Genomic DNA, 143525 nt, shown 5'->3' on the forward strand with positions numbered 1-143525 from the left:
GGGGAGGGGAGGGGAAGGGAAGAGGGGGAGGGGGACGGCGCTGGGGAGCCTCCGTTGTCGCCGCCGCCTCCTCCAAAACTCTGATGATGATGACGATGAAGGGGGAAGGGAAGTCGCCGTCTCACTGCCGCAGTCTCGCCGTCCCGCCGCTGCCTCTCCGCCCCACTGCTGCCTCTCCGCCGTTCATGCATGCTCCTCTGTTGATTTAGTTTTGTACTTGAATTTGTTAATTTGTACCTTGCGTTTCTGTTTTTCTATTTCTGTTTCTGTTTGGGGTGGGGGAAGGGAGGCGGGGAGGGGGTGACGCGGGGTGGGGGACGGGAAAAAGGGAGGGGGTGACGCGGGTGGGGGTGGGGGTACTGGGAAGGGGAGACGAAAAGGGGGGGTGACCGCAGGGTGGGGGGAAGGGAAAACAGGGAGGGGGTGACGCGGGGGGGGGTGGGGTGCTGGGAAGGGAGACGGAGAGGGGGGTGACCGCAGGTGGGGGAAGGGAAAACAGGGAAAACAGGGAGGGGGTGACGCGGGGTGGGGGTGGGGGTGCTGGGAAGGGGAGACGGAAAGGGGGGGTGACCGCGGGGTGGGGGGAAGGGAAGAAGGGAGGGGGTGACGCGGGGAGGGGGTGCTGGGAAGGGAAGACGGGGATGGGGGTGACGCGGGGTGGGGGTGGGGGTGCTGGGAAGGGGAAGGAAAAACGGGGAGGGGGAGGGGGAAGGGGTTTAGGGGGGAGGCAGGGAGGGGGAGGGGGACGGCGGCAGTGGTGCTAGTGGTGCTGGTGTTGGTGTTGTGTTGGTGGTGGTGGTGGTGGTGGAGGAAGTAATTATGTTGGTAATGGTGAGGGTAATTTTGTCCAAAAAAAATAAAAAGGATGATTTTAATACGAATAAAAACGTTAAGGACGATTTTAATACGAAAAGTACAAGAGGGACGATTTCGATTCTAGCACAAAACGTTAGGGACCAAAATCGTACTTACCCCTTCTTTAATAAATCAAATTAAGTTTATTACAGTAAGCATATATAATATATAGGTTTTGGATAACAGTAGTAGTTTATATGAAGATGGCGTATGCGACGTGCACATGCGGCAGGACTAGGGTCACATATTATTTTTTTTAGGGTAAAGTATATTTTTTGTCCCTAAAGTTTACTAAAAGTTTCAAAATTACCCCTAAGTTTCAATTTGTTTCAATTTTATCTCAGAAGTTTTCGATTTGCATCAATTTTATCCTTTAAGTTGACGCCGTTTAAATTACTCACAGACGTTAGTGATATGGCAAAGTATAGTGTGTGATGTGGCAAAAAATGTGAAACCCCCAAAATACCCATGGCTGAGTAACCCAAGTAAACCAATTGGCATCCTTTTTCAAACATAACCCGTTTGTCTTCCCTTTGCCAGTAAGGAACATCGCCAGAGAAACAGAGTCACAGGAAGAAGCTTGGTGGGTGGTTAGACGTCGCACCGTCAACTACAGTCCGCCACAGTGACGTGCAGGATGGTGCATGTTGTGACGCCGTCAAGACTGAGGGAGGAGTCTGGGATAGCATTCAGTCATCAACCATTCAAACTTGGATAGTGCCATTCTGATTAAGGTTTCTGACGAGGTAGGCCACCATTCTAGTCAATTTTGCTACTGCATGTCTGAACGGTTAGGATTTAGGGTTTTTTTTAATCACCGTTGATTGCTGTTAGGGTTCTATTGCATTGAGGGATTGAGGGATTTCTGTTCTGTTTTAGTGAAAAATATAACTTTGAGGTGGTCTATATTTTTTAATGATTAGTTACTCTGTTCTTTGGTCTGAACATCTTTTTATAACGGTAGGATGGATGATTTCAGTGTTAGAGTTCATCACAGGGGTAGGTTTTGTAGTGATAAGGGTAAAAATGAGTATATTGATGGTGAGGTGACAACGGTTGACTGGTGTGACAGAGATGGAGTTTATAGAGGCTTATGATGGTTGGAAAACTTGGGTACATTGCTGAGAACATTGGGGTACTGTGGTATAAAGATACTGAATTAGGATTAGAAGGGTTGAAGTTGTTGAAAGGTGATGAAGAAGCAATGGAAATGGCAAATATAGGAGTTGAAAAAAAGGTAGTTGATTTGTATGTGGTGCATAAGGCCTCAATCCCTGATGATTTTTGTTACGACATTGGTTATTTAGATGTTGGGGGTGGCAGCAAAGTTGTTGAGGAGGAGTGTGTGGATGCTGATAGTGGGCCAAGTGATATTAGACATGCCCAAAATATTCAAGCAGAAGCCCAAGGTGGAGGGGTGGATATGGAGGCCCAAATGCAGGGATTAGTTGATGCCCATCTATCTGCTGAAGAAGTGCTACAGAATATTGGTGATGGGGACAATAGTGAAGAAGAGGATGACACTGATGATCCAGATTATGAGGCTGATTCTGATCTGCATTTTAGTGATAGTGAAGATGATTATTGTGGTGATGATGGGCTATTTGATGTTGATATAACTCTTGGGAGATGCACCAAGATATAAGAAAGTATAAGAAAAGTAAGAGTGCTGTCGAGAAGTTAAAGAAAACTCAAAAGGTGGCTGCTGGGAAGAGAAAGAGCTCTCGTTTAAGCGATGATGAAGGATTGAACAGTGATGAATTAGAGGAGGTATCGAGTGAGGATGATGAAGCCAGCAAGAAGAAATTTCCCGTTCACAAGGAGTTGAAGGATATGAGTAAGTATAAGTGGGAGGCTGGAACTCTCTATGCAACGAAAGAGGAGTTCAAGGAAGCTGTGACATCATATGCTGTTCATACTGGGAGAAACATAAAATTTCCAGTGGTGGACAATGTCCGGGTGAGGGCTAAGTGTGGAGATGGTTGTGAATGGTTTGCATATGCGGTGAAGATGGCCAATGAAGATAGTTGGCAGCTAAGAACAGTTAATGATCATCATTCTTGTAACACTGTATTTGACATAAAAGTGATGAAGTCGAAGTGGCTAGCGAAGGTCTTCAGGAGAAAAGTAGAAGAGAATCTGAAGTTGAAGCTGGGCACCATACAAAGTAGGACTCTTAGGAAGTGGAATGTGCAGATTTCAAGAGTAAAGGCATTTCGGGCCAAGCAGATTGCACTGGTTGACATTAATGGAACTTTTAGGGAGCAGTATAGAAGACTTTACGACTATTGCCATGAGTTGCTGCGCACCAATCCTGGTTCATCTGGGCTAAGTGTGGAGAGGTTGTGAATGGTTTGCATATGCGGTGAAGATGGCCAATGAAGTAGTTGGCAGCTAAGAACAGTTAATGATCATCATTCTTGTAACACTGTATTTGACTAAAAGTGATGAAGTCGAAGTGGCTAGCGAAGGTCTTCAGGAGAAAAGTAGAAGAGAATCTGAAGTTGAAGCTGGGCACCATACAAAGTAGGACTCTTAGGAAGTGGATGTGCAGATTTCAAGAGTAAAGGCATTTCGGGCCAAGCAGATTGCACTGGTTGACATTAAGAACTTTTAGGAGCAGTATAGAAGACTTACGACTATTGCCATGAGTTGCTGCGCACACCAATCCTGGGTTCATCTGTGAAGCTGCATGTTCAATTACTCCAGCAGCCAAACTGAGCACCCCGATACATCGGTCGACCTAAGTCCACGATTTCATAGGATTTTTGCTTAAAGGCTTGCAAGGAGAGTCATGAAGTGTAGGCCTATGATAAGGTTTGATGGTTGCTTTTTGAAGACACCATATGGAGATGGCTATTGGTTGCTATGGGGTGGATCCGAATGACCAGATGCTACCTATAGCATGCGTCGTGGAGGCTGAGACAAAGATTCATGACGTGGTTCCTCTCAACCTAATTGATGATATAGAGTGGATAAATTATTACGTAGCACGTTCATGTCTGACTAACAAAAGGTAATTTACTAACTTATTTAGTGTAATTAAGATTTGCCCTATTTTTATGTCTATTTAATTAGTTAAATTAATGTTCTTGTAATGTTCTTTTATAATTAGCACGTTCATGGCTTCTGCATTATATGTTAATGTTCTTGTAATGTTCTTTTATAAATAGTTATAAATTGTTGTGAATTAGTTATTAATGTGGCTTCTGCACTATCTGTTAATGTTCTTGTAATGTTCTTTTATAATTAGTTATAAATTGCTGCACTATATGTTAATGTTCTTGTAATGTTCTTTTATAATAATGTTCTTGTAATGTTCTTCTATAATTAGTTATAAATTGCTGCACTATATATTAATGTTCTTGTAATGTTCTTTTATAATTAGTTATAAATTGCTGTGAATTAGTTAGTAATGTGGCTTCTGCACTATATGTTAATGTTATTGTAATGTTCTTTTATAATTAGTTATAAATTGCTGTAAATTAGTTAGTCATGTGGAGAGCTGCACTATATGTTAATGTTCTTGTAATGTTCTTTTATATATAGTTATAAATTGCTGTGAATTAGTTAGTCATGTGGCTTCTGCACTACATGTTGTTGTTCTTGTAATGTTCTTTTATATATAGTTATATATTGCTGTTATAAATTGCTGTGAATTAGTTAGTTCATGTGAATCAGTATATGTAAACGATGGTATTTGCTGCTGTATTAAACTAATTATTTGATCATTATATTAAAATTGTGCACTTTGCACCAACAGGGCCTGGTGCCAACGTTTGATGAATTACTTCCAGGTGTTGATCACAGATTTTGTGTGAGACACCTTTATGCCAACTTCAAAAAAAATTTTCCAGGGCTGAATCTTAAGAAAAGGATGTGGAGAGCTGCAAAATGTACATATCAGCAGCATGAAAAAAGGAGTTGATGGAAATCCGAGCCATTAGTGAGGGTGCCCTATCGACACTTGATAGGAATTCGTCCAAAGTATGGACTAAATCAAGGTTTGAATTCTATCCTAAATGTGACGCTCTTGTCAATAATGTGTGAAGCTTTAACTCTGCAATTGTTGAATCAAGGGAAAAACTAATATTGACAATGCTAGAAGATATTAGAGTTTATTTGTGAAGAGATGGGCTGAAAATAGGGTATTTATTGAGAAGTATAGATATTCTTCCTAGGATTAAGCTTAAGTTACAAAAGGAAATAGATGCTTCTAGGTGGTGGTTTTCCGGTTGCTGCCGTATTTCAAATTTGAAGTCATAAGAGGCAGGGACAAATTTGTAGGGATCTTCTGAAGAAGAGTGTACTTGTAAAAGTTTCAAATGACAGGTTTACCTTGTCCGCATGCAGTTAGTGCAATTAATTGTGCTAAGGATGATATTCAAAATATGTTGCAAGCTGTACACTAAAGCTGCTTATGGCTTGTTATACCCCCATGATTAACCCTTGTAATGGACATACAATGTGGGAGAGAACTAGTCACCCAGATGTGATGCCTCCACCACATAGAGTGCCAATTGGGAGGCCTAAGAAAAGAGCAAGGGGAGGGTGAAGAACCACAGGGCCCAAGCACATCTAGGCTGGGGTTACAACAAAAATGCTCTCGTTGTCTGAAATTGGGTCACAACAAGCGAGGCTGCCCTCTTAGAAGGCCAAACGTGAGTACTTGTCTATTAAATATAGTTTCATACATAACACTGTTTCTTATGCTGTTTACCTCTTCATAATTGTTTCTTATGATGTTTACCTCTTCATAACTGTAACTTGTTGCTGTTTTTTGTTCATGTCCATCATAGGAAACAACTGCTGCCCCATCCCAGCATCGCCAGCCCAAAACAATAATGCTGGAACTGCTACAACATCACCAGCCCAGCACAGCACTACAAGGAATGCTGGATCTACTGGCTCAGTGCATAAGAGGACCAGGTTGGCCAGTGTTGCAACAAGGCCTAATACCCAACCAAATGCACACAAAAAATTTCAGCCACCAAGACCAACTAGAATTCTTAGGAGCAACTCTACTTCAACTGCACAGGGACAACCCTCATCACAAGGGAGTCAGACTCAGAGTGCTCTCACAGGGTCTTAGTTGTGTCACATCTGGTGTTTGGTGTTTATTTTGGAAGATTGAAAAATGTTGGCATTTTGTATTATGACTTATGACTTATGACTCCAATTCTTTCTTTGTTGCTGAATTATTTTGCTTAGGACTTATGTAATTAAGTTTTTACTTTGGTTAGACTTATGTTAATTAGAGATTATGTTGATTAACAACTTATGTTATTTTGATAATGACTAATGTGATGGATTCATTCATGCAAATTTATTTTAGTTCACTGCTGAAATTATCTCTCATTACTTGAGTTTGTCTCTGCCACAACAGGTTCTTAATGCCAATTTTAGTGCCAAACTATTTTAATCCTTTCAGGGATATTTTTGAAACATAAATTAAACTTCAAGGACAACTATATTAACAAGTTTTCGAGTTGAGTACAGTTTTGTAACTGATTACAACCAGTCAATCTATTCTTACTTCTGCTAATTTCAGCTGTCCCAAACGCATTAATACCCTAATCTCAAATGGGTTCCATTCTTCACCCACAAATAAACCATTAACATCACCATAAACCAACCCAACACACCAAAAATAACAGCCACCAATAGTTTACATTTAGCATAAACTAATTTAGTATTCAAGGTGGAAATCTTCATCTTCAACCTTGCAACCTCAGCCTCTTCTGTCTCTGCAACTCCATCTGCCCAGGAAAAAAATGTGCACTCCTTCCCAATCTGCAACATAAACAAAAAAAAAAGAACTTGAAGAAACTCATGAAGACATCAAAAATAAAAAGCACTCAAAACTTACATCAAAATATACACAGCCCCAAAATCTCCGGCCAGGATTTTCTGGTGTCTTCGACCATCTCAGTACAGGGGGTTCACCACAGTTGCATGTAAGCGTTCCTCGTCTCCGACTGCTTTTTTGTGATGATACAGAGCCTTGAGAAGCCATTCGTTAGGGTTTTTTATTCTTACACACAGTGAAGAAGATGAAGAGGAAGACGTAAATGAAGAAGTTAATTTTAGGGTTTGAGGTTGTGATTTTTAGCCATATTATTTTTGTAATATAAATTTTTAAACAAAAAAATTAAAAATTATTTTAAAAAACGTTTTAGAAATGACTCACACACATAGTTGCCACATAGAACTCCTTTATTGCCACGTCACTAACGTCTGTTAGTGATTTCAATGCTGTTAACGTTCAGGGATAAAATTGATGCAAATCGAAAACTTTTGAGATAAAATTGAAACTTAGGGGTAATTTTAAAACTTTTAGTAAACTTCAGGGACAAAAAATATACTTTACTTTTTTTTAATAATTTGATGGGCTGGTAGCTAGTGATGCACCAGGGTTCCGTCTATGTTTTGTTTCTACCGACCGTCTGTGGAATTTTCGTTTCGAGTGAATAGAAAAATAGAAGCTTTGAGATGTGATGAGTGGTGGCAATACAATATTACTACCGGCCTTGGTAGCAGGTGACAATGTTGTCCAGCTATAAACGTTTCGGCTGAATAATTGAACTAACCATATGCATTCCTTTTTAATTTGTTTTCCAAAAGAGAGAAGCAAGCAAGTCCTCTTGTATGTTTTTGAACAATGTTATATTACCAACAAAACTTGTTATTTTAGGTCAATATTTAGTCAATAAATATAATTTTATACATATCTAAAAAATATAAAATTAACTAAATCATATATTCTAAAATTTAAATTTGTAAATTTTAATAATATAAAAATATGATATTAACCCAAAATATTATTAATTAATATCGATAGACCCTCAAATTTCTCTCATAATTATTGTGACCACCAAGACTTCAATTAAAATATGTATGTTCAATATGCTCATCATGTTTAAAAATTAAATAGCCGTACATCAACTTCAGTAGCTTACATATATATTCAGATTTAGATATAGATTTAAATATATGCAGTCAATATGCTGCCACTTGTTTTTGGTCCAATCCAACTATATTTTTCCATAGAATTATTGAATAAAGTGGCTCTTTCATTCAAATGCAAACTGCGTTAACCACTACTTCATGGCAATATTGTTATATCCTTATCCTTATTAATAACTAAATTTTAACTCTGCATTTTTTTTTTTGAGTCACATATGAAAATATACTTACTACAAAAAAAAAAAGGTGAACAATATTTTTTTCTTTATTTTTATCTAAAATTTAAATTAATATTAACCAATTTTCTCCTTTTTTTTTTACAAAAAATATTCATCCCTAATTAACATTCTTCTTTAATATATATGAAACAACTTATTTATGTTTAGTTTTCATATATAACTTTCTAATTATATAAATTAGCATCCGATGTGTGTTTACACAGAGGGTTAAACTTTGAAGGTATGTCAAGATAAGGTTCGAACTGTTCCTATTATTGCTGTTAAATGTTAATATTCCTTTTTGTTTGCAATAGTGTGGTGCGCTACTAAAAAGTAAAAACAAAGCTTGCTTACGACCGTACCTAATAATAACTTGGAATGTATTGAGCGGTCAACTTTGGAATTCAATATTTTAAAGAGAATAATGATTAAGTAGGCTTATGCACACACAGTTTCAAAGTGTCTTATTTCTGTCTCCTATCTATATATTCCCACATAGTATTTTCTAATCTCCTTTAATATCCTTTCTTTTCCCCCTCCTTTAGTCCTTTCATTCGTAAAAATGAAGTTCTCCCACAATTTTGAAGATATATATACTGTTATCAACCTTAGCTTTTAATTAAACTTGTTTGTCATGTTTTTGACAAAAAATTTTACCTTACTTTAATTTATAGGTTATTGGTACTTATAATGTGGGAACGTTTAATTATTCCTTTGCATACCTCTAATAAAAAGAGAGAGAAAAGATTTGACTAGGAAAGTGAATTCGAAGTTGGTATATATATATTGGCGGAACTTTGTTAGGGTAAGGGAGCCATGCCCCAAAATTTTTGTAAAAATATTAATAATTTTACTCTAAAAAAAATAAAATTAGTTTGTTTGATTAAATTGATATACTTTCAACTTATATATTTGAATTTTATGTCCATCTTTATCATTCTTTCAAACTTTTTATCATATCTTATTTGACATATCAAATAGCATATATTTAAATCAACAACAAGTGACATATCTTTAAATCAATGTTACAAATTAAATATCACTATAGAATTAACACTAAATTATATTTAGCTACTTATATAGTTTCATGCATTATTTTATTTTTAAAATAATAAAAATTATAATATAACTAATAGTAATAGTTATTAAAAAAATTATTATTTATTTTTAAATCAACTTTACAAATTAATGTCATTATAGTATAACACTGTTTACATTAATAAATTTTAATATTTTATTTTATTAAAAATTTAAGATTTTATTTTTTTGTATTATATATTTAATTTGTAATAAAGTATAATAAAAATAATTAATCTTAAAATTTTTGAGAAATAAATATTATCAACAGTAAAATTAATTGTATATAATTTAAATAAAAAATCAATTTTTTAAAAAGAAAAATCATTTTTAGGTAAAAAAAATTTTTTAAATAAAAATATTTTATATGCAAAAATTAATTTTTTTCATGTAAAAACTGATTTTTTATAATTGATTTTTTATTTAAATCAAATTGGCTTATTAATTAAACAAAAAAATTTATTAATCAAAATCAGATTATTTTTATTAATCTTAACCATATAATCTTACATATTAATAATAAATTTAAAAATAAAATAATTATATTTATAAATTTTATTTTAATATAAATACTATTATATAATTTTTTATTAAGATTTTTGGCCCTCCAAAAAAAATTTTCAAGCTCTGCCACTGTATATATATTATGATATTGAAAGAGTTCGTGTATAGGAAGAAAATGAGAGATAGAGGAGAAAATGGAAAAGGATGCAGAGGAATGAAGGATCACAGAAGAAAAATATGTATTCTGTTATGACTTGTTATACAAGTTATTGAATGTCAAAACATATTAATCATTACTCAGCATTTCATACAATTCCTTTTACACAGACATCAGTAACATGGATGGAGGGAAGACTTTAGACCACACTAACTAACTTGTAACTGATTTGTCTGGCATAATTACTTTGTTACCCTTATCAGATATGATTCACATTTCTAATTCAAACCCCCACATAGACGACGTGCTACATGTTTTTTCCTATGCGTTTGAATCGTTCTTCACTAGTTAGACCTTTACGGAATAATGATGAACTTTAAGTGTAATACCCATGACATTATTTGAATGGAGAATGCTAAGAGGACAATAATTTTATTGAACAATATGAATAACTATCAATTAAATTAAAATACATTACACTTCTAAATTAATTCTCTAAATTTTAATATTAAAATAACCACTCATATACTAATAAAATAAACATCTGATATATCTATTATTTACATTATTTTATATTTTCATTGTTTAGCTATATTTTTTCTATTTAAATATAATAATACAGCACATACATAAGGAGGGAGATTTCAAAAATCACACCATGCTCCCTTGTGTGTGTTATTATGCTACACATAGAAAACAGCAAAATTCAGCGAATCAATGCATGGGGATTGGGGAGATAGACGAATATTATTTAATTATTTTTTATCCGAAAGATACTTTCATCCAATAACTATTAAAGGAGATTCTACAGTGCCTTTAAAATTGTTGCCTAACTTGCTTAGACATGATTTTTTTTTTTTTTTTGTGATGAAAGAGAAAATATAAGTAAAACCCACTTTTTTATATTTGTGTTAGACATTTAGTTCTATAGGCATCATAGCAATAATCAACTAATAAATACTTGAAAAGATGCATTACTGTGAACAATGAATTAGGGTTAGTAAGTGGTAACTGGTGAGAATGACGAGAATCAGTTAATTATTTGCTCCAAGCTAAGGACAAGTAAGTTAGGTTTTTTTTTTTTTTGGTCATGACAAGTTAGTTAAGCACAACGTTCAGTTACAGTTTCATATCATATATTCAGTTTCAGTTACGTTGCATGGACACTTGTTTAATTTGTAAGAACAACGCTATATATGGTTTTCCATGTGCACACTTTCACTTACAAGGCTTCAATTCGGTCTCTTAGATCTCTCAGTGTGTACTCCTTAAATGATAAGCATTGTTTATCATCACATAATTCTTCAGAATTAGCAAGGACGTACACTGAATGAAAAGAATAAAAAATAATTAAGTATTTATTAAAGAATTTAATTTTGATAAATAACATATATTTAATTATGTATATAATATAAGTAAATAAAAATAAGTATTTCCTATATTAACAACCTAAATAATCATCTCAAAAAATGAATGTGACTGAATAAAAAATTTATTTTATATTATAGATTATATTCTTTATTAATTTTTTTTTTGGAAAAAATTGTAGTTTTTGACATCTGTAGAATGTAGATTATCGGCAACAACAATAATTAATCTTTTTGCTGCCATTGTTTTTGTTCAGTTCTTGAACATCAAAATTTGTCGTTAAACAATAATCTATTATCTGCATGTACCAAAAGTACTTGATAACCAAAAACCAAAAAACATAAAAAAAAGTACTTGATAACCCAACAAAAAATTACATGAAAGGCTGGAGTGATGGGAGACCTTTAATTCTTACCATGTAAGGACAATATTATTTCATGAGAAAAAGGAACAATATTATTTATTGAAAAATACTTTAATACTGTTTTTACGTAGACTTCTTTTATTTTTTATTTTTGATATTAAAAATAATTGATAAAAAAAAATTGTGAGGGAGAGAGAAAGAAAAGGAAGGCTAAGAAAAGGAAGGCTAAGAGTTATTATAGGAAAGTTTTATTTCTATCAGTTGAAATTATAGCATATAACCACTATATAAACGTTTGTAGAATTTCAATTCAATCATCATCAACAATAACAACTACATTCACATCTTCTTTTCATATTATTATTATTATTTTATTTTATTTCCTTTTTTCTTTAGTAATTATATAGCGAGTGCATTATTGTGAGTAGTGTTCAATTTCATATTACTTTGTAGTTATTAGAAGTCAAAATTTCGCTGCAGACTCAACAATTGGTATCAAGAGCCAACGTTATATTATTCATTATTTTAGTGGTAAAATTCAACTTTGAATATAATGACTTCTACTAGTGGTAATGTCAAAGTAGGCAAATATGAAATCGAGAAGTTCAATGGGAAAAATGATTTTTCCTATTGGAGGATGCAGATGAAAAATCTGCTTATATCACAAAAGTTACACAAGGCACTGGCAAGAAAAGAGAAGAAGCTAGAAGAAATGAAAGATGAGGATTGAGAAGAATTAGATCTTGAGGCACAGGCTGCAATAATCTTATGCCTTGAGAGGGATGTTGCTTTCTTGGTGAACGAAGAAGCAACTGCAGCAGGCGTCTGGACAAAGTTAGAGAGTAATTTCATGACGAAAACTCTAACTAACAGGATCTACTTAAAATCCAAATTGTATACATGCAAGATGGAGGAAGGCACCTCAATCCAAGAATATATCAATAAGTTTGATAGGATTATATCAAACTTAAAGGATATAGATGTCAAGGTTGATGATGAAGATCAGGAACTCATATTGTTACTTTCATTACCAAAGTCCTATGAAAATCTGGTGCAGACATTGATGCTGGTGGGTGACACTCTAACCATGGATGAGACGAGGGCATCACTTTTAGCGGATGATCTACGTAAGGTTGCTACAAGTGTAATGTCATCTTCAAATGGAAGAGAGTATAATGATCAAGCACAAGGATTGTTCGCGGCTAGAGGAATGACTAATGAAAGAGGAAAAGGTAATAAGCGTGGAAAGTCTAGGCCAAAATCTAGACCTCATGCGGAGAGAACATGCTTTAAATGTGGTGAGGTTGGACATTTCAAAGCAAATTGTCCAAATAAAAGGATAACTTTCAAGAAACAGAACAATGACAACCAAAAGAAAAGCAAGAAGCAAGCTACGTCTCAAATGATGAGGAAGATTGTTACTCTGTGACAGAACAATCTTATGAAATCTTCAATAAGTGGATTCTTGATTCAGGAGCATCTCACCATATGTGCCCAAATAGAAAGTGGTTTACTACCTATCAAAGCATAAATTGTGGCACAGTTTTAATGGGAAATGATCATGCTTGAAAAACTGTGGGGTTGGGTACTGTAAGAATCAAGATGCATGATGGTGTCGTAAAAACCTTAAAGGATGTGAGACATATTTCAGACTTGCGAAAAAATCTGATCTCCATAGGTTTGTTGGAGAAAAATGGTTGCAAAATAGTTGCGGAAAATGGGGTACTGAAAGTTGTTCGTGGTTCTTTGGTAGTGATGAAAGGAGTTTGTCACGATAATCTTTATTCTCTTTTGGGGACAACGGTTATAGGTGAGTTAGCAGTTGGAATCGGTGGAAGTAGAGATCAAACAGATTGCACGAGAATATGGCACATGCGGCTTGGACATATGTCAGAGAAAGGTCTATCATTGCTTTGTGGACAAGGTTTGCTGAAGAATATGAAGAAACCACAAATGGAATTTTGTGAGCATTGCGTGTATAGAAAGGCACATAGGGTGAAGTTTTCTACAAGCAAGCACAAAAGCAGAGGGTTGTTAGACTACGTGCATACTGATGTTTGGGGCCCGGCTAAAGTTACTTCCAAGGGTGGTTCCAGGTATTTTGTTACTTTTGTTGATGATATTCCAGGTATGTTTGGATTTACTTCCTCAAACATAAGAATGAGGTATTCAACACTTTTAAGCGGTGGAGAGCAATGGTTGAAAATCGAACGGGTAGGAAGTTGAAAACTCTACGATCAGATAATGGCACAGAGTACACGGATGGAGCTTTCAAGGAGTTCTGTGATCGAGAAAGCATTGCAAGACACTGGACAGTTAGAGAAACACCACAACAGAATGAAGTCGCTGAACGACTAAATCGTACGCTACTTGAGAAGGCAAGGTGTATGCGCTCTAATTCCGGGTTAGGCAGAGAATGGTGGGCGGAGTCGATTGCTACAGCTTGCTACATAGTGAACCGATCCCCACATTATTCTCTAGATGGAGACACACCTTATAAGGTGTGGTCAGGTGAACATGTAGATTACAAGAAACTCAGAGTCTTTGGATGCACAACCTATTATCATGTCAAAGATAATAAGCTTGATGATAGAGCTAAGAAGGCAATTTTTTGGGATATCCAAGAGGGGTTCAAGGCTATCATCTTTGGAGCATAAATGATTCTACGTTTGTAATTAGCAGAGATGTTACCTTTGATGAATGATCTATGGTAGCTTTGTCTAAAGATAAGATGGCAGATGATGGTGATGTTGGAAAAACTTCAAATACCCAAGTGGTGGAGATAGAGTCTAAATACCAACAAATAGATTCTAGTAATGTTCAGGTGGAGCATCCTAATGCTACTCAAGATGACGCAGATGATGAACTCGATCATGAGGAAATTTAGCGAGAAAATGCGCATGCATTACAACAGTAACAGCAGGATTCTTTGACATCTACTAGGCCAAAGAGGAATTATAAATTCGTTCAGAAATTCGGGTCAGACAAGCCTCTGAGACATTATGGGCAGGTAAACTTGGTAGATTATGCACTCTCGATGGAGGATGTTGAGTCGGTCACCTTCAAACATGCTATCAAAGACAAAGATAGAGAGAGTTGGCTGGTCGCCATGGAGGAAGAAATGCAATCTCTTCATAAGAACAAGACATGGGAAGTGGTCCCGTTGCCCGTGGGAAAGACTGCAATTGGTTGTAAATGGGTATATAAAAGAAAAGAAGATCCTACTAAGTCAGATGGTATAAGAGTCAAAGCTAGGTTAGTAGCGAAGGGATTTGCACAGAAAGAAGGTGTTGATTACAACGAGATATTTTCTCCTGTGGTGAAACACACTTCCATACGAGTGCTTTTAAGTCTTGTTGCTCATGGTGATCTTGAGTTGGAACAACTAGACGTGAAGACTGCGTTCTTGCACGGTGACTTAGAGGAAGAAATCTACATGTATCAACCTGTGGGTTTCAAGGTTGAGGGTAAAGAAAGTCATGTATGTCACTTGAGAAAATCACTATATGGATTGAAACAATCTCCTCGGCAATGGTATAAACGATTTGACTCCTTTATGTTGAAACAAGGTTTTTCCAGAAGTAATTATGATTGTTGTGTATACATTCGTACGCTTCCTGAAGGTGATTATATTTATCTTCTATTGTATGTGGATGACATGTTTATTGCCTCTAAGAGCAAGGTGGAGATAGATATGTTAAAGGTTCAACTTGGTAAAGAATTTGAAATAAAAGATTTGGGTGCTGCACGGAAAATATTAGGCATGAAAATTAAAAGAGAGAGATCAAGCCGAAAATTGTTCTTGAGCCAGAGCAGGTATATTGAGCGTGTTATTGAAATATTTGAAATGAAAAATGCTAAATCGGTGGTAACGCCGTTGGCTACACATTTTAGGCTCTCTGGTAAATAATCTCCCACAACAGCAGAAGATAAGTCTTACATGGAAAATGTACCTTATGCTAGTGCAGTCGATATCCTAATGTATGCTATGGTATGTACACGCCCGGATATTTCACAGGCAGTAAGTGTTGTTAGCAGGTTCATGGCAAACCCGGGTAAGGCACACTGGGAAGCAGTCAAGTGGATATTAAGATACTTTAAGGGCACCATTGACACAGGTTTATGCTTTAGTGGAAAATCATGTCAAATCAGTGGCTTTGTTGATTCTGATTATGCTGGTGATCTAGATAGAAGACGTTCTACGACTGGTTATGTATATAAAATACATGGTGCTCCGGTTAGTTGGCGATCGATGTTACAAGCTACAGTGGCACTATCTACTACAGAGGCTGAGTACATGGCAGTAGCAGAAGGGGTGAAAGAAGCACTGTGGCTAAGGGGTCTTCTAGATGATTTAGGGCTGAAGCAAGATTGCGTGGATCTGAATTGTGATAGTCAAAGTGCAATTCATTTGGCTAAAAATCATGTTCATCATGCTCGTACTAAGCATATTGATGTTAGATATCACTTCGTGCGTGATGTTATGGAGAAAGGTGACATTTCTCTTGTAAAAGTACACACGGATGAAAATTCCGCTGACATGTTGACTAAAGTGGTGTCAGGAAGCAAGTTCTAATACTGTTTGAAATTGCTCAATATTGTTCCACGTTAGGCAGTCATTGTCAAATGATGCAACCGAATACGAATACCATTCTTTGATCGTCCAAAATTTGCGTAGATTTCAAATTGTGAACGAGGTGGAGAATTGTGAGGGAGAGAGAAAGAAAAGGAAGGCTAAGAAAAGGAAGGCTAAGAGTTATTATAGGAAAGTTTTATTTCTATCCGTTGAAATTATAGCATATAACCACTATATAAACGTTTGTAGAATTTCAATTCAATCATCATCAACAATAACAACTACATTCACATCTTCTTTTCATATTATTATTATTATTTTATTTTATTTCCTTTTCTCTTTAGTAATTATATAGCGAGTGCATTATTGTGAGTAGTGTTCAATTTCATATTACTTTGTAGCTATTAGAAGTCAAAATTCCGCTGCAGACTCAACAAAATTTTATATCATATAAAAGATATAAAATTTAAGATTAAGACACACCATAAAATTACTATTGGTGAAAGTTTTTAAATATTTTTTAATAAATATAAAATAAATGCATTGAAATTTTAAATATTTTGTATATAAAATTTTTTTCATTTTAAAATTTTAACATACGTCCTTAGAATACAAATTAGTTAAACTCAAAATTATAAAAGAAATATATAAAAAAATGATAGAATATTTTTTTCGGGCCTGCTACACATACAAGCAATAAGGCCTTACAAGTGTTACAAGCCCCCAACCCACAAACATTCCACACGCGCACTAATTATATTGAATGGAGCGTAATATTCACGCGCTCCCACTAAAACGGTTACGCTTCTCTTCGCGTAAACCGCCCCTTAATGGCAGACTCTTCCACTTCTTCCACTTCTCAAAGCCATTCAGAGAAAACGCAACCCTTCCATTTTCGAGCAACATTCGAAACTCAAGATATACAATTCGTCGCTAACATTCGAAAACTCCATCAACACACCATAAAACTCTCGTTCAAGAATCTCCAGAGAAAACAAAGCTATAATACTCAAGGTACGTTACATTACCATTCCTGTATATTTTCCAGATTTCGAACTAGGTTTTACTGTTCTTCTTGCTCTACGTCTCATTTTACAGTTTATAATGTTCTAGGTTTTACTGTTATTCTTGCTTCTATGTTACACTGTTCTTCTTCGTTCTTGTAGGTGTTACTGTTCTTGTTGTTCTAGTTCTTCTGGTAACTGATTTTTGGGGGTATATTCCGTAGTTTGGTGAGTGTATATGGAGTAATTTGTTGGGTGTATATGGCATAAAATGTTGGGTGTATATTTCTGAACTGATATACTATAATATAGTCAACAGTTGCAACTGTTCTAATATTTGCTTGTCCATGGGTGTATATTGCTTGACCTTGTATATTAATGCATGTTTGAGTGATATCTGACCGATATCTATAGGTGTATCTGACTCATATCTATGGGTGTATCTGAATCACATCTATGGGTGTATCTTACTGATATCTATGGGTGTATTTTTCATTTCAGAAAAAATGGCAGGCAGAAACCAAGCTGAAAAAAATGTAAGAACAAATATATGTCTTAGATGAAATCAGTTTTATATAATAGAAATATATCTGACTATAATTTTGCTTTGTTTACAGCAAACCAAAGACCTTAAGTGTGCAACACATTTGTTAAGTGAGAAATTCAAAAACATGAGCGAGGAGAAGAAAACAATTGTTAGGGATTTGGGATTTGGTGGCCTGATGCACATCCCGCCGCTAAGGGTGCATCACCAAATTGTCAGATAGATTCTAAGGATATTGACATTGATTAATGTAAATGTTATATAGTCCTGTAACAAATTGAACACATGCTGTAAAAATTTTCCAATTATAATCCAGTTTATTGTAAAATTTCTTTCAATAATTAAACTCTCTCTGCTGTATTCAAAATGTATAAATTACAGGTACTATAATATGAAGAAAAACATCAAACTAAATATACACCCATAACCTGCCATTTTTTACACCCAAAGAAAGTTGAATATATACCCAAAAATCTATCCCCCTGATGCTTTATCCCTAAAATCCTGAACCCTAAACACTTAAAACCTAAACCCTAACCCCTAACCCGTAAACCCTAAAACCTAAACCGTAAATTCTAAAACCCTAAACCCTAATACCTAAAACCCTTAAACCGTTGTAAAAAAACAGTATTTTATAACATAAAAGCAAGATTCTGAAGTATATATATGTATATATATGTAAAATGTGAAATATAAGAAAATTCAGAAATACACCCAAAAGAACACTGCTTTTACACCCAAAAGAATGCATGCTCTCGCTCCTTTGTGTGCTTCTCATCCCTGTCCAGAAGTGGTGATTCAGATAGATTGGAACCCATATATGACGGTCTTCATAGAGATCTGCAGAATACACCCAAACACAGACTATAAATACACCCGAAAAAAATTGAATTTATACCTCTGCTGCAGATTTTAAACAAACATTACCTGAAAGCCACTTGTTGTCCACAAGACCAAAATTCAGCAGAAAATCATTTCAATTCCTATCAAATGAGTCTTTAAGCACACCCACGCTTCTCGCACTTCTCTCGTAATGTAATTCCTCATATCATTTTCAATAAAATTTAACTCACGATGACCCCCGGCAGCCGCAACAAATGATTGGTAAGTTTTGCTTAGTCTAATACCAGCCTCCTCGTTATTCTCTATTGTACGACGAATGGACATGCTTAGTTCCCTGTGCTGTTTGAGATATTTTAGATTTCTATTTTCCCTCTCTGCTACATGTAATCAATTGGTTCTTAATCTCGTTTCCCTTCCTATTTGTGCTCCGAACTCTTGTAGAAAACCCTGCAGCCTTGGCATAGTTCCTGTAAACTTTTTCAGCATCTTCAAGGGTGGTAAAGGTCATTTCAACCTTGGGAACAAACTGGTCATCAAAAACAGAGAGAGGCTGCAGAATACACCATGTCAAAAACTAAAAATACACCCAATCATGTCTGATATAATACACCGAACCGCAACAACTCAACTAAAATGACAATAAAAGCCATAAACTGTAAATACACAGGCTGCAGAATACACCATGTCAAAAACTAGAAACACACCTAATCGTGTCTGATATAATACACCTGAACCACAACAACTCAGTTAAAATAACAGAAAAACCAGTAAACTGTAAATACAGCCACACTTCCCTCAAAAATACACCCAAAAAAGTTCTGATCTACACTTGATCGTCTGCTATAAATTCCAGAAAATTAATCAAAACTAATACATTACATTCAATCCACAGATTTATCTTCATGCGTTAGTTTGATAGTCAATGTTCACGAATTATTCACCTACACAATGCTATACAAATTACTGCAACAAAATTCATAGTAATCCTATGTAAATCAAACCTCAGGAACTTTGTTAGATTCAAATTCATAATCCACTTCGCTTGGATTCAGCTGACAATCTGAGGTTGAATCATCCATTATCTTCAAAACGAGTTCAAACTTTGATTTCATAAAACAAAAAATCAAATAGAAAACGAAGCTGGAGTTATAGAGAGAGGAACTAACGTAAATGACGAAGAAGAAACGAGTGAGAAAGGAGGGGAAAAGAACGATCGAAGAAACCAGGGGAAGCTTCGCGAGAAGAAGAACGAGCAAATCTGCAAATAAGGAAAACGAAGAAGGAAACAAATCTTTTAAATTTGGTAGTTATATATAGCGCGTGTATACGACGTAGCCATTGGAGCGCGTTTTAGGTTTTAGGGTGTTAAGTAACTTGTAAAGCATACAAGTCGTTAGCGCTTGTATGCAGAGCTTTTCTGTATTTTTTTTTTTATCTATAACTTCAAAAAGGATGGAACATTGAAGGAGCAACTCTCACAATCAACAACTTTATTAATATTCACATTTTCCGACTATCGTCCTTCATATTTTCTCCTGAATTTCGTTTTTGATAATTAAATTCATCATTTTTTTAGTGCAATAAAAGTTGTGTAATTTTTCTATAGAATTTACTTTAATGCTCTATATGTTAACCCTTCTTCGTATACCCCGTTTAGAATACATATGGACATGGTTACACGATCATAATAATGATCCAAATTTCAAAAGTTCAAAGAGAGTAGAGCCTGCGACACCGAGATGGTTGTAGCCCCACATCCTTCAAGTATATATCGTGGTCCAACTCCAGCCCCCTTTGCATCACTTTATATGCATGGCTAGCTAGTTCTAGTTACGTTTCTCCTTTATCCATTGCACTCAAACTATAGGTTTGATTTAATCTTGAGACATGGAAAATCAATGACTGCTTAAGGGTAGTTTTTGTTGTCATATATGTCATCTTCTTGCCAAGAGAGCCAAGGTTTCAGCGTCAATGGAGTTGGACTGTGATGCTAGCTTAATAGGAGTGTTGCCTTCTTTATCTGCAGCATTTGAATTGGCCCCCCTGTAAATAACAAGACGGTAGGAAAAGTAAACATTAAACTGAAATTTGAAATTATCTAAGAATACAAGGATAAGCAACGTTATTAGGAATATATGTCTAAGAAACCCATCCAGCAATGTTAATTAATTTACCTCATAAGTAGCACTTTTGCAGCTTCAGTATTTCCTGCAGTAATACTGTAATGAAGTGGTGTCTGACCTTTCGAATCGCAAGCATTAATGTCTGCACCATATTGTAGGAGCAACTCCACCATACCAGCATCAGCAGTGATGCATGCCAGGTGAAGCACACCAGAACCAAGTTGTATGTTCTCATTCATCAGCTGATTTTCACGTTGAGATGGTGATGATATGTTTGATTTATCTGATGAAGTCATGTTACAAGAACCTTCTGCAGAGCACCAAACAATGGTATTCACACTAGAAACTTTTTTGGGACTCAGATTTAAAAGATATTTACAAATTTAATATTTAATATTAATTTTATTAATATTGAAATAAACGGTTTATTAATCGTTTCTTTAATTTTCATTTAAACGGTCATACATGAGTTATGATCTTTGGCATTGAAAGGTTGCAATGTACTGTTGTACCCATTATGCAATGAAAAGTTACAACCTTTAAGTTCATACGTGACTTATGATTTTGTTGGCTTTGTGCTTGTATTTTGGTTACTTCTTTTGTATATATAAAAAGATAATTGCCTACTGTATGAAAATATATAACAAATACCAAGTGTACATTTTATTTAACTATGGAGAGTGTTCTTTGTTCAACAGAGTTAAGAGTGTCTTATTATTGGTAACTAAAAAATTTAATGGTTTCATTATATTTTGGGAGAATATTGTCATCAATCCTATAGTAATTAAGTGTGGGGATAAATATCTCTTTAAAGAAAGCAATCTAATTGTGTCTTAGAACCACAACAATTTCTTGGGTAATAAGACATACCAGATAATGTGTGGCCATTGATGGCATTGACATCGACACCTGACTTGACAATATGCCGGTACGCTGCTTTCATGTCATTGGCACAAATGCTTTCCCACACTTTTTTTGCCACAGAATGGACATAGTGGCTTTCTTTTGTTCGGCAAATGAACATTTTCTCAGAGTACTGCAAAAATCATGTTCAGGCAATGAAATCCTACGTTTTTTTATGTTTTTAACCTAGTATGCAAAGTAGAATCAATTGCAGCTATAGTGGCTTATATATCAAATAGGTTTGGTGCAACATATGGGGTGCCCAACTACAGAAAATAGAAATTGATATTCACAAAATTGAACCCACCCCCCCCCCCCCCCCAAATCTTTCTACATAAGAATAGCATTAATTAGTAATTTCAATCTTTTTAAGGTTACCTTTGCATGAATGAACTTCTCCTTTAATGAAATAGAATCATCAGGTTTCGGTTTTTTTACTTTGTCTCCCCTGGCATTGGATGAACTACATAGTAGGTGCTGGTTAGCATATGTCTGAACAGTTATTCTCATCAGTGTTAGCAATACTTACCCAACAGATGCATTATCATCAGTTTGCAAAGTACTCTTTGAAGCTAACTCTTCCCAAACTGAGTTTGCAAAGTAATTACCCAGTGTCTTAAACATGGTTAAGACGTAAGGGTCCCAGACTTTCACATCAAGTGTCAATGATCTTACCTGCCAAAAATATTTTTCACCTTAGCTGCAGAAATGAGTAGTAAAAGGAAAAGGATTTTGTTTCCATCACTGAGTTTACAAAGGAACGAACCATACATAACATTGAAGGTAAACTTAAAACTGCAACCTTATTGACTTACTTTTGATATATGTACTCCAAGATTACGATGAATACCGGAACATTCAATGCATATAAGGATGCCAAGGTTTAAGGATGCCCAATCTGGTTCAGGTTTACCACAATCTGCACACTTGTCATTTCCACTCACCCTTCTTAGAACTTCAATTGGCTTTTCACTTTTCATATTGTGTCTTTGCAACTGCAAACTCTTATATGTACGATATTGGCTACCGGGAGTAGTGCATTTCCTTGATTCAGACTTGTCAGTCACGGTGTGACCATCATCTAGAGAACTTTCTGGCACATCAGTCTTCTTAGCAGTATCACTGTCTCCAGTTTTTCGCTTAGCACAGGGAGGCTGTCACAGAAATGTTATATAATCATATTAATCAGAAATAACATGAGCATTGGAGGATTAATGAATTTGAAAGAAAAATTCTACTATGTACCGTTCCCAGTGACTGGACGCTCAACAAGGATGCAATGACTCCGGTTATCTTTTCCATCCAATCCATCTGGTCCACTGCATTTTCTGCCTGCATTGCTTTCCATTGCATCATCAGAATTTAGAAGTAAGAACAAATTTAAATAATGTAAAAACCAAGTACCTGCAATGTATAGTTCTTTGATGGTGAGATAATCCTGAAGCAGAATCTTAAATCTGACTGATCAGAATCAGCTTTAATTGTGGATGTCAGCAGGTTTACTGTGTGACGTGCTGCATATCTTTCATCATGGACACCTCCATGGTAATGAGAAGAAAGCCATCGACTTAGAAGCCCAGAACCATTTTCAGTGCCACCATTCCATGGTTTGCGATAGTAGTATAGCATTCCCCGACTATCAAGAACAAAATACCTTCTTTTCCAGTCACCCCTTAAATTAGAGGATCGCTTTGAGAGAAAACCTTGTCTAATGATTTCAACCTATATGTATAAACCATGCACTTTTGAGATTAAGATAGGCTAAAATTAAATACATTGTCGACATTGAATATCGTATTCATAGTGTAAATTGTAAAATACCTTTCCATTTGCAGCAGATTCCTTCACTACATCAGCCACTTCATTTGATATCCTAGAAAAAGGATGGACAGAGTCTCCATTAGGAGAACCATAAGGGCCATTTAAGGACATTCTACTCTCTTGATAAACTCGTTTTTTGTACTCTTCCATTCTTTTATAAAGAGAAATCTGCTCTTCATCATAACTTTCTCTTGATTGCTGTACATAATCCAAAATCTGCAATATGGTCGAGTTAGATATTTCAGCAATTGGCCCTTTCCCTCTCAGCATCAAGTTGAAGAAAGAAAGCTCCCATATTTCGAACTGGCTCTCATGAAAGACTATCATGTCCTTAGGTTTCTCATTTTAGCCACTAAATTGGTAATTATTTCTAGACAATGCTGTTGAATACTATTTTTAAATGTGCTATACTGAATAGTATTTCTAAAAGAAATGAAATGGCACCTCAGACATGAAAGAAAATTTTCCATTCAGTCAAATGTGTTTCCCTAATCTAGTAATTGAATGTTATACATCATTAACTGTGTTTTTATGCTACTTGATCACCCTTGGTTTATAAGTTTAGAAAATTCAAGAAACTACATCTGCTTATCTGTGGAAAAGTACGCTCTCAACTATGTATGGCATGAGCAATCACATAAATGGAAAAAAAAAATTTATAGAAGTAGTAGCAAAACCTCGCTAAAGAAAGGTTGCATCTGATGTAATAGTTGATATCCCTGCAACAGAAGGGACCTTGAAAAATGTATTAAGTGAAATACTAGATATGAAAAAAGTAAAATATAAAATAATAATAATAATAATAATAATAATAATAATAATAATAATAATAATAATAATAATAATAATAATAATAATGAGAAAGCCATGTAATGAGTATTTCATATACCTGTTGAAAGTATCGAAGATGAGCATCCATGATTCCAGTGATAGCCTCTAAGAACTCAAATCTCTTTTTGGCCTCAATATTATTGAGAGCAACAACCTAGCCGATGATAAATGTTTTCGTTTTAGACATAACGAGGATTTTATTTTCTTTTATTGTTATATTATAACGATATACATGCTATAATTCAGAAGCTCAAATTAATGTGAGATATATGTGCAATTGACATTACCAGATTGAAACGTGCTTCTTCAAATGAGGTTCTTGCATTCTGCAATTCCTGGAATTTCTCTATACCAAATTAGATTTAAAAGATCATACAAACTCACAACAAGCAACAGGAATACGTTATGAATAAAAATTCCAAAGAGAAGCTACCAGAATTACCTCTTCCATGGTAGTGGCAATATCAGGCTTTGTGCTTTTTTTCAGTGACATAAACTTTTCTCGTGCCTGTAGCAAATAATATAATGGGCATCGCTATCATCTTATGATCAGGAGATCTGCAATTGAAATTTTTACAGACACGCAGGCACACATTGTTGCCTCTACTGATCTAAATAAAAGTTAAATCTCAACACAAATGAGAAGCACCTGATCATATACAGCAGAAGCTTTGTCAAAACGCTTCCGAGCTTCCTGCATAAAAAGGCAAGAATATATGAATATATTGTTGAACATTAAATGGTGAAAGATTACTAATTTTTCACACTGATCGGTCTTAATTCCACTAAACAGCTTCTAATCATTGTTTCAAAATCATGATTTCAACTCTTCTCCCACTGTGTCCATTGTTGAATTCAATTGATAATCCACTGGAGATAAGTCATATCTTCAAGTATGACATCCTATTATCCTAATATTCCATAGTTTTACCATATGATAACCAACTTTGTTATGTGTATGCATTAAAAAAAAGAAGTAAATATCTACTACCAAAGTCACAGCATACCTTGACTTCATGGATATCAACATTCATAATGTGTTGTAACCGGTCAGTGAGCATCTGCTCTACCTAAGAAACCACAATAAGTCAGGACAGAATACGAATTCTAATAAGCACAATAGCCTGTGATTTACTAGGAACAAATCATTACCTGTGACCGAAGAAGTTCTTTGTATGTACTGATTTCTCTCAAAGCAGTAGTAAATTTGCTCATCACAGGTTCTGGGAATACCAAAGCAAAATTCTTCAGAGTCAGCAGCACAGACATAAACCTTAGTGCAATCTTATTCATAGTCAACGGAAGCACATAGGTTAAGAAATTAAAAGCATAGCTAAGAGTAAATAAACATAGCAACAACTGGAGTACACATCTGATCTGCTGAACCTGAACCTTCATATCAATTGAAGGCTAAAATAACCAAAGATATTAATTTAATTTTAGTAGAGAAAGAAAGAGAAGATGAGGTTTACCTCCTAAAGCAGCAAAATGAGGATCATTATGGCCACTTCCAAAATCTTCAAGGGCAGTAGCAAATGCCACGTCCCCTTCATATACCTCTCCTAATCCTTCCCTGAAAAGATTTCAAAAAATATCAAATATTTATTCAGAGAATAATCCGAATCCAAGAGTGAACGTACGTATATTTTCGACATCCTTTGTGAAATTTGCAGCATCTGATGCGTAATGATTCTGCACTTTCCTCCAAGCACTGCAGCTGCAAATGCATCCATCATACACAACCACATTCGTTAAATTCCATTTTTTAAAAGCAAACTCTGTTATAGAATGCTTTCTTTCCGCCATATTAAAACATCCTCAAAAAAAAAAAATCAAGCATGAATGACGAGATTGCATAGGAGACACCTCGTGCTGCTCAACATGACGTGAATTACGATAAAATCAACATAGATATAGATGTTTGAATAAATTGAATATGATATGGTAAGAAGAAGAACCTGCTGGCGGAACATGGGGGAATCATCGAGCTTTGCGAAATGCATTTTTATTTTGGGTTCCAGAAATGAAGATTTGGTTTCTTCAACAAAGGAAGTAAATTTGGCAATGTGATTATGAATCTGATGATGACAGATAATTTTTTTTTTCCAACGCAAAGCTTAGCTTAATTTAAGAGAAAGAAAGAGAGACAGAGGAATGAAGCAATGGTTAATGGTTCTATTTTTTTATTTATCTTTGATTATTAAAGTTAAAGTTAAAGGGAAAGAGTAATTAATTAATAAGACTATAAGAGTATTAAAAAAATAGTTGGAGCGGGAATGGAGGGAAGGAGGTTGAAATTGGAAGGCAGATATAGGTAACAGTGACTTAGATAAGACATAAGAGTTTCACCTAATATAATTATTTCATTAGTCACTCAACCTTTTTCCTCTTCTTCTTTTTTATATTTTTTATTTATAATTAACTACCAAAATGTCTCCAAATTATTTTGACACTAACATGAATAATTTTTACTTTTATTAATAATAAAATATCTTTAATATTATTAAAAATGTATAAAAAATATCTATATAGAACTAAAAATACCTCTTATTTTAAAGAAGGACGAGTTATTCACATTTCATTTAATAATTAAAAACGAATTGAAAGTTAGTAATAATTCTAAAGATTCACCTAACTTATCACTTTTTAAAGATCTTTTGATTCATTATGTTAGATATAAAAAAATTCTATTCCAACTTTAAATAAGATGTCTTTTTAATGAATAAATAGAGATACTATCTCATTTATTTCGGAAATATTATTTTAATATTTGGTCTCAACTTTAAATGATCATATAAACGAATTATTTTGAAAATTTATTTCATTCTTTTGGGGCTATCTTTTAAATATAAGGCTAAACTTTTCAGCAGTACAAAGTCAAATTAATGTTAAATTCGTGCGATGCACAGGTTTATATTTTAATTTGACATAGTAAATCAAAAATAATATTTTATTATCATAAATTTCTCGTCATCATTCTATAATAAACGTATTGAATATATTGTTTTATCTTTATTCAAAGGTAAATGCAAATAAAGCAGTTTAAAATCTATAATATTCTTGAAATATAAGAAAAGAGATATGAAAAAATAAGAACATATATAACTATAATAATAACATGTCAATTTTACACTAAATTTTATATCAAAAGGCTGATGAAAATTTATCGACAACCTAGTATTTTACTAACATCATTAGAAAAGCAATTGGTATATGATGTTTTGCTGTTTGTTACACATTTCATTTCAAGTTTGAAAGTAAAATTATAGATAAATTAATTATATCTATAATAAATATGAGGCCTGCTAACAAGCATTTTTGTCTTACAAGCTATTCAAGTTGGTCATAGTCCAAGAAAAAAGCACGCGCATCACTCCTTTAAATTGAGAGTCCAACGCACTCGCCTTACAACATGTTCATTATGCCGCACTCTTCCTCTTCTTCCTCAATCAAAACGCAAACCGGCAAGATTCAAACGACATTCAAAACAAACTACGATTCTGCGAAGGGTAGAAGAAATCAAGAAGAAAAGATACAAATTACCATAAAAAATCACCAGAAAAAACGAAGAAATATTATTCAAGGTACTGTTTTACTGTTCTTCTAAGTTTTTTTCTACATTGTCTCTGTTATGTGCCTCATCATTAACCAGCAAAATATTAAAAGATTTCAAGAAAAAATATACTGTATCCCCTCTAATATTGGGTGTATTTCTTAAATCCTTTGAGTGTATTTCTTAAATCCTTTGGGTGTATTTCTGTAATCCTTTGGGTGTATTTTTGTAATCATTTGGTTTATTTCTATAACCATTTGGGTGTATTTGTGTAATTCTATAATCCTTTGGGTGTATTTCTGTGATCGTTTGGGTGTATTTCTGAAGTTTCATTATTTTCAAAACAATTTCAAAGCTTGATTTCAGAAACCATAAAAATCGAAAAAAATAGAAGGAGATCGAAGGCAAAGAGAGAATGCACAAAAGAGATCGAACAAATTTGGCAAGAAACTCGAAAAAGGAAACGAAATCTTTTGTAAAATAAAAGTTATATATTCACGCGTTAATTGATTTGGATTGATTTAAAAGTCTGTTAAAAAGCCCGTAACATAAGCAGCGCATTTATGGGATTTCGTTCCCACTTGTAAAGCTTGTAAATGCAAAACACTTATATGTAGAGATTAATCCAATAAGTATTTGTGCAAAAATATAAATCATAACATGTTATAAAGTGAAAATATTATTTTTCTTACCTAATTATTATTAAAAACTTCTTAGAACATATAATATTTCCACCAAAACAAACCGATATTTTTGTCTAAAATATTAATATAAATCAATAACTATCACAATTTTCCTATTTAAATTTGATTCTATTTGTTTTTTCTTAACCCATTCGATAACTGTGAAAACGAAAAGAATAGACACTATCCTTTAAAATATAACAAAGAGAAAAGGACAAATAGGTCCCTGACTTTTTGCCCCGCGGACATTTTCGTCCCTGAGCATTTAAAAATACATTTAAATCTCCGACCTTCGCAAATCTTGGACGGATGAGTCCCTCCGTCGAATTGCCTCCGCCAGACCCGTCGGAGAAGTCTGATGTGGCTCCCCTGAGGATGACGTGGCACCACTGGTTGACACCTGGACTGCTGAGTGGAAAGGTGCATGCAAAAATTGGACAATTAAGTCCCTAAACCCTAAACTACATGGTTTTGCCTTCATCCCTAATCCTTAAATTGATTGCGTTTCTTTCATGGAGGCCAGTGATGAGGAGCTCAACCTGCGACAACCATGGCTGCCAATGTAGCATCAGCAACCTCGAGAAGAAGCCGCAGGGGAGTAAGAGAAGAAAATTCTGCTTCAAGCTCAGACCCTTGTGTTGTGCACGACGGAGACCTAAAGGACGATGTCGCCCCGAGATGCTTCTGTGGAGTTTACTAGGATTTCCTTATGGTTATTGCGTCAAACAAATAATGAATCTTCTTGTATTTTATGGCATAAAGCTTGATGAGGATCCTTATTTTGGTGTCTTGGACCAGATAATTTTTATAAGAGAAGAACCAAGAATTTGTTAGCATTTTTTACTCGCACAATTTTACTGTGTTTGGACAAGCTGACATTCTTATCAAGTGCTGTTTTCACCTCTGTTAACTTGATTTGGGACCTAGACATGTAACTTGTAATTGAATAAGTTAGGGAAGCTCTCAGCTACTCCAAACTAGAAAGGAAGTACTAGGACTAATCTAACCGGCTAACCGCCTCTGCCAGCTACTACATCCCTTGTTATTAACTTACTAGTGAATTCTCTGCATTACCCCTTGTTGTAGCTTCCCTCACAAGCTAACCTTAGATTGTATATAAACTGATGAATCAGAACATTGAGAACTGAGAAGTTAATCAATCACAATTATAAGTCAGACAAATCTCTCTCTCTCTCTCTCTCTATTGTGAAAATGTAAGCATCTAAATTGTGGAACCGAGGGAAATATCTCTTGGGTTACGTCTCTATCTCCCATCCTACTATATATTGGTGGTTGATATATTTTGTGTGTAATTATGTGAAATGATTTATCTTTATCAGATTCGAAATGACCGGAAACGTTGCCATTCTGGTATGTACATAGTTATACAGATTATTGGCTGCAGAGTTTTTATTCTTTTATACCACATTATTAAAATTCTTCTTTTTTTGTCTGACTGGTTGTAGTGTTTTCACCCCATACTATAGTAAAACTGTGCTATACAGTACTTCCGAGTTGCAAAAGGAGAATGAAGATGGGATATCTATTCTTTTCTACCTTCAAAAGATATTTCCAGGTAATGTCTTTAGGCACACTCTCTCCCCAAAAGCAAACACTACAAGAAAAACACCCATTCAGGTACACTTAAAAAGTGTAGCCAAAAGTGAAAAAAAATAATGCCTTAAGCTACGGCTACGCTTTTTGGGCTACGGCTACGCTTTCTGGAGTGATTCCTATTCGGCCGTTGCCTATTCTCAAAGGCTACACTTTTCTGCACCAAGGACTACGCTTTTGGCGTTTGGGAATAGGGTGCGCTTTTTAAGTGATGCTATCCAGGAGCAAAGGCTACGCTTTTCAGCTTCTATTTTTACCAGAATAGGCTACGCTTTTCAACGCTACTGCATCACCTGTAAAGCGTAGCCACATTGTATACCATATAGCTACTCTATATAAGTGTAGCCTTAGGTCTCTCATGGTTTTTTTTTTAATTTTCTATATATATATATATATTCTAATAATTTTTTTCTATAACCTAATATTTAGTAATATAATTATATATATAATCATGCATTTTTAATCAAATTAGTCAAATATAAAATAAAAATAAATACACAATAATATTATAAAATATTCTTCAAATAATAAATATATTTATAATGAACCAAAAGTATTAGAATGATTATAACTTTGAATACTCATACATCTTATACTAAAATAAAAAAAATAAGTAAAATTAAATTAGTTTCTACAAAATGAATAGAGTTATTTCTTAGCACATCTATAATAGACTTTTGTTTATATAATTGTAAACAATTAACAACAAAAGTGTTCTTAAACAGAAATATACTAATTCAGGAACTTAGGCTCTCTATCAATTAGTTCTTCCTTTGTCTCTCTAGCATTAGCCTTCCACCAAATATACTCATTGCTATCTATCTGAAAACAAAATAAAAGGACACTTAGCATAAAGAAATGTGCCATTTTGTACCAAACCACAAGGGTTCTTAAATCAAAGTCATGAATTCTAAGTACTTGGCAGTGTAAAATCAATTGCAGAAAATAAATGTTGTACAAATACAGAGCAACACCATGCACTTTTGCACCAAATAGAAACTGAAAATAGAGAAAATAAAATAGAAGCCTATGCAACTTGATTCCTTAATTTGAAAGCATGATAAGGAGTGAAGCAAAAGACAGATACTAATCAGCAAGATTGACAAACTTGACAAAGGCATTAAAATAAATGAACACTAAATTTTAGCAATCATAATTATTTATACTCTAACTATATCAGAATTGCAAATTGAGCAAGTAATATAATATAATTTGAAATACTAACAACAAAAACAGAAGAAAGCATCTCTCCAAAAGGACTTTGTACAAGAGTAACAAGGGCATACACTGGGACAACTGGGGCAAGAACAAGTAGAATTTTGGGAGAATGCAGCAGTTTCTGAAGTCGTCTCTACCTTGGCAACATTTTGATTGAAGACAAGAGCAACTGAAACAGCTCCTCCTCCTCCATTTATAGCACTTTGATCTAAAATAGCTCCTCCTCCTCCTTCTCCATTTTGATTGATGGAGGGAAGACAACTGCAGCTGCAGCAATTGCATGGCCTGCAGCAGTGATACAAACAAAATTAGAAATCGCTCAGAGTTTCAATCTTCAAAGGTACACAATATTAACATACTATTCATATGTGAAAATCAAAGAAAGAAAGGCACAGTTACGGCAACAACATTGAAGAGTGTGATATGATTAAGGTTAATAACTCAGTGTAGTACTACAATTAATAGTCAAGACTTAAATGCTGAAGTAGGTTAGGACATTACCAATAATTTAGAATGTCACGAGAAACTTTTCTGAATTTGACAAAACCAAATTATATACGCATTGAAAAACCTAAGCGATGTGCATTAAGAGATTGCATATCAGATAACCCGTCAATCGTCTGATGACAACAAGTAAACACGATAAAGACAACAAGCAATGAATTTTATAAGGAACACATTTAATCAATAATTCTAATTCACTAAACTAACTAGAGATTTGGAACCAGTTAGACAATCACAGATATAGAAACTGCATATCACTGAATCCAGTTGTGTAAATACTACTAAATAGCCAAGTAAAACACTGCACCCGAATCCCGAGGGCCCATTTTCTCTCAACAGGGATCTGTGGTCTCATTCCTACTTGATAGTCCATATAACCTGGAAAGTGCCCAGTAACCGGAGAAGAAACTTCACTGGAATGATTGCATCCTAAACAGTTACATTATAAAACCAAAAATAAGCTTTTCACAATATCCTATTTGAACAGAAAAAACAAAAAAATCTAATACCAAGAACAGAAAATCTACAACTCCAGCACAAAATCCATAAGAACTCGTTCTAGCTAGAAAGATAGATTCCATCACATGAGAGCTCTGTATTTATTATATAAATAAACCATAGAACATAGAAAAATAAGTGTGTAATTTGAGATTAGCAAATTAATTAAACCATCAGATTTGACAAACACAAGATGAAGAAAAGAAAATTACTTCAATTAAGAATCATATTTCATTGTCTTGAGAATATCATATCAACCATTTAGCCTAGCTTCAGCTTTACTTGCTCCAAAGACCAAAATGGATCTTACATTACCCACATTTTAAATAAGAAAATTGTAGAATGATTTCACTTCCTTTTACTTTTTACACATTTTAGTTCTAGTCTTTTTTTTTTAATGGAATACGTTTTCTTATAGGTGTAAGGCACCATGTACTAGATCAAATATGATGCAAAAATTGGCTGAATAAAAATTATTTACCTATATTTTTCTTTAAACGAACAGGGAAGAAAAATTGCTATCCAATTAATTAGTTTAATTTAGCACTAAGTTCCTTATCCTTTAGCATTACTTATTAATTGGTCATAACATTTTACAAGCTATCATTGAGATAAGGCACGCAGAGAGTTTTGCAAGAATTCTGAGTTTCTAACATTTACACTTTATTGTATGTGAAATTGACCTGTCAGATAAATAAAGTATATATGTTCTTAAGAAAAGTAATTTTATTTGCTGAAAAAGCCAAAAACAAGGCATAAAAAAAGCTAAGTAAGAAGCCAGTGGGCCTAATTAATTATTCTGAAATGTAGTTGGGTTAGTGTGATGAGTAATAGATTTAGATTCAGAATATGATTCCCCTTTAGTTGGGGTTTGAACATGTGGACCCTGTTTATTTGACCCAACTCAAAGGTAACACTTCCATCTTATTAGTTTCATATACATCAATTAATGATGATTCCATAAGAACTCGTTCTGAGCGATGTCTATGCGCTTCTCAAACAAGTCTTTATATAGATAAACAAAAATCATTACATTCAAATAAAGCATCGATACCTTTATATAGATATTTTACCTCTCGAGAGTTATAAGCTGATATAGTTAGGTGAGTGTAGTAATTAACTACCACTTTTCAACAAAAAACCAGCAACTTCAACTAATTCCTTTGTCTCTTTCATGTTAAAAGCCTTAGTCAGCTCCAAAATATCTCTAAATCAGACTGATTAAGCATGAAAAAGGCAAGTATCAATAGATTATAAACCATGGCAGTTTGTCAAAACATTGAATATCAAAAAGGAAATGTAATTCACAAGTTATAATGCAGTCAGGACATAAAATAAAATAAAAAAATCAACATAAAACTTAATTAATTTTCTCCAAAAAGTGCTACAACCTTTGCCAATTATATATCACTACAGATAACTCAATTAGGTTAATAATGTGATTAAGTGTGCTTATGTGGAGAGATTTATTATCAAATATTAATTTAAAATACTCGTTACACAAAATCAATGCTCAAATTTGTAGTGAACCTTTTTCCTATGCATCATCAATGAATTCTTTGTAGTAATGTAATAAACCATAAGTCCTAAAAGAACACACAGGGAATGATTAAGGACAAGAATCAAAATTAAATATCAAGACAATTGTAATTAAACTGAATGCAAATAATAAATAGAATATTTTGACAGAAATTGAATTTATGTCAAGGCCTAAACTAGCTAAATTTAGAGTGCAGAATCTTAAGCCCTGAACTAGCCAGGGAAAAAAACTATGGCAATTATATGGATTCAATCAGCAAAATATAGAAAAATCAATAAACCCTGATGAAGCAATATACAAAATCAAAAAGCAAATTCTAACAAAGGAAGAAAGATTTAATACTATTCAGATTTAACATATAATTTTCAGTACATGTCCTCTAATTATTGCTTTTCTCTTAATCAATACTATTCAGATTTAGAATCAATATGTCATCATTCTCTGTTATTCAGATTCACAACACAAACAGGAACAATTAAAAGTTACACAGCAACAACACCAACAATTAAATCACAATAACATAATAAAAACAAGAAAAAAACAATAACAGACGGAATTCGTACTCAGATGCAGGACAGAACTCAAACCAAGATGAGGGAGAGGGAGCAGTGGAGCACAGGCTCGGAACTGGGACAAACAACGGCAGTGGAACAGAGGCGACGCAACGCAATGATAAAGACAAGTTGCAACGACGCTGGAGCAGTAGCAGCAGGGACGGCGGCTGGACTAGATTCGACGGCGGCGACACAGCTTGAAAAAGAGAGCAGCGGCTAGGGTTTTTCTTTGAGAGAGAGAAGAACTTCAATGTCTCGGTGAGTGGTGAGCGACGAAGATGAGGAGCGGCGATGGTGAGTGGTGAGCGAAGGTGAAGAAGATGAGGAGCGGCATGGTGAGTGGTGAGCGAAGGTGAGAAGACGAAGGAGAAGGGCGACGGTGAATGGGGGTGAGCAAATGTGAAGACGAAGGAGAAGGGCGACGGCAAGTGGTGGTGGCGTGAAGCAGAGAAGGAGCTGAACAAGGCGCGTGTTTTTGGAGGAGAAGAACGAGGGTTTCTAAAAAGAAAACAAAATTCATTTAAGTATAGGTGAAGATCTTAGGCATCACTTTTGAAGCACACCTAAAATTTAGCAAATAGGCTACTCTCAAAAAATGTTCTCTTTGGTACAAAAAGTGTACCATAAATATTAACATACGGCTACGCTTTATAAGTGATTTCTATAATACCTAAGGCTACACTTTTTAAATGATGCCAGAATTGTGTTTCTTTTTCTCTAAAAAAAAGGCAACACTGAAAAAAGCGTAGCCTATTCATAGAGGGCAAGAAACTAATCGTTTTTATAATAATTGGAAAATCCTATTCCTAATCAAATAAGGAAATGATAATTGAATATTAGTGATACGAAACTAATCCTAGGATTTTTTTTTTGTATTATTAGATGTGGTAGAGATCACATTGGAGTGGGTAAATCATTATTTTGTTTGGTTAATCTCGGTGGTGGTCTATTTTAGGAGATATTGCTGACTCTGATGTCTTTAGGAGAATTTTTGGTCACAAATGTTTTATGTTGTTATACCTTTTCTTAGTGGTGAAGACTCTGTACATAACTACAGATGAATTTCTTTTTAAACTATTATTTCAATGTTTTATCTGCATAAAAATAAAGGCTTTCTGTGTTTTTTTTTTTCGGGAATGAGGCACTGCGAGTTGCTTTTATCCATGCTGATGAAAGCACAACTGAGGGAAAGACAACAAAAGTGTTTTATTCGAAGCTTGTTAAAGCTGATATAAATGGAAAAGATCGGGTGGATTAAGCTTGTTAGGCTTCTTCTCGAGGTTGCTGATGCTACATTGGCAGCCATGGTTGTCGCAGGTTGAGCTCCTCACCACTGGCCTCCATGAAAGAAACGCAATTAATTTAAGGATTAGGGATGAAGGCAAAACGACGTAGTTTAGGGTTCAGGGACTTAATTGTCCAATTTTTGCATGCACCTTTCCACTCAGCAGTCCAGGTGTCAACCAGTGGTGTCACGTCATCCTCAGGAGAGCCACATCAGACTTCTCCGATGGGTCTGGCGGAGGCAATTCGACGGAGGGACTCATCCGTCCAAGATTTGCGAAGGTCGGGGATTTACATGTATTTTCAAATGCTCAGGGACGAAAATGTCCGCGGGACAAAAGGTCAGGGACCTATTTGTCCTTTTCTCTATAACAAAACAAATTCAATACTAATAATTCTTCTAACTCCTTTAAAAAAAATCGAAATTCAAAAATTAAGATTTTCCTATTCATGTTCTTATCTTTTTTTTTCTTGTGTGATTTAAGTATTTTTTCTTATTTTTCTTAATAATAAATTAATAATGCTTTTACTCTATCAAATTATTTAACTCTAAACCAATTAATTAATAGATTATAGCAAAAATAAAAAAAATAGAACAAAATAAAACACTAACAATGAGATAAGAAGAAAAAGAAAAAAGAAAAAAACAAAAAAAATGATCAATGTTGACAGAAAATGAAGAGAATGCCATAAGTAATGACCATGGAAGAAAAAAAAAACTTTAGTTAAAAAACAAACGCAACATGAAAACTTTAGAAGGAAAGACAAAAGAAATAAGACTAAGGTTTTGGAGATTTCACTCCCATTAATTTGGATTAGACTTTGTAACAGGCCAATAAAATATTCTTTTGGATTTAACTTTTTTTTTTTTTAAATGTGATTCGCCTGTAGAAGTGCAATTTCGAAGACATTGAAAATTTTTTTGGTAATTTTGTACAAATGTCACTCTCTTATTTGAAGAATATAAATGAGACGAAAAAAGAGAATAAAATTGTAAATTCGTGTAATTTCACGAGTTAACTTACGACTCTAACTATCTTGACTATTACTATTATTATAAAGATAAAAATAAAAATAAAAATATTAAAATATTTATTTCTAATAGAAAATTGGTATGGTTTAAGGCTTAGAGATGCATTCCGTTCATGCTTGGCAAAAGGAGATGCAAATATGACATCGGTTTTTATGAATGTCTCATTTAATCGTATCTCCAATTATAAACAATTATGCGATCTTTGGTTGGAAGAAAAAATAGAGAAAAAGAAATAGAAAAAAATAAAAAAAATTAAGTAAATTATTATTATTTTTAGATGTGTTTAAATAGAAAAAAAATAAAAAAAAAGAAATATTATAAAAAAATTTTATTCTTATCTTAAAAAATATATTAAAAAAAATAAAGAAATAATATTAAAAGTAGAGAGAGAATTTTCTCCTTATCTTCTTATCAATGTTGAAAAAAAAATTGATAAATCTCACTATTTTTTTTCATCCCTCTTCCTTCTTCTTCTATTTTTTTTTCAACCAAACATTAGAGAATAATAATTTTCTTTTCATTTTTTTCTTCCTATTCCAGAATCGGCTCAATTTTATGGAAATGGAGGTCGTGCGTGTTCTTTGGATTTAAGTTTTGATTAACAAATCGCACGGTCCGATTTGTGTTGTAAGAGAAAAATTTTGCATGGTTCAAATCGGACCCTACGATTTCGCTAGTAGGTAATTTCATTGCATATCGCATGGTCCGAATTCAAGTTTGAGGAGTTGAACTGAGGCACGATGTACTCGGACCCTCCGTTTTCTGGAAGGGGTATATAGAACTCGGATGGTCCGAGTTCGTTTCCTTTTTTTTTTAATTTCGTTCAGTTTAACCTAGTCGGACGGTGCGAGTTCGTTAAGGGTGCTGATATAAAAGAGTGAAAGTGAACTGGTGGGAGCTTAGTTCCGTCTTCCTCCTTCTTGAACGGCTGCTTCTTCTCTTCTTCTATCTGGGTTTTTCACTTTTGCTTTTAAAAATCAAGTTGCTAAGGCTAAGCTTATGCTTATTTTTTGTTGAGTGAAAAAAATGAGTGACAGAGTATTACTAAAAATACATTATTTTGGTCAGATTTTATTACAAACGAGTGAAGGAGTAAAATTTATTTGTGAAAACTCACTAGATGTTGTTATTCCTTTTATTATCTCATTTGAAGAACTCAAATGTGTAATCTGTGAAAAGATTAATTCTGAGAGGGTAAGAAAGATATCGTGTATTCTATACAGATTTCCCGTACCGGTGTTTGGTGGATTCATCCAGTATCAAACCAAATATGTGACGGACGAAGCGAGCATGCAGGATATGTTTTCAATGTATATTGAAAACCAGTCTCAGATCTCGTTCATCGAGTTGTATGTTGAGTTTGAACAATCTGAGGCTGACCGGAATATTCTACGGGAAGAGTATAATAGTGACAATGAAGAAGAGTTCGAAAGCAACTACGAATTTGTTGGTCCAGATGGAGATGAAGATCAAGGCGACGGAACCATGGCCCCAGATGTGACAGAAGTGGCAAATGCACTCGCAAACGAAGTGTCGTTTGAGGAGCCATCATTCATGCGAGCGTTGGACTTGGAAGCCATGCATGTTCCGAAATTTCCGGAATATATGACTGCAGGTTACGTAATAGTGGTATTAGTATTTTTTTAGTTAGTCATGGATTGAGTTATGAATAATTTACTTTTTATGTACCATTAATTATTCATGCGTTGATTAAGTTATGAATAATTTAAATAATAATTAAATTCTCTATAATATGGTTATTACAAAATGCGTGAGTTTGTGGACATTATTATGTGAACAGGTTAGAAACGATCTACGGTTCAAAATCTGTGAACCAGACCGGACCGGTCCGGTTTGTTTGGTTTAGCGGTCGAATCGGGCGGTCCGGTCTAGTTTTTACATTTACTGCCGATGTTCTTATTTTGTTTAGAGTGACATAATAACATGTTGCAAAATCTGGAGTTTTAGCATACTGGTTGCAGTGAATGGTGGTTGTCGCAGCAGAAGTTCCTATTGTCGCAGATGGTGAATTTGGCATTGGTATGGAGTTCAGTTCCAGAGAAGCTGTTATTAAGGCGGTAAAAGAGTATACGATACGACGAAGCGTAGACTACCGGGTGTATGAGTCTGAGCCGATGACATTTTATGCCAAGTGTACACAGTATGGGTCAGGGTGTGATTGGGTTATCAGGGTTAGCTTGATCAGCAGGAAATACTGTTGGGTTATAAGGAGGTATAATGGTAGTCACACCTGTACCAGAGCCACCATTTCACAGGACCATTCGAAGCTGGATTCTATCACAATTGCAGAAGCAATAAAGCCACTGGTTGAGGTTGACCCCTCCAGAAAGATAAAATCGGTTATAGCAGAAGTGCAATCGAAGTTCAACTACACCGTGAGTTACCGAAAAGCATGGTTGGCTAAGCAAAGGGCAGTAGAGAAAATATTTGGAGGTTAGGAAGCCTCTTATGAAGCGTTGCCTATATGGATGGAGGCCATGTGTCACAAGAAGCCATCTGCTGTCGTCCATTTTGAGACTATGCCTGCATATCAAGGCGATGACTTGGTGGGTGATATTCGGGTACTGCATCGTGTATTTTGGAGTTATTACCCTTGTATTAGGGCATTCAGACATTGTAAGCCGATTGTCCAGGTGGATGGAACTCACTTGTACGGAAAGTATAAGGGTTGTTTGCTTGTGGCAGTTTCACAGGATGGCAACAACAATATCGTCCCGATTGCGTTTGCTATTGTGGAGGGAGAGACTTTTGATGCTTGGCATTTTTTCCTTAGTAACCTGCGTCAACATGTTGTAACCCGGGATGGTGTCGGTCTAATATCGGACAGGCACGAGTCCATCAATGCAGCTGTAGAACGCAGTAACGGAGCTTGGTCACCTCTTAGAGCTTTTCATATGTTTTGCATCAGGCATATAGAGTCGAATTTTCTGAGAAAGTTCAAGGCCCTGTACCTCCAAAAATTGGTCGTCAACATCGGTAATCATTTAGTAAATTTAAGCAAATAATTAATAGATTCTTCCTTAAATAATTCTATTGACCTCCATTACTTTTTTTTCTATATGTTGTGATCTACCAGGATATTCAAGGACGGTGCGGGAGTACGAAGTGCGTTACCAGCGGTTACGGGAACGTGGCGAAGCGTACACAAACTGGTTAAACCAAATTCCTCGCGAACAGTACGCATTGGCCTTCGATGGTGGGTACCGATGGGGTCACATGACGACGAATCTAGTGGAGTGCATCAATTTAGTTTTGAAGGGTGCACGCAATCTCCCGATTACTGCTCTTGTGAAGGCAATATTCTACAGACTAAACGAGTTGTTCACCCGGAAAAGAGCGGAGGCGGAAGCCCGGATCAATGCTGGCAATATGTTTTCTGATATCGTGACCTCGAACCAACTTGCATCAAGAAACATCCAGTTAGTTGCTTTGATCGCCAAAATGAGGTGTTTGAGGTTCGTGAGATGCCGAGCGGGCTGGAGTTTGCAGTTAATCTACGTGGCCTTCGATGTGACTGTGGTAAGTTCCAAGTAGACCGGAACAACTCGGACCATTCGATAGGTTGAAGGGAAATCGGACGGTCCGTGACCTGGAGCGTTCTCGGAGGGTCCGAGTTGCAGCCTTCACTGAGCCAAATGCACGCTACTCAGACCGTGCGTTTTGTGTGTAACTCGGAGGGTCCGAATTGTTCGTCACTGCCACCACAATTTCGTGAATCACTTCCCACCCCCATATCAGAGTTCTACACCATCCTTGGCTCCATATGTTAATTAAAAAGCGTCCAGAATCATTGAACTGGCCGTTCAAACCGAATCCAGAGCTGGCCGGTTTTTACTTCTCAGCAATGTTCTGAAAACCGGTTTGAACCGGTCGAACCGTGAATCGAAAGCCAAAACGGTTCGAACAATGAGAAAAACCGTGAAATTTGAGAACCGGAATAAAATCGGTGAATCGACTGGTAACCGGTCGGTCGAACCAAACCGTTATCCGGCCGGTTTTTTAGCACAGCAGCAAAACGCTGCCGTTTGGAGCTCTGGAAAAGTTTAACCCTAAATGGCTAAAACAATGTGATGAACGGCAACGCTGAGGGAGTGAGGGTAGTCTTCTTCTTCTCTGTTCTCTTTCTCTCTTCTGATTTTCTAAAAGTGAGATCTCAAATCTGAATCCCTAATGCGGTAATGCCTTCGCCCTTCCCATTTCACAGTTCAGCTTCACCAATCACCATTCTCATCGTTCATCAAGGTTCAGACTTCAGAGAGAAGGAGAGAACACCATCACCCATCACGATCTCACCGGCGCACACGGCCACACGGCAGTGAGCTCCGTCGCGCAGTGAGCTCCGCCGCGAAGTGAGCTCCGTCACCACTCGAGTCGGCGTCGCTGTCTGTCTCCCACTCTCCCACTCTCCGTCACCACTCGACTCCGCGTTGAAGCCTGAAGGTTCCTTTTGAGCTCTGAGAGAAAGCCTTCGAGTTCCAGGTAATTGAAATTTTAGTTATGAACTTATTATTGTTCATTGAGTAGCTGTGATGAACTCTAAATACTGTGATACTGTGATACTTTGTTGAACTCTGAAAACTGTGATGAACTCTGAAATCTGAATACTGTGAAGTGTGAATACTGTGATGAACTCTGAGTCTCTGATGCTATGATGAAATCTGATATTGTGAACTCTGTTCATTGAGTAGCTCTTTGATTTTGTGACATGATGAACTCTGAATTCTGAAACTGTGAACTTTGATTTTCTGAACTCATTTTGTGAACTGAATTTTGATTTTGTGACGTGATTTTGTGAAATCTGATTTTGTTAACTCTGATTCTGTGACATGATTTTGTGAAGTCTGATCTTGTAAACTCTGATTTTGTGACATGGTTTTGTGATCTTTGATTTTGTGACACTGTGAACTGCTAGACTGTGATGAAAGTCATGAAACTGTAAACTGTGATGAAAGTCATGAAACTGTGATGAAATATGAACTGATTTTGTGATGATTTTGTGAACAAAGAATTTTTTGAACCTGAGATGTTGTACTTGTTCAGAGTGTTAAGAGTGCGGCATTCCACAACATGATGATCAAGTGTTACAGTTACAAAAATAATAAGAACAAGTTTTGAAATAATGCTTCTCATTTTCTCAGTGTAGAACAGAGTGAGGACTAAGAGAAAATTAAAATTGTGGTTGGATCGATAAATTAAAGATAAGAATGGCTACATTATATTATGTTCAGTTCTTCAATTCATTGAGTCTTCTTTTTTAATTGTGTGCCAGTTGTTGTTGAGCATCTCCATTTATTTATTTGCACTTGTGACATTTCTTTTATAAGAAATTGTACCACTAGTTTGAATTTTGTAAGAATAATTAATGTAGTGGAAATGAAGGTTTCATTGTTGTTGAGCATCTCCATTTATTTATTTGCACTTGTGACAATTCAATGAGGCAAATCTGCAGCAAATTATGGAAGATTTTGATGATTGATGACAAACTTGGATCGTTTTGATGCTGCTATGTTATGTTTGATTGGTTGTTTGTTGACTTTTGAACTTTGAATTTGTATTTGAATGAGATTATAACATTTGGTTTATGTAGTACTTTTAATTTGAATGATATTTTAAAGTTTAGATTAGACTATAATTATATTTTCATGTGCTTATTTATATTTTAATTATTATTTTATTATAAAACGATTTTTACGGTTTAACCACGGTTAAACCGGTTAAACCTATAAACCAGTGAACCAGTACTCAGAGCGGTTCGATGACCCGTTCGGTTTTCAGAACCTTGCTTCTCAGCCCTAATCAGTAATCAAAGTCTCACTCTTTCTGTCTCTCACTCATCTTCACGCATATGCTTCCCTCTCTCAAAAGAAAAATCCTAGCCTCCGTTGCTGCTCTCTTCTTCAAGCTGTGTCACCGCTCCGTTGAATCTGGTCCGGCCATCGTCCCCACTGTTTCAGCGTCGTCGCAGCTCGTCTCTGCCGTTGCATCGCGTCGCCTTTGTTCAGCCTTGTCGCCTCTGTTCCGCAGCCCTCGTTTGTTCCAGTCCCGCGGCCGTCGTTTGCTAGTGCTAATCTGCTCTCAGCCTATCCCAGTCTCGCTCTCGCTCTCTGCCTCTGCTTCTTGCGTCTCACCGTCTCCTTGCAACTCTAAGCTCTCCCTCAGTCTGTCTCGCTCAGCTTCACTGGTTAAGGTTTGCCAATTGCTTTGCTTCATATAATAATTATAATTATATTTATACAAATCAAAAGTTGAATATGCCAACATATAGGGTTTGATTCTTTATGTGATTTCCTCATTCTTAAAAGCTTTTTAATTGTTACTAGGAAAAGTCAATTATAAATTGTTGTTTTTAACATTTTATTGTAGCTGTTCAAATGGAGTAAAGCATTAACCTGCTGCTTTTTTATTTTGATATATTTGTATTAGTAAGCAGGTATTTAAATGTTTGAAGCTAAGTTCCTATATTATGTGCCATCATAAGTTTTTCTAGTCACTTAGGTTCTACGCTACGTTTTGGACCCTGTACGGCTGTACTATCCTTCCATTTCTGTATAGAAACTCGTTCCTGACTTACATACACATCGGTACCATCATTCCACAAATCGTGCCGAAAAATGAATCCTCGGCCACAACCGTCGCCACCTCACGATGATGACGACAACAACGAGGAAGTCTTCATTGACGAGTCTGATATTCTGCAAGAAGTTTCCATGGACAATGAAGACCTTCCAGATGCCGATGATGACCAAGATTCGGATCTCGAACATCTCGGTATTACGTTCCACCTTATCAAATTTATCGAATTGTCAAGTTAACTAGTAAACACTTTAGAAGTGTAGCCCCCAAGTTGAGTTCGTGGTTTTCCCAGTAAAGAGTTTACTATGCTTAGCTTGGCCCCACAACTGTAGTTGAATTCTAGACTTTAATTACCTTGAACCTAATCGTAATTTTCATGCTTTTAAGTTTGTTCGTGTGATTTGGTGAATGATATTATCCGAAAATTTCTCAGATGAGGCTGATGATTCTGCGCATACGTTCACTGGTCATACTGGTAACCTTTCTAACTCTCTTTTCTTTCTTATTTTAATTTTTTTAAAAAAGTGATTATTCTATTGTAGGCAATAATGGTTGCAAGGGAATTTATGGTGATTGTGTGTGTGTGTGGTTTCTTTACTTCTTGTGCAGGGGAGTTGTACTCAGTTGCATGCAGCCCAAGCGATGCAAGGTTGGTGGCAACAGGGGGTGGTGATGACAGAGGATTTCTCTGGAAGATCGGTGATGGAGTTTGGGCTTCTGAGCTAAAAGGTATTTCCATAACACTAGAAAGATAATTGTGTGAAGCTTGATGTTGTGGTGCTGATGTACATTTTACTTTGTTGTTAATTCTATGCAGGTCATAATGATTCTGTATCTAGTTTAGCTTTTAGCCACAATGGACAGTTTCTTGCATCCGGAAGTTTAGATGGAATTGTTCAAGTATGGGATGTTTTTGGAAATCTGAAAGGCACACTGGAAGGTCCTGGAGGGGGAATTGAGGTGAGAGAGGTTGCTCGCTTTATTGTTTGTTATTGTGTGTGATTACGAGAATTAATTCATTGTGATATCTTTCAGTGGCTTAGGTGGCATCCGAGAGGACACATACTCTTAGCTGGTTCTGAGGATTCCACTGTTTGGATGTGGAATGCTGAAAGAGCTGCTTTTCTTAATATGTTTGCTGGTCACGGAGCTAGCGTGACCTGCGGTGATTTTACTCCTGATGGTAATATCATCTTTTCTCCTTGGTGCATTTTCTTCTATAAGTTTGTATTTATGTTACGCATGTTTTAAAATCCTTCAATTTCGTTTTACTTGGTGCCTTAGGGAAAATAATATGTACTGGTTCAGATGATGCAACTCTGAGAATATGGAATCCAAAGAGTGGAGAAAACATTCATGTTGTGCGGGGTATGTAAATCTAACCCCTTTTTCTTGCTTCTATTTTTGTGTAGCCTTGTAAACTATGATTTACAGGTCATCCGTATCATACTGAGGGACTAACTTGCTTGTCAATAAGTTCATCGTCAACCCTTGTCCTTACTGGTTCCAAGGACGGATCTGCCCATATTGTGAATATCTCTACCGGGAAGGTATGCATTATTAGCTTTTGCTGTGTTTGATATCCCTACACTGTTTTCATCAATCAACTTGTCTTGTGTGTCTTTGTTTCAGTTTATGATCTCTCAATAACTTGATAAAGCTTTTGGCCATGTAATAAAGTAATGTTTTAAAATTTTATTCATGTGGTTTCCATTTTCATAAGTTTAAGCGTGCTACTTAACTCCTTTGAGCTAATAGTTGCTCAAAGCAAAATTTGATCATAAATTCTTCTTATCCAGTTATTGATGCCAAATACATTCATCCAATGTATGATAACCTCCAATGTCAATCAAAATTATTTGATTGGATACGAAGCTTGATGGAATATTTTGGTCTGCCCATGAAGTCATACTCAATATGGCCTCCCAACGGCTAAAGGGAACCATCCTGTCAAAATATATAGGAGTATCACATAAAAAAGAATTGAGAAAGACCAGTTCCTCACAATTATTTGTTCATTTACATGAAATGAAATTATATCTTTCACAATAGGAAGGAGGGATGCTCTATTTGACATCAACTTTAAGCTAGTTGCTAGCTTATTATGTCTCCAGATTGGCACGTTGTGTTATGCTTGGATATATGAGATTTTAGGTATTTGGTTGATTAGTTTATGGAAGTTGATTTATTAGAAATGTGCCTTGGTGATTTTCTTCCCTAGCAACTAGCAAGATGACGAAACTTGGACAATCTTTGATTCAACTGTATTTGGCTTTCTTGAAAGTATAGTTCTTTGAAAGTTGTCCTTGCATAATTAGCCCAGTAGTAATGGTGTAACTTATAAGAATCTAATCCTGAACACTTTCAACACTTTTTGCAAGCTCTAAGAAAAATGAGTATTGTGGTTGACAGGTTATTAATTCCGCGCCTCTTCATTCAGATTCCATTGAATGTGTTGGTTTTGCGCCAAGGTATGTGTTAACCTTTTGTGGCCTGTGTTTGTGCAGTGTTGCACCTTATGTTTTATTTGATTGGAAATAATTGAGTGGACAATAACTTACTCCGGACAAAAAATTGTTGTTAACATGTAAAGCAAAATCTGTGATCATTAAATAACACAAAGCAAAGTGCTTTGACATGGTTTCTAGTGTATCGCAGTTTTCAGACATAATTCCATCTTATGTTCAAGGAATGATGGACCACAAAAGACCTTAAATCTTGCTTAAGTATGAATATTTTATATTTTATAGTGGTGGTGGAGATATGAATATCTGATGTGCTGCTGGTCATTGTTGTCATATATGTGAACCATAAAGTAACTTTGTTCATTAAAATTGTGATAGTGATTCCTGGGCTGCAATTGGGAGTTTGGATAAAAAACTTGTCATCTGGGATATAGAGCATTCCTTATCTCGTGCCACTTGTAACCATGAGGTTTGTATGAATTGTTCTTTGTGCAAATGGCAAGCTCGTATATCTAGGAACTAACCGAGCTCTGGTTGCAAGCATACTTCAGCTTGAAATTTTAAATTGTTATTGCATGTCTGATAGAAGAAATGATGTGAACAGGATGGGGTGACATGTTTGGTGTGGCTTGATGCTTCGTATTTGGCCACTGGATGCGTGGATGGAAAAGTAAGATTATGGGATAGCCGGTCCGGTGAATGCACACACACATTCAGGGGGCACGAAGATGCCATTCAGTCTCTTTGTGTGTCTGCTGATCACAATTACCTTGTCTCGGCTTCAATGGATGGAACAGCTCGCGTCTTTGAGGTTGGCGAGCTTCAGTAAGCAAACCCCCCCCCCCCCCCTCTTCCCTCTGCCCCACTGGTTGGTGTTCCTGTTTATCTATTGGGGAGGCTAAGTATTTTATACGAAGATTTTTTCTTTTTATTATTTGTGGGAGGAGTTAAAAGAAGTTTAAATATTTACATTTGTGTATCCTATGGTTTTGATTGAGGTGCCAATTCAAAAGATAAAGGAATGCAATCCTGAAAATTGCTTTTGAAAGAATCTTAAGATACTAATTTTGCTCTAGAAAATTTAGGACTTAAAGCTGTTGTCTAGGATTATTAGAATGGAAGTAGTTGAAATTTTTAAAGTAAAGTAAAGAAAACTATGGAATGTATCAATATACGAGACGTTCAAAGTTAAAGTAGTCTAGTTTAGCATATGTTATTATATTGTGTTATGAGTTAGTCTTGCAAAGTAGTCTAATTTAGCATATGTTATTATATTGTGTTATGAGTTAGTCTTGCATTGTCGTCCAAGTTATGAAGGTTTTTTCTCCCCTACTAATAGGGGTGTTTGTGGTGCAGTGTAGATCGGTTGAGGTAAAAAGCCATCTTATCCGAATATTTATTTCATATGCAGTGCGGTTTGAATTGTATTGCTTTTTTTAGACAATCCGATCCAATTTCAAGTAGTGCAATTTGAATTGAATTTGTGGTTTTTCAAATAATAATTCTAGCAACAAGAAATAAGTCTCAATCCAAATATACATCTAATATATCAAGTCTAAATAAAATATAGATTCAACATATAAAGAAAATTAACATAACAAATCTTAATAAAAACATAACATAGTCATCCATAATAACAAAAATAAAAATCATCATAAACAGGCTTGAAGTTGAGAGGTGGAGCACAACTCAGATTCAAAGCACTCCCTAAGATCAACTGGAAATGAATTGGATCGAATAACTTGGCACAGCTTGAAACGTATAATAAAAAAGTAGCTACATACCTAGAAAAAAAAAATCAAATATCATAATCACCATTACTAATAATTAAGGTCTTGATTGAAAATATGTAATGCTGATTAGCACTTAGTAGTTCAAATTTAATAAATATCCCTACTAGAGTTAAATGTTTTCCGTCCCTTGGTAAGTTGCACTCATCTTCCTCTTACATAACAAAAATAAATAAGAAGGTGAATTTTACTCTACTCTTTCTAAAATAAAGGATAAATTATCTCTTGTGATATATACAGTAATTATTGATAAATTATTCTTCTGCCAGAGTTCTAAGATTCACGTTAATCGTTATTTTTTCTTTTCTTTTCAATTAACACTATGTTTTTTTTGAAACTTGATAACAATGTATTTTCATCATTTCTACCAAATACACCTCTTCTCCAATTTTAAAACCCTAATTCCTCTCAAATCCAATCACCATTTCCAATCAATTAGGTTAGGATTTTGAACTTGTTCTTACGCCTTCAATCTCCAATTTCAACGAGCACATCTATCAATTTTTCAGCTCTCTCCTTCCTAAGATTTTCTTCCTAGTATTTTTCTTAAAATTCAGCCAGATCAACAATGGTACTCCTCTTCAGGTAACCAACCCCCATAACCTTGTATAACTATATAACAAAAACAAACTATTAGTTAGTCATAAAAACAATGAGTCAATAATTACCATTTTAGGATTTTTATTATCTGAATAATGATTGAAAGATAATTTAAGAGAAATTGAAGATAAAAAAAATAAAATACTTTGGCGTTTCCATTCACGCACCAATTATCATCATTTTTAACTAATATATCACAAATTTTTATCAGTTTTCAGCTCTCTCCTTTTTAGGATTTTCTTCCGATCATATTAGAGATAGCGATCATATTTGACGATCTCATTCAAACCTTGGAACTCTGGTTGAAAGATAATTTATCAATAATCACTGTATATGTCACAATGGGTAATTTACCCTTTATTTTAGAGAGGACATGGTAGAATTCATCTAAAAAAAATCTTGACAATTAATTTAAGGATGAAGTATATTTTTGTCCCTAAAGTTTGTCAAAAGTTTCAAAAATATCCCTAAATTTTATTTTATTTCAATTTTGTCCAAAAAATTTTCAAATTGCATTAAATATACTATGAGAACTAAATTTTAAAAAAATTTAGGACTAATCCAACCATAATGCATGATAAATATGTTTGATTTGCTTGTGTTAAAGGTTATTCTTGAATTGGTCATAATCTTTTTGAAAAATTAGTCGTTAGGAGTAAATTTGATGCAAATAAAAAACTTCTAGGACAAAATTGAAACAAAATAAAACTTAGGGGTATTTTTGAAAATTTTAACAAATTTTAAGGACAAAAAATACAACAATGGAGGATAAAAAGGTAAAGTTATTTGGGTAAATGAGTTAAAATGAAGTAAAGACCTCAATCATGTAAATGTACTCATACACAAAATATAGATATAATGAATTAAACAAATCAAATATCCTAATTATAGAAAGAGAATAACACACAAGAATGAAAATAGTGGTTAATGTGATACAATCACACATTAAAGCTCAAATCTCACAAGGTTGTGTGTTCTAACTCTCATCTATGTTTCACAATATTTTTCAAGCAAGTTTAATAAAAAAGATCCAACTCAAATTAATAGAATTCTCTATAAAAAAGTATCTTGAAAATTAATTATTTTGACTAAGCTTATTATGTGTGTGTATATATATGATGTGATTGGATGAAAAATCAAAATCCTAGGTTCTTTTTCTATTCTCTATCGATCTAAATCAAATGCATATAGAAAAGTAAACTAGGTCCGATTTGCACATTATTTAATTACAACTAAAAGCTAAATATAGATACAAACCATATTAAAAAAAGAAAAAAAAGCAAAACTACCCAAAATAAAAATGTGCAATAAACTAAAGGAAAAACTAGAAAGATAACTAAATATACAAACCAAAATAAAATAGTGCAAAGCTAGAAAAATACTCAAAATAGTAAAATACTAACAAATATCTAGAAAGCGTAATAAAAATCAAAATGCAAGTGTTTGAAATGAAAAATTTTCACCCAACAATCGACTTCTGGTCGCTCGACCTTCCCATACTTAAAATATGCATGGTCCTCCATGCAATAAAGACGATGCTAGAGCTCTACGCGACTCCACCTTCAGCTGGTGGATCTTGCTTTTCCTCCGAGAGGGTCTCTGGTTAATACGGTGGATCAGTTGTGATGATGGTGGTGGTGCTGCTGCTAGGAGGCATTCTCTCCCTTCGCTATCCATTGCGGCATGTTTTTTCTTTTGTTTTTCTTGTTGCTTATGATTACTCATCCTAAAAAATATAGAACATAATATATTAAGACACGTAAATTCTAAGACAAGGAAGAAAGTGAATTAATCAGTTTGTGACATTGATGAAAGCAAGTATGTGAATTCTAAGTTTACGCGTGGTTTAGAACTCATGCATTAGCACTTGAAAGTTATGTCACAACTTCACAAAGTACACATATATTCATTTATTTTAATGTGCCTAAGATGCTTTAAAGATAAATATGCAAGTTAAAGCAACAAGAAATCAACAAGAAGCATAAGAACTTAGGCGAATAACCAAGCAATTGTGAAGTGGAAGGAGGAAAGAAAAGTAATTGGATGTGTGAGTGAAATTATGAAACAAAGTCAACTAGAAATCACACTCCAATTAATAACATCAATCAAAGTTAATTGCATTGCCTATTTAACTAAAAAGTATGGGAACACAGTTGCTGTGTACTTAGGAAAAGAAAAGATGTTAGTTGAAAAAGAGTTAGTTGTCATGTAACATAGCAAACATGACCCTTAGAACTTGAAAATTTTCGAGAAGGGTAAGAATAAGCAAGCTCATAATCCAACTTCACAAATCATGCATGATGTCAAAATGAATAATTTAAAGTATGTGTAGTGCACATAATCAAGAAAATAAGAATCAACATGTCATCAAAGAATTAGCATAAGCAATTGATGATGAATAAACAAGAAAATTTTTTAAAACAAAGCATAAATAATCATCAACGCTTTCAAACACTAATATTGCAAGATTAATATGAAAAATGGAATGTTCCACGCCTAATGTAACTCAAACCAATTAAGCATAAAGAAAGTGAAGCATATGAGTTACGTAGGTCAAAGTGTGTCAAGCTTGCAATAATATGCAAAAGAAACCTCAAACATGTAAAATGCGCAATTTTTGGTCACATAGAGATTGAAAACAGTCACTTCAATGCATTTAGATAAAATTCTAGGAAAACACGCCTTGAAGCAAGAGATTGACCAAAAAATTTTCATTAAAAAGCTTTTGAGGCCATTTGATAGTCATTTGGTATGCAAGGTCACATCAACACAGAATATCGTCAATAAGGACCTTGCAACACCAATTCCCAAAATATAGCCCAATAAAACAAAAGCAACAAGGTATCTCAGCATAACAGTAGTAAACAGTAATTCATGCAACTAGAAAATTAATCAATTGGGCTTAGCACAGTTTCACAGCAATTCTAGTATAGTGCCAAACACTTTCATCATAATACCTCAGCTAAATTGACAGTCATATTAAGAATGAACAATACAAAACAAATCAACCAATTCTAGTAGCAAATTTAGAAAAATAGTAAGAAAACAGTGAATCCATCATCAACCATCAGACTCAGAATAATTTCAAACACATTACAATAATAATGCAAAACCTATGAAACTAAATTAAACCAACAGCAACTAACAATAACTAATCTGACAACCTAAAATCAGCTAACCAGCAAACCAATCTAACTAAACAGAATTACTAAAACTAAACTAACCAAGCGAGATTAAACTAACTCAAAAGAAATTAAGAAAAAGAAAAAAAATTAACAAAACCTGGACGTATACAAGAACAGGGCAGAAAAGAATGGAACACGGGACTGTGATAGAGAAGAAGATAAACAAAGAAGAAGAAGAAGAATGGTCTGCGAGTGCGAATTAGGGCTTTGCACAAATGAGCTGTTTATTTTGAAGTTGTGCGTACACATCTTCCATGCGTACGCATGAATTGGTACAAAATGGGGGTTGTGCGTACGCATCTACCATGTGTACTCATGGGTTGACAAGCATTTCACATTGATGCTTACGCATGGTGTACGCACAAAACCATTTCAGTTCTGGTTTGGCATCGTACGTACGCATAGTAGGGGTGTTCAAAACCGATCTAATCCGAACAAAACCGACCAAACGAATAAAAAAATCGATAACTGAACAAATCAAAAACAAAAAAAAAATAACTTTTATATTTTTTTGCGGTTTGATTCGGTTTTCAATTCTGGTAGGAAAAACACTAACCAAACCGGTGTTATTAAAAACCCTACTATAAAAGCAGCCTCCCTCCATATTTCCTCTTAAACCAGCCGCAACCACCCCTACTAGAAACCCTAACTTCCTCGAGCCCTCTCTTATTCTCTCTAGCGCCGAATCTCAGCAGAACCTCCCCATTCTTCTCTGCCATCGATGTTGCCAGACAGCACCATCGCGGCGGCGCAACCCTTTCCTCTCCTTTTCTCTTCCTCAAAGGCTCGTAGTGCTTCTCTCTCTCCCTCATCCTTGACAGCTCCACACCACCTCTCCAGCAGCCGTCTCCTCCACCAACCAACAGCCGTCGTCGTCTTCGACGAACCGCAGCAGCACGCACCAGACGCAATCGAAGCCGCCGCCGTTCGTCGCCCATCTCTCGTTCGTTGTTGATCTGTCCAGTCTCTCTAGTCTTTGGTTTGTCGTCGCCGCCGTCTCACCATCCTGCACCTCCGTCGTCCTCTGCAATGGAGCCTAAGTCTCAGGTTGTTTTTTTTGTTCTGATTCTATTTTTTTATATTCTGATTTAGTCTTCTTATTGATTCTAATTTGTAATGAACACTTGGTTGGCTTGTTCTTGATTCTATGGTTGAGTTGTTGATTTTGATTTTGTTTTTTAATTCTGAAATTTTTGTTCTATTTTGATTTAGGGTAATTCTAGTTTAGGGTTGATTCTGAACTTTTTGTTTATTCAGTTTTAATGCAGAAAATGGGAAGGTAAAAGAGGAAGAATTTGTGGAATTGATGTACCACATGAACTTTTTTGGAATTAGTTTGGTTGTATTTTTTATTCAGTTTGGTTCTATTTCTTGATTCAGTTTGGAATTGGTGTACCATTTTTACAAAATTTTTGGAATTAGTTTGGTTCTGTTTTTTTATTTTCTTAATTCAGTTCAAGTTGATTATTGTTCTATCTGCTATTTTTTCAACAAAATTATTAATGATTTTAATTTGTTACTTATTTATGAGTCAAGTTGATTATTGTTCCATCTTCTTCTGCCGTTTTTGCAAAATTATTAATTATTTTAGTACCCTAGATATGATTTAATGATTAGAATAGGATATGTTTTCAAAACAATTTAAAAATCGAACAAAATCAAACCGAATTTAATTATTTTGGTTTGGTTCGGATGGTCCTAACCAAAAAAAAAAAAAAAACGAACCAAACTGAACCGCACTATTAATATAAAATTAGATCGGATGGATTTTCTTTAAAAAACCAAACCAAACTGCACCGCAAACACCGCTAATGCACAGTACTCGCACAAAATCAATTCTATTATGGTTTGGCATCGAGTGTACGCACAGTACTCGCACAATGCTCGCACAAATCACTTTTGCTTCTGGAAACACGTTCATGCGTACGCATGATGTGATTTTTTTAAGGCTAAAAGAAAGTTTTCAACCTATTTTCTAACATCCTAGAGACCAAAATCAACTCAAAAATTACTTGAAAACTTAATAATGCAATAAGGATAGAAAATCAAATTAAGAAAGCTACAAACTATTTCAAAAGTGACATCAAACAAGATATTCAAGCATGAAATTAACAATCAAAATCTACCTAAACAAGCTAATAACTAAGAGAAATATGTACAAGAATAGTAAAAACAGGTGAGGTTGGAAGATTTTACCATGGTGGGGTGTCTCCCACCTAGCATTTTTATTTATTGTCCTTAAGTTAGACATTTTGGCGAGCTCTTGTCATGGTGGCTTATGTTTGAATTTGTCCTTGTACTTCCACCAATGCTTGGACTTCCAATGCTCACTATAATTCCAAATGATGTACGCCAAGCTTTGATGAAGTTGCAAACAACTTAAGAGCTCCTAAAATTAATCTTCACCTTGTATTCCGGGATCTCAAACCTTGTTTTTGCACTCGTCTTCTAGTTGATTACCATGGTTCTATCCAAGTGACAAGACTTCAGAATCCCCCCTTAAATGCCAAACCATCCTTTTAGATCCATTCGATTGAGCATTGCACAAACCTTGAAACCCAAACCTTGAGGTTTCAACGCTAGTGAGCCTTGATTCATGTTGTCAACCACTACCCATCACTCTCTTACTCTTCAATCCACAAAGAGCTCTAAGTTGACCATCCATTTCTAGCAAACCATACTCAAGTGGGCCAATAAAGTTAAAGGACGAGATTTTTACCCACGCAAATAATGTAACAGATGGTGGTGACTTAGGAAGAAAGGCTTCCAACGGCTTTAGCGATGTGATCTCCACTCCCCTTTGTTCCTCTTGTATAATCTCCACCTCTTAACAAGCTTCTTCAAGTTCGATTCGTTGTTTTCCGACTTCTTCTACACGTTCCTTATTGCCCAAGTTATGTGTCAGCGAGGTTATGCACCGTCCTCCTCAACATCAATTTCACTCATCATGAAGGAAGATTAAACAATCTTAAATAGTACATTGGTTGGTGTAGAGTCATCTTCACTGATGGCGTTTGTTCCTTACTCAACATCTCCTAACTCTTCGACTACTTCTTCAAATTCGATGCATTCAACCTTCTCCACTTATTGCAATTCACACCATGGCTCCTCTTCTTCTTCTTGAAGCTCCAAGCTCTCTCTCACACTATGCTCTTCGGTTGATCTTCCACATTCGTCAATGGGAGTACCTTGATTGCATGAACGCCTTGAGACTAAGCGGTCTACAAATCTGACTATGATTGCCACGTAGTCTCCTTGTGGGATTCCTCTTGCTTTAGGAGAAAATCTTTTTGTTCTTGGATTAATAGTTGAAGAGCTTCTTCCTCCATTTGGGGTTCCAAGCTCTCGTCCACACGACGTTCTTCGATTGAAATTAATTATTCACATCCATTAACAGGAGTACTTTGATTGTCGTGTGAGCTTTGTGAGGTTAAACGAGCTATGATTTCTGCTAAGGTAGCCATGATTACGCCATGCCTCATTTGGGATTCTTCATGATCTTGGAGAAAACTTGATGAGGATTGAAAAGCTTCTTTCATGGAGGGTTGTGATGAAAAAGATGGTTGATTGTGTTGGAGGTAGCAATCATATATGGGAGGTGGTTCATAAGAGTGAGAGTGTTGAGGTTGTGTATATGGAGGTAATTGGTCAAGGAGATTTGAGAGTATTGGTATTGGAATGGTGGTGGTTCTAAGTGTGGTTCATATGCCTCATATGGTTGTTCTTGAGGCACATAAGATTGATAGTATGGTGGTGGATATGGATTAGGATCATATGGAGGTGTTTGGTGGTAAGATGGTATTTGTGAGTATGGTGGTTGAGGACAATGTTGAGGAGGTATTTGTGAGTATGATGGGTGAGGACAATGTTGAGGAGGTGTTTGGTAGGCATATGATGGTTGAGGTTTATAACCATAAGAAGACCCATTACATCCATTAGATTAGTAAGCATTACGGGGTGTATTGTGTTCATAACGGGACGGAGGAGGTTGTTGCCATGAAAGTCATCCATACGAACGTGGTTCCTCCCACAATAGATTTCCCGATCCATAACGTGACCCATCATTGAAGTTTTCATTTCCTACAACATAGTTACAACCAAACTCAAAGCCAAAAGGTTGAGAATTCATAGAGAAAAGAGAAAATAAAAACAAAAACTATCAAGAAACAAAGAAACACATTCCTAACTATTAGCAATAACAAGCAAACAAACAAAAAGAAAACTATTCACAATATTAACATATTAACAATAACCAATAACAAGCACACATTACAATTTTCCGGCAACGGCACCACAAACTTGATAGCGGGCTAAATGTTGGTTCAGAATTTCTTAAAAAGAATCTCATCGATAGTATAGTTCCAAATCAACAAATGACCCGAATCAAAGTTTAGTTTGTTTGTTACAATTCAAATCAATAAAAACAGGGAGTCTTAGATCTCAGGTCGTCTCTCAAAGAAATTGCAGTGAGGTGTGCGAATCATTGGTTATGAAAAAAAAATGGTTGTGATAGCAAAAGACCAAAAATTAAATTGCAAGAAAATAAAGAGCAAACAAGTAATTTAAATACTAAAAGGGCATCTTGGCAAGGATTGAGAGTTAAGGTTTCCTATCCAAGTCATTGACCACAAACATGGCAATTAAGAAGAGTTAATCATACTTCGTCATCCCCAAATATCAGGAAAAAAATCAAATAAGCATAATTTATCTTAATCCACAAGTCCTAGCTAACTCACTAATTAGAGTTAGTGAAAGACTAGCGTCAGTAGAATTGTAGAAACAAAACTAACTAACAACCCTGAATTGCCAATTAATATTGGACATTAATGACTCAAGGTCACCTAAGTCTTCAACTCCAAGCCAAGAATGCAAAAATCTACTCTAAACTAGAAAAAGTATTTTGCAAACATTTGAAATGCATAAAATAAAAACATGGTAAATTTCAATAACAATAAAATCTATAACTACCAAATTTAAGGAAGTAATAATAACAATTCAAATGAGCAACAATAAACATAAAAACATCAAATTGTATTAAAAAGAAATTGAAATTAATAATTATTCATAAATTACAATTAACAAAATAAAGAAACTAACAAGTAAAACTAAAGGAATTAAGATACTAGAACAAGAAAATGCAAAGAAAACTAAACTAGAACAAGATTAAAACATAAGTCTAAGGATAATTTAACCTAAAAAAATTCCTAAATTCTAGAGAGAAGTTGGAGCTTCTCTCTCTAGAATTGACCTAAAACATGATACTAAAACTATTTTCTACACTTCTTTCTTGATCCCCTTTGAGTCTTGCCTTCAAATGCTTCAAAAATGAGTTAGATTGGACCCAAAATAAACTTGAAATCGCAACCCACGTGTTTACTTAAGTCAATCACATGCTGTTACTTGTGCGTACCCATCTGTCATGCGTACGCACAAATCCAAGGAGATGCGTACGCATCTGCCATGCGTACGCACAACTGAGTAAATTTCCAGAACTTCATTTATTCATGATTTCTCTACATTTTTTTATGCTTTTTCTCCATTTCTTTAAGTCATTCTTGCCTTCTAAACCTTAAATCACTCAAACAAACATATCAAAGCATCAAATGAAATGGAGGTGAATTAAATTTGACAATTTTAAAGCATACAAAGTATTTTTTCACAATTAAGCACAATTAGGAGAAATTCACAAAAACATGTAGTTTCAATAATTAAATGTAAGATAAGTTGATAAAATATATTCTTTTCAAGCAAAAAATTACCATAAAATAGGGGTTTATTACTAGTTTATATCTTTTATTTTGATTAACTAATTTTAAAATTTTTTTATGCAATTGAACTTTATATGGGATGCTGAGCACGAGGCTCTCATTAGGAAGATATACGACTATTGAATGGGTCGGCGGTGCAATAGATGCTAGAGGATGTTCATGAGAGGTCCGACCACCTCACGACCTGGCTCCGCTTGGAAATAAAAAATGCTCTGTTAGTTCACTGTGAGACTAATAAGGAGTTCAGGTATCGGCATCTCAAAAACAAAGCTAACAGGGCATCGGTTAGGTCGTCCAAGTATACCGGTGGCTCAACGACCTTCATGAAGACTAAGGCCAGGCTAGTATGTAGCTTCTTTAATTTTGTTATTAACTTAGTTATATTCTTTGACATATCATTACTAGGCATCCTAATCATATTGTTTCAATAAAACATGTGTAGTTGAAGTCGTTGTATCGCGATGTGACATTGGTGGAGACGTTGAAGTACACCTACACTTTGAAGGAGAATAAATAGAGATTTGCATATTAGCAGTCTCAGGATCATTATGTGAGTAACATTTGATCTTGTGATATAAAATTATAGATTTACTGTATAGTTGTCGTACTAATCATAATAACATGTGTGACACAAGAGTCCTATCCGCATAGACTAAAGGTCGTGACATAGCAATCTCAGCAAAGTGGGGAGGATGCCGATGACTTTGTTGCTTCAGTCGTCGATCTCGATGCAGTTTGGCGTGAGACCGCCTTAGCGCCGTACAAGAACCGCGTATACGGGTTGGAGTCATTCTTCACCAGTAGCCTCCCCACTTCCACGTTGAGGCCATCGTCTGCCTATGCCACCAGTCGAGCCGTCGACTCTGAGAAAGACATTGGTTTGAGGTTGCAGGTGCAGAAGCTCACCCACAGGCTTTACGAGCAAGTTAAGGAGCTGACCGATTATTGGGAGAGGTACCAGGAGATCCTCACACGTGTGACGGACACAGATGACCTAAGGCTAGGGTGGAGGGAGTAGTTGGAGTGGCTTCAGCGGATGGAGGCTCAGATGGAGGTGTACCAGGCTCAGATGTACGTCGCTGGCATCATCTCTGTTGGTGGTAGCGGTCCTTCTGGTTGCAGCGATCCTGCTGGTGGCAGTAGTGCTACTGGTGGCACACAGACATCACCGCCTTCTGCGTTGCCTCAGTAGGACCATGGGAACGACGACGACGACTACTTGGATCTTTAGTGACTAGGGCTTCGTTTTATTGTTTCATTCTATTTATTTGATTTATTTGACTTTCAATTTATTTGAACATTTGATATTTAATATTTTATAATTGATTTTTATTATTTATAAATTGATCATTAATTATGTGAAAAATAAATTTAAATAAAAATTAAAAAAATTGCGTCACAATTTTTTTTAAAAACATTGACATTATCGTTGGACTTACTGAGAGAATAATCTGACGGTAATAGTGCGGGAAACAACATATTGTAGCGCTAATATTACCGTAAAAAAAGTCAACGGTAACTAAATGGTTTTTCGGGTAGGTAATCCATTGCAGAATCCGATAATAATTGCAGTCGGATGAAAAAATTTGACAATAACTATTTATCGGCAATGTTTATATCGTTTGATTCCATCCGACAATAACTTAATTAATATTGGATTTTATTTGTTTTTCCGACAATAAATCTAATACTACTTAGAATTTTTCTTGTAGTAAACGCGAAAAATGACGGAAAAGTCACTTCGTCTCATGGAACTCAAGGACAAGAGCCGATTTGAACTCTCTTTCTTTTTCAAGGGCACTTTGTTTATCGAAAATAATAGTCAAAAGCTGAGTTGGATCTTTACTCCAATAAAACAGCAGCAAGTTACTGATTTACTCAATTTGAATAACTATAATAAAAAGTTAAAAGCAATAATTTAGAATTGAAATTTTTAATTAACAATAAAAAAAGCTGTTAAGAATAAGAAAATCACATAAAGAATCAAACCCCATATGTTGACATATTCAGTTTTTGATTTGTCAACTTTTCAATTAAGATACTCAAGAATCCAATAATTAGTACAATTTTTGTAAGCGATTAGTTAAAGCTAGTGTTGAAATCATCACTAGCAATGTTCTAAAAATCGGATCGGACCGCCCGGTTGAACCGGTTTAACCGGAGACCGGTGTGTAAAACGGTTCGATCCACCTCTTAAAACCGTTTATACAAAAACAGTTCAGAAACTGATGAACCGGACGGTATCCGGCCGGTTGGACCGAATCGGAAACCGACCGATTCGCATAAAACAACGTCGTTTTCCCTTTTTTTTTTTAAAACAAAAACACAAAAAAGTTAAAACCCAACCCCCCCTCCCCAACACACACCAAACACCCATTCCTTCGAACATCGAAGCAGCTAGCCCTAAGGTTCCCCAGACGGCCAGACCCAAAACCCAACTTCGTCGCCGGAACCGCCGCCGCAGTCCGTGGTTGTCTGCGTCTTCGCGGCCTCCTCCTTCCCCTGTCCCAAAGGCATACGGCCAGAGCTTCTCTTCTAGCTCGGCGCGTCATCCATTCTGCCGGTGAAGTTGCTGTTCGAGGCTTCCAGCTGCTGCGCCGTCGTCTCGCCGTTGACGTCCTGCTGTGGTGGAAGGTTAGTGGCACTGTGATTTCTGTTGAATACTTGGATTATGAATTTGAATGTCTCTGAAGTTTGAAGTAGTGATTTGTGATTTTGAATGTCTCTGATTACTTGATTATTTATTTGTGTTTTGAATATGAAATTTGTGATAAATGATAACTGATTTGTTCTGCTGTTGCCATTTTTTTTCTCAGTAAACTCATAAGCATTGAACTGTGCTGTTTTCCCTCAAATTAATTTTGGTTCATGTGATTTAATTGGTGTTTAGGGTACAAAGTGAAAAGCTATTTTTAATTGGATTTGCAAGGTGATTTTTGGTTGATTTTTTATTTAATTTGGTAATAGTGTTTATGATTGGGTTTATCTGGTTTCATTCTTTTTAAATTTGGTAATAGTGTGATTATTTGTTGGTGTTTTGTAATATTTGTTGCTGAATGATGGTTGTTCGTTCTTGCCTCTGTTTATAATATTTATTGAAATTTTGTACATTTTAATTGCTACACTCTTCAACTATGGATTGTATTATATGCTGCTAGATTTGAACTCATCAAAATTCCCTGAATTTAAGTTCTCCTTTGGAGACACATATTCAATTACCAGTGAAATTATAAACAATCCTGCATCACTTGGTAAACATGCATCTGCCTCTAGCTAATTCAATATAAATAGTGAATTTATTTATTTTTTTAATTCTTTACAAATTATTAAAGGGGGAATTGGAATACAATTAATAATGTCGGTACAAAGTTTTGGGCTGACAAAATTACCTTTGTTTCAAGGGTTTTATGTGTCACGGAATTTGCTAAGATTATTGTTATAATGGAAATTGTTAAAGTTTCAAAGGGTCATTCACAATTCCTTTGTGCTTGCAGCCTCTTAGCAACTTATGCCATAGTTAAGCATTACTTGCCTAGTCCAGTATGCTGCTCTTGGTTTCCTAGAGCAAACATTGTGTGAATTCATGAATATTATAATGTTTCTTGGAGACATCTCATGTTAACAACAGAGACAAAAATTCACCTCACTGCACTATATAATCATGCATCCAAGCTCATATCTATTTCCAGTTAGTTTGTAGTTGTGTACTATAAGTGATTTGTACATATCATCGTAAAAAAAATAACTGGTTACAATTGTTTATTGAAAATGTGCAAATTTAAGTCATGAAAGTTGTTTGTATAATGTGAGATTTCAATGAATAAGTAGCTTTGCATTGTATTCATTGATTATTTGAACCTTCAGTGTTGTCTTCTTATCTATTTTGATGCTATTAATTCATCTCTACATGTTGCTTGACATATTCTAAAATCAATCAAAAGGCACCGTTGTATCATGTCTTACCTATTTGTCAAGTATATTAATATATTTTGTAATATTAATATATTTTTGTGATTAATTCCTATTATTTGTAATATTAAGGAGATGGATTCACCATTAGTATTACAAGGTTTGTTTAATTTGTTTGATCTTTTTTATTTTTTTACATTAGGAAAGAGATGAAAGAGATATTGTTGACTGAATGACAGTGTTGTTATGAGACAAAAAGTGGGTTGAGTTATAGTTTAGGATGTTTATTTATAATTTATTTATTATTTTATTCTAAAACGGTTTTTTTAGTTGAACTACGGTTGAATTGGTTGGACCAGTAAACCAGTGAACTAATGACTAGAACGGTTCAATGACCGGTCCGGTTTTCAGAACCTTGATCATTAATGAAAAAGTTTAAATATTTTTTAATAAATATATTAAAAATTAAATTTTATACATTTTTAATTAAATATCTTCAATTAATAATTTTAATACGTGTCTTTAACTAATTATTTTTTTTTATAAAACTTAATAATATGATGCATAACTTAAGTTGTTACATTGAAAGTTTATCTATGTTGTATAATTGATTCAACCCAATTTCTATTTACAAAATTAGAGTAAAAGTTATGGATTTTTATCAATTAATTTGCATAAATTTTATAAAATATTAATCAAATTGATTATTTTCAAATTATTAATAGCTCCCCTCAAAATCCAAAATCTAATTATAGTAATAGGATTTTCTCTAAAAGACGAAATTTTGTAGAGTTGAGGTAGCTACATTTTCTAACGGGTTTGGTGCTGATGTTAAAATTAATAAACAAAGCAAACATCTAAATTTCCATGGCAGCTCCATTGATGAAGCTCTCCAGAATAATTAATTATCTCAAATCTTTTTTGTAATTTGTAAATTGGCAACCATCTTGCTTCCTTTTTCCAACTTTGTTACCAATGATTCTCCAAATTAAAAAATATTTCAATTCCTCTCCAAAGCAATAATTCATACCGGTCTATCTCCCCTAATGGTTCATAAGTTGAATCAAACCATAAAAAAATTTTCTCCCCCAAGGTTAATGAAGCAAGTAGTAATCTAAGGAATAAACTACCAAAAATACACTTGAATTATCTTGGCACTAGGGGTGTTCAAAATCGATCCGAACCGAATAAAATCGACTAACTGAACTGAAAAAATCGAAAACCGAACAAACTGAAAATCGAAAAAATTATGTTTTGCTGTTTTTTCGGTTCGATTTAATTTTCGATTTTGTCACTTAAAATTTGAACCGAACCGAACCGATCAAATAAAAAACCCCAAATAACTATTAGACCATTACCCCACCCCACCCCATCAGATAACCTAATCACCTACCTTCTTCGCAGCCACACTTTCAAAGAACCCCATTACCGCAACCCCTCGCAGCCCCTCCCAACCCCGCCTCCCAACACCTCGCAACCCCTCTCAGTCCCGCTGAACTACCGCCTCCCAGCTTCTCCCATCAGCGCCTCCCAGCAGCGTCGGACCAGCCACCCAGCAGCGACATTCAGCCCCTCCCAGCAGCGCAAACCAGCGAACCCAACGCCTCCCACTCCCAGCAGCGCCTCCCAGCAGCGCCGGACCAGCCACCCAGAAGTGGCGTTCAGCCCCTCCCAGTAGCACGAACCGGAGAACCCAGCCCCTCCAGCACCTCCCATTCACCCACACCCAGAGATAAGAGACACCGCTGGCCCATTCCTTCTTCCTTGACCACCACTGGAGACTACTCGCCGGAGGTCGCCCACTCTTCCTCGCGTTCATCCCTCTTCGTCGCGTTCTTTCTGTCGCCGCTGTTCCTCGCGTTCATCCCTCCCTCTTCGTGGTTCAGTCGTTCGCGCCGCCTCACGTTCTTGGGCGTTCTCGCTGTCAGTAACGGCCCCATCGCCGTCTTCCTTTCAGTTCCCACCGTCAGTCCGTGGTCCTCCGTTCTTGCCGCTTGCCGTCCTCGATGGTTACCACCTTGCCGTACTCGGTTCCTGCCGCGTTGCCGGCCTCCTTTCAGCGAATCAACGTGTTCTCTGCTTCATTGTTCAGGACTTCAGGCAATTTTTTTATGAAGATCATTTGAATTTTGCGAAGATAATTTGAACTGTGAATTGTGAATAATTGTGAATTGGTTTTGGATATAAACTAATAATTGTTTTTTGCAGTTTCTAAGTCAGTGGCAGTACCACTAGAAGAGTATATAAAACTAGAAATATAAAATCCAAAATCGTGTAAGATTTTACTTGTTCAGTTGTTGTGTTGATGCTGCTGTTATTGTATTTGTTTAAAAGAATTAGATATCATGAATTATACTTGTTCATTTGGTTAATCTTAACTTATCTCGTCGCTGTCTTCTGTCTCATCCTTTTGCAGAGACTGTAGTCTTCTTCGTCATTGGTGACTGTACTCTGCTCTCCCAAGCAGCAAATCCAGGATGAATATGACTATTAGGACTCTGTCCCTTCCTACTGGAATTGCTTTCCCCATCCCGACAGATGTTTTTATGTTGAAGCCCAACCTATTATTGCATCTTAGTTCCCTTGATTATTACCAGGTATGACTTGGAGTTATTTTTCTTTGTATTACCTCCGAGTTTATTGATTCAAGTGTTTGTGTTGTCGATTATTATTGGTTATTATTTGGACTGAATTACAATAGGTATACATAGAAATAAGTCACTAGTATGAAATACAAAATACAAATGTACATTGAAAATAAATTAAATAACACATGGATTTATACATTGTTGCTTGATTTTGGTATACAAATAGCATTTTTGCTGAATTGCGGGTTCGTGTACTGAAAATAACAAAATTGTCAGCCTTATTTACGTTTCTTGGTTGAGATTCTAAACAAAAAGTGGATAATTTCCTTTTGTTTCCTTTGCATAGTTTTCTATAATCTAATGTTAAACTGGTTCGTCTTCAAACTGGCAATATCCCATTCTGGCTAAAGTAATTTATTTCATTGAACATTGTTCTTAGCTTTTATTTGGGTTGTCTACGGTGACAAATGCAATGGTTACTACCAATTATGTTACAAAAATGCTCTTTTGTTCCTGTTTTTGTTTATCAGTACAGTAGCGGTAAGATTAGACTTCCCATGGAGACTAGAATTCAAACGAAGAAATGTCTTCGATGTAAATTGAAAGTCAGGTATGAAGTGCCACAAAATGCTGATTTTCCTCGGCAATATGCAAGAAAAGAAAAGAAACCTTTTCCAACGCCCATTGTTGAGCTGCGACGAGCAGCTAGGGAAAGGCTAAAGATGATGAAAGGTCAGCCAAGGAAACCACTCTCGGCCCCAAAGAATGGGTTGCTTGTGAACAGCCTTATACCAACTGCTTACAATGTGTATAATGCAAGGATCACTTTAATTAACAATCTGAAGAAGTTGCTCAAAGTAGTGCCAGTGCATGCTTGCGGGTAGTTATCCTTGGTACCTTATTATACATTCGGCTAATGTGGAGTTTCTATGATCATAACATCAATTTGATATGTTTTTTTTGTTATTGATAAATGCGATAATAGTAATACGAACTGGTGCTGTTGTTTGGGGTCATGTGACATTTTTGTTTGCTTAGTGGTTTCTTTTACAATTTCTTTGAAGTGTTTCATAGGTCACAAAGCTTTTCATCTTCACCACATTTTAGCTCTTTTAATTGTTTTATCTTTAGTGAAATTTGAATCTAATTTCATACTGGCAATGCCACATAATATTTTTTTGAAAAGCGAATAGTTTATATCTTCCATTTTTAACAGAGGAAATTTGAATGCTAGATTTTTGAAACCCACATTTTGTTCTAACTATTATAACTTAATGAAAGCGATATTATAGACTTCATGTAAAATTTACCTCACTTTACCCCTCAATCGAAGATACCCATATAAACAATGCCAGTTTTTCCACTTGTTTGCTGCTTAAAGTCTTTCATGGTAAGCATGCTGCCAGAGCCAAGGATAGGTAATTCACTGATGTAGGTAGGTTAACTTATGGTAGCATTGTAAGATTTTCAGTTGAAATTTAAATTCTGTTATACATTGAGCACAAATAATATATTCATGTACATTTTCAAGTGAGCACATAAGATATAGTAAGGACAAATTCTAGTTACTAGCTAACCTTGCAATATGGTATTTGTGCTGACAAACTAGTCTTGTTGCTAACTCGTTCTGATTTACATGAGAAAAATGTCAGATCTTCCTGTAAAGTTTATTTTCTCTGTTAAAACTTGGTGCATTATTGTCCATTATTTATACAAATAAATGTGATTTAATGTCTGCCACAGCAAAAGTAATGAAAAAATGATTGATTGTCCTGTAGTGGTAGGTATCTAAAAATTTGTATACTGATGCAGGTGGTGCAGCGAAATCCATGTAGGACCTGTTGGACATCCATTTAAATCGTGTAAAGGTGCACAAGCCAATCTTCGCAAGGGACTCCACGAATGGATGAAGGCACATGTTGAAGACATGATAATACCAATTGAAGCCTATCACCTCGAAGATCGACTAGGAAAGAGGATTCCTCATGAAGAGAGATTCTCTATCCCTCGAATACCAGCAGTGGTTGAGCTTTGTATTCAAGCTGGTGTTGAAATTCCAGAATTTCCCACCAAAAGAAGAAGAAAGCCCATAATTCGGATTGGGAGAAAGGAATATATTGATGCTGATGAAAGTGAACTGCCAAATGAAACCCCAGCAGAACCATTAAGACCACTACTAGCTGAAATATCTGATTCAGAGGTAGTAGCTCCATCGAGCAACGAAGAAATCGTTGCCCTTGCCGAGGAAACTCTCCAGGCATGGGAACGAATGAGGAAAGGTGCTAAGAGATTAATGAGGATGTATCCTGTGAGGGTCTGTGGATATTGCCCGGAAATCCATGTTGGTCCCCAGGGGCACAAGGCTCAAAATTGTGGAGCACACAAACACCAACAACGCAATGGGCAGCATGGTTGGCAGTCTGCAATTCTTGATGACTTGATCCCACCAAGATTTGTTTGGCATGTTCCTGATGTAAATGGGCCACCCTTGGAACGAGAGCTAAAAGATTTTTATGGGCAAGCTCCTGCTGTTGTGGAACTATGCATCCAGGCCGGTGCTGATTTACCGGAACAATATAAATCAACCATGCGACTCGATGTTGGGATCCCATCAACTATGAAAGAAGCTGAGATGGTAGTTTGAGATGAAATATACTTGTAAACAAACAACTGGTGTTAGCGTGTACACTGCATAAATTATGCCATATGTACATATGTTTTTATCAACCAAGTTTAACCAACTTGTTCCAATTACTCATTGGTCTAGAAAAATATCGCTTTTCTTCATTTTTTTTAATTAATTTTTTTATGAACATGTTTTTTCTTATATTTTGTTATTTTTACAAAATAATTTTATGTTTCTGATTGTGTTATTTATAGTTTGGGATGCGAATTTAAGCCGCAATCTTTTTTACTCGTTTTTGGATAAGAAGGGCCTTCACTTTTGCACAATAAGGTAGTATCTCGTTATCATTCAAGGACTTTCGAGTAATGCGTGAGAATAGTTTTCTTCATAAAAAAAAGTGAACCAGATAATCATGGTCTATTGGTCTATGTGGATGATATTGATACTACATTTCTTAATCCTAACTCCACACATTTACGTAAAACTTTCTCAATTCAAATTTATCTTTCGATATTGAATGTTAGGACAAGGATCAAAGAGTTTATCCTTCATGACTGCATCATCCACCTACTTTTTCCATCAATCTTCCGGATGAGGAATCTCCACCTACACTTTCATACGGATGAGGAACTTGGCATGGACAGTAGTGAGTCTCTGTAGGAGGCATTTGGTGACTTTTTTTGGCCGTTTGTCTCCTCAATATTGATCTCCAAATCTTCAACCGATTGGTTCAAATCAACATCATCTCGTATTGACTTTTTTCGTATTCCGTTGAACAAGGTCGTTTCCTTGGTTGAAATCCTAGGAGAGCGTTCGTGTCATTGTCCAACTCTTCTAACAATAATGTTTTATTATAATAGATAGCTAATTAGCTATATATGTTAATTTGGCACATTTTTTTGCTAAATTTCATTAGCTGACAGTATAAAATATTATTAGCATATAGAAATTAATTACAAAATATTACGCCTAAAAAATGATATTCTTGAATCAAGTAAGACAAAATTTCAGGTTCTAAAGGTAAAATTATAAATGATCAATACAAGTAAGATCGTATTCCTCACAAAGTCACATGATCAAGCTTCTCCAGATCCGGCGCAAATGTGATTAAGAATTTAGGTGTGCCTTTATATTGATGAATATGACTAGACATATACAAACTAAATTGAGAAACATAATAATCCAACTTTGACCGAACCAAATATTAAACAGATTAATAAAATTAGTGAGAATTCTTGAGACCTTCTTAATTATAAAAAGACATACGAAAAATATTAAAAAATTAATATTTATATAGTGAAAAAAATAAAAATTATCTACTATTTTAAATATAAAAAATATTAATCATCTAACATTTTTCAAATAAGTTTAGTTTCACTTCTTTTTTACTACCGTTGGTCACACATTTAAGTCATCATGAATAACAAGTAATCAAAAGAAAAAAAAAAAAACAGAAATGAGACAAAAAATTAAATGAATGTCAAAGCTCTCTAGCTACTTTGCATAATCGAACACAATGTCGATTTCAAAACCCATAAAATGGATGAAAGAGGAAGCCTAGTGGTGCAAACTTGCCATCACCAACTAGTGGTAGCTTAGAGTGTCTACAGCAAAATTAAAAGTTAACACCAATTGAATATAATTAAGAACTAGCTAGTTACCCAATAGGTTAATCCTCCCTAAAGCTATATTATAAAAGTCTTGGAGATGTTGAAGGACACTAATTAATTAAGGTCTTAGTAGTGTTTTTACCTTTTTGTCCAGGGAAGTCAATTCCCGAACCCGAGAAGGAATATCATGCAAGGTGCGTTCTTGACTTCTCCACATCATTCTGTGTAAATCCCAATTTCCTCAACACTTCATCTTTTATGTTTTCCAAAATACCAATAATTATATCCTTCTTGTATAAGCTACAATACAAAATTAACCAAGTAAATATAACATAAAAAATTGTAGAAACAAGCACGCATGGGATGAAGGGAATTTGATTAGTGAAAAAAAAAAAAACTCCTAAGGATAAATTATACGAAGAGATTAAAGGAGGTTAAATCCTTAACAAAAAATATATACAGAAAAGACCTTTGAAGTGTTTAGTATCGAAAATTTGTTTAATGAAAAACGATGTAATAATATATATTATGGAACAAGAAAATAATTTAGGCATTATTTGTCCTCTAAAATGTTAACGGACAAAATCTTTTTATTCGTTCTCTTTTTATTTTATTTGCTTTTGATAAAATAGTTTAACTTTGATGTGCTAATAATGTAAAATATTTTACATAATTTTTAATCACATTCATCTTCTTATAACTATTTACACAGTAAAAATAAAAAATAGTTATTTTTTGTTAGATGTAGCATGATATAATTAGGTGTATATGTAAATCTATTGTAGACGAAGAATGCATCAAAATTAAATTAAAAAAAAATAAAAAATATTTTCTAAAGTCAAACATCCATATCCAAAAAATTAATAAGAATGAAGGTGATAGAGGTAGAGGCTTACCACATGATGATTTCATCATAGTGAAGCAGGATCACCAGACAAAGAAGCCTTGATTCTCTCAACAGTGCAAGAAATAAGACTATTAACCCTTGCAACTAACCCAAGAGAAAGCTTAGCCGTTGGAACTGAATCAACCAATATTTGTAATGCAACTATCAATAGAGAACCACCAATGCCGCCTGAATCTCCATCGGGGAGGATGGCAAATCCTGAAGGAAGAAGTGCCACATAATCTGGGTCCCCTCCATTCAAAACCACATTCATGGCAACAATGTCCACAGGAGCATAAACTACAAAGAAGCCTGTTGAATCTGTGCAACTCTCTTGTTGTATCAACATGTTGCTCTGGCTTGAATTTGCACTCTGCATTCATCATCGTAATAATATTTTAATTTACTCATACTTCACTTGCTTTAACTAGACACATGGATTTATATATTATAGGATGTTTCCTGAAATTATAGTCTTCAAAAAGATTGGTACCCACAAAAGATTAAATCCTAAATCATCTACTATATATTTGTGTATAAATAAATGCACTGAAATTATAGAATGATTAATCTTTTTGCATATACGTACTATGGTTGCTTAAAAATCTTTACAAAATGTGGATCCTATTATTTATATTTGTATGAAGTAATTCAAAAGTTAAGTATGTGAGAACACACCAATATTGTTTGAGGGTAAACTGTTACTGTTATACTAAAATTGATGTTACTAAAAATTCAGTCTAACTGTATGTTAAACCTTTATATTGATATTGTATTGTAACATAAACTACACAATTGTTTTAAAAGAAAAGATTTTTTGTATGTATTAGTATTTATTTAATTGAATTTCTTTTGGAGAATAAAGCTACATCCCGATGATACATATTCATAGTGCATGAAAAATAAAACTCATAAAATAAGAAAAAAATGTATAGGGTTAACTCACATCGACTCTAAGTAGCGACACACAATTTCCGGTATCTCTTCCATTTGCAATGTGCGCCATTTCTTGCACTGCTCCACCATTTGAAAGAATATCCCACTGTAATTTTCAACAGGGTAAGAAAGTTAAAACCGCAAACATGAACATAAACATTTAAGTAATAATTTAATAAATTCAGATAGATAAAATTTCTATATCCGTCAAAAATCAATTTATAACAAGGCTGAGTGTGAAAAATGGGATCCATTTGACCCATGGCTGAAAAGTTAGTCAATGAATTGATGTACACTTCAATTTTTGGTAATCTGAATAAGATCTATCCCAAGCACTTGTGGTTTGTGTAAAAAGTAAAAACTAGATAGGCATTTCCCAAGAAAAGGAATTTATCTTATTTAGAAAAGGACCTATTTATTTTGAAAAAAAAAATAATGGAAATATTAAAAAGATTAGTGTCTATTTTTTTAGATATCTTTTATTATATCTAATTCATAAAAAATATTATTTTAAAGATTTAAATGCAAAATATTTTAGTTAAATTATGAATTATTTACCATCTTAACTCATTCAATTTTTATTATTTTTATACATATTTAAAAAATAAAAAGATAAATTAATAGTAGTGTCTATTGATATGCTGGTAGGATATAAGGTTAATGAAAAATAATAATAATAAAGTTTGAAGGTTTGAATTGTTGTCACATACCTCGCTTCTTGAATTCTCATCACGGAGGAAATCAAAGGCTGTTTTGGGAGGAACTGGAAGCCAAAAGGAAGTGGCAGCACTTAGAACAATGCCAGGTGGTCTTCCATCATCAACGCTCTTTCGAGTCATGACTCTGACATCATTGACACCTGTCCCATTTAGTGTTGTCCACGTGTGTGCTGTTGACGCACTCACTCCACCACAAAAGCTTATCACCATTCTCTCTGCCAGCTTCAGCATACTCTTCCTCCCTTCTTGGTTTGTTATCACTAATTATTAACATCATAACATCATGCATGCCATAACTTAATTAGTATTGATACAAAAAAAATTTAGAAAATGAGTATTCAATTTTGCATAAAACTAGATTTTTCTTGACAAAACGAGCGTTGACAGAATTAGTTTTATATTTCGTACAAAAATTTGTCAGTGGTCTAAACAGTCTAAACATTCCTAAGTAGAAATATCAATTTATCCTTTTTGATAGATATACATAGTTAAGTAATATAAATAAGAAGTAAAAAAAAAATCCAACAAAATAGGTATGTAAGGAAATCAGTGTTTTTTTTTATGAATACCTCCAACATCTACGGTGGGAACGTTTGTTGCCATGGCACTAGCAAGCCTCTCACATTGTCTATCCAAAGTTGCAACCCAGCGTTTTGCACCAAATGCATGTCCAGAGTTTACAAGCTGCTTGTAAAGGTTAGGAACACCTCTATCATCCACTTCCACATGCTCAACCCATGTCACCTAATGTCAAATATTTAGATTAGATTGTTTACATTGTATTCTTTTTAAGTGAGACTCTTTTCTGGTTGTATTGATTAATCAATCTATGTATACATTTTTTATAATAAATACTATTTTGACATTATATATTCTTAACAACAAAATATGCATTATTTTTGTTTTGTTAAATAAAAAATAATTTAAACATATAATTAATTATGAACAGCTGAATTTTTATACAAATGTTAAAAATATTTGGTGTACGAATAGTATTATTTATTTATTTATTTTTGAATTACCTTAGAATAACCATTGGGCATTTCATGGATTAAGCAACCAGAAGGCCTTCTTCTAGATCTTGGAGTAAGACCAGGGCGTAAATGCAGAAAAATATGAAAAAATATTACTATAAAGTAGGGATTTTACCTAACATTGCATGATATAACCATGATAAAGCGATTTAAATATAACATGATTTAACTTGAAACCTAACCCATCATTTTATATAGAGGGAGTAAGAAGAGAGGAGAGGAGAGAGATTGAAACTAGGGGTTAAGATATTCAAAAAATTGGATGTATTATTATTTACTATTTTACTTAGAGAAGTAATTTTAAATAAACAGAAAATAAATATGAAAGATTTAAATTTCTATCTTCAAATTATATTCTTTACTTATTTTTTAATTATTGAATTATACTATTTATATAATTTTATTATTTCAGTTTCATAAATTATATTAATATTAACAAAAATAAAAGATGTTAAACAAGCATATTGTTATTTTCTTATGGATATTTAGATTCTAGTCTCCAATTTGCCATACTTATTTTCATGTTTAATAAACTCATTTTTCTAGAATTGCATAATTTCTAATTCCATAGTTTTTATCAGCAAATTCTATATTGTTGTATAAAGAATATTTAGATTCTAGTCTCTAATTTGCCATACTTATTTTTATGTTTAATAAACTCATTTTTTTAGAATTGCATCATTTCTAATTCCATAGTTTTTATTAGCAAATTCTATATTGTTGTATAAAGAAACATACAATAATCATAATATGTCTGTAAACACCTTTTTAATTCTTCTATTTTTATTTATTGATTGATCTTAATTCTTTTAGTGTTCTAATGAAATGTATTTAAGAACTATTTTTTATGTTAAAATGTTATTTTGTTAAAAAAACATTTATGATTTGCTACTTCAAATTTAATGTGCTTAAATACTTTAGTTCATGATTACGGTAAAAGTAGAACTTGAACTTTATTACGGAAGGAAAAACAAAAATAATTAAATAAATAAAAATATATTTTGATAATTCTTTAAGGACCAAATCGTGGTCTGAACTTTAAAACATTTTTTTATTTTTCAGTATCTATTTCCTCTCACCACTCATTAACAGTTGCGCTCTTGTTCGCCTTCGCCTATTTGCACAACTTCTCTTCGCTCCATTCATGATCATCCCTTCTGTTTTTATCTTTTTAACAGGGATATTCATAAATTAAATTATATCAATAAATTTAAATCAACCACAAAAAATAGATGAAATAAATAATAAATTAAAATTATCATGTATATTAAATATAATGATATAATGTAATTAAAATTTGATATATATAAATTTATATATAGAAAGGTTAATCTAAGTATACGTATTCTAAATTGATTCATATATATTATGGAACACAATTTTTTATAATATAATTATAAGATAAATAACTAGATAATATAATAGAAACTAGAAAAAAATCCTAAAATATCTTATCTGTATTAGTCTATTTGATGTGAAGACTGAAGATCCGCATATTAATAATTAAATAAATAATAAATATATATATGTTACTACCACTTAGCAATTCTCGTATCACATTTCATTTATTTTTCGACTGCATTCTTCCATTTATCCACATTCAGGGATTAGAGACACCACTCGGTTATTCCTTTTTCTTTGGCCATCACTGGAGACTACTGGCCGGAGGTTGTCGCTCTTCCTCGCATTTAGGGGTGGCAAGCGAGGAAGCCTGCCCCGCCCTGCCAGAAGTCCGTCCCGCCCCATCTAGTGACGCGATCCCAAAATTCTAACCAGCCCCGTTTAACGGCGGACTGGCGGGCCGGTTGGCTAAACCTGCTAAATATTCTTTTTTATTTATTTTTAGCTATTAAATAATATATATAAAGGCATAAAAAAATCTCTTCTATTTTTTATTTTTAACTATTATAATTTCTAAAAGTATAAACAAATTATAATTTTTATATTCACAAACTTTAAAGTTTTTGCAATTATAAATATCTAATAAATATAATTATAAACCAAGTTTTCATCCAAACACATAATTACAAATATTGTTTTCAAAGCAAAATAAACATAATCCAAAATATAATTATAAATATTGTCTATAAAACAAAATAAACATAATCCAAAACACTCCATTTTCATCTCAATTTTCTTGTAAGTTGGGTTGGAAAAAGTTGGATTTTGGCAAAAAAAAATTGTAAAAGTACCCCATTGCCAAAAGAATATGAAGCCTGATGGAGAAGTCCGTCCCGCCCCATCAAAATTCGCGGTTTAAGCGGTGCGGGGTTAGGCGGGTTTTTGCTATTTGGCCTAATTTTCCAGCCCAACTCGCCTTTTTTGGCGGGTTACACAGGCCGGCCCGGCGGGTTTAGGCCCGTTTGCCACCCCTACTCGCATTCATCCCTCTTCGTGGTGTTCTTCCTCGTTCCTCGCGTTCATCCCTTTCTCTTCGTGGTTCAATAGTTCTCGCCGCCTCACATTCTCGCCGTCAGTCAGCAACGTTGCCATTCTCTTTACAGTTTTCCCATCAGTCCGTGGTCCTCTATTCTCCCCGGTTTGATGCCCTCAGTGGTTACCGTCTTGCCGTACTCAATTCCTCCAGTATTGCGGTCCTACTTCAGGCAATTTTTTTATGAAGATCATTTGAATTTTGCGAAGATAATTTGAACTGTGAATTGTGAATAATTGTGAATTGGTTGTGGATATAAACTAATAATTGTTTTTTTCCAGTACCACTAGAAGAGTGTATAAAACTCAATGTTCTGAAAACCGATTCAAACCGGCCGGTCGAATTGGAAACCAATATAAAAAGCGAATCGATTATATACTAAAATTAATGTTAGACCATCGAACCGGTCGGTCGAACCGAACCGGAACTCGACCGGTTTTCTGAAATTAGCTTAAAACAGCGCCGTTGGTTTGAGGAACCCTAACCCTTAACCAAAACGGAAAACGCGCAGCACCCTCTTGCCCTCTCCTCTCTCACAGTCTCACTCAGCCACTCTCCTCCTTCCTCTCATCGAGCTCCTCCTCATTCCCTCACTTCCATCTCTCTGGCCTCTGAACGAACACACTGAAGGACGCAGAGAAGAGAACTCAAACGCAGCTTGGAGGAAGCACCAAAGGAGCCCTCCATCTGGTTGCCGTTCTTCAACGTCCAGCCACCGGCGCTGTCCGCATTGCTACAGCTTCGGCGCAACGTCGCCGTTGTTCGCCGCGCGTCTGCCTCCTTTTTGGCCAAGCTTCTGCCTCTGTTTTCTGGCCGAGCCTTGTTCTGCCCTTTTTTGCCAACCCTTGTTCTGCCTTTGTTCGAGTTGCTTAGCCTTCTGTTCAGCCTCTGTTCGCCGCCCTTCAGCCACCGTTCCGCCGTTGTTCAACCATCTCCGTTTTAAAGCTCCTCTCTCCCTGTACTGTTTGAATTTCAGAACTGCTCCATCCTAGGGTATTTCTAAAATTTCTTCTTGTTCTTTCTTGTATTAATTATTCAGTTATTGTTTTATTTGATTGTTGTTTTCATGATTAGTATGTTTTTCTAGTTCTTATTTTGTTGGTTTGCTGTAGTTTAAAATTTTAATTGTTCTTGTTATTTTGATTTTCAGTTTTAATTGATCTTACTAACTTGTTAATTTGATCAATTATTGTTTTGGTGTTGTTCTTGACCTTTTGATTGTTATATTGTGTTTTGCTGCTGTTGATTTAATAAATTGATCATTGAGTGGAAGATGCAAACCTGCCATGATAAACCTACTCCTGCCATGTTAAACATGTCATGTTAAACCTACTCAATTCATTTCATTCTTGGCATTCATAACAAGGCTTTTAATTTCATTGCAAGAATGGTGGTAATCTTGATGAAGCTACAACGATGTAGGCATGGATAAATCATAAGCTTGATATCTAACACACTTTATTCCACAAACAGAAAATTCACATGACAGAAAAAAAGAGAAGAAAGAAAACACATAAAGCTTTGCACGGCCTCTGATCTCCTCTGGTTGTTCTGTTAGGCAAATCCACAAACAAGTCTTGCAAGCTACAAGGGTTTAGATAAGTGAGAGATTAATTTATATATAGAGGTATCAGAAAGAAGCTTGATTTGGAGGCAATTAATTAATAATGACGAGCCATGATGTATTACATTATGATAATAATGATGATGGTGGGGGTTTGCTTACAATACAGGGAAGGAAGAGTAGGAAGATCAAAGGGGGTTGGTTGATGACTCTAGTACTAATAATAAATGGTTTTGAGAAGGACCTCAGAGATAATAGATACTTTCATCTCGTTTTTTTTTTTCTTTGCTCACAAGTTATATGTTGTTGCTGGTAGAGTAGTAGTTGTATTTGCACAATAAAAGTTAAATCTAATTGTATATTTATATATGATTGATGCTGATTTAGATTAAAGTGGTAGTGGTGGTGGTAGTAGTATATGTCATGCTGCACCACTTGATTTTTACGGTCCAAGTAATTGATGTATCAAGGAAGCAAAAATGCTGCAAGTTATGGCGAATTTTGATGATTGATGACAAACTTGGATGTTGGCATTTTATGTTTGATTGGCTGTTTTTGTTATTTGATTTTTGAGTTTGTAATGAGATTATAACATTCTAGTTTATGTAGTACTTTTAATTTGAATGATATTTTAAAGTTTATATTAGACTATAATTATGTTTTAGTGTATTTATTTATATTTTATTTATTATTTTATTATAAAATGGTTTTTTCGGTTTAACCACGGTTGAACCGGTTGAACCTATAAACCAGTAAACCAGTAATTAGAGCAGTTCGATGACCAGTTCGGTTTTCAGAACCTTGATAAAACTAGAGGTATAAAATACAAAATAGTGTAGGATTTTACTTGTTCAGTTGTTATGTGATGCTGCTGTTATTGTTTATATGTCTAAAAGAATTAGATATCATGATTTATACTTATTCACTTGTTCTTTGGTCCTGTAGTTTTATTGAATCTTTCATACAGAAATATGCATTCAAATAAAGTTTCTGTTTTGTGGATATATCCAATATTCCTTACGGATTGGATCGGGTCCAATCCTTAAAAATTCAGATATCTTATCTGATCCGATTAGAATTGTGCGTACACCCTACTTTCTGACTTGTGCTACAATGTTTCCTTTTGGCTGTGAGCTTGTGCTGCTGCTCCGCCTCCATCATGCATCTTGGGTAATCTCAACTTATCTCTCGTCCCTGCCTTCTGTCTCATCCTTTTGCAGAGACTGCAGCCTTCTTCGTCATTGGTGACTGTACCCTGCTCTCGCAAGCAGCAAATCCAGGATGAATATGACTATTGGGACTCTGTCCCTTCCTACTGGAATTGCTTTCCCCACTCCGACAGATGTTTTTATGTTGAAGCCCAACCTATTATTGCATCTTAGTTCCCTTGATTATTACCAGGTTTGACTTGGAGTCATTTTTCTTTGTATTACCTCCGAGTTATTGATTCAAGTGTTTGTGTTGTCGATTATTATTGGTTATTATTTGGACTGAATTACAATAGGTATACACAGAAATAAGTCACTGGTATGAAATACAAAATACAAATATACATTGAAAATAAATTAAATAAATAACATGCATTTATACATTGTTGTTTGATTTTGGCATAGAAATAGCATTTCTGCTGAATTGTGGGTTGTTGTACTGAAAATAATAAAATTGTCAGCCTTATTTACGTTTCTATGTTGAGATTCTAAACAAAAAGTGGATAATTTCCTTTTGTTTCCTTTGCATAGTTTTCTATAATCTAATGTTAAACTGGTTTGTCTTCAAACTGGCTAATATCCCATTCTGGCTAAAGTAATTTACTTCATTGAACATTGTTCTTAGCTTTTATTTGGGTTGCCTACTGTGACAAATGCAATGGTTACTGCCAATTATGTTACAGAAATGCATTTTTGTTCCTGTTTTTGTTTATCAGTATGGTAGCGGTAAGATTAGACTTCCCGTGGATACTAGAATTCAAGCGAAGAAATGTTTTCGATGTAAATTGAAAGTCAGGGATGAAGTGCCACAAAATGCTGATTTTCCCCGGCAATATGCAAGAAAAGAAAAGAAACCTTTTCCGACGCCCATTGTTGAGCTGCGACGAGCAGCTAGGGAAAGGCTAAAGATGATGAAAGGTCAGCCAAGGAAACCACTCTCGGCCCCAAAGAATGGGTTGCTTGTGAAGAGCCTTATACCAACTGCTTACAATGTGTATAATGCAAGGATCACTTTAATTAACAATCTGAAGAAGTTGCTCAAAGTAGTGCCGGTGCATGCTTGCGGGTAGTTATCCTTGGTACCTTATCATACATTCGGCTAATGTGGAGTTTCTATGATCATAACATCAATTTGATATGTTTTCTTCGTTATTGATAAATGCGACAATAGTAATACAAACTGGTGCTGTTGTTTGGAGTCATGTGACATTTTTGTTTGCTTAGTGGTTTCTTTTACAATTTCTTTGAAGTGTTTCATAGGTCACAAAGCTTTTCATCTTCACCACATTTTAGCTTTTTTAATTGTTTTATCTTTAGTAAAATTTGAATCTAATTTCATAATGGAAATGCCACATAATATTTTTTTGAAAAGCGAATAGTTTATATCTTCCATTTTCAACAGAGGAAATTTGAATGCTAGACATTTGCAACCCAGTTTGTTCTAACTATTATAACTTAAATGAAAGCGATATTATAGACTTCATGTAAAATTTACCTCACTTTACCCCTCAATCAAAGATACCCATATAAACAATGCCAGTTTTTCCACTTGTTTGCTGCTTAAAGTCTTTCATGGTATGCATGCTGCCAGAGCCAAGGATAGGTAATTCACTAATGTAGGTAGGTTAACTTATGGTAGCATTGTAAGATTTTCAGTTGAAATTTAAATTCTGTTATACATTGAGCACAAATAATATATTCATGTACATTTTCAAGTGAGCACATAAGATATAGTAAGGACAAATTCTAGTTACTAGCTAACCTTGCAATATGGTATTTGTGCCGACAAACTAGTCTTGTTGCTAACTCGTTCTGATTTACATGAGAAAAATGTCAGATCTTCCTGTAAAGTTTATTTTCTCTGTTAAAACTTGGTGCATTATTGTCCATTATTTATACAAATAAATGTGATTTAATGTCTGCCACAGCAAAAGTAATGAAAAAATGATTGATTGTCCTGTAGTGGTAGGTATCTAAAAATTTGTATACTGATGCAGGTGGTGCAGCGAAATCCATGTAGGACCTGTTGGACATCCATTTAAATCGTGTAAAGGTGCACAAGCCAATCTTCGCAAGGGACTCCACGAATGGATGAAGGCACATGTTGAAGACATGATAATACCAATTGAAGCCTATCACCTCGAAATCGACTAGGAAAGAGGATTCCTCATGAAGAGAGATTCTCTATCCCTCGAATACCAGCAGTGGTTGAGCTTTGTATTCAAGCTGGTGTTGAAATTCCAGAATTTCCCACCAAAAGAAGAAGAAAGCCCATAATTCGGTTTGGGGAAAGGAATATATTGATGCTGATGAAAGTGAACTGCCAAATGAAACCCCAGCAGAACCATTAAGACCACTACTAGCTGAAATATCTGATTCAGAGGTAGTAGCTCCATCGAGCAACGAAGAAATCGTTGCCCTTGCCGAGGAAACTCTCCAGGCATGGGAACGAATGAGGAAAGGTGCTAAGAGATTAATGAGGATGTATCCTGTGAGGGTCTGTGGATATTGCCCGGAAATCCATGTTGGTCCCCAGGGGCACAAGGCTCAAAATTGTGGAGCACACAAACACCAACAACGCAATGGGCAGCATGGTTGGCAGTCTGCAATTCTTGATGACTTGATCCCACCAAGATTTGTTTGGCATGTTCCTGATGTAAATGGGCCACCCTTGGAACGAGAGCTAAAAGATTTTTATGGGCAAGCTCCTGCTGTTGTGGAACTATGCATCCAGGCCGGTGCTGATTTACCGGAACAATATAAATCAACCATGCGACTCGATGTTGGGATCCCATCAACTATGAAAGAAGCTGAGATGGTAGTTTGAGATGAAATATACTTGTAAACAAACAACTGGTGTTATCGTGTACACTGCATAAATTATGCCATATGTACATATGTTTTTATCAACCAAGTTTAACCAACTTGTTCCAATTACTCATTGGTCTAGAAAAATAACACCTTGTTCCAATTTTGTTATTTTGTTATTTTTTTAATACTGCTGTTTTGTCGATTTTTAGCAAATCGAGGGTGGTTCGATATCTAATGGTTTGGGAGCGAAACCTACTCCTCTTTGCGACTACCAGTTTTCTTACAGTGCGTCAAAAACCTTTCGATTGAACAGAAACTCAAGGAAATCTGGAAAATAAATGATAAAGACTTTGAAAATAAATTGATTGAATTTAAAATGAATTGTATGGAATTTTAAATAAAACAATAAACTGCCATCGATTAGATCAAAGGACTTTTGAAATGGAAAATAAAAATAAATGTAAAATTAGACAAAGAAATTAAATGTTGTTTGAAAGATAAACTTACAAAAAAAATAAAGTTTGCAGAAAATGTAAATAAAAAGGTAAAAACAGTGAAAGAAACTTTACAAAAAGAACTCGAATGCAGATTCAAAAAGTTACTGAGATATGAGTATACTTGAGTATTTATTTTCTGAGGCAAAGTTTAAATCTTTGTTCCTTGGAACGGTCTCTTATTTATAAAAATCTTCAATCAATCATGTGTTAAAATGTAACATGGACGTCCATTAATTTACAAGTAACCAACCGTTTCCGCTCTTTCTGCTTAACATGGGTAACGGCCAGAAGTAACTTTCGAAACTTGGATTCTTCAAGCACATCGAACAGCTTATTGATTAACCGTGACAGTCTGACTCTTGCTCTATATTCCGTCATAATTCTCCTCCATGTGGGATTCTCATGCTAACTAAAGCTCGAATCCAACCTCTCTTTTGAAACTAATTGTTTTCGATTAACAACTACAAAACGAAATCAGTGTAAAAAAGCATATGGGAAAATTCAAAGATGAAATAAGAATTTAATTTTCTCATAAATCTTCAATTACAGTAAGCCAGTCACAAAACTACGGGTGGGTTAGATAAAGTTTAGTAGAGAAGTGTTGAAGTGTCGGAAATTTTTAAAAATATAAACACTTCACTTTGTGTTGATAAATAAAAAATATAATGTATTTGTGCTTTTAGCTTTTGAAAACTTCTTATAAAGATACTTTTCAAAACTAACTGTTTTTTTTTTATTAAAAAAATATAACCTTATATATTAACAAGTGTTTAGATTTATTCTTTTGTTATTAACTTATTATATTTATATTTACGTCTATTAAAGTCATTTTAAATTTTACAAAACAAATTTTACCAAAACACAATTGTTGTAGTTTATACTTATTTAAAGGCTCTTTTATTCGATTTAGCAAATATAACTGCTACAAAAGCCATTACTTTTGAAAATAGAAGGTTTACCAAACCACCCTAAGTGAAATCTTTTGAGAATATAATAATTTAACATGACAAAAATAAATGAATAATTATACATTGTATAATCAAACCTTAACACCAAGCATACGCTAAGCTTTCAAAGATAACAAGTTATAAATAAGATAAAGTACACCAACCTCCCTTGAATTTTAGGTGAAATTACACATAGCACCCCATGAATTATATGTTGACAATGACAACCCCAGATCCAGTGAGAGGTCAGCGTCCATTTTAGAAAAATATAGTTACCAGATGTCAGATATAACTTAAATCTTAGAAGAGTTCTGTAAAGACTTTTAGAAATAAAGACGTATGTGTAATGTCCCTTAACATCAGAGGCTCAGAGGAGGTTAATGTAATTTTACCAATCACACCAAATCAACAAAGCTTAACATTTATACAAGTTACAAAGTTAGCAAGGCTAGAGCTGCCTATTGCAGGCTAGAGCAATTCTTGATTGGATATAACTAGAAACTTCTCCAGAATCCGCATACTTCAGTTCTGAGTTGAGATTCTTCAATTTGAGCATAAGATGAATCTTAGTTCTGGAATGAGTAAGTCAACTGGATTGATTTAGAATCAAAGAAAGCAGTTATAAATCCTTAACTTTTTTCAGTTATAAATTCAAATATTTTGTTTGTCACAGTTATGGTTATATCAGATTCAGTATATGAACAAATTAAGTTTTGATTAACTCTTCAGTAAAGTAATCTTGGACAAATCTTGGACATGAACTACTAAATAATGATAGTAATAAAAGATGTTTTCAGACGAGAATAAATTCTTAATACCCTACAGGATCACCATGCAGTTATTGTATCAAAATACAGTTTGAAAGACATCATCAAATTCGTAAAGTAACTTACAACACCAAATGAAACTCTTACCCAGATTCTGAAAAATAAGGGCAGCACAACTGCACAAGCAGCTCAAAATGATCATCACTCGTCATCATCTGAAATGTCAATTACTATTGGTTCCTCAGTTTTTTCATTGTTATGACCAAAAACCTCAAGTGGTTCTTTCTTCATGTGCACCTCAGAATAAACTTGAACAGGGTGTTCTTCAGAAGATGGATGCTTTCTCTTCTGACCAGCCTGCTCCTGATAGTTGCTCATCATTGGTACCTCCCCAATGCTCATGTTAGCCATTTCTTTTCTTTGTACTGCATAAAATAACCATCTCTATTCAAAATGAAATACATCCAACCATTTGAGTAATATTCCATTCAGTTCTAGTAATTGTAAGCTTGTGTCATCAAACCCCAACTTAAGCAAATTCACTTTGAAGTATTCAATATTTTACTTTGTATTCAATTTGCCCCAATTAAATAATTAATCCCAGTGGGATTAATTTTCTAAAAAAAGTAGCGATAAAATAACTCATTTTTGTATATTCACTTGAAACTCATCATGGTATCATCATACATAAAATGTGGCTCCCACTACTCACTTCAGATTCATTACCTCAACACATCGGATCATAGGATGGACTGTGATCCCCATTTTAACTGGCCACACACTGTATCATCCTATGATGATGAGGTGATGAATCCCAAGTACATAAAAAATGCACCGCACAAATGTGTCTCTTCTCTATAGTTGGGGACTATTATGCTAGAAGCTTACACTTTCATGCATTAAAGTTCAGAGTTTGATAATTTATAATAACTTACCTGAAGTGAGGTCACGTAAAGAGTGGTCAACAGAAGCCTGATCATCCAAGAAGAAGAAGGCAGTGGTAGAGCTTCGCAAACAAAAACCCAAATCAACTAATATTAATTCTAAGATCAGATAACTGAAACACATAGCACAACCATGCTAATGTAAACTTGAACTCAAGAAAGAATTAAAATTGTGCAGTACCTTGACCTACATCCCCAAAAGGTTCCAGTTTGCGTTGGTAAACTTTTAACCTGTCCTGTGAGAGTTGGAGACAAAAGCAACAACATTAACAATTAACTAACATACTTTGGCCTTGCGAGTGATTTTGATTTCTGTAGTTTTCGATTGGTTAAAATAGTCACATAAAGGGAATAATTCGACTCACATTTGCTATCTACAAGGAAACGTTAAGCGAGAAATGGAACTTACAAGTTCAGATTTGAGGGGATGATAATCTGGAATAGTCCCCTTGCATCTCAACTTCACTACACAGAAACAAAATAATAAAACAATATACAACAAAAAGCCCTAAGCATGTGTGTGAATTGGGAATTTGGAAGAAGAAATGAAGAAAGAGATGAAAGTACATGAGAAAAGGGTGGAAGTGATGTTGGCAAGGGTTAAGAGGGAGTGAGCGCGTGAAGAGGAGGCATTTTGGAGAGGATGAAAGGGTTTGAGAGAGACAGAATATTCGGCAGCTCTGCTTCCAGATTCTCCAGGCTGGCTACCGTGCGCCTCAGTGCTTCGCTCATCTCTTTCGGTACCGCCCTCACCCACACTTTCGCTTCCCTTCGCCATTTTCTGTCTGTCTCAGTCTCGGGGGAAGTAGAAATTTTGTGACTCACAAGTCAAAAGGAGACGCGCAGTAAACTGAACCGGTCCCGCTCTAATCACTAGTTTACTCATTTACTGATCCAATAAATTCAGTCGTGATCTAACCAAAAAAATTATTTTATAATAAAATAATAAATAAATTATAAATATACAGTATACACTCTAAAATATAATTATAAATAAAACACTCTAAAAAATCATTGTCCAAAGTTTTCAAATTTAATGACAAATAACTAAATGCTGTTTGAAAGTTTCTCTGGATGCTTTTCCTTCTTCATTTACAATCGAAAGCAATAATAGTCTCGTCGAGTTGAAAGTTGTTTCTCTGCTTTTAACTAGATCAAATTGTAACCAAAATTTAGAACAAACAACAAGAAATAAAATTAACAGCCAAATTATTATCCACAAATGTATTATTATCAGCAAATGTTTCTTGATTCATACTATTATCCATACTTAAAATCAATAAATCATCAAGATAGTTACAATCTAAGTAAAAATGAAATCACAAAATGGTAAAGCAAACACAACAATTTAGCAACACATCACTAAACAATAATCACAATCATTCAAAATCAATAATCAGTAAATTAAAATCACAAATTTAAACTTTGTAATATGAAATTAACAATATTCAACCTTTGCACACAATTATTTTTAAGTTGATATAATAGTGATTAATTAAATAATAACTTAAGTGGATCCATATCTTATTTTTCTAATTCAGCTACAATCACTAAAATTTTTATAAGTTAATCCCATGTTTAGATGATAAGTATAATTTAATTGATTATAAAAGAGAAAAGGGTGTCATAGCTATTTTTATTTTAGTAGAAACGTGGAGAATAACAACTTCACTAATTTAGTTTCCAGTGAATTCCTTGATAGATCAAAGAAATTAAATGTTCATTGTCATTGAGACATGCATACTTAGTTAATAGTCATTAGAACTAGAAATTATGTATTGTCGTAATTCTAGATCATATCTTATTTTCCCATCAATCAATAAAACAACAGACTTAGTTTCAACAGCAAACATCATACTCAAAATTCAGAAACATCATACTCATAAATTAAAAAACGACAGAAGCATAATAAATCCATTTCAACAATATAATTTTAACAACACAAAAACAATTATTTACTTAATTTCAGATTAAGAAATCACTAATTATCAGACATTCAAGTTTTAACATAGACTCAACAAAGCATAAAAGGAAATCACTAAACAGGGCCACTAATCTTCGATTGAGAGCAAGACGACGATGACGAGACGACGAAGACATGACGACGAAGACATGATGGCGACACCACGGCGAGCAGCTCGAACTCGAAGCTTCCAACAACAAAGCTAGAAGACGACGCAATGACGACGTGCCGAGCTAGGGGTTAGGGACAGGAAAAAGGAGGAGGCCATGGAGGCGCCTACAACGACGGACGGCGGCGGCGAATCCGTTGAAGAGGCTAAACTTTTGGTTTGAATTTTGAATTTTTGAATAAGCTAGGGCTGGTTAATTCACGAAGGAGTTGGAAGGGGGTTGAGTGATGCAGCAGGGTTTGGGGTTTTTTTTTTTAATAATCATTAAGAATTGGTCAATTTTCGATCCAGTCCAATCGAACGATTTTTGGTCGATTCAACAATTTTCTAGCAATTTTAAAATTGGCGGTTTTAGAGAAAGGACCGGATCATTTTTTTACTGATTTTCAATTCAATCAGTTCAATTGATTGGTCCCGTCCGATTTTCAGAACCAACGTAGGAGGCAACAAGCTTTTTCACTATTGCTTCGCTCCTCTAACAAACAAGAGTAAACTACATTTTTCTCCCCAAAATAAATAATTAAATAACACTTAAGAAAAAAAAAAACATTTTGTTTTTATTCACCATAGGATTGAAATTTATCCATTATATTTAACTAGTTTAGCTTTCATACACTCCAAAACACAATGTTAAAATTACTAATTTAAAAAGTTTGAAAAAGATGTCAAATTTAATTTTTAATATATTTATTGTGCATTTAATTAAATAAAATGTTTAAAAATTTTTGCGAATAATAATATTAATATATGACCGAAAATACATGTTAGGTAAATGTAAAACTAAGATAAGAAATTAGGCCACAAGAACAATTGATAATTCACTAAATAAAACTATAGCATTTGTACAGAAATGCAAAAAAAATAAAATGTATTTAATTAAACAAAAAAATCTAAACAAAACTTAATAACAACTGAATTGTTTTTTTAAATAAATACAAAACCTTAAATAACTAAAAATATTAAAATGATATGGCTGTTGTGAGAAAATTTTTTAAATTTATTTGTTCATTAAATTTAAACTTCAAACCACAATGGATTCTTTTAAATTTTAAAAAGTAAAAATTGAAATTTGTACTTTTTTTCTTTTTATTTTTATTAGTGCTAGAAAATAAACAACAACAAAATAAAATAAAAACTAAAATATGAAGTTGCTTAACAAGAATATTTGATAATCTCACTAAGTAAAATTATAAAAGTTTAAAAAAAGACACAAAAGATGTATTCCATTAGGGAGTCACTCACATAAAGATACTAAAAATATTTTTTTTAAAGATATTTTTTAGTAATTAAAATTTAATACATGTAATTGATTAAATTGTATTATTTTTGTCAAAATTAGATTGGATAAATTGGTTTGACTAAAAAATTGGTAAACTAAATTTTGAACTAATCTAAATTAATATTTTTTAATAAAAAATTACTACAATACCCCTATTAATAACTAAATATATATATAGGTGTTTGCTTTGTTACTATGATAAATTCATACGTACCGATACGTTAAAAATATGGACAAATAAAAATATGATATGTGAAATTTATTTTCCACGTAAATAATTAATTTTTTAAAAATATATATCATATCAATACTTTTACTAAACTACTCTTATATTTTAATAAAAATAAAAAATATTTTTATTTAATTTTTAAAAAAAATTTAAATATCTTTTTTTTTATATATTGGACAAAAACTACCTTAATCTTTTTAATTTAGTCAAAATTCAATTAGCTTTAGTTTTATAATTTTAAATCTGAAACAATTTAAAAATAAAAAATTTAAAATAAAAACATATATAAAAAATTAAAAAAATGTTTGATCTAAAATTAGGGTTCAATGTTCTTTTTCTATAGACAATAAAAAAAACTTAGTTCCTCCACGTCATTTTCTTGAATAGCTCAAGTGTTGTTGAATTTCGCCAAATGAATAACGGTGGATCTGTCACTGGTTTCAATTCTGAGCAGAGATCGAAGGGCATGATGGTGTCGAGGGGACTGTTAGGTTGGTCCCCGCCACACATACAACCTATCTTGTCAATGGCATTATATCTTCTTTTTTCCCAGATACTCAATAAGACGATTATACCACATTCGTCAGATTGTTTTAGATCATATAAAGATTTTTGCAATTTGACTGAGTATAATTCCTGCGAATATTCATGGGATGGTTTAGATATCTTTAGACCTTCAAGGACTTTCATATAGATATCACGATTTAATGATCCGTATAAATAGAATGTTACCACATCTATTAGATGCATATGTAGTTTATGGTATGCAGATAAACTGACCAAATAATACAAAGTTATTACATCTACTATAGGAGAATGTGTTTCTTCAAAATCTATACCGGACCTTTGTGAAAAACCTTACGCGACAAGTCGAGATTTGTAATGTACAACTTCAATTTTCTTGTTTTGTTTTCTCTTAAATATCCATTTGTATCTAACAAGTTTTACATTTTCTAATGTACGGACTACAGGTCCAAATATTTTACGTTTTGCAAGTGAGTTGATGAGCGGATAATTTATACGCTTTTTGGAATTATTTTTAGGTAGTTTTTAGTATGTTTTAGTTACTTTTTAATATATTTTTATTAGTTGTTATGAAAAAATCACATTTCTGAACTTTACTATGAGTTTGTGTATTTTTCTGTAATTTTACGTATTTTCTGGCTGAAATTGAAAGTCTGATTCAGAGGCTGAGAAAGGACTGCAGATGTTGTTGGATTCTGACCCTCCTGCACTCCAAGTAGATTTTTTGGAGCTACAGATACCCAATTGGCGTGCTCTCAATTGCGTTGGAAAGTATACATCTTGGGCTTTCCAGCAATGTACAATAGTTCATACTTTACTCGAGATTTGACGGCCCAAACTGGCATCCAAACGCCCACCAGAGATCCTTTTCTGGTGTAAAATGCTGGAACTGGAACCAGAACTGGAGTTAAATGCCCAAACTGGCATCTAAGCTGGCATTTAACTCCAAGAATGGCCTATGCACGTGAAAGCTTCAAAGCTCAGCCCAAACACACACCAAGTGGGCCCCGGAAGTGGATTTTTGCACTGTCTGCACTTAGTTAATTATTTCTATAAAATCTAGTAACTAGTTTAGTATAAATAGCACTTTTTAATATTGTATCAAGGGGAGCTTATGCCATATTTTCACATTTGGGGAGGCTGGCCATTTGGCCATACCTAGACCTTTTTCTCTTATGTATTTTCTACGGTGGAGTTTCTATACCTCATAGATTAAGGTGAGGAGCTCTGCTGTTCTTCATGAATTGATGCAAGTACTATTGTTTCTCTTTCAATTCACACTTACTTCTTCTCCAAGATATACTCTCGTACTTAATTCAGTTAAGTCAGAATGAAAGGGTGACCCGTGACAATCACCCACTATCTTCGTTACTCGCTTAGCCAAGATCCGCGTGCCTGACAACCACAAGCGGTCTACATGATGTTCAACATAGTCATTGGACGACAGTCGGAGTATAATCTCTTGGGTCTCTGATCCATGGATTTAACTCGCCTCTCCTGACAATAGATCATTCAAATCCGTGAGGTTAGAACCTTCGTGGTATAAGCTAGAACCAATTGGCAGCATTCCTGAGATCCGGAAAGTCTAAACCTTGTATGTGGTATTCCGAGTAGGATCTAGGAAGGGATGACTATGATGAGCTTCAAACTCGCAAATGTTGGGCGCAATGACAGTGTGCAAAAGGATAAAGAGATCCTATTCCGACACAAGTGAGAACCGACAGATGATTAGCCGTGCGAAAACCGTACCTAGACCATTTTCACTGAGAGGACAGATGGTAGCCATTGACAACGATGATCCACCAACATACAGTTTGCCATGAAAGGGAGCACGCATGATTGAATGAAAACAATAGGAAACCCGAGGTTCAGAAGCAACCAAGCATCTCCAAACGCTTATCTGAAATTCCCACCAATGAATTACATAAGTTTCTTTATTTTAAATTATGTTTTATTTATCTTTTAATTAACAAAACTTCATAACCATTTGAATCCGCCTGAGTAAGATTTACAGGATGACTATAGCTTGCTTCAAGCCGACAATCTCTGTGGGATCGACCCTTACTCGCATAAGGTTTTATTACTTGTACGACCCAGTGCACTTGCTGGTTAGTTGTGCGGAGTTGTGAAAAGTGTGATCATAATTTCGTGCACCAAGTTTTTGGCGCCATTGCCGGGGATTGTTCGAGTTTGGACAACTGACGGTTCATCTTGTTGTTTAGATTGGGTAATCTTCTTTCTTGTTTGAGTCTAGTATCAAATTTTAAGTTTAGTGTCAACTGCATTTTTTTATTTTAAGTTTCTTAAAATTTTCGAAAATTCACGCATTGTGTTCTTCTTTGATCTTCAAGTTGTTCTTGATGATTTTTCTTGTTTGATCTCTAAATTTTCTTGTTTTGTGTCTTTTCTTATTTTTCATATGTATTTTCGAATCCATAGTGTCTAAACATTCAAAATTTCTAAGTTTGGTGTCTTGCATGTCTTTCTATTCTTAAAAAATTTTTCAAAAATATGTTCTTGATGTTCATCATGATCTTCAAAGTGTTCTTGGTGTTCATCTTGATATTCAAAGTGTTCTTGCATGCATTATTTGTTTTGATCTTAAATTTTTATGTTCTGTTTCATTTTGTTGTTTTTCTCTCTCCTCATTAAAAAAAAACATAAAGCAGAGGAATCACAGAGAAAAAGAGCTCACTGGCATTAAAATGCCAGTAAAGAGGCACTTTGGGCGTTAAACGCTAGAATGACTATCATTCTGGGCGTTTAACGCCAGTAAAGGTATCATTCTAGGCGCTAAATGCTAGAATGGGCAGCATTCTGGGCGTTCAGAAAAACGCTCAGTAAAGAAGGATTCCTAGCATTTAACGCTAGTCAGGGTATCTGGCTGGGCATTAAACGCCCAAAGAAGCAGTCAAGTGGGCGTTAAACGCCAGAATGGATAGCATTCTGGGCGTTTAACGCTAGGATGATACAAGGGAGGTAATTTTGGTTTCCAATTCGATTTTTTTCAAATTTTCATGTTTTAATTCATAATTTTGAATGGCTATCTTTTTCCTTTTTTTCTTAATGTTTTCGAAAATTTTAAAATTAATTTTTCAAAAATCATTTTTCTTAATTTTATTTCATAATTTTCAAAATCCTTGCAAACAATTAATGTTATGATTCAAAAATTTCAAGTTTGTTACTTTCTTGTTAAGAAAGGTTCAATCTTTAAATTCTAGAGTCATATCTTTTAGTTTCTTGTTAGTCAAGTCATCAACTTTAATTTTAAAAATCAAATCTTTTTAATTTCTCTTTTAACTCTTTTTCAAAATAAGTTTCAATCATATCTTTTTAAAATTTTAATTTCAAAATCTTTTTCTAACTTCTTATCTTTTCAAAATTATTTTCAAATCTTTTTCAACTAACTACTTGACTTGTTTGTTTTAATTTTAAAAAGTTTACTATTTCTTATCTTTTTCAAAATCACCTAACTACTTTTCCACGCCTAATTTTCGAAAATCACTAACCACTTTTTCAAAAATCTTTTTAATTAACTAATTGTTTTAGTTTTTAGATTCCTTGTATTTCTTCTTCAAATTTTTGAAACTAACTTAATTAATTAAATAAAAATAAAAATATGTTCCTTTTCCCTCTTTTTAAAATTCGAATACTCTCTCTCATCTCTTTCTATTTATTTTATTTAAGTACTAACACTTCTCATCTAATAATTCGAACCCTCTCTTTCCCTCTGTGTTCGAATTCTTCTTCTTCTTTCTCTACCTCTCACTCTTCTATTCTTCTTTTCCTTTGACACCTCAAGAAATCTCTATACTGTGATATAGAGGATTCTACTACTCCCTTTGTTCTCTTTTTTTCATATGAGCAGAAACAGGGATAAAGACATTATTATTGAAGCTGATCCTGAACCTGAAAGGACTCTGAAGAGGAAGCTAAGAGAAGCTAAAGCACAACACTCCGGAGAGGACCTTACAGAAAAATTTGAAAAATAAGCAGACATGGCAGCCGAATCCAACAATAATGCCAGAGATGCAAGGAAGATGCTTGGTGACTATACTGCACCAACTTCCAACTTTTATGGAAGAAGCATCTCAATTCCTGCCATTGGAGCAAACAACTTTGAGCTTAAGCCTCAATTAGTTTCTCTAATGCAGCAGAATTGCAAGTTTTATGGACTTCCATCGGAAGATCCTCATCGGTACTTAGCTGAATTCTTGTAGATCTGTGATACTGTTAAGACCAATGGGGTTAATCCCGAGGCCTACAGACTTATGCTTTTCCCTTTTGCTGTAAGAGATAGAGCTAGGATATGGTTAGACTCACAACTTAGAGAAAGCCTGAACTCTTGGGACAAGTTGGTCAATACTTTCTTGACCAAATTCTTTCCACCTCAGAAGATGAGCAAGCTTAGAGTGGAAGTCCAAACCTTCAAACAGAATGAAGGTAAATCTCTCTATGAAGCTTGAGAAAGATACAAGCAATTAACCAAATGGTGTCCTTCTGACATGCTTCCAGAATGGAGCATCATATGTATATTCTATGATGGTCTGTCTGAATTGTCCAAGATGTCATTGGACCATTCTGCTGGTGGATCTCTTCATCTGAAAACACCTGCAGAAGCCTAGGAACTCATTGAGATGGTTGTAAATAACCAGTTCATGTACACTTCTAAAAGAAATCCTGTGAATAATGGGATGACTCAGAAGAAAGGAGTTCTTGAAATTGATACTCTGAATGCCATATTGGCTCAGAACAAAATATTGACTCAGCAAGTCAATATGATTTCTCAGAATCTGACTGGATTGCAAGCTACATCCTGCAATACTAAAGAAGCCTCATCTGAACGAGAAGCTTTTGACCCTGAGAATCCTACAATGGAAGAGATGAATTACATGGGAGAACCCGATGGAAACACTTATAATTCTTCATGGAGAAATCATCCAAATTTCTCATGGAAGGATCAACAGAAGCCTCAACAAGGCTTCAATAATAATAATGGTGGGAGAAATAGGTTTGGCAATAGCAAGCCTTTTCCATCATCTTCTCAGCAACAGATAGAGAATTCTGACCAGAGTTGCTCTGGCTTAGCAAACATAGTCTATAATCTATCTAAGGTTCATCAGTTTCTACAGACTTATGCTTTTTTCCTTTTGCTATAAGAGATAGAGCTAGGATATGGTTGGACTCACAACCTAGAGAAAGCCTGAACTCTTGGAATAAGTTAGTCAATATTTTCTTGACCAAATTCTTTCCACCTCAGAAAATAAGCAAGCTTAGAGTGAAAGTCCAAACCTTCAAACAAAAGTAAGGTGAATCTCTCTATGAAGCTTAGGAAAGATACAAGCAATTAACCAAAAGGTGTCCTTCTGACATCCTTCCAGAATGGAGCATCATATGTATATTCTATGATGGTCTGTCTAAATTGTCCAAGATGTCATTGGAGCATTCTGCTGGTGGATCTCTTCATCTGAAAACACCTGCAAAAGCCTAGGAACTCATTGAGATGGTTGTAAATAACCAGTTCATGTACACTTTTGAAAGAAATCCTGTGAATAATGGGATGACTCAGAAGAAAGGAGTTCTTGAAATTGATACTCTGAATGCCATATTGGCTCAGAACAAAATATTAACTCAGCAAGTCAATATGATTTCTCAGAATCTGACTGGATTGCAAGCTGCATCTGGTGGTACTAAAGAAGCCTCCTCTGAAGGAGAAGCTTATGACCCTGAGAATCCTACAATGGAAGAGGTGAATTACATGAGAAAACCCTATGGAAACACCTATAATCCTTCATGGAGAAATCATCCAAATTTCTCATGGAAGGATCAACAGAAGCCTCAACAAGGCTTCAATAATAATAATGGTGGGAGAAATAGGTTTGGCAATAGCAAGCCTTTTCCATCATCTTCTCAGCAACAGACAGAGAATTTTGAGCAGAGCCGCTTCGACTTAGCAAACATAGTCTCTGATCTATCTAAGGTCACTCTCAGTTTCATGACTGAGACAAGGTCCTCCATCAGAAATTTGGAGGCACAAGTGGGTCAGCTGAGTAAAAGAGTTACTGAAACTCCTCCTAGTACTCTCCCAAGCAATACAGAAGAGAATCCAAAGAGAGAGTGCAAGGCCATCAGTATAACCAAAATGGCCGAACCTACAAAGGAGGAAGAGGCAGTGATTTCCAGTAAAGAAAACCTCAATGGACGTCCACTAACCACTAAGAAGTTCCCTAATGAGGAACCAAAGGAATCCGAGGCTCATACAGAGACCATAGAGATTCCAATGAATTTACTATTACCATTCATGAACTTTGATGAGCATTCTTCCTCTGAAGAGGATGAAGACATTGCTGAAGAGCAAGTTGCTCAATACCTAAGAGCAATCATAAAGCTAAATGCCAAGTTATTTGGTAATGAGACTTGGGAGGATGAATCTCCATTGCTCACCAATGAACTGAATGCCTTGGCTCAACAAACATTACCTCAGAAGAAATTGGATCCTGGAAGGTCCTTAATACCTTGTACCATAGGCACCATGACCTTTGAGAAGGCTTTGTGTGACCTGGGGTCCGGTATAAACCTCATGCCACTCTCTGTAATGGAGAAACTAGGGATCTTTGAGGTACAAGCTACAAAAATCTCACTAGAGATGGTAGACAAATCAATGAGATAGGCTTATGGACTGGTAGAGGATGTCTTAGTGAAGGTTGAAGGCCTTTACATCCCTGCTGACTTCATAATCCTAAACATTGGGAAGGATGAAGATGAATCCATCATCCTTGGAAGACCCTTCCTAGCCACAGCAAGGGCTGTGATTGATGTGGACAGAGGAGAGTTAGTTCTTTAATTGAATGAGGATTACCTTGTGTTTAGGGCTCAAGGATCTTCTTCTGTAAACATGGAGAAGAAGCTTGAAAAGCTTCATCCAATTCTCCCCATACAGAGTCAAGCAGAGCCCCCACATTCAAACTCTAAATTTGGTGTTGGGAGGCCATAATCATGCTCTGAGCATCTGTGAAGCTCTGTAAGAGCTTTTTGTTAAGCTATTGACATTAAAGAAGCGCTTGTTGGGAGGCAACCCAATTTTATTTATCTATATTAATTACTTTTCCATTATTAGTTTATGTTTTTTTTTTAGGTTGATGATCATGTGAAGTCACCAAAATAGCTGCAGAATTAAAGCAGGAATATAAAACAGCATAAAAAATAGCACACCCTGGAGGACATGCTTACTGGCGTTTAAACACCAGTAAGGATAGCAAAATGGGCGTTTAACGCCCAGGCTGGTAGCATTCTAGGCATTAAATGCCAAAAATGGTACACAGACTAGCGTTTAACACCAGAAAAGGGTGTCTGGCTAGCGTTAAACGCCAGTAATGGTAGTAGAATGGGCATTTAACGCCCAGTCTGGCAGCATTCTAGGAGTTAAACGCCAGAATTGGCAGTAGGACTCGCATTTAACGCCAAAAAGGAGCATAAGCCTGGTGTTTAACACCAGAAATGGCACACAGAGGGCGTTTAAACACCAGAAAGGTATAGGGATGAGAAATCCTTGACACCTCAGGATCTGTAAACCCCACAGGATCCCCCCCTACCCCAACTCATTTTCTATCTTTTTCACACCATTTCATAACGTTCTTCCCCAAAATAACCTTAACCAATCACCTCCATTTCTCCTCCAAAACCATCATACAACACACCTACCCCAACCCATTCAAATTCAAACCATCTCCCTCCAAAAGCCAACCCCTATTACAAGAATTCCCTCTCCACTCCACTCCTATATAAGCCCCTCTACACTCCTTCATTTTCACACATCATAACCACCTAAAACCCCCCTTGGCTGAACCATTCACACACCTCCATCTCCTCCATCTCCTCTTTCTCTAATCTTTTCTTTCTTCTTTTACTCGAGGACGAGCAAACCTTTTAAGTTTGGTGTGGAAAAAAGCTCTGCTTTTTGTTTTTCCATAACTATTATTGGCACCTAAGGTCAGAGAAACCTCTAGGAAGATGAAAGGGAAGGCAGTTGCTTCCAACTCCGAGTCATGGGCGATGGAGAGATTCATCTCAAACTTCCAACACTAGAAAGAGGTTGGAGCAAACAAGAGAGCACACTCATAGACCTCAACAAGAGCATGAGGAAGTCCCTCAGCAAAAAAATCTATGTTTGTGTCTTTATTACATGATTATTAGTGTTTAGAGTCTATGTCTTAAAGCTATGAATGTTCCATGAATCTTTTACCTTTCTTAAATGAAAAATGTTTCTATTTGCAAAAGAACAAGAAGTACATGAATTTTGAATTTTATCTTGAAATTAGTTTAATTATTTTGATGTGGTGGCAATACTTTTTGATTTCTGAATGAATGCTTGAATAGTGCATATTTTTGATAGTGAGGTTTATGAATGTTAAAATTGTTGGCTCCTGAAAGAATGATGAAAAAAGAGAAATGTTATTGATAATCTGAAAAATCATAAAATTGATTCTTGAAGCAAGAAAAAGAAGTGAAAAACACAAAGCTTGCAAAAAAAAAGGGCGAAAAATAAAGAAAAAGAAAGAAAAAGAAAAAGCAAGCAGAAAAAGCCAATAGCTCTTTAAACCAAAAGGCAAGAGGAAAAAGCCAGTAACCCTTTAAACTAAAAGTCAAGGGTAAAAAGGATCCAAGGCTTTGAGCATTAATGGATAGGAGGGCCCAAAGGAATAAAATCCTGGCCTAAGCGGCAAATTCAAGTTGTCCCTAACCATGTGCTTGTGTCATGAAGGTCCAAGTAAAAAGCTTGAGACTGAGTGGTTAAAGTCATGATCCAAAGCAAAAAGAGTGTGCTTAAGAACTCTAGACACCTCTAACTGGGGACTCTAGCAAAGTTAAGTCACAATCCGAAAAGGTTCACCCAGTTATGTGTCTGTGGCATTTATGTATCCGGTGGTAATACTGGAAGACAAAATGCTTAGGGTCACAGCCAAGACTCATAAAGTAGCTGTGTTCAAGAATCAATATGCTAAACTAGGAGAATCAATAGCACTATCTTAATTCTGAGTTCCTATAGATGCCAATCATTCTGAACTTCAAAGGATAAAGTGAGATGCCAAAACTGTTCAGAAGCAAAAAGCTACTAGCCCCACTCATCTAATTAGAACTAAGCTTCACTGATATTTTAAAATTTATTGTATATTCTCTTCTTTTTATCCTATTTTATTTTTGGTTGCTTGGGGACAAGCAACAATTTAAGTTTGGTGTTGTGATGAGCGGATAATTTATACGCTTTTTGGCATTGTTTTTAGGTAGTTTTTAGTATGTTTTAGTTCCTTTTTAATATATTTTTATTAGTTTTTATGCAAAAATCACATTTCTGGACTTTACTATGAGTTTGTGTGTTTTTCTATAATTTCAGGTATTTTCTTACTGAAATTGAGGGACCTGAGCAAAAGTCTGATTCAAAAGTTGAGAAAGGATTGTAGAAGCTGTTGGATTCTGACCCTCCTGCACTTGAAGTAGATTTTATGGAGCTACAAATACCCAATTGGCGTGCTCTCAATTGTGTTGGAAAATAAACATCTTGGGCTTTCCAACAATGTATAATAGTTCATACTTTGCTTGAGATTTGACGGTCCAAACTGGCATCCAAACACCCACCATAGACCATTTTTTGGCATAAAACACCAAAACTGGCACCAGAACTGGAGTTAAACGCCCAAATTGGCATCCAAGCTGACGTTTAACTCCAAGAATGGCCTATGCATGTGAAAGCTTCAAAGCTCAGCCCAAACACACACCAAGTGGGCCCCGGAAGTGGATTTCTACACTGTATGCACTTAGTTACTTGTTTTCTGTAAACCCTAGTAACTAGTTTAGTATAAATAGAACTTTTTACTATTGTATCAAGGGGAGCTTATGCCATATTTTCACATTTGGGGAGGCTGGCCATTCGGCCATGCCTAGACCTTTTTCTCTTATGTATTTTCTACGGTGGAGTTTCTACACCTCATAAATTAAGGTGAGGAGCTCTGCTGTTCTTCATGAATTAATGCAAGTAATATTATTTCTCTTTCAATTCATGGTTGCTTCTTCTCCAAGATATACTCTCGTACTTAATTCAGTTAAGTTAGAATGAAAGGGTGACCCGTGACAATCACCCACTATCTTCGTTACTCGCTTAGCCAAGAAACACGTGCCTGACAACCACAAGCGGTCTATATGATGTTCAACGTAGTCATTGGATGATAGCTGGAGTATAATCTCTTGGGTTTCTGATCCACAGATTTGACTCGCTTCTCCTGACAATAGAGCATTCAAATCCGTGAGGTTAGAACCTTCGTGGTATAAGCTAGAACCAATTGGCAGCATTCCTGAGATCCAGAAAGTCTAAACCTTGTCTGTGGTATTCCGAGTAGGATATGGGAAGGGATGACCGTGACGAGCTTCAAACTCGTGAATGTTGGGTGCAATGACAGTGTGCAAAAGGATAGAGAGATTCTATTTCGACACAAGTGAGAACTGATAGATGATTTGCCGTGCAGAAACCGTACCTGGACCATTTTCACTGAGAGGACGAATGGTAGCCATTGACAACGGTGATCCACCAACATACAGCTTGCCATGGAAGGGAGCCCACATGATTGGATGAAAACAATAGGAATGACGAGGTTCAGAAGCAACCAAGTATCTCCAAACGCTTATCTGAAATTTTCACCAATGAATTATATAAGTATCTTGATTTTAAATTACGTTTTATTTATCTTTTAATTACGAAAACTTCATAACCATTTGAATCCGCCCGACTAAGATTTACAGGATGACCATAGCTTGCTTCAAGTCGACAATCTCTGTGGGATTGACCCTTACTCACGTAAGGTTTTATTACTTGGACGACCCTGCACTTGCTGGTTAGTTGTGCGGAGTTGTGAAAAGTGAGATCACAATTTCGTGCACCATGAGTCTAACTCAACCTTCATAACTTATTCCCATTTTGGCCAATCATTTCTTTGTTGACATTCTTCGACTATTCTTGGCTCAAGATCTTTACTTTCATGCATGATATTTAATGTCACATTATATGCAAATATTTCATTGACAATTGTCTTATTTTGGTTCCATTTTTCTCCTATAAAGACATAATTTATCGAGATCTCGTCATTTTCACAATTTTCAGGTACGTGAACGTCTTATGGCGTCAAAACTATATCAGAATTTTGGACAATTGTAGGTTTCTTTACTATGTATTTATCTTTTTCAATAGGAATAGTATTTATCTCTTTTCTTTTTTGAAGATTTTTGTTGTTGGAACCGATAGGCCTGCCACGCTTCTTATGTGAATTTGTTTTGGTGGCCTTTTGTCTGACTGGGACATTAATTTGAATATTAGCATTTTCAGCTGGTATATAGGATTTAGTAATCTTTTTCGTATTAAAAAAATGCATCAGACAATTCATTTGCTATTCTTTGCAAATGTATAATCTTTTGAACTTCTATTTCACATTGCTCTGATCTAGGATCTAAATGCATCAAGGATGATGCATTCTAATTAAGTTCCTTTTTAGAAAACTTATTCTCTTTCCCTAATGTTGAAAATTTTGATTCATCAAAATGACAATCTGCAAATCGGATTTTAAATATATCTCCAGTTTGTATCTCAAGATACCTCACTATAGAGGGAGAATCATATCCAACATATATCTCTAATTTTTTAGGGTCTCATTTTAGTTCGAGAAGGTGGTGCAATGGAAATATATATCGCACACCCGAATATTCCCCGAATATTCTTAAATGGAAAAAATTTATCTGCTGCTCAAAAGCTAATTACATAAGAGAAAACCGATAGTAACTTGTTGGTCTCAAACGAGTAAGTGCTGTGGCATGTAAAATAGCATGTCCCCAAGCTGAGGTTGAAAGATTTGTTCTCATAAGTTAGAGTCTAACAATTAATTGGAGGTGTTTAATAAGTGATTTTGCTAACCAGTTTATGTGTGAACATGAGATACTGGATGTTCAACGCTTATTCCATTAGCCATACAATAAGTATCAAAGGCTTGGGAAGTGAATTCACTAGCATTATCAAGACGAATTACTTTGATTAGATTTTCTGAAAATTGTACTTTTAATTGAATAATTTGAGTAAGTAATCTCGCAAACTCCAGGTTGCGAGAAGACAATAAGTACACATGTGACCATCTCGACGATGCGTCTATTAGTACCATAAAATATCTAAAAGATCCACATGTTAGATGAATAGGTCCACATATATCACCTTGAATCCTTTCTAGGAATTCAGGGGACTCAAATCCAATCTTTACTGGTGATAGCCTTAAATTAGCTTTTCTTGAGAACATACAGCACAATAAAAATTCACTAGATTTAAGAATCTTCTGGTTCTTTAGTAAATGTCTATAAGAGTTTTCAATAATTCTTCGCATTATGGTTGTTCTCGAATGACCCAATCGATCATGCCAAGTTATGAATTCATTTGGGCTAGTAAACTTCTGGTTTACAATGACATGTGATTCGATTGCACTCATTTTAGTACAATATAACCCAGATGAAAGTGAGGGTAACTTTTTTAATATAACTTTTTTATTTGAATCATGAGTTGTGATACATAAATAATTAAATACTTATGATTTCCCTCATTCATTATTTCAACATGATATCCATTCCGGCGAATATCTTTAAAACTCAATAAGTTCCTTAGTCACTTGGTAGACAATAGTGCATTATTTATTATGAATTTTATTCCTCCAAAAAACAAAGTCATATCTCTTTCGGAACCTTCTATCACATTGCTTGAGACATAATAGTATTAACATATTCTTCTTTTGGTACAAGATGTGTAAAATATATATTACTTTTGAGAATAGTATGCAAACTTGCACTATCCGCAAGACAAATATTTTCATTGTATGTTCTTACCATTTTCTTCCAAGACAAATAATAATAATAAAATGAGTAAAAGTATATGCGCAATAAAGTTATATTCCTAATCGGAATTATTTTTCTAAGAAGAATTGTACATAAAAATAGTCTCATATTCTAAAAGTTTTATTATTATTACTGTTATTATTATTTTAGAATTGGACACATTTAGTAATTTTGAAATTCATAAACATAAACATTAATATTTTACTAAATATTATTTATATACATCATACTTGAAATAGAAAATCAAACTTAATACGAAGTTTCTCACATTATTTATTTACATGAGTATTTAACAAACCCACATATTAAACTTTTTCATCATTGATCAAATGACCAATATTTCCTTCAAGATCCTCAAAGAAATCAGATACTTCATAATGAGTAGTGTAATTTTCAGTAACATCCTTTGAAAAAAAAATTGTCTCATTTCTTTTGTCATCATTTTTCAAATATGCTTGATAAAGATTGACTAGGTGCCTTGGACTACGACAGACCAATGACCCTTTCCACTACAACGGAAATAATTATCTTCTGTTGATTTATTTTGTTCATTGTTTCTTTTTTTTTATCCCACTTCTGATGAGATCCTTTCTTGTGAACATAATTTTTCTTCCTTCCATAAATTTTCTTGTTACCAAATATTGCCATTTACCTCTTTTGGGGTTATGATTGGGTTATGATTTACCGCATTTGCTTCAAAAAATGGGACGGCGCCAGCTGGACGCGCTTCATAATTTTTTTAAAAGCAATTTATTGTTACGCTCAGCAATATGAAGGCAAGAAATCAGCTCATAATATTTTTTAAATTCTTTTTCTCGATACTATTGCTGCAGGAGCACATTCAAGGCATGGAAGGTCAATAAAGTTTTCTCTAATATATCATTATCAGTTATTTTTTTCCCACATAATTTTATTCATGAGGTAATTCAAAACATTGTTAAATTGTATTCATTTATGGATTTAAAATCCTGTAGATGTAAGTGCGTCCACTCATATCAGACTTGAGAAAGTATCACTGTCTTTTGATGATTATACCTTTTTTCAAGGGTTTTTCCACAAATCTACTTGGGTAGTAGAAGACGGAAGTTGGTGTTTGCAGTTTCTCCAATGGCATTCTCTGCAACTACCACGCCCTCTCCCCAATTTATTCGCCTTTTCTCTGTTCCTCAAAGTCATACTCAATCTCAAACTTCACTTTCTTTCCGATTTCCACAGTCGAATCTGAATCGAACAAGGTTGCTTTCAATTTGACCAGTTTCAGCCCCAGTTTCTGGTATGCTTTAATTTTCGCGGTGTGCTATTCGCTTCTTATGATGTTCTTGTTTCTTAGTGCTTGCTTATTTGTGTACCTGGCGTTAACTATTACTATGTTAATTAATAACAAAAATAGATCGAGATTAGCAATATCATAATTATTGTTGGATTATGCGGTACTATCTTTTTACCTACTACAAAATTCATGTTAGAGTTTATTGATTTCAGTTTCGTCGTGCATTATTTTGGCTTTTTGAAGGTTTCAAGTGAGTTGAGAAGGGATTGAATCAATGAAAAACTTTTAATGCTTAATATTGTGCAGTACACTAAAACTGGAGATTATTTTTGTTTTTGTCTCCTTCTGCAGCCAGAACAAAACAAAAATGGAAGTTGCAGAATTTTAAGAAAGAAGAAGATTAACACTACGATATATCCTAGTTTGGTCACAAAGTGCAATGTGATTTATGTCTAGTCTCTACTACAACAATGATAGAATTTTCACTGTAATCAATAAGAATTTTCACTATAAACACCAATTCTAAACTATTTCAAAATTAGTAAATCACCTAGTTGCTAACCTAACCTAGTTAAGAGGAACCAAGTGCATTCTAAGTTCTAACCCAACATATTTTCAAAAATCAAAACATGCAAATAAAGATTAAATGGCTTTTGTATGCACTAGTCTCTTTGCCTTTTGTATTTCTCAAAATAAGCTTGAATCTAGGCAAAAGAAAAATAAAAACACACTCAAATAACAAGGAAACTAGGTTGTGTATATATTCTGACTTAAGCTCGAACCGCCGTCTTCTTTTTTGGATGAAATTTTTTTATAGAGCTTGAAATCTCTTCTTCAATATTAGAATAATTTCCTTTTTCATCAACTAGTCGTTGCACACATCAATGCACTTAGCCGTTGGCTTTGAATGAGAATCTTTTCCTTGTTTAGTTTGATTATAATATGCAGTAATTATCTAATCACTGATGAATTTGATTCTTGGACCGTATCACTTGCTTGTTTTGATGGTGCAACATTTTTCCAAAATAGGATTGATATCATCTTAATGATATTCTCACTAATATTGCTGTTTTGCACAATTCTTGCTTGCTTGATTGGTTATCTTTAATTGATTCCTACATTGCTCATCATAATAGTTAGTTATAATAGAAAATAATCAAATATGTTTGTCATCACAAGGTAATTAATCAATACTTAACTTAACAGCTTTGATCACAGAATTGGCATCAGAGTCAGTGAATCAGAGTTGAATCCAAATAATAAAACCATAGAAATAATATGCATATAATAGATTTAGGGGATGGATTATGGACTATATGAATTATCCGATGCGTTACTTTGTGTTCCTCCAACTCACTCCTTGAATAAGCCTGAGTTTTTCTGCTATTGTCATGTACATGCAGTGGCATGTGTGTTATACATTTTCTCGATGTCTACATGTTGTCCTAATCCAATCTTTTACTTTCATTCTCAAACCCCTTTTGAAAAATTTTCAGCTGCACCTGCATCTGGGGCTGTGGCACCTCCAATATCACTTACGGATAATGCATTGAAGCACTTGAATAAGATGAGGTCTGAGCGAAGTGAGGATTTATTTTTAAGAAAAGGTGTCAAACAGGGTGGGTGCTCTGGTATGTCGTACACTATGGATTTTGAGGACAAGACTAATACAAGGCTAGATGACTCCATCGTTGAGTACAATAGTTTTATAATTGGTATGATTTCATCTTCTAGTTTTTATTAATGTTGTGTTTATAATCTCCTAATTGAGCTGTTTGACCAGCATAATATGATCTATGTGGGTTTAGGGTTTAGGCAATTGGTATGAATTCTTAATGAGTTAAGAATTTGTGAAAATCCTAATATATAATGCTGTCTATGGAGCAGTTTATGGCCATTTTTTTGTGCAACATGTATCGGCTAGTTGTAATTATTTCTAATATTATTATTTTGAAGGATTGCAACTAATTATCTGCTAGCTGTGTTGCTCCGGTAGGCATAAATTTTAATCTTAGATTGGATTAAAATCTTGGTGTTTAACATGAACTTCTGTTTAAGCTTCGTTTGCTAGAACTTTGTCAGCTCATTTCAAACAGCAATTAGCACTGTATTTCTTTATTTATTTACTCTTTGAATGAATGTACTTTTCATTGCTTAGAAATTAGAATATTATTACTTTCTTACTTAATGAAGATTGAAATAAACTGCATCCATACGGTTGTATATAAGTCACCACTTGACATTTTTGGCTTCTCCATCTGTATTTGCAGTTTGCGATCCTAAGAGCCTACTCTTCATATTTGGCATGCAGTTGGATTATAGTGATGCCTTGATTGGGGGAGGTTTCTCTTTCAAGAATCTTAATGTGACATAAACTTGTGGTTGTGGCAAATCCTTCACTGCGGAAATGTAAAATCATGTTTATAGACAACAGTTACAATGTTTGATGTTTTTTCAAAGGATACTTTAGACTATATATACTTCTTTAATGTTGAACCACTTGAACTAGCCAATGTAATTTGTTTAGGCTATTCATAATCGCAGACACACATAATACAAAATTACAAATAGGTGAAATTTTGCCCCATGTATTAGGCTCGTGTTGCCTCTACAGGAATGTGACGTCTCAACCTACCATTTCCCATATACTTTTAGACATCGGCATACAATACATATTGAAATACAAAATATAAATTAAAAATGAGTTAAATAATACATATATTTATACATAAATATACTTATGTAGTAATTGTTTTTTTTGTATATATATATTTTTGCTCTTTTTATTATGTTTCTCAACACAAGTGAAAGCACTTGATAGGCCGATACACTTAACAGATTATGTTGTTCGGTAGTTGGTAATTCCGATCATCCATTTATTGTAAAAAAAAAAGAAAAGAGATTTTGTGAAAAGAAAAAAAATATATAAAAATTCCTTTGAGTGGTAATTGACCATTCCAATCAAGTGATGCAAGGCAATACACATAAATTCGGCAAAATATTTTTGATAACAATCATGTTAGATGCAAATTAAAATTAGTTACTGATGCACCACTATTTCGTGGTACATCTTGTGCTTAATTGAGTGGATTTTATCCATTAATCTCACACTTATTCATAGAAATAGCATATTTTACATTTTTCTTCCTGATTTTGTGCTATGATTGGAAACATGCTTCTTTGACGTTAATTTTGCTAATTTTAATCCTCTCTTATTACCATTCGACGCCTTGATATGTGTGTTAAGTGTTTTCAGAGATTACAGGACAGGAATGGCTTAGAGGATGGAAATGAAGCATGCAAAAGTGGAAGGAATACAAGAAGCTGAAGGAATAGCAAAACTGTCAAGCCTGACCTCTTCGTACTCAATCGATCATAACTTGATTTATGGAAGTCCAAATGAGACGGTTCTAGTTGCATTGGAAAGCTAAGATCTGGGGCTTTGTAACGATATACAATTTGCTATAGTTGACCTGGCGTTCAGGGACGCGCACGCGTACGCGTGGATTGTGTGAAAGTTCAGTGATGCGTACGCGTGCACGACGCGTACGCGCGCATGGGCCACGTACTGCAGCGATTTTTGGCTGTTTTTGACCCAATTTTCGGCCTAGAAAACACAGATTAGAGGCTGCAGAGTGGAGGAATGGAGGAGACACTTATCATTCACACAATTTTAGGTTTTAGATGTAGTTTTCTAGAGAGAGAGGCTCTCTCCTCTCTCTAGGTTTTAGGATTTAGAATTTCCTCTTCCCAATTCTAGGTTCAATGTTCCTTTAATTTAGTGTTCTTTTACTTTTATTCTATTACTTCAGTTTATTTTCTTCTTTTGTTTAATTATTAATGCAAAGAGTATTTTTCTATTTAATTTCTTTAATTGCTTGATTATCTCAATTCAATTCCTTTTATCACGTAAATGGCATCCATGTCAATGGAGTAGGCTCCAACTTGGCTTTAGAGTTGATTAATATTTGGAGACCCTTGAGTTGGAAGACTCAAGAGTTGAATAATAATTGGGGATTGTTGGCTAGCTCTCTAGTTGCAAACGCTAATCCTTCCCAAGGGAGAGGATTAGGACTTGTGAATAGAAGTAGGCTTTCAACTTGACTTTCCTTTAATCAGTAAAGGATAACCAAAGTAGAAACAACAACCTATTATTATTAATCTTGGGAAATCCAACAAGGATAGAACTTCCGATTAATCTTCTCCTAGCCAAGGCTTTTTATTTTAGTTACATAAAACCTCTCGTTAATTTCCACTGCTTTAATTTATAATTAATTATTTTATCATTCCTCATTCTAAAAATTCTCAGAAAAACCCATAACCAATAGTAACACACTTCCCTGCAATTCCTTGAGAGATGACCCGAGGTTTGAATACTTCGATTTATTTTTATTGGGTTTGTTACTTGTGACAGCCAAGTTTTTGTACGAAAGGATTCTTGTTGGTTTAGAAGCTATACTTTCAACGAGAACTTATTTGTGAAATTCTAGGCCACACAAAAGTCCGTTCGTCAAAATGGCGCCGTTGCCAGGGAATTGTAAACGTGTGCCTTATTAATGGTTATTGTAAATATTTGCTTTTTGCTTGTTTGCTAGTTTTTGTTAGTTTAGGACCTAGTTGCTTAATTTTATTAGTTTTTGTTTTTATTCTCTCTTACTACTATGAACTTTCACCCATTTGGCTATGAGTTTGGTTACAATTATATTATAGGAAGAGGAGGTTACAATGAGAATATGCATCAAGGATGGGAGAATCAAAGATAGGAGGAGTTACAAGGATTTGATAAACCCTCTTGGCAACAACCTCCACCAACATACTATTACCAAGAGCCATTTCAAGAGGCATACCAAGATAAAGACTACGGTGAGCACTCTTTTGATTATCAACAACCACCACCATACATCTATGAACCCCTTCCTCAACATAATTTTGAACCACCATACTCACAAGCCCATTACCACCAAACACCTCCATATGACCCTAGTCCTTATCCACCATATCAACCACCATATGAACCGTATATAGAACCACCCCAACCTTCATTGGATAACAACACTCTTAGTGTTATGCACCAAAGACAAAAGACCATGGAAAACACACTTACCGGTTTGACATCTGCTATACAAGCTCTCGTCTCCTAGATTGGGTCATTGAATACCCTCAACATTCAACCCTCAAGCTCTAATGCACTCCCTTTTCAATCACTTACTGATGAGCGGATAATTTGTACGCTTTTTGGCATTATTTTTAGTATGTTTCTAGTAGGATTTAGTTAGTTTTCAGTATATTTTTATTAGTTTTTAGTTAAAATTCACTTTTCTGGACTTTACTATGAGTTTGTGTGTTTTTCTGTGATTTCAGGTATTTTCTGGCTGAAATTGAGGGACCTGAGCAAAAATCTGATTCAGAGACTGAAAAGGACTGCAGATGCTGTTGGATTCTGACCTCCCTGCACTCGAAGTAGATTTTCTGGAGCTACAGAAGCCCAATTGGAGCGCTCTCAACGGCGTTGGAAAGTAGACATCCTGGGCTTTCCAGCAATATATGATAGTCCATACTTTGCCCAAGATTTGATGGCCCAAACCGGCGTTCAAAGTCACCTTCAGAATTCCCAGCGTTAAACGCCGGAACTGACACCAAAGTGGGAGTTAAACGCCCAAACTAGCACAAAAGCTGGCGTTTAACTCCAAGAAGAGTTTCTACACGAAAATGCTTCAATGCTCAGCCCAAGCACATACCAAGTGGGCCCGGAAGTGGATTTTTATGTCATTTACTCATCTTTGTAATTCTTAAGCTACTAGTTCCCTATAAATAGGACCTTTTACTATTGTATTTTGATAAATCTATCTTGGTAGCTATCTTTAGTCTTATGCTATCTTAGATCATGGGGCTGGCCTCACGGCCATGCCTAGACCTTGTTCTTATGTATTTTCAACGGTGGAGTTTCTACACACCATAGATTAAGGTGTGGAGCTCTGCTGTACCTCGAGTATTAATGCAATTACTATTGTTCTTCTATTCAATTCAGCTTGTTCTTATTCCAAGATATCACTTGTTCTTCAACTTGATGAATGTGATGATCCGTGACACTCATCATCATTCTCACCTATGAACGTGTGCCTGACAACCACCTCCGTTCTACCTTAGATTGGGTGGATATCTCTTGGATTCCTGATACATGACGCATGGTTGTTGCTCGCCTGACAACTGAGCCAGCCATTCCGTGAGATCAAAGTCTTCGTGGTATAAGCCAGAATTGATGGCGGCATTCAAGAGAATCCGGAAGGTCTAAACCTTGTCTGTGGTATTCTGAGTAGGATTCAATGATTGAATGACTGTGACGAGCTTCAAACTCGCGATTGTGGGGCGTTAGTGACAGACGCAAAAGAATCACTGGATTCTATTCCGACATGATCGAGAACCGACAGCTGGATAGCCGTGCCGTGACAGGGTGCATTGAATATTTCCACTGAGAGGACGGGACTGTAGCCATTGACAACGGTGATGCCCAACATACAGCTTGCCATGGAAATGAGTAAGAAGGATTGGATGAAGACAGTAGGAAAGCAGAGAGACAGAAGGGACAAAGCATCTCCATTCGCTTATCTGAAGTTCTTACCAATGAATTGCATAAGTATCTCTATCTTTATCTTTTAGTCATATATCATCCATAACCATTTGAGTCTGCCTGACTGAGATTTACAAGGTGACCATAGCTTGCTTCATACCAACAATCTCCGTGGGATCGACCCTTACTCGCATAAGGTTTATTACTTGGACGACCCAGTGCACTTGCTGGTTAGTTGTGCGAAGTTGTGTTTATGCCATGGTATTGAGCACCAAGTCTTTGGGGCCATTACTAGGGATTATTTGAGTTGTGAAAAGTAGTGATCATAATTTCGTGCACCAAGTTTTTGGCGCCATTGCCGGGGATTGTTTCAAGTATGGACAACTGACGGTTCATCTTGTTGCTTAGATTAGGTATTTTTCAGAGTTCTTAAGAATGAATTCTAGTGTTTCAAGGTGATGATCTTATCATCACCAAAGCTGATTGATTCTCATCAATTTAGCTCTCGAATGCAATGTCCTGCTGAAGCTTGGCTATCCATGTTTAATTCCTTTAGACTAAAGCTTTAGACTAACATTGCATGATTCCTGGAATTCTCATTAAGAATTTTGATACCTTTATTTTCTTTTTCACTTAATTTTCGAAAAATCCAAAAAAAATTACAAAATCATAAAAACCAAAAATATTTTATGTTTCTTGTTTGAGTCCAGTGTCTCATTTTAAGTTTGGTGTCTTGCATGCTTTGTTTATTTGATCTTGGTTCTATTTTCAAGTCAATAATACAGGGAACTGAAGATTCAGTACATGCAACAGAGGAATTATACAGAAAAAGCTGGGCGTTCAAAACGCCCAGTGAAGAAGGAAAACTGGCGTTTAAACGCCAGCCAGGGTGCCTGGCTGGGCGTTTAACGCCCAAAAAGGTAGCATTTTGGGCGTTAACCGCCAAAATGGATACCATTCTGGGCGTTTAACGCCAGGATGGCACAAGAGGGAAGATTTTGTTTTTAATGCAAATTTTTTTCAAGTTTTCAAAATCTTTTCAAAATCAAATCTTTTTCAAATCATATCTTTTCAATCAAATCTTTTTCAGATCAATTTCTTTCCTTTTTCAAAGATACTTGCTATCAATTAATGATTTGATTCAACATTTCAAGTATGTTGCCTTTTCTGTTGAGAAAGGTTTAATGTTTGAATCATATCTTTTCTTTTTAGCCAAGTCATTAATTTTTAAAATCAAATCTTTTTAAATTATATTTCAAATCATATCTTCTCAATCACATCTTTTTAAAACCATAACTTTTAAATCACATCTTTTTTAAAAAAAAAAGTTTTCAATCATATCTTCTTCAAAATCTTTTTCAAAATGTTTTTAAAATCTTTTTAATTAATTTTCGAAAAATCTCTTCCCCTCTTCTCACATCCTTCTATTTATGGAGTACCACTCCTCCTCAATGCACAATTCGAACTCTATCTCACTAAGTTCGAATTCTTCTACCTCTTCCTTCTATTTTTCTATTCCTCTGACACCTCAATGAATCTCTATACTGTGACATAGAGGATTCCATATTTTCTTGTTCTCCTCTCTTTCATATGAGCAGGAGCAAAGACAAAAGCATTCTTGTTGAGGCTGACCCTGAACCTGAAAGGACCTTGAAGCGAAAGCTAAGAGAAGCTAAGGCACAACTCTCTGTAGAGGACCTAACAGAAATCTTCAAAGAAGAAGAACCCATGGCAGCCGAAAACAACAACAATGCCAACAATGCAAGGAAGGTGCTGGGTGACTTTACTGCACCTACTCCCGACTTCTATGGGAGAAGCATCTCTATCCCTGCCATTAGAGCAAAAAACTTTGAGCTTAATCCTCAATTAGTTTCTCTAATGCAACAGAATTGCAAGTTCCATGGACTTCCATTGGAAGATCCTCATCAGTTTTTGGCTGAATTCTTGCAAATCTGTGACACTGTCAAGACTAATGGGGTTGACCCTGAAGTCTACAGACTTATGCTATTCCCTTTTGCCGTAAGAGACAGAGCTAGGATATGGTTGGACTCACAACCTAAAGAAAGCCTGAACTCTTGGGAAAAGCTAGTCAATGCCTTCTTGGCAAAGTTCTTTCCACCTCAAAAATTGAGTAAGCTTAGAGTGGAAGTCCAAACCTTCAGACAGAAGGAAGGAGAATCCCTCTATGAAGCTTGGGAAAGATACAAACAATTAATCAGAAAGTGTCCCTCTGACATGCTTTCTGAATGGAGCATCATATGTATTTTCTATGATGGTCTCTCTGAACTATCCAAGATGTCATTGGATAGCTCTGCTGGAGGATCTCTTCATCTGAAGAAGACGCCTACAGAAGCTCAAGAACTAATTGAAATGGTTGCAAATAACCAATTCATGTACACTTATGAAAGGAATCCTGTGAACAATGGGACAAATCAGAAGAAAAGAGTTCTTGAGATTAATACTCTGAATGTCATACTGGCTCAGAACAAAATATTGACTCAGCAAGTCAATTTGATCTCTCAAAGTCTGTCTGGAATGCAAGCTGCACCAGGCAGTACTAAGGATGCTTCATCTGAAGAAGAAGCTTATGATCCTGAGAACCCTTCAATGGAAGAGGTGAATTACATGGGAGAACCCTATGGAAACACCTATAATTCTTCATGGAGAAATCATCCAAATTTCTCATGGAAGGATCAACAGAGACCTCAACAAGGTTTCAACAACAATAATGGTGGAAGAAACAGGTTTAGCAATGGCAAGCCTTTTCCATCATCTTCTCAGCAACAGACAGAGAATTCTAAGCAGAGCCACTCTGACTTAGCAACCATGGTCTCTGATCTAATCAAAACCACTCAAAGTTTCATGACTGAAACAAGGTCCTACATTAGAAATTTGGAGGCACAAGTGGGACAGCTGAGCAAGAAAATTACTGAACTCCCTCCTAGTACTTTTCCAAGCAATACAGAAGAAAATCCAAAAGGAGAGTGCAAGGTCATCAACATGGCCGAATTTGGAGAGGAGGAAGAGGCAGTGAATGCCACTGAGGAAGACCTCAATGGACGTCCACTAGCCTCCAATGAGTTCCCTAATGAGGAACCATGGGAATCTGAGGCTCAAAATGAGACCATAGAGATTCCATTGGATTTACTTCTGCCATTCATGAGCTTTGATGAGTATTCTTCCTCTGAAGAGGATGAGTATGTCACTGAAGAGCAAGTTGCTAAATACCTTGGAGCAATCATGAAACTAAATAACAAGTTATTTGGTAATGAGACTTGGGAGGATGAACCCCCTTTGCTCACCAAAGAACTGGATGACTTGTCTAGGCAGAAATTACCTCAAAAGAGACAAGATCCTGGGAAGTTTTTAATACCTTGTACCATAGGCACCATGACCTTCAAGAAGGCTCTGTGTGACTTAGGGTCAAGTGTAAACCTCATGCCTCTCTCTGTAATGGAGAAGCTAGGGATCTTTGAGGTACAAGCTGCAAGAATCTCACTAGAGATGGCAGACAACTCAAGAAAACAAGCTTATGGACTTGTAGAGGATGTTTTGGTGAAGATTGAAGACCATTACATCCCTGCTGATTTCATAGTCCTAGAGACTGGGAAGTACATGGATGAATCCATCATCCTTGGCAGACCCTTCCTAGCCACAGCAAAGGCTGTGATTGATGTTGATAGAGGTGAATTGATCATTCAAGTGAATGAAGAATCCTTTGTGTTTAAGGCTCAAGGATATCCCTCTGTCACCATAGAGAGGAAGCATGAAGAGCTTTTCTCAAAACAGAGCCAAACAGAGCCCCCACAGTCAAACTCTAAGTTTGGTGTTGGGAGGCCACAACCAACTTCTAAGTTTGGTGTTGAACCCCCACATTCAAACTCTAAGTTTGGTGTTGGGAGGTTACAACATTGCTCTGAGTATCTGTGAGGCTCCATGAGAGCCCACTGTCAAGCTACTGACATTAAAGAAGCGCTTGTTGGGAGGCAACCCAATGTTATATTTTTCTTTGTTATTTTATGTTTTCTTTAGGTTGATGATCATGGGAAGTCACAAAATCAATTGAAAAAGCAAAAACAAAATGAAAAACAGGAAGAAAAACAGCACACCCTGGAGGAAGATCCTGCTGGCGTTTAAACGCCAGTAAGGGTAGCAGTTGGGCGTTTAACGCCCAGTCTGGCACATTTCTGGGCGTTTAACGCCAGAAAGGGGCACCAGACTGGCGTTAAACGCCAGGAAAGGGCAAGAAGCTGGCGTTAAACGCCAGAAATGGGCACCAGCCCTGCGTTTAACGCCAGAATTGGCACATAGTGCAATTTTGCACGCCATTTGGTGCAGGGATGACTTTTCCTTGACACCTCAGGATCTGTGGACCCCATAGGATCCCCACCTACCCCACCACCCTCCCTCTTCTTCTTCACCCATTCACCAATCACCTCAACACCTCTTCCCCAAAAACCCTTCACATATCAAATCCCATCTTTCTCTTCATCACTCACACCCATCCTTCAATAAACCCCACCTACCTCACCATTCAAAATTCAAACCACTTTCCCTCCCAAACCCACACATTCATAACCGAACCCTACCCCTCTCTCCACTCCTATATAAACCCATCTTCACCTCTTCATTTTCACACAACCTAAACACTACTTCTCCCCCTTTGGCCGAACCACAAAGCCACCTCCCTCTCCTCTATTTCTTCTTCTTCTACTCTCTTCTTTCTTCTTTTGCTCGAGGACGAGCAAACCTTTTAAGTTTGGTGTGGTAAAAGCATTTCTTTTTGTTTTTCCATAACCATTTATGGCATCCAAGGCCGGAGAAACCTCTAGAAAGAGGAAAGGGAAGGCAAAAGCTTTCACCTCTGAGTCATGAGAGATGGAGAGATTCATCTCAAGGGTGCATCAAGACCACTTCTATGAAGTTGTGGCCTTGAAGAAAGTGATCTCCGAGGTCCCTTTCAAACTCAAAAAGAGTGAATATCCGGAGATCCAACATGAGATTCGAAGAAGAGGTTGGGAAGTTCTTACCAACCCCATTCAACAAGTCAGAATCTTAATGGTTCAAGAGTTCTATGCCAATGCATGGATCACCAAGAACCATGATCAAAGTGTGAACCCGGATCCAAAGAATTGGCTTACAATGGTTCGGGGGAAATACTTAGATTTTAGTCCGGAAAATGTAAGGTTCGCATTCAACTTGCCCATGATGCAAGGAGATGAACATCCTTACACTAGAAGGGTCAACTTTGATCAAAGGTTGGACCAAGTCCTCACAGACATTTGTGAAGAGGGCGCCCAATGGAAGAGAGATTCAAGAGGGAAGCCGATTCAACTGAGAAGGCACGACCTCAAGCCCGTGGCTAGAGGATGGTTGGAGTTTATCCAACGCTCAATCATTCCCACTAGCAACCGGTCTGAAGTTACTATAGACTGGGCCATCATGATTCATAGTATCATGATTGGAGAAGAAGTGGAAGTTCATGAGGTTATAGCCCAAGAACTCTATAAGGTGGCGGACAAGTCCTCTACCTTGGCAAGGTTAGCCTTTCCTCATCTCATTTGTCACCTCTGTTATTCAGTTGGAGTGGACATAGAAGGAGACATCCTCATTGATGAGGACAAGCCCATCACTAAGAAAAGGATGGAGCAAACAAGAGACCCCACTCATCATGAAATCCCTGAGATAACTCAAGGGATGCACCTTCCTCCACAAAACTACTGGGAGCAAATCAACACCTCCCTAGGAGAATTGAGTTCCAACATGGGACAACTAAGGGTGGAACACCAAGAATATTCCATCCTCCTCCATGAAATTAGAGAAGATCAAAGAATCATGAGAGAGGAGCAACAAAAGCAAGGAAGAGACATTGAGGAGCTCAAGCACTCCATAAGATCTTCAAGTGGAAGAACAAGCCGCCATCACTAAGGTGGACCCGTTCTTTAATCTCCTTGTTCTTTATTTTCTTGTTTTTCGAATTTTTATGCTTATGTTTATCTATGTTTGTGTCTTATGATCATTAGTGTCTTAGTGTCTATGCCTTAAAGTTATGAATGTCCTATGAATCCATCACCTCTCTTAAATGAAAAATGTTATTAATTGAAAAAGAGAAGAATTACATGAATTTTAAATTTTATAACAGATTAATTATTTTGATGTGGTGGCAATACTTTTGTTTTCTGAATCTATGCTTGAACAGTGCATATGTCTTTTGAATTTGTTGTTCATGAATGTTAAAATTGTTGGCTCTTGAAAGAATGATGAAAAAGGAGACATGTTACTGAGGATCTGAAAAATCATAAAAATGATTCTTGAAGCAAGAAAAAGCAGTGAATACAAAAAAAAAGAGAAGCGAAAAAAAAAGAGAAAAAAAAACCCAAAAAAGGGGAAAAAGAGAAAAAGAAAGAAAAAAAGAAAGAAATAAAGTTGTGATCCAAGGCAAAAAGAGTGTGCTTAAGAACCCTGGACACCTCTAATTGGGGACTCTAGCAAAGCTGAGTCACAATCTGAAAAGGTTCACCCAATTATGTGTCTGTGGCATGTATGTATCCGGTGGTAATACTGGAAGACAGAGTGCTTTGGGCCACGGCCAAGACTCATAAAGTAGCTATGTTCAAGAATCATCATACTTAACTAGGAGAATCAATAACACTATCTGGATTCTGAGTTCCTAAAGAAGCCAATCATTCTGAATTTCAAAGGATAGAGTGAGATGCCAAAACTGTTCAGAGGCAAAAAGCTAAAAGCCCCGCTCATCTAATTAATATTGATCTTCATAGATGTTTTTGGAATTCATTGCATATTCTCTTCTCTTTATCTTATTTGATTTTCAGTTGCTTGGGGACAAGCAACAATTTAAGTTTGGTGTTGTGATGAGCGGATAATTTGTACGCTTTTTGGCATTATTTTTAGTATGTTTCTAGTAGGATTTAGTTAGTTTTCAGTATATTTTTATTAGTTTTTAGTTAAAATTCACTTTTCTGGACTTTACTATGAGTTTGTGTGTTTTTCTGTAATTTCAGGTATTTTCTGGCTGAAATTGAGGGACCTGAGCAAAAATCTGATTCAGAGACTGAAAAGGACTGCAGATTCTATTGGATTCTGACCTCTCTGCACTCGAAGTGGATTTTCTGGAGCTACAGAAGCCCAATTGGCTCACTCTCAACGGCGTTGGAAAGTAGACATCCTGGGATTTCCAGCAATATATGATAGTCCATACTTTGCTTAAGATTTGATGGCCCAAACCGGCGTTCAATGTCACCTTCAGAATTCCCAGCGTTAAACGCCGGAACTGGCACCAAAGTGGGAGTTAAACGCCCAAACTGGCACAAAAGCTGGCGTTTAACTCCAAGAAGAGTCTCTACACGAAAATGCTTCAATGCTCAGCCCAAGCACACACCAAGTGGGCCCGGAAGTAGATTTTTATGTCATTTACTCATCTTTGTAATTCTTAAGCTACTAGTTCCCTATAAATAGGACCTTTTACTATTGTATTTTGATAAATCTATCTTGGTAGCTATCTTTAGTCTTATGCTATCTTAGATCATGGGGCTGGCCTCACGGCCATGCCTAGACCTTGTTCTTATGTATTTTCAACGGTGGAGTTTCTACACACCATAGATTAAGGTGTGGAGCTCTGCTGTACCTCGAGTATTAATGCAATTACTATTGTTCTTCTATTCAATTCAGCTTGTTCTTATTCCAAGATATCACTTGTTCTTCAACTTGATGAATGTGATGATCCGTGACACTCATCATCATTCTCACCTATGAACGTGTGCCTGACAACCACCTCCGTTCTACCTTAGATTGGGTGGATATCTCTTGGATTCCTGATACATGACGCATGGTTGCTGCTCGCCTGACAACCGAGCGCTCGCCTGACAACCGAGCCAGCCATTCGGTGAGATCAGAGTCTTCGTGGTATAAGCCAGAATTGATGGCGGCATTCAAGAGAATCCGGAAGGTCTAAACCTTGTCTGTGGTATTCTGAGTAGGATTCAATGATTAAACGACTGTGACGAGCTTCAAACTCGCGATTGTGGGGCGTTAGTGACAGACGCAAAAGAATCACTGGATTCTATTCCGACATGATCGAGAACCGACAGCTGGATAGCCGTGCCGTGACAGGGTGCGTTGAACATTTCCACTGAGAGGACGGGACTGTAGCCATTGACAACGGTGATGCCCAACATACAGCTTGCCATGGAAAGGAGTAAGAAGGATTGGATGAAGACAGTAGGAAAGCAGAGAGACGGAAGGGACAAAGCATCTCCATTCGCTTATCTGAAGTTCTTACCAATGAATTGCATAAGTATCTCTATCTTTATCTTTTAGTCATATATCATCCATAACCATTTGAGTCTGCCTGACTGAGATTTACAAGGTGACCATAGCTTGCTTCATACCAACAATCTCCGTGGGATCGACCCTTACTCGCATAAGGTTTATTACTTGGACGACCCAGTGCACTTGCTGGTTAGTTGTGCGAAGTTGTGTTTATGCCATGGTATTGAGCACCAAGTCTTTGGGGCCATTACTAGGGATTATTTGAGTTGTGAAAAGTAGTGATCACAATTTTGTGCACCACTTACTGATCTCTCAATCCCATCACCACCCTCCATAGAAGAGCACCCACATCCATCAACCCAAGAACAACACGATCCCAATTGTGCTAGTGACATGGAACAAGAGAGAAGGTCTTGCCTTAGGGTCGCAATGGATTGGTTACACGTGGCCTTATTTCCAGAGAAGCAAGAGGAGGCCCAAAATGTGGAGGTAGGAGAGACCCTTGAAGATGAAAGATTAGTTGAAGGGAGTTGTCATGGAAAAGAAATCATCAAGGAGGAGTACGATTTTATACTAAAATAACTGGACAAAGTCGCAATAGTTAAAGAGGAAGAAGTGGTTGAAGACTTAGGAGATGCGGAACCTCCATGGGAAACTCAAGTCATAGAGCCTCTTTCCAAGACGTTTGAATTTGATGTTTAGGAGGGTGTACAACCTCCAAAGCATATCATGGTTGAAGACTTGGAAGTGGTTGATCATGAGATAGATTCAATCGTTGATGAATTCTTACCTACAATTGAATCCTAAAGAAGAAACACAACCTCCCATGCCCTTGGTAACCAATGAAGAAGAGATTGAATTGGAAGAAAGCTACCAAGAGGAAGAGGTTGAAATTGAAGAAGCTTGTAAAGAGGTGGAGGAATTCCAAGAGGAGCACCATGGAGTGGAGCTTGCAAGGTCATTAGAAACACCTCTCCCGAAACCATTACCATCCAATACAACATTCAAGTGGGTAAAATTCTTATCCTTAACCTTTCCTTTCCCACTTGAATATGGTTTGCTTGAGACGGATGGGCAACTTAGAGCTCTTTGTGGCTTTAAGAGTAAAAGAGAGATGGTTAACGATTGGCAATACAAGACTAGGTTCAATACGGTTGCATGCTCCAAGTTGAAGTGCAAAGATTGGTATAATTCTCAATTAATTGGGTCTAGGAGGATGTTTGGGTGCCTAAATGAGAATTCCATGGCTGAACCACCCAGATGGAATCATCATAATCCACTTGAAGACGGGTGTAGAAACAAGATTTGGGATCCGGGAATATATGAGGACCAATTCTGGGAGCTCAAAGCTTGTGAAGAACCCCATCAAAACTTGAGGAATTTACTTAGTATTGATAGAGCTTATTGGAAGTCCAAGCATTGGTGAAAGTTTCAAGACGAGTTCAAGCACAAGCCACCATGACAAGGAGCTCACCAAATGTCCAACTTAAGGACTTTAACTAAAAGTGCTAGGTGGGAGACAACCCACCATGGTATGACCATTCTTTTTCAGTCTTAGCTTTATTTAATTTTGTTTTGTTCTTAGTTTTACTTTATTCTATTTTTATTAGTGTTCATTCATCATGTCTGCATCAGCATCTGCATTCTGTATTCTGCATTTCGCATATAAAAACACAAAAAAAAAGAAAAAAGGAAAAAGAGATGCATCCATGTGCGAGCGTCCATGACGCGTACGCGTCGTATTTGGGTCCGCAAATATTAAATATGGGCAGAAAGTTGTGCCAGAACCGTGCCACAACGGTGCCTCATGCATAATCTGACCCACGCGTACGCGTGCATGACGCATATGCCTGCATGACGCGTACGCGTGGGTGTGCAAATCAGCGTTATTGGGTTTTCGCACAGAGAGTTGTGCGGGAGTGCAGATGGCTTTGTGCGTTTCGCATGAACCTTAATCACGCGTGCGCGTAATGGACGCTTCTGCGTCCCTCTCTTATACGCTCACCCACGTGTCTGCCTGCGTGACGCGTCCGCACCGATAGCGCTGTACACCTTGCATGCAGCGCACTGCCTAATGAGTTTTCTTTTCATCTCTTTTCAAATCCTAACTCTTTCTCTTCCCCTTCCTCCTTTCTTTTTCATTCTTCTTCTTCTCTCTCTCCTACTTTTCTCTCTCTCCTTTTCTTCTTTCCTCTACCTTTCTCACTTTTTTCTCTTTCCTTTTCATCCTTATTTTCTTTCATTCTCTTTTACATATTACATTTTTTTACGTTCTTTCATTGCATTTTAATTTTGTTCATGCCTTTATCTTCTTTTCTCGTTTCTTATTTTATCATTGGTGTTAAATGTTCTTATTCACCTGTTGCATCTTTTTTTGAATTATTTTGGTGCTTCGTGACTTGTTTCAAATTGTTGGGTGTTATTAATTATAAGTCACTGCTAATTTTTTATGACACTCGTGTTTCATTTGCATTGACATCCACTTATACTATCTTGCATTACCACACTCTCTCTCCCATTATTGCAATTTTTGCACATTCATATGCCAATTGCTTCTACTATTTTCTCACTTGCATGTTGTAGCTACCATGTAGTTGAGAACCTTATTATTATTTGGCATTAGCCCACCCATATTCTATTTGTTTTCCTATCTTTGTTTGTGGGTTACTCTTCTTCCTTTCTCTCTTCTTTCAGGATGGCCATCAAGAAAGAAAAAGGCAAAGTTTTTAAATGGGACGAACAACAAGTCCATCTGCACAATTCATTGAAGAAAGAGCAGCAGTTGTCAATCACAACCCCCAAGGACGGTGCAACCTTTAAGTGTGGAGAGGTTGATACCGACTTCCGTGGGTTAGTTACCTTCCTGTCTCAACACCAATGTTTAAATTTTCTTTGTTAAATTAGTTGTTGCATTTGTATGTTTGATTGTATGTTTGTTTGATTTCGTGCATATTCTACCACTGCTTGATTGAAGTAATAATTTCTTTTTCAAGAAATTTTTTTATAGCATTTCACTAATTTGAATTAAAATTTTGGTTAAACTTGTTTGAAGAAATTTTATTTTGGAACATGGTTTAGAGCTCGAACACACAAAACCAGTGAGATTTTGTGCCTATTCGATTGGTTGCATTTTATCAACCAATGTTTTAATTTTGGTGTGTATGTGTTGTTCTCTCTAAAATTGTGATCTTTGTCTTGCTTGATTCTATATTTCTATTGTTTGATGTATACATGCACTTATATGATTGAGGCCTTTGTTTCTCTGAACTTACATACCCATATGGCCTTAACCTTTTCATTATCCTTTGTAAACCAAAGTTGAGCCTATTTTACCCATTTGTTCTTTACTTTAGCTCATCACTAACTCTAAGCAAAAAATAATAATGTCCTTGATTTGAATCCTTGGTTAGCTTAGACTAGTGAAAGTGCTCATGACTTAAGTGTGGGGAAATTGGGATTAAAAAACATTTGGTTTGAGAATTGGGTGTTGTATATTTTTGAGAAAATGTGAAAAAGAATGTTGAGGACATGTTTATGAATTCAATACCTTAATCATATGCATTGAGAAAAACAAAAGAAAAGAAAAAAATAATACAAAGAAAAAAAAGAGAAAAAGAAAAGGAAAAGGAGCAATAATAAAAGAGGACAAAAATGCCCCAAAGTAAATGATGGTAGCAATGCATATGTACTGTACTCAAAGTCGGATGCATAAATATATGAAAAACTTAGTTAATGGGTAGTTAGATTTTATACTATGATTACATGGAATGTCTTACGCTAAGTGAGAAGTTTAGGGTAATCAAGGATTTGAATTTCAGTCCACTTAACCAAATACATTCCTACCTTGACCCTAACCTCATTACAACCCTTGAAAAGACCTCTTGATATGTGTATTTGTGCATTAAATTTCTGTTGATTGGTAGAAGAAGAGCAAGCCTTAGAAAGCAAGATTAGTAGAGAACCGAGAGACTCGACCCTTAAACACCTGAGTGATTAGAGTGTATACACTTCCAGTGAGGGTTCGGTGCTCAATTCTTTGTTCCCGGCTTTCATGAGCTATTTTCTTCTGCAAGTCTATTTGTACTTCATTTTTATGATTTAAATTAGTGAAATCCAGTTCATATTTGTTCTTGAAAGGTTTATTTACTTTTAACCAAGTAGGTAGAATCATTTTTGCATGTAGTTGCACTTAGATAGGTTGCATTGCATAAGTCTTACCATTTTGCCTTCACTCTTTTAGTTCTCTTGAGCTTAGCATGAGGACATGCTAATGTTTAAGTGTGGAGAGATTTGATGCACCACTATTTCGTGGTACATCTTATGCTTAATTGAGTGGATTTTATCCACTAATCTCACACTTATTCATAGAAATCGCATGTTTTACATTTTCCTTCTTGATTTTGTGCTATGATTGGAAACATACTTCTTTGGAGTTAATTTCGCTAATTTTAATCCTCTCTTATTACCATTCGATGCCTTGATATGTGTGTTAAGTGTTTTTAGAGATTACAGGGCAAGAATGGCTTAGAGGATGGAAAGGAAGCATGCAAAAGTGGAAGGAGTACAAGAAGCTGAAGGAACTGCAAAGCTGTCAGGCTTGAAAACACAGATTAGAGGCTGCAGAGTGGAGGAATGGAGGAGACACTTATCATTCACACAATTTTAGGTTTTAGATGTAGTTTTCTAGAGAGAGAGGCTCTCTCCTCTCTCTAGGTTTTAGGATTTAGGATTTCCTCTTCCCAATTCCAGGTTCAATGTTCCTTTAATTTAGTGTTCTTCTACTTTTATTCTATTACTTCATTTTATTTTCTTCTTTTGTTTAATTATTAATACAAAGAGTATTTTTCTATTTAATTTCTTTAATTGCTTGATTATCTCAATTCAATTCCTTTTATCACGTAAATGGCATCCATGTCAATGGAGTAGGCTCCAACTTGGCTTTGGAGTTGATTAATATTTGGAGACCCTTGAGTTGGAAGACTCAAGAGTTAAATAATAATTGGGGATTGTTGGCTAGCTCTCTAGTTGCAAACGCTAATCCTTCCCAAGGGAGAGGATTAGGACTTGTGAATAGAAGTAGGCTTTCAACTTGACTTTCCTTTAATCAGTAAAGGATAACCAAAGTAGAAACAACAACCTATTATTATTAATCTTGGGAAATTCAACAAGGATAGAACTTTCGATTAATCTTCTTCTAGCCAAGGCTTTTTATTTTAATTACATAAAACCTCTTGTTAATTTTTACTGCTTTAATTTATAATTAATTATTTTATCATTCCTTATTCTAAAAATTCTCAGAAAAACCCATAACCAATAGTAACACACTTCTCTGTAATTCCTTGAGAAACGACCCGAGGTTTGAATACTTCGATTTACTTTTATTGGGTTTGTTACTTGTGACAACCAAGTTTTTGTATGAAAGGATTCTAGTTGGTTTAGAAGCTATACTTTCAACGAGAACTTATTTGTGAAATTCTAGACCATGCAAAAGTCCGTTCATCAGTTACTATATAAATTATATATTAGAATATAAAATATATATTAGAAATAAATTAAATAATACATATATTTATATATAAATTCATAATAACTGATTTTAGTATATGAATAACATTTTTATTTTGATAATCTATGGTATATAATATTTATTGGTGTAATATTTGTTCTTTTGAGTGATTATTGCCCCCCCTTTCAATTAGAGGTTGATTGGTTTAACCTAGAAAAACAAAGTTTGAATATAAATAGGGGTAGTTTTGAAAAAATGTCAAATAAACAAAAAATTAATAGAACCTTTAATTTTATGCTAGATTATTTAAATTTTGGACTGATCTTTGTTACTACCGATAGATTCATCATATTGTCTCAAATAAAATTTGGGTTATCATCACGCCCTCTTGGATATTAATATTTTCTCATAAAATCTAAAAAGGGCGTAAGACATCAATAATTTATCACCAAAATCTTACAAAAACTATTTATATATAAATTATAGCAGGGAGAAGAGTTAATGCTATTATTTACACTCTTATTATATTTTTTAAATATATATTTTTTAGTTAAGATTTATCAGAGTATAATGTATAGTTAGTGGATTAGGTTAGTATAGTTGGTACAATAGAAAATTAGTGCAGTACGTGAAGGTTTAGTAGAGTTGTTAGTAATTATTGTAGTTGTAATTATCAGTATATATATTTGTATACATTTTTTTTAATCTTTCTGTCTCTAACTTGGTATCAGAACACTAGATATATTATTCAAGAAGGAGATAAATTATTTAAAAAAAGACACAATATCAGATAAAAAAATAGGAGATAAACTATATAGAATAGATGAGATATACACATCAGCAATAACAGTAATCACAGGCATGGACTTGAAATCAATTGCTTAAGGAACTTCACATTCTTAAAGCAAGAACTTGGTCAGGCTATTTATGATTTTCTAGCGTAGATTGAACGCATTTGGGATCAATTTACCTCTTATGAACCTATTTTTAATGATGCTACTACTGATGTCTCTAGATCATCAACTCTTGATAGTCTATGTCCTGTTTCTCCATCTGATATTAAAATCTCTTTATGGATCTCCTTCTTCGTCATAAAAGTCAACCGCTCGCACTATCGGCTTCAACACTGTCATTGATGGATTCTCTCTCTCTCTCTCTCTCTCTCTCTCTCTCTCTCTGTGACTGCCACTCACGTTCTCTCCCAGTCTTACTCCCAAACCCTACCTCTTCACTCCTGTTTCCATCTTCAGGTTTGTATGTCTCTTTAATCTTGGCCAATTTTCTTCTTTTATTGTTCTGAGATTACCAATCCCTACGTTCCCACCCAAAACCCTAAGCTTAGCTACTGGAATTCGTCGTCTAAGAGCACAATCATGGTGACGACGCTAGTTAGTTCAGTTGGTGGGATGCTGGTAATGCTGAATGAGTCCCATATTTCTCTTGACTTCATGCTTTCTGGAACCTTAACAACTGGTTGACACATTATGACCTGAGATCTCAACCAGTGCCCTCTCATGTATGCATTCTCTCGATCTCTCTCTTTCTTTTCATGCTTCTGAATTTTTTTATATTTTTTATTTGGGCTTTCAGCTACATTTTCTTTATCGAGGGTTAGAGCTATTTTTCATGCTTATTTTTAATCAAGTTGAAACTATTTTGTTTTAATTGCAATAATCCTTTTGCTTTCTCTCAAAATTTCGATATTTAGGTTTAATTTTTTGTATGGTATTTCGTGATTTTTGTATGTTGTTATTGTTGGCAGGCTTGCTGTGAATAAAAAAGAAACACTGGGCTCCAAGGGCGGTGGTGCACGAAATTGTGATCACTACTTTTCAACGCCGTTGAGAGCGCGCCAATTGGGCTTCTGTAGCTCCAGAAAATCCACTTCGAGTGCAGGGAGGTCAGAATCCAACAGCATCTGCAGTCCTTTTAGTCTCTGAATCAGATTTTTGCTCAGATCCCTCAATTTCAGCCAGAAAATACCTGAAATCACAGAAATACACACAAACTCATAGTAAAGTCCAGAAAAGTGAATTTTAACTAAAAACTAATAAAAATATACTAAAAACTAACTAAATCCTACTAAAAACAATGCCAAAAAGCGTATAAATTATCCGCTCATCACAACACCAAACTTAAATTGTTGCTTGTCCCCAAGCAACTGAAAATCAAATAAGATAAAAAGAAGAGAATATGCAATGAACTCCAAAAACATCTATGAAGATCAGTATTAATTAGATGAGCGGGGCTTTTAGCTTTTTGCCTCTGAACAGTTTTGGCATCTCACTCTATCCTTTGAAATTCAGAATGATTGACTTCTATAGGAACTCAAAATCCAGATAGTGTTATTGATTCTCCTAGTTAAGTATGATGATTCTTGAACACAGCTAATTTATGAGTCTTGGCCGTGGCCCAAAGCACTCTGTCTTCCAGTATTACCACCAGATACATACATGCCACAGACACATAATTAGGTGAACCTTTTCAGATTGTGACTCAGCTTTGCTAGAGTCCCCAATTAGAGGTGTCCAGGGTTCTTAAGCACACTCTTTTTGCCTTGGATCACAACTTTATTTCTTTCTTTTTCTTTCTTTTTCTCTTTCTCCCTTTTTTTTCGTTTTTTTTCTTTTTTTTTTTTGTATTCACTGCTTTTTCTTGCTTCAAGAATCATTTTTATGATTTTTCAGATCCTCAGTAACATGTCTCCTTTTTCATCATTCTTTCAAGAGCCAACATTCATGAACAACAAATTCAAAAGACATATGCACTGTTCAAGCATACATTCAGAAAACAAAAGTATTGCCACCACATCAAAATAATTAATCTGTTATAAAATCTGAAATTCATGCAATTCTTCTCTTTTTCAATTAAGAACATTTTTCATTTAAGAAAGGTGATGGATTCATAGGACATTCATAACTCTAAGGCATAGACACTAAGACACTAATGATCACAAGACACAAACATAGATAAACATAAGCATTAAATTTCGAAAAACAAGAAAAATAAAGAACAAGGAAATTAAAGAACGGGTCCACCTTAGTGATGGCGGCTTGTTCTTCCTCTTGAAGATCTTATGGAGTGCTTGAGCTCCTCAATGTCTCTTCCTTGTCTTTGTTGCTCCTCTCTTATGATTCTTTGATCTTCTCTAATTTTATGGGGGAGGATGGAATGTTCTTGGTGCTCCACCCTTAGTTGTCCCATGTTGGAACTCAATTCTCCTAGAGAGGTGTTGATTTGATCCCAATAGTTTTGTGGAGGAAAGTGCATCCCTTGAGGCATCTCAGGGATTTCATGATGAGTGGGGTTTCTTGTTTGCTCCATCATTTTCTTAGTGATGGGCTTGTCCTTATCAATGAGGATGTCTCCTTCTATGTCCACTCCAACTGAATAACAGAGGTGACAAATGAGATGAGGAAAGGCTAACCTTGCCAAGGTAGAGGACTTGTCCGCCACCTTATAAAGTTTTTGGGCTATAACCTCATGAACTTCTATTTCTTCTCCAATCATGATGCTATGGATCATGATGGCCCGGTCTATAGTAACTTCGGACCGGTTGCTAGTGGGAATGATTGAGCGTTGGATAAACTCCAACCATCCTCTAGCTACGGGCTTGAGGTCGTGCCTTCTCAGTTGAACCGGCTTGTCTCTTGAATCTCTCTTCCATTGGGCGCCCTCTTCACAAATGTCTGTGAGAACTTGGTCCAACCTTTGATCAAAGTTGACCCTTCTAGTGTAAGGGTGTTCATCTCCTTGCATCATGGGCAAGTTGAATGCCAACCTTACATTTTCTGGACTAAAATCTAAGTATTTCCCCCGAACCATTGTAAGCCAATTCTTTGGGTCCGGGTTCACACTTTGATCATGCTTCTTGGTGATCCATGCATTGGCATAGAACTCTTGAACCATTAAGATTCCGACTTGTTGAATAGGGTTGTTAAGAACTTCCCAACCTCTCCTTCGGATCTCATGTCGGATCTCCGGATATTCACTCTTTTTGAGTTTGAAAGGGACCTCGGGGATCACCTTCTTCAAGGCCACAACTTCATAGAAGTGGTCTTGATGCACCCTTGAGATGAATCTCTCCATCTCTCATGACTCGGAGGTGAAGCTTTTGCCTTCCCTTTCCTCTTTCTAGAGGTTTCTCCGGCCTTGGATGCCATAAATGGTTATGGAAAAACAAAAAGCAATGCTTTTACCACACCAAACTTAAAAGGTTTGCTCGTCCTCGAGAAAAAGAATTAAGAAGAGAGTAGAAGAAGAAGAAATAGAGGAGATGGAGATGGTTTTGTGGTTCGGCCAAAGGGGGAGAAGTAGTGTTTAGGTTGTGTGAAAATAAAGGAGTGAAGATGGGTTTATATAGGGATGGAGAGAGGGGTAGGGTTCGGCTATGGGAGGGTGGATTTGGGAGGGAAAGTGGTTTGAATTTGAATGGTGAGGTAGGTGAGGTTTTATGAAGGATGGATGTGAGTGGTGAAGAGAAAGATGGGATTTGATAGGTGAGGGGTTTTTGGGGAAGAGTGGTTGAGGTGATTGGTGAATGGGTGAAGAAGAAGAGAGAGGGTGGTGGGGTAGGTGGAGATCTTGTGGGGTCCCAGATCCTGAGGTGTCAAGGAAAAGTCATCCCTGCACCAAATGGCGAGCAAAATTGCTCTATGTGCCAATTCTGGCGTTAAACGCCGGGCTGATGCCCATTTCTGGCGTTTAACGCCAGCTTCTTGCCCTTTCTTGGCGTTTAACGCCAGTCTGGTGCCCCTTTCTAGCGTTAAACGCCCAGAATGGTGCCAGACTGGGCGTTAAACCCCCATTTGCTGGCTTCACTGGCGTTTAAACACCAGTAAGTTCTCCTCCAGGGTGTGCTATTTTTCTTTCTGTTTTTCATTCTGTTTTTGCTTTTTCAATTGATTTTGTGACTTCTCATGATCATCAACCTACAGAAAACATAAAATAACAAAGGAAAATAGATAAAATATAACATTGGGTTGCCTCCCAACAAGCGCTTCTTTAATGTCAGTAGCTTGACAGAGGGCTCTCATGGAGCCTCACAGATACTCAGAGCAATGTTGGAACCTCCCAACACCAAACTTAGAGTTTGAATGTGGGGGTTCAACACCAAACTTAGAATTTGGTTGTGGCCTCCCAACACCAAACTTAGAGTTTGACTGTGGGGGCTCTGTTTGGCTCTGTTTTGAGAGAAGCTCTTCATGCTTCCTCTCCATGGTGACAGAGGGATATCCTTGAGCCTTAAACACAAAGGATTCTTCATTCATTTGAATGATCAATTCTCCTCTGTCCACATCAATCACAGCCTTTGCTGTGGCTAGGAAGGGTCTGCCAAGGATGGTGGATTCATCCATGCACTTCCCAGTCTCTAGGACTATGAAATCAGCTTGGATGTAATGGTCTTTAATCTTCACCAGAACATCCTCTACTAGCCCATAAGCTTGTTTTCTTGAGTTATCTGCCATCTTTAATGAGATTCTTGCAGCTTGTACCTCAAAGATCCCTAGCTTCTCCATTACAGAGAGAGGCATGAGGTTTACACTTGACCCTAGGTCACACAGAGCCTTCTTGAAGGTCATGGTGCCTATGGTACAAGGTATTGAGAACTTCCCAGGATCTTGTCTCTTTTGAGGTAATCTCTGCCTAGACAAGTCATCCAGTTCTTTGGTGAGCAAAGGAGGTTCGTTCTCCCAAGTCTCATTACCAAATAACTTGTCATTTAGCTTCATGATTGCTCCAAGGTATTTAGCAACTTGCTCTTCAGTGACATATTCATCCTCTTCAGAGGAAGAATACTCATCAGAGCTCATGAATGGCAGAAGTAAGTCCAATGGAATCTCTATAGTCTCAATGTGAGCCTCAGATTCCCATGGTTCCTCATTAGGGAACTCATTGGAGGCCAGTGGACGTCCAATGAGGTCTTCCTCAGTGGCGTTCACTGCCTCTCCATCCTTTCCAAGTTTGGCCATGTTGATGGCCTTGCACTCTCCTTTTGGATTTTCTTCTGTATTGCTTGGAAGAGTACTAGGAGGGAGTTCAGTAATTTTCTTGCTCAGCTGTCCCACTTGTGCCTCCAAGTTTCTAATGGAGGACCTTGTTTCAGTCATGAAACTTTGAGTGGTTTTGATTAGATCAGAGACCATGGTTGCTAAGTCAGAGTGGCTCTGCTTAGAATTCTCTGTCTGTTGCTGAGAAGATGATGGAAAAGGCTTGCCATTGCTAAACCTGTTTCTTCCACCATTATTGTTGTTGAAACCTTGTTGAGGTCTCTGTTGATCCTTCCATGAGAGATTTGGATGATTTCTCCATGAAGAATTATAGGTGTTTCCATAGGATTTTCCCATGTAATTCACCTCTTCCATTGAAGGGTTCTCAGGATCATAAGCTTCTTCTTCAGATGAAGCATCCTTAGTACTGTTTGGTGCATTTTGCATTCCAGACAGACTTTGAGAAATCAAATTGACTTGCTGAGTTAGTATTTTGTTCTGAGCCAATATGGCATTCAGAGTATCAATCTCAAGAACTCCTTTCTTCTGATTTGTCCCATTGTTCACAGGATTCCTTTTAGAAGTGTACATGAATTGGTTATTTGCAACCATTTTAATTAGTTCTTGAGCTTCTGTAGGTGTCTTCTTCAGATGAAGAGATCCTCCAGCAGAGCTATCCAAAGACATCTTGGATAGTTCAGAGAGACCATCATAGAAAATACCTATGATGCTCCATTCAGAAAGCATGTCAGAAGGACATTTTCTGATCAATTGTTTGTATCTTTCCCAAGCTTCATAGAGGGATTCACCTTCCTTCTGTCTGAAGGTTTGGACTTCCACTCTAAGCTTACTCAATTTTTGAGGTGGAAGGAACTTTGCCGAGAAGGCATTGACTAGCTTTTCCCAAGAGTTCAGGCTTTCTTTAGGTTGTGAGTCCAACCATATCCTAGCTTTGTCTCTTACAGCAAAAGGGAATAACATAAGTCTGTAGACCTCAGGGTCAACCCCATTAGTCTTGACAATGTCACAGATTTGCAAGAATTCAGCTAAAAACTGATGAGGATCTTCCAATGGAAGTCCATGGAACTTGCAATTCTGTTGCATTAGAGAAACTAATTGAGGCTTAAGCTCAAAGTTGTTTGCTCCAATGGCAGGGATAGAGATGCTTCTCCCATAGAAGTCGGGAGTAGGTACAGTAAAGTCACCCAGCACCTTCCTTGCATTGTTGGCATTGTTGTTGTTTTCGGCTGCCATGGGTTCTTCTTCCTTGAAGAATTCTGTTAGGTCCTCTACAGAGAATTGCGCTTTAGCTTCTCTTAGCTTTCGCTTCAAGGTCCTTTCAGGTTCAGGGTCAGCTTCAACAAGAATGCCTTTGTCTTTGTTCCTGCTCATATGAAAGAGAAGAGAACAAGAAAATATGGAATCCTCTATGTCACAGTATAGAGATTCCTTGAGGTGTCAGAGGAACAGAAAAATAGAAGGAAGAGGGAGAAGAATTCGAACTTAGTGAGATAGAGTTCGAATTGTGCATTGAGGAGGAGTGTTACTCCATAAATAGAAGGATGTGAGAAGAGAGGAAGAGTTTTTCGAAAATTAATTAAAAAGATTTTAAAATCATTTTGAAAAAGATTTTGAAGAAGATATGATTGAAAACTTTTTTTGAAAAAGATGTGATTAAAAAGATATGATTGAAAAGTTATAGTTTTAAAAAGATGTGATTGAGAAGATATGATTTGAAAAACAATTAAAAAAGATTTGATTTTAAAAATTAATGACTTGGCTAACAAGAAAATATATGATTCAAACATTAAACCTTTCTCAACAGAAAAGGCAACATACTTGAAATGTTGAATCAAATCATTAATTGATAGCAAGTATTTTTGAAAATGAAAAGAAATTAATTTTGAAAAAGATTTGATTGAAAAGATATGATTTGAAAAAGATTTGATTTTGAAAAAAAAATTTTGAAAACTTGAAAAAAATTTGAATTGAAAACAGAATCTTCCTTCTTGTGCCATCCTGGCGTTAAACGCCCAGAATGGTGCACATTCTGGTGTTTAACGCCCAAAGCACTACCCTTTTGGGCGTTAAACGCCCAGCCAGGCACCCTGGCTGGCGTTTAAACACCAGTTTGCCCTTCTTCACTGGGCGTTTTGAACGCCCAGCTTTTTCTTTTTAATTCCTCTGCTGCATGTACTGAATCTTCAGTTCCCGGTATTATTGACTTGAAAATAGAACCAAGATCAAATAAACAATGCATGCAAGACACCAAACTTAAAATGAGACTAGTGTCTCAATAAGAAAACATAACATATTTTTTTGGTTTTTTTACGATTTTGTAAATTTTTTTTGGTTTTTTTCGAAAATTAAGTGGAAAAGAAAATAAAGGTATCAAAATTCTTAATGAGAATTCCAGGAATCATGCAATGTTAGTCTAAAGCTTTAGTCTAAAGGAATTATACATGGATAGCCAAGCTTCAGCAGGACATTGCATTCAAGAGCTAAATTGATGAGAATCAATCAGCTTTGGTGATGATAAGATCATCACCTTGAAACACTAGAATTCATTCTTAAGAACTCTGAAAAATATCTAATCTAAGCAACAAGATGAACCGTCAGTTGTCCATACTCGAAACAATCCCCGACAACGGCGCCAAAAACTTGGTGCACGAAATTGTGATCACTACTTTTCAACGCCGTTGAGAGCGCGCCAATTGGGCTTCTGTAGCTCCAGAAAATCCACTTCGAGTGCAGGGAGGTCAGAATCCAACAGCATCTGCAGTCCTTTTAGTCTCTGAATCAGATTTTTGCTCAGATCCCTCAATTTCAGCCAGAAAATACCTGAAATCACAGAAATACACACAAACTCATAGTAAAGTCCAGAAAAGTGAATTTTAACTAAAAACTAATAAAAATATACTAAAAACTAACTAAATCCTACTAAAAATATACTAAAAATAATGCCAAAAAGCGTATAAATTATCCGCTCATCAGGCGGCGGGAAAACTGGCAAGGAAAAGTGCTAAACAATGCATTTGATTTTCGATACGCTCTTCTCTTTTCACCAAATATTGTTCACCTCAACTTTTTACCCATACACCACGGTAATTAAATAATTCTTTGTTATCATTCACTTTAGATTTTTCAATAATCAATATCAGTATTATTTTAAACCATTAAACTCTATTTATCTTAAAAAGTTAAACTCTATTATTTTAAGTTTAAATATGTATTGAATATTGTTATTAAGAGTTTAAAGTTATTGTCTGGAGTGGAAATTGTGGTTGTAGTTGTGTTTGTCAGTATACCTGTAATTGTTTGCATAAATTATACTTTTGTAAATTGCATAAAGTCTGCAATGAAAACTTTGATGTTAGGATGGCAAGATCAAGATTGAGGCGTGTAAAACTCGGTCAAATCATAATTAAATAAGTAATTAATTAAATGAGGGCAAAAAGGGTTGGAAAATTTAACAATCGTCGTTTGACAATTGAAAGATGATATTTGGACTCAGAAGATTTTTTCGAGTCGAAAACATATTTTTTTGCATAAAACACACATTGGTAATTTGACCGGCTATACTAGCTTAGATCTGTCTGGTACTATGCCTGAGAAAATTAATTATGAGTGAAGAAAGTTAAAAAGTTAAAATTCATAATTTATAAGGTAAAAATATTTAAAACATGAATTAAAAATGTTAATCTTAAAAGTTTTGTCCCAAAGTTGGACCAAACGAGCTACATAAGTAAACCGGCCCAAGTTGGACCTAAATCTAACATATATAAGCCCTTACTAATGGCCACTCAGCAACCAAACCTCATTCATAAGTGTTTCATGCTGAAATTGAAGAAGAGATGGAAGAAGAGAGAAAATCCTAGCCTTTGATACATTCAAACCACCATAACTTCCTCTCCAGTTCTCCGATTGTCACACCGTTTGTGACCACATGAAGCTCATCTCATCCTCTATAATTCTATCTAAAAATATTGGTAATAATTTTGAATTCTCTCACCCCATTTTCGTAGAACATGTTCAATTTAAAATTTAGTTATCGTTTTGTGAAATCTTATGATTTTGGTTGCTTAGGGTTGCTCTAGTATGAGCTATTAGTGAATTTCATCAATAAATTTCGTGGGTCAAGATAAGAGATCACCAAATTCTTGTGATTTATGAAGTTTCATGAACCCTAGGTTGATGTATGTGTGAAATTATTTATATTAGAGTGTTGCGTGATTTTGGTACACCTTGAGAACTTGAAATTAGCTTGTAGAGCTTTTGGGTGAGCCTTGAAGTGGATATTCAAAATTGGGTATCATTGAGAAGTGAATTCAAGTGTTGGATGTGAACCACCGTCGTTAAAGATACGGTTTAAGTTTCATTTAAATACCGTATAATATAATGTGAAATCTTAAGCTAGATGCCTCTAGGAATAGGTTTGAATTGTATATTTAGTTGGAATTGATATGTGTAGTTGAGATGTTGTTGCAATTGATGATTTGGATGAGGATTGTGTAATTATGCATAGTTCATGTATTATGAAATTCGATGAGTTGGATGGTAATAATGTATGTATAAATTATGTATTGTATTAATGGATGTTGGGTCGAAGGCTGTGAATTTGGGCCAGAGACCAGAAAATGTAAGAATGGTAAGTTGGTGAATGTATTGTGTGATGATGTATGAGCTGAATGGAATTTGGATATTAAATGTGTGCGAATTGGAATTATTGATAGAATAGTAAAAATTTAAGATTTTGAGGTGTGGAATTGATGAAATTGAGTTAAAATATGTAATTGAAGTAGGTTTGAGTTTAATGGACTGTGAATGTGTGAATTAGAGTGGTTTGGGGTCCTTTTGTTGATATTAAAACTGTTTTTCCTTGTAAACATTTTGAAAAAATTGGTAAATCCTATTTTTAGTTAAAATCTTATTTTTTGCCAACGTTGGCGGGCCGTAACTTGGTCCTTGAAGTGAAAATTTTATAAAACTAATTTTTTTATGAAAATTCATTTCTAACGGTTCAAGAATGGTTGAAAAATGAAATTTGTGAAAAAAGATATGAATGTTTGAAATTTGGGCTGAAAAATTAGTTTGTTTTAACATATAAGCTTTTTCAAGTTCGGGTATGTCATGCATATGCGGAACTCGTCGTGCGTACGTGGGAGTTGGTATCTGTCCAACACTCATGTGTACACGACATATGTCATGTGTACGCGAACGTACCCACTACCCAAATTTCTCGCGTACGCGACTTTGCCAAATTTTGCACTCATGCGTCCGCATGAGGTATGCGTATGCATGACCACTCAATTTTCTAAAACTTGAATTTTTGAGTTTTTAAGGATTCTTTTAGCCTTCTAAATTTTTATAAACTCCGATAAGAGTCTAGAGACAGTGTAATTAAGGATAGAGGAGTTAGGAACAAACTAAAGAGTTTTTAGTAAATTGAAAGAAGATGAACAAAATGTGAAGTGATGTATGATTAGGATTATTATGATGATGAGTGGTAATTAACTATGAAGATGAATTATGATGACGAATGAGTTTGATTGAGATTAAATATAAATTGAGATGAGATTGAAGAGGAGGTTGTTAATGAAATTGAGAATGATATTAATAAGGGAATTGATAATGAGATTGATTTTGATTGAGATATACATGCCTGGGTAGATGCAGTGGCATTGTTCTACTTGCTGCGGGTTATGGTTTGAGTCTCCCGGGGTAGATTCAGTGGCTCACCCTCATTTGCTCCTGGTTGAGAATGATATGTGATTTGAGAATTTATCTCAGTCCCGAATTTCCTTGGGTAGATGTAGTGGGTCGACTCCACTTGCTCCAGGTTGAGATTTGAGATTCTATTGACCATTCGTCGCAAATTGTGACCGGGAACTTTAAATCCTCGGATTCCCCTAATAAGATGAGAATTGATTAATGAATGATTATGACATGCATAGACTCATGGGGATTCGCGCTTAGGGACGGTCTAAGGTTCGCTACCGGACATATCGGGTTGGCTTGATAACCGATAGATGAGACTTATTGGCTATAGAACAGACATACATCATTTGCATATGTTTGATTTGTTTGGGTTTGCTTAATCGTAATGGTTTGCCTAATTGTATATGTTATATGATTATATACTACTTGCTTTACTTTGATCCACTTGTGTATTACTTGTTTGTATTGCTTGTGCTTGCTCACCTGAGAGGCCCCTTATGCTGGTGTTGGTTGATGCCGAGGGTTGGTTCTATTCTGTTGGAGAGTTTTGAAAGTATGAGAAACATTGAGTTAGAATTGGAATCCCCTTATGATAGTTGCCAAGTTATGGATTAGAGAGACCTTAAGATGGATATGATGAGATATGGAGTTTAAGATTTCTTAGTGAGTTTTTGTTTCCTTATGCAGTATCTTTTTGGCACTTTTACCGTACTAGAAACCCATGGGCCAGGAGTTCTCATTCCGTATATATCTCTTCTTTTGCAAATGCAGGTTCTGGTACTCAGCAGTGAGCTCTGATTCATCTGAGAGATGGCGAAGCTTACTGGACTTCTATTTATATTTTGTTTAGAATCTCTCTGTGTTTATTTTGAAATACTTATATGTATGTATTTATTTCTTTTGGGACTTGCTTATAGAGGCCTTTATGTATATTTTGGGAGAGAGAGAAAATACTGTTGTCAAACTGAATTTTATTACTCTAACCCTAGCCGGCTTAAACTTCGTAGGCACGACTAGTGGCTATTATACTTATGTTTATATATATTCTGTTGTAAGACCCAAAACTTTTGAAAAGTCTTATTATGATCAAGTCTCAAATTGTATGGTTATTTATAGTCCTAATTTCAGAAATTATTTTATTAAAGATAATTAAGGCAAGTTTTGATTAATTGAGTTTGAAATAAGTTATGATTATTATCTAATTTTACAATTATTGGATTATTTTCTATATTTGAATTATAAAGTTGACAGTTATGAAATAATACAAATTTTATATGATTTGGACTAAATAATTTATATTTTAAGATATTAATACTACTATTTTGGAAAATGAAGAAATTAAGTATATTATTTCTAATTTTCGGATTTGAACATTTTATTGAAAATAAAGTGTGAAATTGATGAGCAAATAGTATTTTTATACATTATTATTGTTGGATTTTGAATTTATTTCTAATTACTATATTATCCCTATTTTTAAGTAAGATTACTAAAATGCCCCTAACCCTAATTTTTTGAAAATGAAACCCTAACCCTGAAACCCTAACCCATGACCCGGTTTCCTTCAGCCACACCCCCAACCTTTCCTTGCTCTCAGCAGCGGCAAACACACGCTGAGTCCCCTTTGATTCCCTGAAAGAAAGAAATGAAGAACGAGAGGAGAGAAACGGGAGATCAGAGAAATGGAGAGAGGAAGAGGAAGGACGGCACCGGCGGGCATCACTGCCGCCGCGCCGTCGTATTGCCATCAAAGGAGAGGAGGCCGCGGACCATAGTTACGGGCAGAAGAGAAAGCACGACCCAGGGCACGCGATACGGAGCTGCCACTGCTGGGTCGCCGTCCAGCCTCGCCCCACCTTCCAGCCTTCATCACCACTGCGTCCACGCCGTGCCGCCGCCTCTGCTCGTCACACCGTCATTCCTAGCTGCGCTGTCGCCAGTTGCACGAGAGAGAGAGAGAGATGCGCCGTGAGGGTGTAGCCACCGCGCTCAGCCGCCATCACATCCTGCCACCATCAGCGCTCGCGTCACTGTCACACATGGCCGCCACTCCTACCGTGCTCCATTTAGATTCTGGGTTGAGCGCGCCATTGTTGCCATTGGAAGCCGCTGCTGAGGCCGGGATGCTATGGTGGTTGCTAATTGAGCCACCGTTGATAAGTGTGATGCGGCTATGCGGATTCTGAGTTGCCGTGTCACTACCAACGTAAGAAAACTCATTGGAATAGCATCATTGGAGTTGCTGTTCAGTTGATGCCACTGCCCAGGTCGCTGCGATACAAGGCGTCATTGATGGAGCTGCTATGTTTAGTGAATTCCGCGAGTTTCAACTTTTCGGTAAGGGTTTTACTTGAGGTTTCTGCCTTTTTGAATTTCGAGAAGGTTTTAATGTTGCGCGATTTTTATAGTTGATCCACCAAAGCTTTTGGCTGCTGCCGGAGCTATTGCCAGGGCCAGTTCTAAATCGCAGTTGTTTCGTATTGTTATTCCAGTAAGAAATTATGTTTTGAAAACCCTACGTTAGTGTCCTGTATGTGTATTAAAGCCTTTACGGTATTAATGTTCCTAGAGTTTAGTAACTGAGGTTGCTTGTCGTAATTTAGAGCTATTTATGCTGCTGCAAAAATGTGTGGGGCTGTGCTTTGAAGCTGCCTTTGATTTCGGGTTGAGGCGGAAAGGACTCTGTGAGACGTTTGGGTTATGGACTTTGAGTTTTGAGGTAGGGGCGCTTTCCGAAAAAACTATATTTTGTATATTAGAATTATTACATATGGATACTGATGTGAGAAAATGTGTATTTGGTGATTGTATCGGCCTTATGTATGGTTTGATTTGTCTCGATTGATTATGAACGTTTGTTGGTTGGTTTGTTATGTGGTTTTGTGAAATGAAATGCTTTTGAAGTTGATTCTTTTAAAGCTTTGAAATCGAGTTTAATTCGTTGGAAATTGATTTGAGTTGAGTTGATTTTTTTTATAATGTGGAAAATAGAATATACTCTTGAATTCAGCCTGGTTTGCTTTAAATGATCTGGTTTGATAAATGATTGTTGCTAAACCGTTTCTTTAAAGCTTTAGAAATGAGTTTATTTGGCTGATAACGATTTGATTTTGAAACGGTTTTCCTTGGAATATGGAATTGAGATGACTGTTAGAATTTTGGCTTGCCTTTGAACTGATTTTGGATTTTGGGCTATTGAAAAGGATTGTGGAATGGTTTTGTTGGGACCCGAACCGGGTGGCAAAGTCCAAGTTTTAGGGGAGATGCTGCCGAAATTTCTACAAAATCCGAGTCTTTATTGAAATATTGTTTGGAAAAATGATGAGTTAAAGACTTCTACTATTTTATTTGAATTATCAAGAAAAGGATGATTCATGCTTTTGAAATGAATTATTAAAGAGGAAATTGTGACTTGGTCTTGCTTCTTAAGAAAGTTATTTAGATGAAACTTGTGTTTTAAAGCTGTTTTAAATGTGACAAGGGCAATGCCTTTAAATTTGACTTGAGGGTTTCAAGTAGAGGAGTTTCAATGACTTTGAAAGAACCTGAATGTCTATTGATAAGTTTCATTTTGAAATCTTTTGAGAAAGGTTTTAAGTACTCTTTGAATTTTGAATTCTTGCAAGACTAAAACAATTTTGAATAGTTTAAACGTTCTAGAATTTATCATGGGGTTGAAGTTGATTTTGCCTAAGTAAAGGAAACGGCTTTGAAAGAAGTAAATGATTACGTGACTCGGTTTGGCTTAGATCCTATTTTATTACTCAAATTGGAAAGCCAAGGTTTTAATGATTTTAAATGAATTTGGCGAAATGAGTTATGTTATTCTCCCCTAAAGACTTGGGACTCTGCCGAGAAACTTTGTTATAAAAACCCATTGTTGGATGGCTGATTTTGAATATTTCAAAATGAATCTTTAACTTTCCATGGTTATGAAAGTTTTGGAAAGAGGAAGCCGAGAGTGGCATTGTTTTAAAAGGGGAATTTACCTTGAGTAAAAGTGGCTTATGAGCCTGCGATGATTTGAGAAATGAGATCTTTAAAGCCAAGGCTAAAAAGAGTTGAAGCTTGATTTCAAAGTGAAATGAATTGAGAAAAAGTTATTTATGGCTTAAATGCCGATTTTACGAATTTGATGATGTTGAATGGTGGAAGTGCTATTTTGTTATGGGCTGCAATGGCTGTATATGATTATGAATATTGGCTGGTTCTTGAATGAACCATGAGCCGGGATGGCTGTGTATGATATGAATATTGGCTGGTTCTGGACTGAACCGTGAGCCGGATGGCTGAGATGGATGTTGATCCATGGCTAAGAATGAATGCATGTATATGCTGAATTATTGATAATTGTGATTTGCACTTCCACTATCAGAGGCACGAGTTCCCTGGGAGAAAGCAGTGGCTAGCCATCACGTGCTCCAGGTGGAGACTCGAGACTTTGCTGACTCTATGTCGTAAGTGTGGCCGGACACTGTGAAAGTCCCGGATGAGCTCGCCCCCGTGAATATACACCAGTGAGGGTGTCGGATATGGATCATGATTATGATCAAGTTTATGTTGAGTATAACTTGAGTTGGGGATGCGCGACAGAGGGACAGTCCAATGGTTAGGTACCAGGACTTGTCGGATTGGCTCTATAACTGACAGATGATATCATCAACCACTAGGAACAGGCATGCATCATATGCATCTATGTGACATTGTTTGAGTGTGCATATTGTACTTGGTTTGCCTTTGTGACTATTTGAAATTAACTGCTACTTGTTCTACTTGCTGTAATTATTTGTTTGTGCTTGAACTTCCTATCTATGTTTGCTACTGGGACTCTGTTGGATTGTGGTGATTGGTTGTTGGTTGGATTGTTTGGGCCTAGGGCCGTGGTTAAAATGAGATGGACCGATGGTCGGTTTCGGTTTCGTGTTTCTGGTTTGGAAAGATATGAAAGGTTGATTTGGTTCAGCATAGATAAACCTTTTGAAAGGCTTTTGAATATTGCTTTAAATGAACAGTTTCCTTTTTCAAAAAAAGATTTCATATTTCTCTTTTATTGTAAACCGTTGTTTTTGAAAAGAGGCATAAGACGGTTATTGATCACTAGTACGGTTTATCTTCACGTATCCTATTATAGTAATTCCCAAAAATCCTCTACTGAGAACCCTTTCGAGGATGATATTCTCACCCCCTACATTTTTCCTCCTTTCAGGATATAGATGCAGATGTCACGAAGAGTTTATTTAATTATTGTTGAGATGCTCTGTATTACTTTAGATTATTATTTATTGTACCCTCGCCGTTATCTTGATGAGTTCTTGTAAGTGTATTGAATGTATGGATGTATGTTGTCGAACGAAAGTATTTTTGGAGCGGTTTTGTGGTTTCAAGTTTTAAACAGGCTCATATTTTAGTATTAAATAGTATAAGTGTCGTTGTAATGTCTGAGTTATCAGAGTAACGCAGCCCGAAACGTGAGCTTTGGTAGTTAAGGTGTTACATCTGTCTTTATTCTATTTGTCCTTAATGTTTTATCTTTGTTTTTCGAACGCGTTTTACTTTCTTTTTCATTGATATGTGAGCATTTCCGATCGCGATTTTATTTTACTCCTTTCATGCTTCTTGTTTAATACTTCCTTTCATTTATATACATATTATAAATCCACATTGAGAGTCGTACCACCTTATTATTATTGACTTATGACTCGAGCGTAAGGATTTGAATATTAGGGTATTACAAGGTGCTATACTTTTCATTGTGATTTGGACCTTGGTTGCATTGGCTTTGTTTTCTTTTTACTTTAAATTGATTTAGTAAGTAGTTTTAACTTTTTGTGTGTTGTTCTGATTCAAGTGATCCCAAAATCTTTGCAGCACATGAAAACGAGTTTCTTAAAGAAGGGAAAGGACCCAACGATAAGGTTGAGGTCATTATCAATGAGAGACATACGCTTTTAGGTGAAGCTTCTCAAGCCAAGGGTAGGCATCGCGAGTGTGGGCACTCTAGTTAAGTGGTATTTAGAAGTAAGTTTTTATTTTTTAGAATGTTGGATTGGTGGAAATAGATGAAATTGCATTCTATTGTGTTGAATTTGTTGTATTCTTTCACTGTATTGTAGTTCTATTACTTGCTAATAATTGGATTTATTTCCTTTCACAGTTTTTTTTTTTATTTTTTATTTATGGATGGTCTATTTTTCTGAGGGTGTTTAATTCAACCATAGATAATAGGTGTCTTATTTGTTTTCTATAAGAACAAAAACCAAACCCAGTCCTTATCCATTTTTACGAAGGACAAGGTGTCCCTTGTCCCAAAAAAGGACACTTTAGTTATCAACCTTTTTATTTTAGGACAATACGACCCTTCTATTAAAAAATTTGTTAAATAGTAGCAAAAATTAGTTTTGTGGGAGTTTTATTTGTAATTTGTGGAGGTTTTAAACTCCCACAAAGTTGTTTTCAACAATATAACCAACTATGACCACTACTACCACCACCTTCTTGATCCTCATCATTATCATTTCTACATCTACTATTTCTAATGTGTAGCCATATTTTATCATAATCGTTATCTCCTCTACTATCATCATCACCAATAAAATATCATCAACATTAATGTTATCTTATTTCATTTCTTGTCTGATGCTATTTTTTCTTTTAAAAGGTTTTCTTATTGCAGTTTTTTTTCTGTGACATCATTTCCAGCAATGGTCTTTCTCCCCTTAACCACCACCGGTGAAGGAATTTTCAAAAATAAACTTGTTAATAGTTTGTAAGAGTTTAAAACCCCCACAAATTACAAATAAAATCCCACAAAATCAATGTTTGTTACTATTTTAACAGAATTTTTAACAGAAGGGTCGTATTATCCTAAAATAAAAAGGTTGAGGGTCAAAGTGTTTATTTTTTTTGGACAAGGGGCGTCTTGTCCTTCTTAAAAATGGATAAGGGCCGAGTTGGGTCTTTACTCATTTTGATCATTCGGAATTGTATATGTGTTTGTTACTTTATGAAATGTGGCATTCATGGATGACTTATTAGATGCGGTCATTTTTATTTTCTTTTTATGTTACTTAAGTAGTAATTTATAATGTAATAGAATATTATGATTTCAATTGAGAGGCTTTAGCTTATGAGTTGAGGAAGTGATGTATTATATTTAATGGTTGATAATTGAGGTGTAAATATTTCATTTTATTTTTTTTATATCATTTCAACTTTTGAACCAGGCACATGTTATTTCTTCGTATGTAGGGACGGACATATGGGGGAGGGGGAGTGGGTGGGGAGGGGCGACTAGAGGCCTCGGCCCCTGGTATGCGAAATTGTGATTCACACTTTTCATAACTCCGCATAGTTGACCAGCAAGTGCATTGGGTCGTCCAAGTAATACCTTACGTGAGTAAGGGTCGATCCCACGGAGATTGTCGACTTGAAGCAAGCTATGGTTATCTTGTAAATCTCAGTCAGGCGGATTCAAATGGTTATGAGGTTTGATAATAAAAAGGAAAAATAAAACATAAAATAAAATAAAGTTACTTATGTAGTTCCTTGGTGGAAATTTCAGATAAGCATTTGGAGATGCTTTGTTGCCTCTGAACCTCTGCTTTCCTACTGTCCCCATCCAATCATGTGTACTCCCTTCCATGGCAAGTTGTATGTTGGTGGATCACCGTTGTCAATGGCTACCATCCGTCCTCTCAGTGAAAACATGTCCTCTACGGTTTCCCGCATGGCTAATCAGCTGTCGGTTCTCGATCATGTCGGAATAGAATACATTTATTCTTTTACACACTGTCATTGCGCCCAACAGTCACGAGTTTAAAGCTCGTCACAGTCATCCCATCCCAGATCCTACTCGGAATACCACAGACAGGTTTAGACTTTTCGGATCTCAAGAATGCTGCCAATTGATTCTAGCTTATACCACGAAGGTTCTAACGTCACGGATTCAAATGCTCTATTGTCAGGAGAGGTGATTCAGATCCGTGGGTCAGAAACCAAAGAGAATATACTCCAACTGTCATCCAATGACTATGTTGAATATCATGTAGACCGCTTTGTGGTTGTCAGGTACGCGGATCTTGGCTAAGTGAGTAACGAAGATTGGGTGATTGTCATGGGTCACCCCTCCATTCTGACTTAACTGAATTAAGTACAAGAGTATATTTTGGAGGAGAAGTAGACGTGAATTGAATAGAAAAATAATAATACTTGCATTAATACTCGAGGAACAGCAGAGCTCCTCACCTTAATCTGTGAGGTGTAGAAACTCCACCGTTGGAAAATATATAAGAACAAGGTCTAGGCATGGCCGAATGGCCAGCCTCCCCAAATGGCATAATACAATCCAAAAATCTAAAGATAAACCAAAGAGGTCAAAGACTCCTAATACAATAGTAAAAAGTGCTATTTATACTAAACTAGTAAACTAGGTTTACAGAAAATGAATAGATAGTGCAGAAATCCACTTTCGGGGCCTACTTGGTGTCTGTTTGTGCTGAGCATTGAATAAAACATAAAAGAGAAATAAAAAGAGAAATAAAACATAAAATAGGATAGAGATACTTATGCAATTCATTGGTGGGAATTTCAGATAAGCGTATGGAGATGCTTTGTTCCCTCTGAGCCTCTGCTTTTCTATTGTCTCATCCACTCATGCGTACTCCCTTTCATGGCAAGCTGTATGTTGGTGGATCATCATTGTCAATGGCTACCATCCGTCCTCTCAGTGAAAACATGTCCGCTACGGTTTCCCGCATGGCTAATCAGCTGTCGGTTCTCGATCGTGTCGGAATAAGATCCATTGATCCTTTTGCACACTGCCACTACACCCAACAGTCATGAGTTTGAAGCTCGTCACAGTCATCCCATCTCAGATCCTACTCGGAATACCACAGACAAGGTTTAGACTTTCCGGATCTCAAGAATGCTGCCAATTGATTCTAACTTATACCACGAAGACTCTGATCTCACAGAATGGAAGACTCTGTTGTCAGGAGAGGCAACCATGCGTCGTAAACCAGGAGGCCAAGAGATACACACTCAAGCTCTTGCAGATAGAATGGAGGTGGTTGTCAGGCATGCGTTCATAAGGGAGGATGATGATGAGTGTCACGGATCATCACATCCATCAGGTTGAAGTACGAGTGAATATCTTAGAACAAGAATAAGCGTGAATTGAATAGAAAAATAATAGTACTTTGCATTGATTCATGAGGAACAGCAGAGCTCCACACCTTAATCTATGAGGTGTAGAAATTCCATCGTTGAAAATACATAAGTGATGAAGGTCCAGGCATAGCCGAATGGCCAGCCCCCAAAACGTGATCAAGATATCAAAAGTGATCCAAATATAGTCTCAAAAATAATCTAAAGATCTGAATACAATAGTAAAAAGTCCTATTTATACTAAACTAGCAAACTAGGTTTACAGAAAATGAGTAATTAAGTGTAGATAGTACAAAAATCCACTTTCGGGGCCCACTTGGTGTGTGTTTGGGCTGAGCATTGACGCTTTCACATGCATAGGCTCTTCTTGGAGTTTAAACGCCAGTTTTGGTGCCAGTTTGGGTGTTTAACTCCAACTTTGGTGCAAGTTCTGGCGTTTTACGCCAGAAAAGGGTTTCTAACCGGCGTTTTGACGCCAATTTGGGCCATCAAATCTCGGGCAAAGTATGAACTATTATATATTGCTGGAAAGCCCAAGATGTCTACTTTCCAACACATTTGAGAGCGCGCCAATTGGGCTTTTGTAGCTCTAGAAAATACACTTCGAGTGCAGGGAGGTCAGAATCCAACAGCATCTTCAGTCCTTTCTCAGCCTCTAATCATATTTTTGCTCAGGTCCCTCAATTTCAGCCAGAAAATACCTGAAATCACAGAAAAACACAAACTCATAGTAAAGTCCAGAAATGTGATTTTTTCATAAAAACTAATAAAAATATACTAAAAAGTAACTAAAATATATTAAAAACTCTGTAAAAACAATGCCAAAAAGCGTATAAATTATCCGCTCATCACCAGCCGTGATACTTCGTTGTTCTCAATCTCTGTGCATCCATGGTTGCAATGGAGTCTCAAGTATCACTTGTTCATTCTTTGTTCTGATTTCTTGTTTATTATGATTTTTAAAATTTTCAAAGCCTTAGGGTTTTTATTTATTTAATTCTGTTTGTAAATTGTGTTTACTTGCTGAAACTTGCAAATTCTTTGTTCTGATTCCTTAGGATTTTTTTTAGGTTTGTTTGTGAATTCTGTTTTATTTGCTAGAATTCATTGTTATGGTTCTGATTTTTAAAACAATACAAAAATTGAGACACGGACCCTGTTATCCTACTTTAAAGATTGAGATTAAAATAAGTTAATGAATAGTATTTCAAACAAGTTTCTGCACATGTTATAAGTTAGAAATTTCTATGATTTCTATTTTAAAGGTTAGTTAAGCCAAGAGGTTAATGATTATCCAATAGGGGTGTTCGCGGTGCGGTTTGGTTCGATTTTTTAGAGAAAAGTCATCCGATCTAATCAATTAATTCAACTGCGGTTCGATTTGGTTCGGTTTTTTATCGAGACCATCCGAACCAAACCAAATCA

The 143525-nt window shown here is 35.7% G+C and overlaps 5 protein-coding genes, 1 non-coding gene and 3 pseudogenes across 15 annotated transcripts; 5 read left to right on the top strand and 4 right to left on the bottom strand.

Annotated features, from left to right (window-relative positions):
* Positions 1–20027: 20027 nt before the first annotated feature.
* LOC130969802 (ADP-ribosylation factor GTPase-activating protein AGD3-like) lies at positions 20028–26302 on the bottom strand. 2 transcript variants are annotated; one of them, XM_057895693.1, is made up of 19 exons: positions 26113–26302; positions 25795–25865; positions 25627–25727; positions 25307–25377; positions 25162–25224; positions 24804–24848; positions 24597–24662; positions 24442–24489; positions 24213–24308; positions 24001–24042; positions 23324–23539; positions 22907–23224; positions 22748–22834; positions 22318–22656; positions 22032–22177; positions 21881–21965; positions 21470–21635; positions 20651–20909; positions 20028–20519 (listed from the first exon to the last, which is right to left on the bottom strand). In XM_057895693.1, exons 1-19 carry the CDS (start codon positions 26155–26157, stop codon positions 20411–20413), a joined length of 2373 nt encoding a protein of 790 aa, XP_057751676.1. In that variant the 5' UTR covers positions 26158–26302; the 3' UTR covers positions 20028–20410. The 2 variants fall into 2 exon arrangements, with proteins under 2 accessions (XP_057751676.1, XP_057751675.1); XM_057895692.1 differs by having other exon boundaries at positions 20029–20519; positions 25795–25871; positions 26113–26290.
* Positions 26303–30574: 4272 nt separating this feature from the next.
* On the bottom strand, positions 30575–35483 carry LOC130966773 (uncharacterized). Its single transcript, XM_057891598.1, has 4 exons — positions 35474–35483; positions 34328–34856; positions 31360–31507; positions 30575–30826 (listed from the first exon to the last, which is right to left on the bottom strand). The coding sequence occupies exons 1-4, from the start codon at positions 35481–35483 to the stop codon at positions 30737–30739; spliced, it is 777 nt and encodes a 258-aa protein (XP_057747581.1). The 3' UTR covers positions 30575–30736.
* A 7007-nt stretch (positions 35484–42490) lies between these two features.
* LOC130970588 (uncharacterized) lies at positions 42491–46900 on the top strand. 2 transcript variants are annotated; one of them, XM_057896714.1, is made up of 11 exons: positions 42491–42843; positions 43144–43424; positions 43663–43704; positions 43839–43958; positions 44047–44189; positions 44265–44412; positions 44514–44597; positions 44664–44779; positions 45642–45700; positions 46073–46163; positions 46299–46900. In XM_057896714.1, exons 2-11 carry the CDS (start codon positions 43268–43270, stop codon positions 46521–46523), a joined length of 1185 nt encoding a protein of 394 aa, XP_057752697.1. In that variant the 5' UTR covers positions 42491–42843; positions 43144–43267; the 3' UTR covers positions 46524–46900. The 2 variants fall into 2 exon arrangements, with proteins under 2 accessions (XP_057752697.1, XP_057752696.1); XM_057896713.1 differs by having other exon boundaries at positions 43152–43424.
* Positions 46901–59398: 12498 nt separating this feature from the next.
* Positions 59399–66321, top strand: LOC130968836 (APO protein 2, chloroplastic-like). 5 transcript variants are annotated; one of them, XM_057894307.1, is made up of 5 exons: positions 59399–59671; positions 63155–63220; positions 63363–63543; positions 64065–64414; positions 65347–66321. In XM_057894307.1, the coding sequence occupies exons 3-5, from the start codon at positions 63424–63426 to the stop codon at positions 66176–66178; spliced, it is 1302 nt and encodes a 433-aa protein (XP_057750290.1). In that variant the 5' UTR covers positions 59399–59671; positions 63155–63220; positions 63363–63423; the 3' UTR covers positions 66179–66321. The 5 variants fall into 5 exon arrangements, with proteins under 5 accessions (XP_057750290.1, XP_057750292.1, XP_057750287.1 ...); XM_057894309.1 differs by having other exon boundaries at positions 64070–64414; XM_057894305.1 differs by lacking the exon at positions 59399–59671 and adding an exon at positions 62353–63046.
* Positions 66322–68056: 1735 nt separating this feature from the next.
* LOC130966774 (homeobox-leucine zipper protein HDG2-like) lies at positions 68057–71531 on the bottom strand (annotated as a pseudogene).
* Positions 71532–74276: 2745 nt separating this feature from the next.
* On the top strand, positions 74277–79485 carry LOC130970036 (APO protein 2, chloroplastic-like; annotated as a pseudogene).
* Positions 79486–80833: 1348 nt separating this feature from the next.
* On the bottom strand, positions 80834–83367 carry LOC130969749 (uncharacterized). 4 transcript variants are annotated; one of them, XR_009081911.1, is made up of 6 exons: positions 83085–83367; positions 82927–82982; positions 82699–82748; positions 82509–82579; positions 81721–81998; positions 80834–81396 (listed from the first exon to the last, which is right to left on the bottom strand). XR_009081911.1 is itself a non-coding variant. In XM_057895618.1 (5 exons), exons 1-5 carry the CDS (start codon positions 83293–83295, stop codon positions 81775–81777), a joined length of 612 nt encoding a protein of 203 aa, XP_057751601.1. In that variant the 5' UTR covers positions 83296–83367; the 3' UTR covers positions 81410–81774. The 4 variants fall into 4 exon arrangements, 2 of the variants coding, with proteins under 2 accessions (XP_057751601.1, XP_057751602.1); XR_009081910.1 differs by having other exon boundaries at positions 80835–81378; XM_057895618.1 differs by lacking the exon at positions 80834–81396 and having other exon boundaries at positions 81410–81998.
* A 17334-nt stretch (positions 83368–100701) lies between these two features.
* Positions 100702–103277, top strand: LOC130967379 (iron-sulfur assembly protein IscA, chloroplastic-like; annotated as a pseudogene).
* A 24681-nt stretch (positions 103278–127958) lies between these two features.
* On the top strand, positions 127959–128066 carry LOC130970914 (small nucleolar RNA R71). The gene has a single exon (XR_009082159.1). It is a non-coding gene; the product is annotated as a small nucleolar RNA R71 (small nucleolar RNA).
* The last annotated feature ends 15459 nt before the right edge of the window (positions 128067–143525 follow it).

Source organism: Arachis stenosperma, chromosome 3 (genome assembly GCF_014773155.1).
Source record: "Arachis stenosperma cultivar V10309 chromosome 3, arast.V10309.gnm1.PFL2, whole genome shotgun sequence".
NCBI lineage: Eukaryota > Viridiplantae > Streptophyta > Magnoliopsida > Fabales > Fabaceae > Arachis > Arachis stenosperma.

Bases quoted from the DNA above. Each gene is read 5' to 3' on its own strand.
- LOC130968836 (XM_057894307.1), top strand. From the start codon at position 63,424: ATGAATATGACTATTAGGACTCTGTCCCTTCCTACTGGAATTGCTTTC. The intron at 63,544-64,064 runs GTATGACTTGGA...TTTGTTTATCAG, and splicing joins GTTCCCTTGATTATTACCAG to TACAGTAGCGGTAAGATTAG. The intron at 64,415-65,346 runs GTAGTTATCCTT...ATACTGATGCAG, and splicing joins GTGCCAGTGCATGCTTGCGG to GTGGTGCAGCGAAATCCATG.
- LOC130969749 (XM_057895618.1), bottom strand. From the start codon at position 83,295: ATGGCGAAGGGAAGCGAAAGTGTGGGTGAGGGCGGTACCGAAAGAGAT. The intron at 82,749-82,926 runs GTAAGTTCCATT...CTCACAGGACAG, and splicing joins ATCCCCTCAAATCTGAACTT to GTTAAAAGTTTACCAACGCA. The intron at 82,580-82,698 runs GTACTGCACAAT...TTGTTTGCGAAG, and splicing joins TTTTGGGGATGTAGGTCAAG to CTCTACCACTGCCTTCTTCT.
- LOC130966773 (XM_057891598.1), bottom strand. The intron at 31,508-34,327 runs GTACGAATTCCG...TCACTGCTGCAG, and splicing joins GAGTTCTGTCCTGCATCTGA to GCCATGCAATTGCTGCAGCT. The intron at 30,827-31,359 runs GTAGAGACGACT...TTTTGTTTTCAG, and splicing joins TCAATCAAAATGTTGCCAAG to ATAGATAGCAATGAGTATAT.
- LOC130970588 (XM_057896714.1), top strand. From the start codon at position 43,268: ATGAATCCTCGGCCACAACCGTCGCCACCTCACGATGATGACGACAAC. The intron at 44,598-44,663 runs GTATGTAAATCT...TATGATTTACAG, and splicing joins AAACATTCATGTTGTGCGGG to GTCATCCGTATCATACTGAG. The intron at 45,701-46,072 runs GTATGTGTTAAC...AAATTGTGATAG, and splicing joins TGTGTTGGTTTTGCGCCAAG to TGATTCCTGGGCTGCAATTG.
- LOC130969802 (XM_057895692.1), bottom strand. From the start codon at position 26,157: ATGCATTTCGCAAAGCTCGATGATTCCCCCATGTTCCGCCAGCAG. The intron at 22,178-22,317 runs GTAAGTCAATAA...TATTTTTGGCAG, and splicing joins TTGGAGTACATATATCAAAA to GTAAGATCATTGACACTTGA. The intron at 20,910-21,469 runs GTATGTCTTATT...GGTGCTCTGCAG, and splicing joins CAATGGCCACACATTATCTG to AAGGTTCTTGTAACATGACT.